At 42.9% G+C, this 144,179-nt stretch overlaps 3 protein-coding genes, 1 long non-coding RNA gene and 1 pseudogene across 4 annotated transcripts in view; 1 reads left to right on the top strand and 4 right to left on the bottom strand.

Moving 5' to 3' along the window:
* The window catches only part of lmnl3 (lamin L3), a 20,287-nt gene extending 14,483 nt beyond the window's left edge, over positions 1–5,804 (bottom strand). Inside the window, exons 1-5 of the mRNA XM_034104582.1 lie at positions 5,368–5,804; positions 4,204–4,360; positions 1,497–1,622; positions 1,207–1,377; positions 992–1,117 (exon numbers count right to left, since the gene is read on the bottom strand). Coding sequence (XP_033960473.1) covers positions 992–1,117; positions 1,207–1,377; positions 1,497–1,622; positions 4,204–4,360; positions 5,368–5,804 — 1,017 coding nt within the window. The remainder of the gene's footprint in view (positions 1–991; positions 1,118–1,206; positions 1,378–1,496; positions 1,623–4,203; positions 4,361–5,367) is intronic.
* A 20,157-nt stretch (positions 5,805–25,961) lies between these two features.
* On the bottom strand, positions 25,962–29,960 carry LOC117462364 (uncharacterized). Its single transcript, XM_034104571.2, has 10 exons — positions 29,952–29,960; positions 28,604–28,679; positions 28,324–28,464; positions 28,013–28,185; positions 27,739–27,875; positions 27,490–27,583; positions 27,034–27,355; positions 26,789–26,954; positions 26,524–26,651; positions 25,962–26,399 (listed from the first exon to the last, which is right to left on the bottom strand). Exons 1-8 carry the CDS (start codon positions 29,958–29,960, stop codon positions 26,950–26,952), a joined length of 957 nt encoding a protein of 318 aa, XP_033960462.1. The 3' UTR covers positions 25,962–26,399; positions 26,524–26,651; positions 26,789–26,949.
* Positions 29,961–39,154: 9,194 nt separating this feature from the next.
* On the bottom strand, positions 39,155–44,141 carry LOC117468369 (uncharacterized). Its single transcript, XR_004554476.2, has 5 exons — positions 43,825–44,141; positions 43,035–43,160; positions 41,932–42,084; positions 41,298–41,395; positions 39,155–40,243 (listed from the first exon to the last, which is right to left on the bottom strand). It is a non-coding gene; the product is annotated as an uncharacterized lncRNA (long non-coding RNA).
* A 23,199-nt stretch (positions 44,142–67,340) lies between these two features.
* On the top strand, positions 67,341–125,828 carry LOC117465879 (anoctamin-9-like). Its single transcript, XM_034108948.2, has 24 exons — positions 67,341–67,440; positions 68,785–68,850; positions 87,221–87,343; positions 87,538–87,677; positions 89,561–89,610; positions 89,760–89,818; positions 94,280–94,359; positions 98,923–99,057; positions 101,736–101,829; positions 103,592–103,652; positions 103,790–103,872; positions 105,140–105,244; positions 108,068–108,232; positions 109,496–109,532; positions 112,138–112,249; positions 120,010–120,064; positions 120,164–120,261; positions 120,372–120,568; positions 121,783–121,935; positions 122,407–122,551; positions 122,642–122,761; positions 122,845–122,938; positions 123,036–123,148; positions 123,624–125,828. Exons 1-24 carry the CDS (start codon positions 67,420–67,422, stop codon positions 123,655–123,657), a joined length of 2,340 nt encoding a protein of 779 aa, XP_033964839.1. The 5' UTR covers positions 67,341–67,419; the 3' UTR covers positions 123,658–125,828.
* LOC139435346 (uncharacterized) lies at positions 114,446–117,994 on the bottom strand (annotated as a pseudogene).
* Positions 125,829–144,179: the final 18,351 nt, after the last annotated feature.

Raw genomic sequence — 144,179 nt, 5'->3', positions numbered from 1 at the left:
GTGTGTGTGTGTGTGTGTGTGTGTGTGTGTGTGTGTGTGTGTGTGTGTGTGTGTGTGTGTGTGTGTGTGTGTGTGTGTGTGTGTTCTGTAAACAGATGTGTGTGTGTTCTGTAAACAGACCTGTGTTCTGTAAACAGATGTGTGTGTTCTGTAAACAGATGTGTGTGTTCTGTAAACAGATGTTTGTGTGTTCTGTAAACATATGTGTGTGTGTTCTGTAAACAGATGTGTGCGTGTTCTGTAAACAGATGTGTGTGTGTGTGTGTGTGTGTGTGTGTGTGTGTGTGTGTGTGTGTTCTGTAAACAGATGGGTGTGTTCTGTAAACAGATGTGTGTGTGTTCTGTAAACATATGTGTGTGTGTTCTGTAAACAGATGTGTGCGTGTTCTGTAAACAGATGTGTGTGTGTGTGTTCTGTAAACAGATATGTGTGTGTGTTCTGTAAACAGATGTGTGTGTGTGTGTGTGTTCTGTAAACAGATGTGTGTGTGTGTGTGTGTGTGTGTGTGTGTTCTGTAAACAGATGTGTGTGTTCTGTAAACAGATGTGTGCGTGTTCTGTAAACAGATGTGTGTGTGTGTTCTGTAAACAGATGTGTGTGTGTGTGTGTGTGTGTGTGTGTGTGTGTGTGTGTGTGTGTGTTCTGTAAACAGATGTGTGTGTGTGTTCTGTAAACAGATATGTGTGTGTGTTCTGTAAACAGATGTGTGTGTTCTGTAAACAGATGTGTGTGTGTTCTGTAAACAAATGTGTGTGTTCTGTAAACAGATGTGTGTGTGTGTGTGTGTGTGTGTGTGTTCTGTAAACAGATGTGTGTGTTCTGTAAACAGATGTGTGTGTGTTCTGTGTGTGTTCTGTAAACAGATGTGTGTGTGTGTTCTGTGTGTGTTCTGTAAACATATGTGTGTGTGTTCTGTAAACAGATGTGTGTGTGTTCTGTAAACATATGTGTGTGTGTTCTGTAAACAGATGTGTGTGTGTTCTGACCCACGTCTCTCTGGGCCTGCTGCAGCTGGGCACTGAGGCTCTCCACTCGGAGCCGGCTGCTTTCCAGCTCGTCTTTAGTGGCTGACGCGGTGTTGTTCTTCTCCAATGCAGCCTGCTGGGCATTCTGCAGCTGGAGCACAGGACGCAGTTCTATCAGAACATATGCTATGCAAGTCATGAAGGAGCTCTGGAACACATCAACCTAGCTTCTCTTTGAACCTTGGAAGTGAAGGTCCGGTGGAGCTCTTCTCTGTACTGCTGCAGCTGGGTCTCATGGTCCTGGCGGAGCTGCTGCATGGTGTCCGACAGCTTACCCTCAAACTCCCTCCGCCGGCCTGATTCCACCTCCACCAGACGACTCTCATGGCAGCTTCGGATCTCTAGGATCTCCTGCAAAAGATCCACTTAACAGCTGAGCTGATTCAACACATAAACATATGAAACCAGGAAGGACGTGACTTGGTGGAATGTAATATTGCTAGCCTGCTTAGCAGCAGGGTCTTACTTACCAGCTCGGTGATGTTCCTCTGGAGCTCCAGCTGTTCTTTGAGAGTCTGCACCTGGTTTTCTAGGTCCACTCTCCACAGGATCTCAGAGCTCAGCTGGTTCTTTGTCTCTGACAGAACCCCCTCTACCTGGTGAAAGCCCCCACCCCCAACAAACAGTTAGAACATTTGAAAATATTAGCCTGATCTCTGTTAAAGTTTTAAAAGGTGTGATGCACATCTGTGTCCCGCAGTACAGTGCTTGAATGCATACATGTCAGAAGCAGTGCTGCGGCCCGCCGGCCCCACCAGCACCCCAGCTTACTACTTATTATCATCACTTCATTTTCTGTGTCAATCTGTGGAGCGATGAGGCCCGAGCCGAGATGCCAAACTCAAACTATATGCTGCTTCTAATAAACATAAAGAAACACGGGAGTTGTCTGACTGAACTTACAAAACTGACAATGAGTCTGAAGCAACCAACAGTATCTCTATGGGAACAACCACCAGCTCCAATATTTATAATGGAGGGATCATAGTTTACTATGTTAAGCAAGTTAAGCATTTCTTTTGAAAATCCGATGAGATGTCAGTCTGTGCCACGATTCTCACCCAAGGTTACAAAGCGTATTAAGACAATTGTTCAATCATAATTGAGATGATTTTAGTCATAGGCGACGCGTGAGGCTCAGGTTTGGGAGGCTAAATAACTTTTTTTACCTGACGCTGCCCGCGTCCGGCGTCCATAGAAAAGAGATCAACTCAGTGAAAGCACCGCCTGCTGACCAATCAGAGCTCAGTGTGCGGAGTTTAAATCTATCAAGTCATATTACAGGAGAAAGGAAATACAGAACAACTGCCGTATGCAGGGGAGACGCCGACGTGTCGCACTTATCATTCATATCACATCATCGATCATATAATATCATAATATATCATATATTTCCTTATCTGAGTCAGCTTCTTGAGTCACATAGCCTACTGTATGCAGAAGTATTATTTTAAAGGTGGGGTAGGTAAGTTTGAGAAACCAGCTCGAGATACACTTGTTGTTGTATTCCATGGAATGTTCTTAACATCCCGATAGCAATGAATATCTGAAGTGCTTTGACAACAAATCCATTAAAAAATGTCACTGTGGAAGCCGTGGTGCTGTAAAAAGCATGACCAATCATCTGAGCCGGCCCGGCTAAAGTAACTGGATGGCCTACCTGCCTGTCAGCCTTCCATCTGTGCACAAACTGATCTCGTGCCCTCATTGGTCGTGTGTTGGGGGAGGGGCTCTGTGAGGAAGTGGCAGATTTGTTCCGGCTGATTCTAGCGCACTCGAGCTGGTTTCTCCAAAGTTACCTACCCCACCTTTAAGCAACACATTAAGTTTACGAAACACTCAACTCAAATGTAATTATGTTAATTATTAAGTCATCACTCGTGTCTTAGAGGAGGCAGTGATATCATAAACCTGTTAATGTAGCATTAAAACACTCTGTAGTTTATTTATAGTATATCTTTTAACCAGCTGTTCTGCATTGCAGCTATGTGACTTTTATCCTGGATAAAGTGTTTAAGGCATGGATGTTTAAAGTTTAACTTCTCATATTTGTCTATTATTATAGTTTCATTTTCATTCATGAAGTATGACGCTGCGCTGTCAGTACGCTTGTCCATGTTTGTGATTGGTCAAATGTTGCTAGCCCCGCCCCTTGAACGCGCTCTCAGCCGGAGAGAGAAACCCTGGGTTGATTTACTGAGAGTTGATAACCAGCGTCGTAGGACCGCTTAGCGAGATCTCGTGTGTTAGGGTTAGTTAAGATAACTCAAACATATCCAGGGTCTGTTGACCTGGCTTCGCAGTGCAGGGCACAGCAGGTGGCTGCACAGCAGCGCTAATGTCAAAGACACAAATATTATTCATTATATTTTACCAGGATGCAGTGACACAAATACTTGGGATGGCTTAGCCTTCCCAAGCCTACAGCACCCGCCGCCCCTGATTCTAGTGGGGGAATATATATCCAACAGATTCTGATAAATGGGTACCATTGTCCTTTAAGGCGCTGCGCCCCGCCAACGGAGCCCTGCATCCCCCCTGAAATTCAAGGTGTTTTCTTTGTTGTTTTTTATATATATATATATATATAGCACCAAATTGCAACTGAAGTAATCTATGTACGGTCACTTTTCACATTGAACATGTGCTCTTTTATTAAATAAAGTAAATGCTTATGTTATTTATCCAATTGATGTGCATGTTTCAGTGTCTGACTTGTTTATTTCCTGCAGATTTGACTCGGATAACGACTGACTTTCATTTGAAGTTGTGAGTTTAGTGTGTATGACCCGAAGAAACACCGATGCATCAATAATAACAATAATCCAGCTCCTCTCTGCTCCAGAGATATACCACTATTTGTTTGTTTCTTGTGCTGTTGTAGTCCAGATAGCTATTTATGTTCTGATTTCAATCATGATGGAACGCGAGGCTAAGCACACCCTGACTTATGCTCAGACATCTCGAATCATCCTTAGGGCATTTGATCATTTCGGATACCTTTTCTCCATTAGGGCAAATTAGCTGACCACATAATGCAACCTGGTCAGACAACAACATTTCCCAGAAAACAGACAAGCAGGTTATTTTGATTATACTATGAGGAGTGGCCAAGAGTAAAACCTTCATCATTACACCTGCTGTTAGCCCTGTACGGCAGTTAGCATCAGTTCCTACGTTTTCCAGCTGGCCCTGCAGGTCAGCAAAGTCGTCGTGGAGTCTCCTGTTCTCAGACAGCAGATTCTTGTACTCTGCATCCTTGCAGCTTAAAGTTGCTTCAACTTTCCTCCACTGGGCCAACGCATTCGCCAGATCACTCTCCTTCTTCTGGTTCCTGCAGGTGGAGAACATGAGAACAAAGAAGGTTGATTACATTAGTCAACAGCAACGACGACATGAAACCCCCTTTCATTTCTTGCCATGTCCAAGGCACTGCAATGCCATGGCTGGAATCCCCCATGCTAGTAGCGCGCTGTCAAAGCTTCATCATTTCAGCTCTGTAACTTCAGTTCCGTGTGTGTGTTGGACCACATAAACAAATGTGTTCAACAAAACGTACCTTACAAATGTGTATAGCGTTAAAAGTATTGTACATCTGCTCTAATAGCAAAGTATACATTTCAAACCATATTCAGATGAAGGATCAATGTTCAGCTTAGTAAAGTGTAACAACATGTTTGGCCCCCAGCGGAGCACATTATAAAAGAAGCATCAAAATATAGTGAAAGTAGCGACAGTGAAGGTAGTCGTTGTGCAGATTGGTCCATTTCAGAATAATATATATGATGTGTTTTATGATTGATCATGAAAGTGTTCTCAAAGCTGGTGAAGGTGCAGCTATAGTTTGAAGTACTTCGTAGACTGCAGGGTAGCTGGTGGAGGTGCAGCTAGTTTGAAGTACTTCGTAGACTGCAGGGTAGCTGGTGGAGGAGCAGCTAGTCTGAATGACTTTGTAGACTGCAGGGTAGCTGGTGGATTTACTCCAGGTGGAACTAAAGTCTGATTCAACACTTGGTTATATTTCACATCATTCATCCACATCTGAGAAGTAACTGAAGGGATTAAATACATGTAGTGGAGGAAAAGTACACCATTTACCTCTGGACTGTAGTGGGGTAGAAGTATTAAGTAGCAAATAATGAAATACTCAAGTAAAGTACCTTACACCACTGCTTCCGAATCTTATTCTACAGAGGGACAGTCATGTAGAAATATGTTCATTTGTTTTCTACAGCTGCTTGCTTCCAACTCCAATCAGGACTGCATTACATCACTTCTGAGTGGAATCCTGAGCGGATACAGCCTCCAACACCTGCGTGCACCTACATTCTCACGCTTTACCTGGCTTGGATCTTTCTGTAATCCTCGCAGAGATTTCCATAGTCGATCTGCAGACGGGCCCTCTCTCCGGCCAGGCCGTCCAGGGACTTCCGGACATCGGCCAGCTCCTCCTCGTACAGCCGCCGCACGTTGCCCATCTCTCGGCTTTTCGACTCATCCTTTTCCTCCAGCTGGAACAGTATTGAAGACCTCTCACTCTCCAGCTCTTGGACCCGGTGGATGTAGTTGGCGAGGCGGTCGTTGAGGTGTCGCAGCTCCTCCTTCTCCTGGCCGCGCATCAGACGGGTCGGGCTGAGGCTGGAGGCGGGCAGGCCGCGCTGCGTGCGCCCAGCACCGGCTGCGCAGTGGCGGCCGGCGGAGCGGCCGCTGGAGGCAGCTGCAGCGGGGGTGGCAGCAGCGGGGATAGCAGCAGCGGGGATGGAGATGGCAGAGGCCATGATGCTGGAGGCTGGACAGTTCTGCAGTCAAAGTCGGACAACCAGTCGGACAGTTCAGCCTTACTGACACTATGGGCGGCCGAAAGATAACGTGAACACTCAGGGATGCGATGATATTTAGAATGAATAAAAGTCACATTGAAACGCTGCTGTGTTTGTCCCCTTTTGTTAAATGAGCCTTCCCTGCGTTAACGTTGTTAAATTAATTATCATGACGAGTTAACACAGAACAAGTGAAGAGTGCCAAGTCATCCTAACCTTTTCCGGTTTGCATTCATTTTCAAAATAATACGGTATTGTATTTTCGAGGTACATTCTCATGAAGTATCCGTGCTGTCGAATTTAGTGGGTTTTTTGCACTTGTTTTATACGTGAAACATTAAATATTCTTCAATAAAATTACAGCAAACGAAATAAATTCCTTTCATAGGAAATGCGCTTTTCTCGAACGACTTTACTTGGAAGGCCAAACGGAACGGTTTCCGTAACTCAGTGTGTATCTTGATTTAAGTGAGAGTGCTGCAGGGCATCAGCTGATAGATGATTGGCCAGAAGCCGGAGCTTCACAAGACTGCCTGTGCTTCCCGAACTTTTTTAATACAATATTCTCTGGCTTTAACATTCATAGTGGATTAATCAAATAAACGTTTTTGAATTATTCTATAAAGTATTGACAACATTTCGCCCAAATTCAAAATGTAATACACAATGTGTTTTCAAAGAGCACAGCTGTAGGTCACTCTCTGAACCTCTGCATGAAAATAGAAACTGGTTTGATTAATATGTCAGCTTTAAAACTTTAGGGTTGCTCTGTATTTATAGTATTCTCAAACATCTTTAAAATATCTGTCTACCAATGCTTTTTGACTTCACAGCACATCGGTTCCTTCTGAAAATAAAAACCTTAAAGCAGGGCCGTATCCAGGATTTCCTAAATACTGAGGTCCAAACATGTTTGGGGGGTATACCCCCCCGAGATTTGGGGGATTTTCATGATCTAGTTAGGTGCTTTTTAAGTCCTGTGGGGGTCACACAATGGATAATATATTGATTTCAAACCATGTCAGTGTCAGCATACATTATTTTGAAAGTGTAATACATGAGAATCAGTTGATTGTTACTATTAATGATCTGGACATGCAGAAGAGGCTAACATGATCACAACACATTGTCAACATTCACTTTCCATGTCTCTCTCCTTTCCCTAACCTGCAGCCTCTCTTCCATCGTCTCTAGTCTCTCTGTCTTCTTCCTGTTCTCTCTCTGTGTCCTGTCTCTTCCTTACCAAAGCTGACGTAGTATTTTCATTATATCTGAGTCAGTGTAAAAAGAAAACAATACAATGTTATATCTTCAATGTTTTACTCAAATTGAAATGAAAGAAAAGCATTACAACGTTTGTTAAAAGGTAATCCTTCCGACATTGGATGAATGTAATTAACTTTAGCTCTCTAGCTAGTTTATTCACGCAATTTAAACCAAAGTATCCTATAGCTGCAATATAAGTTAGTGTGCATGTTGTCGGACGTCCACTGACTAACGTAGAGCGTTCACACAGGATCTGCTGGTCATATGATGTCCTGATGAACAGAAACACAAGCAGCTCGCTGGACTCAGATCTCTAGATACTTTATCACTCCTCCGATACAAGTCCGGGCTGCGGTGGTTTGTTGATATGTCTTCTTCTTCTGTTTGTTTTAATCGAGGCTACGTAGTTATGTAGCGCCCCCATCGTCATTAAATGGAAGTGCTACAAAGAACCCCGTTTAGTGCAATTATTTCACAAGTTTTGTTATATACACAGCTCGGAGAAAATTACCGAGGTCCGGACCTCGGTGACCTCAATGGTGGATACGGCCCTGCCTTAAAGGTCCCATGTCATGGCCTTTTCTACTGATCATAATTCCATTGTTGAGGTCTACTAAAATAGATTTATATTGTTCAATTTTCCAAACTCACATTGGTTTCTCATACAGCATCTCTGTATAGTACTGTATGTGTATTCACTCTGTCCTAAACGGCTTGTTGGAGCTCCTGCACCCCCCTCCCTGTGAGCCCAGTGGCCATCTGCGAGACACAGGAAAACCCAGCCCGAAACCAGCCCGAGCACACACACACCCGCAGCCTGGCTTGGAGTTTGTGTGTGTGCTCACACAGACTCACAGCCTCGCCGCGTCCCGCCGTCTCAGGCGGAATAATCGACGGAGCTGCAGCTGAGAAAAGATTGAGTGTGTGTGTGTGAAGAGCTGTTACGTTGCATAAAAAGCTACACAACACACAAGGGGACGGGTAATAACCAGAAAAGCATGACATGGGACCTTTAACATGCACTATTCAGTTCTCAGCTGCATTCGGTGTATTGGAAAAAAAAGGATCACGTCACTCACCGGTTGCAACAGTATGGCTTATTGGTGTGTCTTTAATACTCATCTCTTTGTACATCAAAGGAGCTCTATGGTACAGATGAATAACATGTCAAGCTTTGATACATACATACATATTTGTAAGATACTTTATTTTTATTTTTGTTGGAGCGGGAGGCTGTTAACGCTAGTTCAAATAAATTCTAAACGTATTCTTAAAAGAATGTGCGTGCATAGAAAATTGATAATGAGATCATGAGAATAATGTTTGTAGATATTTACAAACATTATTCACACAAACGGCAGGGAATGAGTTGGGAGCAGAATGAACCTCAGTTAGTTCATTATACAGTATGTGTTATGGCTATGGGCTTAAATTTGTCTCATAAATATTTGTGTGAACATAAAAATATTTTGTGTGTAAATATGTGATTTGTAAATGTAAAACACCATCCACAAATGCATTTAAAAGATTTGCAAACTCACAAATAAATTTGCAAATGTAAAACGGATCTGCAAATACGCAAAATATTTTCACAAATAAAACAATTATCTGTGAATACTATAATTAATTTACAAATACACAAAAGGAATTTGTGAATCCATTTTTAATTTTTCAACCAAAAATGCGCTTGTGGATCTGAAATCTCTGCTTGTGGATCGTCTTTTTACACACACAGAGTTTTGAGACAAACTTTCCGCCGGTCTCGACCGAAATCTGCTCGTGTCACTCGGTTATTTTCGGAAACCACGTGATGGCCTGGTAATGACGAAATGTCCTTATTTCAAGGTTTCAAAGTAAGAGCATGAAGGCTTCCCTCTGGAGTCCACGCTCGCAGCGTCATGTCGAAGTGTGCATATTCTACGTATTTAATCAGAACTTCGATTATAAGGAGGACAAATATCATGCATATAACCACCGAATCGCTGGAACTGTAGCGGTACCTATTGTGAGACTTTACCCGGCGACTGGGATTTGGGCCCAATCCCAAACCACTCCCTCGACCCTATGGCGGACCCTCCGCGTGAACGCGCAAACGGAGGGGTAGGGTGTAGGGGTAGGGTGTAGGGGGCGGTTTGGGAATGGGCCTTGGTCAGGGACGCGGGAAGGGGTGTGCTGAGGGGGATGCAGCACCCCCATCTGTTGGAGGAGAGTTGTAACTGCAACGACAAAAAGTTCACTAAACAAATCAATCCAAAAGTTTTATTTTGAGTTACTATTTTTGAGTTAGCATTTTAGTGTAAGCAGTCTATAAAAAGCTTCACTATATAAGAGAAAGTGATAATGCGGTGTGCTTCTTCTGTTGCTCTGCTATAGAAAAGAAGCTTGTCAGTGCAGACAAGATCAGGGATGGGAGTTTTGTGAAAGCAGGGTTTAACAACTGGCGAAAGGCAGGGGAAACATTTAGGGAGCATGAGAAGTCCCATCAACACACAGGCGGTCAACAAACTGGCAGCATTAAAACGAACACCGATGAATGCACTGCTCTCACAAGCTGTTGCTAAAGACCAAATGACTGCATTTAATATGACGTTATTATACAGGACCAAAGCCCCGAATGTTTTTTCTGTAGCCCCGGACAATTCTCCCTCAATAATATAATACATTAACCGTGCTTTACTTTAACCTCATCATGAGAGGACGGCAGAATTGTAATTTCCCGTGTTCAGTGAATGCAACAGAGGCAAGACACCAGACCAACCAGAGAGTTGAATGGAAATAAACATCTCTCTTATTGGCTGACAGGTACCTATCCTGTGAGCTGTGACAATGTTTAAAATAAACTGTCAGTCGGACTCAGAGTTTTTGAAGATGGACATAAGAAAACATTTTCTTATAAAAGACGACAATTCTCAAGTAGTGGCTCACACAACAACCCCAGAGCCACCACTTGAGCCAGGTAAACAAGGCATGTAAATGTCAGTAAACTTCCAAGTTATGCGAACATGTAAATTACAGCTACGTTGACGTTACTTTGAATCGCGGGGGTAAGCTAAGCCGTTAGCAAGTAGCTATAGCTAGCCAGAGATATTAAATAAACACTTTGTCATACAATCTAAATGTAATGTTTTTTAGCGTTAGTGATTTCAAAGAAAGCTCTCTGGGAAATGTTGACTTACTGTTCGACATGAAGCTAGAAGCTACCTTACAGTACACAGTTGATCCTGAGTCCTGTCAGATAAAGTGTTTCATAGTTAGCTTAGCTAAGCATCAACCTAGCATTGAAATATATGGATGTTATGTGACAGTATTTCTGAGAAAAAGTCAGCTGAATTGGTGGCATAGTTGCCACTGCTTTACGTCGACAGCATGTTTGAACGTATTTGCAGCAGTACATTGCCATTAACAACACCTGAATTTAAATGTGCAACCTCTTTTTGAGACAGATGTTTTGCATGAAATTATAATTCTTCTGAATGATATTCCTAATGACAGCTAGTTTCTATGTGAACATTATGAGATGGACAGCCAGAGAGAATAAATGAAAAACAGTTATGAAATACTATATGACAGTAAAACAAGAATACAGTTTAAAAGGGGAGTGATTTGTAAAAAATATAAGAAAAAGAAAATCTGCTTACAGTTCTGTTTCATGGCTGTTGAGAGATGTATCCATAGATCTCTTAATTTTGCTCTCAAAGTGCACCAGATTGATGCTTTTAACTTAAATATTAAAAAAAAAATCGTCTTCGTGTTTTATGTGTACAAGTTATTTTGATGTGTAAAAGTGAGGTTACATGTGTAGATGAAAAAATAATCGTTTATTCGTCCCACAACGTACACCACCCCAAATTGATCATGTTGCTCCTTTGAAAAAGAAAAAAAGAAAACAACATAGATTAGCTCCATGGCATAAGGCCGAAACCCGCAAAATAAAGCAAAAGTCGAGACAAGGATATGGCGTTCCACTAAACTTGAAGAATCTCGTTTAATTTGGCATATTACTCTCAATGAATATAAGAAAGTACTGCGTAAAGCGAGAGCAGCCTACTACTCTTCATTAATAGATGAGAATAAGAATAATGCAATATTTCTTTTCAGCACTGTAGCCAGGCTGACAGAGAGCCACAGCTCTATTGAGCCTTCTATTCCCATAGAGAGGGGAAGTCAGCTGTGCTATCAACAAATGTGACCCGCCATCGGAGGGCCTCCTCCCCGGGTCCACGTGCCGGTGCTTGGCGGTCGGAAGAATTATATTTTGCAGGACATGATGGAGCTCAGGAGTCTGCACTTTGAAGCTCCTGGAGTGGACAAAGATATGTGTATTTGCCTTAATGATGGAAATAAACAAAGAATTATATTTTACAAGACATGACGGAGATAGGTGTATTTTCATAGCTTTTTGGAAATACACCAAATGTGATAAACAGTTAAAGTGTGAACCTCCAGCACAGGGGGGGTGCCATGAAGAAGGCCGAATATGGATGCTGATGGGCGGACGGTAAAGCACCGCAAAATCCACCCCCTTTTAGGGTTTCCAGGGGCATGAGGTTCTGTAGGGTGTGAACATCTGGGTTTAGTCCGTGGGGGAGTCCATAAGTCCGGGGGCCCGGGGTCTCACGGTGTGCGAGGTTATGGAAGTATGCATGTTAGGGAGACATGCTGGAGCTGCTTAGTATGTCCTTTGGGGCTCTGTGAAGGGCCACAAAGAGGTGGTTATCGCGGTCTGTCTCCTAGAAGTGTGAAAAAACCTGTTTGCCTTTTGCCTTTGCCTGTGAGTGTGAGACCCTGCTAACAGCAGTGAACCTGCTGCCAGCATTACTAACATATTAATCAGGCGTTTTAACACTATAGCCCACAATTCCTGGAGGTTCCAGGCCGAATTTTGGAGCTCATAGGTGGCCTGCCATGCGCCCCCACCCGTGGAAAGCAGAAAAAAGTAAAGAAAACGGTCAATTATATCTTAAAATAATCAAAAATGAAGTTTAAAAAAATTAAACGGAGGAGGGGCTCCAAAAAGCTCAAGAAGCCCGGACACTTTTGCACTCCCCCGTTGCATTTTACAACGTCAAAAAAAAAATTAATTCATGTTTTTCAAGCTACCATCTGCACGAAATCGAAAACCCGGTTTTTGAGAGGACTCAGAAAAAAACCGGCTGTTTCACATCATGGAGGAATGTGTCTGCTACGTGAGTGCTTTGGCTCGGATACAATTGTTGCATGGAGACCCCCCAGTATGGTTCTTACCAAACTTTAAGTTTTTGAACTGGTCTCTGGAGGAATGCAAGGGGAGTTGTCAGGGAATTATGAGACACTATTTTCGGATACAATTTCTCCATTTTCACCCCTTTTCTCTGGTTCTCCCAAAAGTTAACTCAGACTTTTTCTGACTCTGGAGGAATGTAAGGAGAGTTGTCAGGGGACTCTACCCGGGTTATGAGGCACTATTTTCGGATACAATTTCTCCATTTTCAGCCCTTTTCCAAGGATGAATTGAAACTTATTTTGTTTACATTTTGGTCAATTTTACCCAGTTCTGGTACCGCATTGCCTGGGGGATAGTACCGAGAGATGACAGACTCTCTGGCCGCCTCACAAGTTACTATTGTCGGACACTTTCTTTGCTTTACCCCGGTTCTATCACTCTTTCCTCCTTTGACCATAAAACGTGTTTCCTGCTGGGGTACTGCCTAGTTCCGGGGCACCCCAAACCCTCTCATGGTCGGGGCACCATGAATTGATGCATCGGACCCAATGTTGCCATCACCAGTCCCGCGTTGGTGTGGAGGTGGGACCATTTAACCCGGTGGTAACCCAAGTCCTCCCTTGGTCCGTGTACCAGGCATTGAAGCATCGGACCCATTGTTGCAATCACCGGTTACGCTAACAATTAATGGTGAAACAGAAAATAATTTAAATACAATTCACTGTCTCTGCTTTAGTAAGGATGTCGTCTGAATGCCCGGTGTGCAGACTCTTCTATCTGGCTTTGAACAAGCACCTTAAGCACAAACATGCAGTGCGGAACTTGGAGGAAAGAGGCATCATTCTTAAAATGGCCAGTGGCAGAATAAATGTTCGGACCAAACCCTGTCCCATCACAGGGTGTTTGAATGCTGGGAAGAGACTGTCATGTAACTCATGACCACCCTGAGTTCTCCCGAGATGAGGCACATCAGGTCCTGGCAAGGCTGAAGCATCGTGTGGCCCTGCAGTTGCTCCATGACCTCCGAGAGACTAATCTCATCATTGGAATGGCTATATCATTGGATATAGACTACGAGGAGGAATACCCGGTGCACCCTCCACCCTTCTCCCCACGTAGTGTGCCGAAGAGGACTGCAGGCAGGTGATGCTGGAAAATGTGGCATTAAGGGCTCAGAAGGATGCCCTCATTGATGAGGTGAAGACCCTGCGCTCCAGGCTGAAAAAGGGGCTAAAACCCAGAAAGCACTGCAGTGCCACTGCTGCTGTGCTTGAGGAAGAGGAAGAATGTATACGATTTAAGGGCCTGGCAATCTCAAGTACCTCAGGCATAAACACAGTAGCCTCCGGCAGCAATACCCCTCTCAAGACCCTGGTCAAGACTGTCATGCATTCACCAGAAGCCTCCGGCAGCAATACCCCTCTCAAGACCCCGGCCAAGACTGTCATACGGTCCGCAGAAGCCTCCGGTAGTGAGACCCCTCTCAAGACCCCGGTCAAGACTGTCATGCGGTCCCCAGCAGCCTCCGGCAGCAATACCCCTCTCAAGACCCCGGCCAAGACTGTCATACGGTCCGCAGAAGCCTCCGGTAGTGAGACCCCTCTCAAGACCCCGGTCAAGACTGTCATGCGGTCCCCAGCAGCCTCCGGCAGCAATACCCCTCTCTAGACCCCGGCCAAGACTGTCATACGGTCCGCAGAAGCCTCCGGTAGTGAGACCCCTCTCAAGACCCCGGTCAAGACTGTCAGGCGGTCCCCAGCAGCCTCCGGCAGCAATACCCCTCTCAAGACCCCGGCCAAGACTGTCATGCAGAAGCCTCTGGTAGTGAGACCCCTCTCAAGACCCCGGTCAAGACTGTCAGGCGGTCCCCAGCAGCCTCCGGCAGCAATACCCCTCTCAAGACACCGGTCAAGACTGTCATGCGTTCCCCAGAAGCCTCCAGTAGTGAGACCCCTCTCAAGACCCCGGTCAAGACTGTCATGCAGAAGCCTCTGGTAGTGAGACCCCTCTCAAGACACTGGTCAAGACTGTCATGCGTTCCCTAGAAGCCTCCAGTAGTGAGACCCCTCTCAAGACACCGGTCAAGACTGTCATGCGTTCCCCAGAAGCCTCCAGTAGTGAGACCCCTCTCAAGACACCGGTCAAGACTGTCATGCGGTCCCCAGAAGCCTCCGGTAGTGAGACCCCTGTATGCCAAAAGACCTGTGCGTCTGTCTACAATAAGCTGAAAGCTAATCTGGCTAAGGACTGGCCCTCTCCCCCAAATCACTGGTCCATTGGGAAGGGACGGGGGAATACCATGCGTGAAATCACGTTGCCTCAAAGCATGGAGACGTACATTCAGACATACAGGGATCATTGTGAGGGTGTCGCACCGACATTAAAACGGAAAGAAAATTGTCTGTCCAAGGTCAGCCGGATAAAGAACTTCCTCATATTCATGGCCCATGGTGTTAACCGGCTGTCAGATTGGCTGTTCCTAAAAGACACGAAGAGGGTCCGTGGCTGGAGCGAGTATATTGCAAAGTCGGGCCGGGCAGTCACAACATCGCTGTTGTTCCTGAAGAATGTGAACCATTTCCTGAGGTACTTGTCTGAGTCAAAGCTCCGGGGGTGCAGGCTCACTGATATGACCCACATCATCAGAGATGTGACAGCCAACATGAACGACTTGAAAAAGTCTGTCACTGTCCACCAGTTTAAGGTGAAGAGGAACAAGCTGGATCGTCTGCCGAGCCAGGCGGAGCTTCTCGTCGCCATGGCGGCATCCCTGATTTCCTTGACCTGATGGCAAGCAATCCGACCTCAATCACCCAGTACCTGCTATATGGCTATCAAAACTTCCATTGGAGCCTCCTGTATGGCCACCGTCCGGTGTGTACGCAAACATGACCAACACTGAGGTCTTTGAGGCGGACAGAAGGGGCACTGCTGAGGGCTACATCATCCACGTGCAGGATCACAAGACTGCCAAGACATTTGGCGAAGCACAGCTGATGCTTACAGTAAGGCAAGGCAAGGCAAGTTTATTTATTTAGCACCTTTCAACACAAGGCAATTCAAAGTGCTTTACAAAAAACGAAAGACATTCAGAAAATGGCATTTAAAATCAGTCATTAAAAAGAAAAGATAATAAAATAAACATTAAAAGATAAAATACATGGATAAAAGTTACAGTGCAGTCTAAGATATGAATAGTTCAATTAAAAGCAGCGGCAAAAAGAAAAGTCTTCAGCCTGGATTTAAAAGTAGTAAGAGTTGCAGCGGACCAGCAGTTTTCAGGGAGTTTGTTCCAGATATTTGGAGCATAATAACTGAACGCTGCTTCTCCATGTTTAGTTCTGACTCTGGGGACAGAAAGCTGACCAGTCCCTGAAGACCTGAGAGATCTGGATGGTTAATAATTTAGCAGTAGGTCAGACATTTATTTTGGGCCTAAACCATTCAAAGCTTTATAAACCAGCAGCAGTATTTTGAAATCTATTCTTTGACACACAGGAAGCCAGAGTAAAGACTTCAGAACAGGAGTGATGTGATCCACTTTCTTAGTGTTAGTGAGGACTCGAGCAGCAGAGTTCTGAATTAGCTGCAGCTTTCTAATAGATTTTTTAGTGAGACCTGTGAAGACACCATTGCAGTAGTCCAGTCTACTGAAGATAAAAGCATGGACAAGTTTTTCCAAATCCTGCTGTGACATTAGTCTTTTAATCCTAGATATATTATTTAGGTGATAGTAGGCTGATTTAGTAACTGTTTTAATGTGACTGTTGAAACTCAGGTCAGAGTCCATGACTAGATTTCTGGCTTTATCTGTTGTTTTGAACATTGCAGACTGAAGCTCAGCGCTAACTTTTACACGTTCTGCCTTGGCTCCAAAAACCATTACCTCAGTTTTATCTTTGTTTAATTGGAGAAAGTTCTGACACATCCAGTCATTGATGTGTTCAATGCACTTACTCAGTGTTTGAATTTGAGCATAGTCTCCTGATGAAATTGTTACGTAAATTTGTGTGTCATCCGCATAGTAACTTATTTTGTTGTTTTTCATTATCTGAGCCAGTGGTAGCATGTAGATGTTAAAGAGAAGAGGCCCCAAGAAGGAGCCTTGAGGTACCCCACATGTCATATTTGTCAACTCAGATGTGTATTTACCTATAGAAACAAAGTTGTTTCTGTCCTTTCAGTAGGATTCAAACCAATTTAGAACTGTTTTCGAAAGTCCCACCCAGTTTTCTAGTCGGTTGAGTAATATGTTGTGGTCAACAGTGTCAAACGCAGCACTGAGATCTAATAATACTAACACTGAAGTTCTGCCACTGTCTGTGTTTAAGTGGATGTCATTGAAGACCTTTACAAGAGCAGTCTCAGTGCTGTGGTTTGGACAAAAGCCTGACTGGAACACATCGAAACAACTATTTAAATGCAAGAAATTACTCAACTGTTGAAAAACAACTTTTTCAATGATTTTACCTAGAAATGGGAGGTTTGATATGGGCCTGTAATTGTTCATTACTGAAGCATCTAGATTATTCTTTTTTAAGAGCGGTTTCATGACTGCAGTTTTCAGGGCCTGTGGAAAAATACCTGAGTGAAGAGATTTGTTTACTATATGAAGTAGATCTGAGGCCATTAGGGGTGTAACGGTACACGTACCCGTACCGAAATTATTCGGTACGGGCCCTTCGGTTCGGTACACGTGTGTACCGAAGTGTACCGAACAAATATAACTTTAAACGTAAAAAATTGAGAACGTGAACAACTTCTTGGAAGTAATCTCAGGTGCTGCGTCACAGCATTCAGAGTAATTTGCTCCCATTGTGTTCAAAGCGTCATAGAGCGAGCAAGTCATTTCATTGGACGAGCTGGTCAGAGGGATGCCTTCAAATATAGTCAGTAATTTAAGGAACTGTCGAAATGGCGAACGCAGATAAAGTTGAGCTCGAAAATCCTCCAGCATCATTGAAGTCTCCGGTTGGGGAACATTTTGGTTTCGCAGTTACGTACAAGGATGACGGACAAAGACAGGTGGACCGAACCAAAGCTGTTTGTCGGCATTGTTCAACTAACATTGGTTACGCGGCTGGCAATACATCAAACTTGCACACTCATTTGAAATGGCATCACCCGAACGTGAATATCACCGGTACCAAAAGACTGAAGTGCAAACCCAACTCCCACTAGCATGTAAGCCTCCACCACTCGCAAAAACCTCAGGCCGAGCCAAAGCTATTACAAACGGCAAATATCCTTATGTTGCCATGTTAGCAAAGCGCTACCTGGCTGTGTCTGCTACCTCTGTCCCTAGCGAGAGGGTGTTTTCTCCACAGCAGGAGACATTGTTAGTGCCAGCTGATCTGCCCTTTCGGCAAGCAATGTGGACAAGTTCATCTTTCTTTAAAAAAACATGAAATGACAAGCAAGTCCTAATGTCAAACTGGCTGCTTAGGTACTAGTACAGTACAGTACAAATACAGATTATTTCAGTTCATCGAAAAGCTGCACCTTAATGTTTATTTTATTATATTTTATATTTATTTGAGTGAATATTCATAGTTTAATAATAATTAAAAACCCAAAACTAATATTTTATGTTTTGTGAGTACTAGTACAGTAAAGTTCAAATACAGATTATTTCAGTTCATCGAAATGCTGCACCTTAATGTTTATTTTATTATATTTTGTATTTATTTAAGTGAATACATTATTCACAGTTTAATAATAATTTTTAAAAAATATGTTATGTTTTGTGATAATTTTTTCTGCTGTACCGAAAACGTACCGAACCGAACCGTGACCTAAAAACCGAGGTACGTACCGAACCGAAATGTTTGTGAACCGTTACACCCCTAGAGGCCATGCAACGAAAAACATATTTTTCCTGCCAGAGACCTGACATTTAATAAAGCTAGTTTAAGTTTGCTGGATACACTATCAGTAAGATGTTTTGTGACAAGCTGTGGCTGACATGGAATCACTGCTAAATTTGATAAACTCACACGAACGTTTGAGCACTTCCTGTTTCTAAGCTGATTCACCGCTCTTAATCTATTACCTATCAACACAGATATCGGCAAAGCTACTGGCAGGCAGGGCCCCGGCATGTCCTGGAAAGAGTGCCATACGCCCTTGAGTCTGGACCCAGCACATATCAGGCTTCGGAGACTGCAGATGCTTTCTTGAAGGGATGGGAGGTGGTTGACGTAGGCACGGTGATGAAGACGGGGGAGATGGTGCGCGTCTCTGCAGTGATTTTGGTGGGCGTCGTTGAGGAGCGGGGGTAAAGGACATGCTGCCAACCCTGCGTATCGCCTTAGTTTGGTCTTTGAACTGCAGGAAGGTGGTAGGGGGGGTGAAGGGCGGTGATAGCTTTTCAAGGTTTTCTAAGCGATGTGTTGTGTCTTTCTCTTGTTTTGATTCCTCTTGTTGCTTGTCCTTGGCAAAGGGAACAGATTGATGACGTAGGCAGTTGAATATGTTAGAGATAAACAATTTCACTCCTGATTTGTTCAGACAAACTCCATTTGCTTTAAAAAGATGTCTGCGGTCCCAGACAAAGTTCAAGTTGTCAATAAAATTGACAGAATGGTCAATACAGACAGTTGAAAGCCAGGTGTTCAGTGCAAACAATCTGCTGAATCTCTCCACTCCTCTTCTGACTGGCGGTAGAGGGCCACTGATGAACACCTCTGCATTTAGAGAGCTGACAGTTTCCAACAGACATTTAAAGTCTTTTTTCAGCACTTCTGACTGTTGTTTCACAACATCATTTGTTCCAATACCAATAGTACCACATTCTTCACAGTCGGATGTTCAGCCCCAATATGCAGGAACTTCTCAGCCAAGTCAGAGACCATATCCTTGGGAAAACAGAGTACTTTGGTGTTGTTCTTACTACACAGACTTTTTACATCTCTTACAGCAGAGTCACCCACAATCAGAGTTTCAGGCCCAGTCGTTAGCTTTCTCTCTAGCCTTTTACTTTTGGAGTAGCTATTGGTCCTTACCCTGCTATGTGAAGAGGACGGGTTATCCAGGTCATCAGAAAGAGATCTCCGGTTCTCGGTCAGCGGAGCGTATCTGTTCTGGATTGGCACACTCGGTGGTTTAGGAGGATATTTTGTAGTTCTCCCTTTAGTAGCTGTTCACAGCTGTTTCCTAGTATGAATAGGGGTTGAAGAGGCGCTCTTCCTGGGTGATAACAATGCAGGCCAGTCGGTCACATCACAGATTTCAGAGCACTGGGCTCTGCCTGTTGTTCGTCCTCCCAAATCCCATGGAAATGATTTACTCTTCGGCCTTGCACCCAGAGAGTTCGAGGGAGGACTATCACTTGTAGATGTATTACCCGGTACACAGCCCTCCTGTTCCTTGGAATCCTTGTAGCTGCTAACTAGCTTTGAGTTAGCATGCCTTTGTCCATTATTTTGCAACACAGGTAAAGTGGTGTCATTCCAACCCAGTCCATTCACTTCCACGTTAACTTCCAACCGTTGCATTTTCATTTCCAACACGGCCATCCTCTGTAGAAGTTTGTGGAAGTCATCTGTAGAGAACGGAGGCATTTTGCTACCAACTAGCTTAAGCTAAATAGCATGCAGTACCAGGCTTTAGCTGTTGCTAGGCCACGCTACTGTAAGACTGAGGTCGTCGTAAAAATATTAAAATATGGCTGAAACCCTCCGTCTATTTACGAAGAATAACTGTCCTAGTGATAGGTTAATGTCCAGGAGCCGCTGCTTGAAGTTTTCAGAAAATAAAAATAGAAAAAGAGCATAAAAAAGTAAGCAGAGGCAAGAGCAAGCAGAAAAGAGTCTGCACTGTAAGAAGGCAAGGACACATTAAAGTACAGTAAAGTAAAGGAGTTTAGCTGGGTCGTGCGGTGGATGGGGATAAAAGAGGGCTTGTCGGGTCCTCAGAATGAATTCTTCCTTTTCACAACGGGGAAGCATGCCTCCAAGAACCTGAACGCTCACTTGAAGAGGGCTTGGGCTGATGCTGGGCTAGAAACAGCCGTCATCTTCACAATCCTGCGCACTGCCCTGGCTGACAATATCAAGCATCACCAAGATCCAGAAAGCAGGTCGATTCTCGCCAGGATTATGTGTCACGACGTAATCACTGCAGCTGCAGCAGCATCATCGGAAGGAGGACTACCGCCGTCAGATACCTCCGAAGAGGGCTCAGGGGCGGAGAGCAGCGATACCTCTTCTTTAGGGCCGGTTGATACTCCTAATGAGGGGGTAGGGGCCGTGGACTCAACCTTTTTTCCCCGGTGCACCGTACAAGTTAGACGGCTAATATGGCCCCCGGGCCCCGGCTAATCATGTTTATTATGTATATTGTGTATACTGTTTTTGTAAAAATCGTGTGATAATTAAATAAATAAAAAAACATGTATATAACCTTGAAGATTCCCATGGGTAGATACAGTGCCAGGTATCAGACTATTTAAACAATGTTTACCCAGGATTCAGACACCTTCCCTGGCTTGTAAAATGCGGTGATGCGCCCTGGAGGTATCAGACTATTTTAAACAACTTTCCCCCGCCTTTCAAACACTTATTCCTGGGTTTTAGCCTGTCATTTTGCACGATATCATTTAACATTGAACCTCTGCAAAATGACAGGCTAAAACTCTCTTCCAGACGTTTAAAAACACTTTTCCCGACCATTTAAACATTATTTGTGGCTTGTAAAGTGCAGTGATGAGCCCTGGTAGTATCAGACTATTTAAAGGGTTACCAGGAGCATGAGAATATCCTCCACAGAAGGGGGGGTGGTAGTGCCGTGAAGAAGGCCGTATATAGATGCTGATGGGCTGACAGAAAAGCACCACAAAAGCCACCATCTTTAAGTGTTACCAGGGGCATGAGAACATCCTCCACAGGAGGGTGGGTGGTGTTGCCGTGAAGAAGGACGAATATGGATGCTGATGGGCGGACGCTAAAGCACCGCAAAATCCACCCCCCCTTTAAGATTACCAGGGGCATGAGGTTCTGGAGGGTGTGAACATCTGGGTTTAGTCCGTGGGGGAGTGCTTAAGTCCGTGGGCCCGGGGACTCACGGTGTGCAAGGTTATGGAAGTGTGCATGTGAGGGAGACATGCTGGAGATCATTCGTCCGTCCTTTGGGGCTCTGTGACGGGCCACATAGAGGTGCCATTACTGGTCTCTCTCCTGGAGGTGTGAAATAAGCAGAGTGCCCATGTGAGGGAGACATGCTGGAGGTCTGTAGTCCGTCCTTTGGGGGTCTTGGAGGGGCCACAGAAAGGTGATTTCCCCAGTCTCTGTCCTGGATGTGTGAAATAACCTGAGTCCCCATTTCAGGGACACATGCTGGAGGTCTCTCTCCAGAGAGTGGACGTCCATTGCCTCTAAATAGAGGTAAAATTAGGTCTGTCACTTTGGGTAACCGCACCACTGTCAGACGTCTCCCGAGAGTGCACGTCCATTGTCTCTAAATTAGGAAAGGGTTAGAGCAGGCATCCTCAAAGTACGGACTCCGGTCCGGATCCGGACCGAACCACAACTGTCTCTGGACTCTGAGCAAATTATACTTTTCATATGTATTATCTGTATTAAATGTGTTATCTGCGAGACATCGCCACAATGCAACGAGTCAAAAATGATCCGCTATGTCCATAGACTGCAAACAGCGCTCATCGGACATTTATGAGAGAAAGTCTCTAATGTCCGAGTGCAAGTGAATGCAGCACAAGATGCACGTCATGTAACCCCTCCCCCAGTCCTGGTGCGAGCCTGGACATATGATTGGCGGCGATTTCATTTGAACGGGACGGGGCAAAACGAGAAGCATTCAGACCCAAGCACTGAAGGAATGAGGTATTTGCGGTCAACACTGACAGAGAAGAGACTGTCAGTTTGGCTGTACTCAGCATTGAATCAAAACGCACTAAAGCTGTTGATCTTAATACATTTGTGAGGCGTTTTGCTGAACAAAATGGTAATCGCCGCATTCAGCTGTAATACACGTCAACTTGATGCTCTGCTGACGGATGAGATGATGACCTTACCCTTTCTTTGAGGGGGTCTGCCCCCAAAAAACTGTTTTAAGTCCTGAGGAAGTCAAATAAGACGGTGTGTAAAACTACACTGCCCAGCCAAAACAAAGTAACCTCTTTGATTTAACAAGGCCAGTTGGTAAGGACATTCCACTGGATAATAACTGAAGTAAAAAATAATGCATGACTTAAGTGATGGAGACCAGGTTGAAGGCAAACACAAAGAGGAAATAACAGGTCAAATCAAGCAAACCCCCTCTCAGATTCCACAGCAACCAGAAGAACATAAATACTGGCTGGTGATTTGATTAATCAGCTTTGTGATGGAATAAAACATGTGCATTTCCTTAGCTGTGGATGAGTCCACTGACACCACTGACAATGCTCAGTTGCTGGTGTTTGTGAGTTTTTATGATGAGGCAAAGGGGGGGTTTGTTGAAGATGTGTTGGGCCTGACGAACCTCAGTGGACACACAAGGGGGCAAGACATTTATAAAGCAATAATGGGAATGCTGAATGAAAAAGAGTGCAGCTGCCTTTATTCATAACTGTGCAGCTCTTACACTGCGACTCTGAGGGATCAAGCACAGACACAATAACAATGAAAACTGCTGCATACAGATTATTTTTGCAACCTCGTGTTAAGAATCGTGTTGCAATTGTTTAAAAGTTTGAATGACCGTAATAAATGGACCTTTGTCTTATTGAAACATTTATTTTGGACCTTTAAGATTTGTATTTGAGTACCCCTGCACAGCAAAATCAGCAGTGCTAATGTAACTCTTATAGAGTCAAATCCAACACTTTTAAAGTGTCTATATAGGTCCACACTGTTTTGAGTTAAAACTACACTTTTTAAAGTGTTAAAAGGTTTACACTAGGACAGAGTTCCAGCAACTCTCTCTATAGTTAAAATGTAACTCTGGTCAACACCGGTCAGTGTTAAATGTACGCAACACTAGCTTGCAGTGTCAAAAGTTAACACCACAAGTGTACATTTTTAACACTAAATAGAGTTAAAGTCATATTAACACTATTAAGGATATAAAATGTAACTCAATATTTAACTCTTTAGAGTTGATTCATAAGCACTGTAGGGTGTCAATTTATAATTTCAACTACACACAATGCAACATTATTAATAAAAACGATATAAAAGAAAGACACAAGCCAAGTTTCAAAGTTTGCAGTTAACATGTAACTGTATTTGTGTGAAAACACAGACAACATAGTCTTACATTAACATTCCACAGTACATCCATGCAGTCCTTAACAGCACAGGTTACACAATATGACAATGTGGCACTATGTATGTTTTTCCATCCATCTCATTAGAAAACTGTTTGTCATAGGGTCTATAATAACGTAAATCATCAATAGAAATAACAGAAAATGAATCAATCGTCTCCTCAATACAGTATGAACTATAGTGTTCATCAAAATACAGTGTGTCCACTTTGCAAATCAAAATGAAAGCTCGATCTTCATTTAGAATGATATTATTGATTTTTCCAAAAACAGGAGTTTCTTTATCAGTTCTTATGGAAACAAACATTCCAATTTGATAATCAGTTCCATAGTTCTTTACCCAGTTAGTAGTTGACACGTCGCAGTATGCATTCACCTTAAATGCAGCACTTAAAGCCTCACCATCCTTCAAACTGTCGATCATTTCCTTCCTGACTGGACCAAACTCGAACCTCTGAAAATTAAAATTCTCCCAGTGATAAGCCAAATGTCTTTGGTGTTGTTTTACTAAGCTTTTTGTAATGTTTTTGAAATTCTTCACTGATCTTTTAAAAAAAATTATGTTTGGCCTCAAATCTCATGCACCATACATGGAGGAGTGGACCTATTTTTCGAATACACCTTGGATAATGTATCATAAAATGATGCTTTGGAATAAGTCTTCTGTCAGGAAACAAAGATTTGAACAGCTTGTGGTGATCAATGATTAAATGCTTCAAATAATATGTCATACCATTTGTAATAATTGGTGAAAAAACAATATTCACAATCTGAATCAAGAGGAGGAGCAGATTCCAACAATTGTTGTTTCTTTCAACAACATCACCAAGAATAAGGGGAGCATTTCGCAAGAGACACCATGACTGAATTGCATTCAATCCAAGATTTTTGCTCTCATCCATTTTTAAACCACTTGGCCTGTTCCGTCTCTCAGTATATCGGTAGTTGAAACTTTGGATCCTCATTGACAGTGTTTCCAGAGATAGACACTTCTTATTGACAAGGTACTGAAATACAAGTTTCAGTTCGTACTGCACTACACCTTCAAGCAAATCGTGCATGATGTCCACCGCGTAGTTATCAGAGGTGTGGAAACATTTTAGTGTATTGAGCAAGCATGTCTTCTTGACACCAAATGTTGGCCCTAAAATAGGATTTTCCTGTAGAGCTGCACAATGTTCTGCATGGATTTCTTTAGTACGAAAAACCATACCAGGGTCATCTTCAGTGAAGACGGACTGTAAATCTCCTTTGGTAGTTAAACAAAATCTACAACAATATGTTGCGCTGAAACACTCAACAAAACCAAACAGCCCGTGTAAACCCAGATTATCACCTGTTACTTGAATAACAGATCCTAGCAATGGTGAGTCAGAGAAAGGCACCTCTATCCCTTGCATTTCGAGTATTTTAAGATCAGTGAGAGGCTTTAGTATTGCATCAAATCCATATTTTTTCAGGTCTTGTGCATGAAAAAGTGCCACGACATGAATATTCATCAGCACAGAATTACATTTTGGGGGTAGGTTCCTCAATATGAAGTAAATACAACCAAGTTTGTGTATACCCTTCTTTGAACCTAAGGGATTTGCTGTCTCAAAATCGTCATAATAGAGTTGAACCTGTAGAGCGTGTTTTTGCTTGGAAAACAAATCATTGCTTTTGAAATATGAACCATCACTTATGTCTTTATAAGTACCTTCTTCTTGTTGTTTTGCCTGCAGGAATAATTCACATAGTTCACTGTTCTTAAATATGGACTTAAGGGTTCCCAACAAGGGTACATACACAAATGTATCTGTTACAGGTATCTGATTGTAAACTCCTGTTGTTCGATCTCTGCGTAAATCAAATCTGACCCCAAGAACATACTCAACAGGTTCAACAATCTCCCACTTTTCTTCAAAGAACCTTTGTCGTTTGGATCCTGTATTAAAGGATGTGAAAGGATTCTCTAGCTGATCAAAACTATTTTCCAACTTTTTACCCAAATCAGTGCCTTGGACCTCTGAACTGCAGTTGAGAACTGCATCTCTTGCTTGTCTATGAATATCATTTACAAGCTCTTCCATGGACCCCACCATTGCTTGGACAGTGCTCTCAGCAACACCAGATGCTTGTAACTGGGCTACAACAGAACCACACATGTTTAACACGTGCTGTTTATCAAAAGTAACCTGGGAGGTTACGGAAGTGTCAGTACAAACTGCCTGAGAACTTGAAGATTCATCAGTTTCTCGTTGAGTGTCCACATTGTCCATAGTACTAGTTGAACCAATGTCCCTGTGCAGACTAAAAAAGTGCTTTTTGAACCCTGAATAAGTACAAAAGGATAAAGAACATCCCGGCTGGCCACATTTCAAACGTAATGACTTTCCAGGATATAAACCATGGTGAAATTTCAAATGCTGACAAAGCAATGCAGAACTTTTGTGGTGTCCCTTACAGATAAAACAAATCAGCATATTTGCATCCAGTGATGTAAATAACTTCAGATATCAGTGTGCAGAAGCCTTGCTCTGAGTTCTTTGACTCTGGGACTTTCCTTGGCACTTCCAATATCAATGTTAAATACCGTGGTTTGTATGAAAGTGTAGAAGCTGGTGAGGGATTCATGGTAGTTGACACTGAAGATGAATTGAGCTTTGAAGAGTTCATCGAAGGCTGCCATGGATGTCTGCCCCTTGCAAGGGATGGCCTTGTGGTCAACGATGACGTAGAACCGTTGAATGTTGTTCTTCTGTTCACCAACACACAGCAGGAAGGGCTGCCCTGGTTCCAAACTCGAAAGGAAGGTCTCAACACTGGCTCCAATCTACAAAAACGTAGAGAGACAGAGAAGTTTTAATGGCATACTAAGCTACTTAAAACAAAATTGTCCCAACTCAAGGAGTGCCAGTGATATAACAACTGCATACAAAAACTAAAATAATGCCTACCTTGAGATATCTCACAACATGGCTGACAGCTTGATACGAGCTACTTTTAGCACTCTTCTTATGGCCTTTTGAGGTTGGGGGGAGTAGATGAACCAAGAGTAGAATGCTTGACAGGTCACTGTCCCATCCTAGGGGCAAAAAATATGCAAATATAACAGTCAGTCGTTTAAAGCTGAAAATAGTCTTAAATCAAGGTTATGCAACCGATAACATTGAAAGGTCTCAAGATTTTCAGTAAACAAAATCTGCAAGAGAAAATACTTGCCTGACTCATTTGAGTTTTGTTGTGCAGACAAGAGGTCATCAACATGAACATTAGAGTGTAGGTTCTTGCAGTCTGCCAAGATCCTAGGTTTGAAGAAAGTGGGCCATCTCGCCAACATTTTTCCAGAAATCTCTTCTCCAAACATCATTGTGAAATCTTGGTCAACCTACAGGAGAAACACCATGAGTCATGGCAACCCCTCAGACCATCCAAATAATAAACAAAATATGACATGTTGTTCTTACCAAGCCAGGGATGTCGAGGAAACACATCCAGGACTGTTGAAGAGGCTTGCTGGTCCCGAGTCATCCGACACTGAAATGTTGCCTTCATCTTCTCTTTGACAACTGATTCGTCAGCTGAATGCTTTATGAAGGATATTGCCTCTCTGCATTCCTCGCCAGTCAGTTGCTCACAAGTCAAGAGAAAATCCCTCTTGCTCTTTGGACCATCTTGATAGGTAGTGCTGGGGTAGCACCTCCGGGACTGAACCGCAGTGTTGCGCTGAACCGTCTTTATCCTCCATGCCAAGTAGCCAGATCCACCATCTGCATCATAGTAGTGTTCCTGTAACATCCAAAAATAAATCAAAACTGAGAACACAGAAGTGATAGCATTACAGGAAGGTTGTTCAAAAAGTTAAGAATGAACACACTTCCTTTTCACAAATTCGAATACAGGTCATTCATTCATAGACTTACGTATCCATTCTTTGAGTATGGATCTCTTAGACATGGAAATAGAGTGATGATGTCGAGAGCACACTTTTCTCGCACATGTGTTGGCGGGATCCTCCTTTAAAAAAATATATATATATTTTATCTTAAAAGTATAAATGCCTTACAGCTTTAGATTGTTTTAACATGTGAGCAGCTGTTTCCAAAATGTACATTACTTAGCACTATCTGTGAAAACATGATTAACACCAAAAGGGAATATTCAGTCCTTACCCATGAACTTCGATCATGTCAGCCACCAGTAGGTTTACCATCTGTCGTCGTGTACCATCCATCAATGTTTTAGTTGTCGCATACTCTTGCAAGCTTTTTTCTCCCCCTAGCTTAGACTGGAGAACATCGCTGACCATCTAGAAGATAAAGAAGAATCATATGGGAAGTCATTATCTTGGGCATTCCATACAAATCATAGGTTATCTGCCCAATATATCCATGTTTAATGATTAATAAAGAACTGAGTAAATTGCAAAAGTGTAGTCCCCTGTACCTCTTTGGCTGATTCCCGATCAGCGTGGACTCTTTTCACTCCACTGTCTCTCTCAAGAACTATTCTTGCATCTGATGAATCAGACACCGCAGAGGATGAAGCATTGGTCACGGAGAATGAGGTGTCTGAAAGGTCCGACTCCAGCAAAGTGTGCGATACATTTTGAAGCACAACTGCAAGATAGATAAAAGAATGACATACTCAATGAAAGAAGAAAAAAAACATACTTTCAGCCCTCCAAACGATGTTACAGGGTAATCTCAGCAAAAACTCAGTAGGGATGGGTCCCTGATTTTCCATCTGAATCTTACCTGAAGACTGTCCTGTGGACACTTTGACTGTAAGGTTCCCTGCTTGTAAAAGCTCTTCAAAGACATCTGCATCCACCTCTGTCCCTGATTCATCAGTCAAGTGCAGCTCACTCTGTAGTGGTAAACCTAACTTTTCTATGACTGAGAGAGAATATTGAAATGTACCACCTGACAATATTGGTACGTTTAACTAAAACAAGATTCATTTGTTAGACTCAAACAATCAGTGATATGTATTCAAGTTATCCATACCTTTCTGAAGAAATGTACTGTAGCTTACAATAGCCTTCTTCAGTCTCAGCCACTTTCACATATTTCTGGCTTTCGCCATATCTTACTTTCACCAACACGGTGTCCTATAAGAATACAAATGTATTAGCAAACATATTACAGAAATATCTAACAGACCTGTTGCTACAAAAATATAATTATGCATTTAAGTGTCGTTGAAATAATTTAGCAACATGCTAACGGTGGAGCTCAACACCAGTGGCTAACGATAGCAGTATTACTGACATGTGGAGCTGAACATGCTAACATGTGGAGCTAAAAACCCGTGGCTAACGATAGCAGCTAATATGACTGACAAGTTGAGCTATTAGCTGCTATCGTTAGCCTTGGGTGTTTAGCTTCACATGTTAGTAATATATATTAAAGTAGCATATATTAGCCTCACATCTAATTCATATTGCAGGAGCTACTATTGTTGGTCACAGGTGTTTACCTCCACGTGTTAGTTAGTAATATTAGCTACTATGGCGTTTAGCTCCACCTGTTAATATGAGTTGCTATCGTTAGCCGCAGGTGTTTAGCTTTACTTATAGCAGCTAAACTTACTAACACTTTAAGCTTACAACCCGCGGCTAACAATAGCAGCTAATATACTAACACATGGAGCTAAACGCCCCAATAACAGACTTTGTAATGATATTAAAAAGATGTTAGGTTAAACACCCCTGGCTAATGATAGCAGCACATATTACTAGCATGTGGAGCGAAGACAGCAGTCAATGTAAAATAATTAGTATTTATGTAGCTGAAGGTAAGCGCTGTTCAATTAAATAAATAAATACCTGTACTAGGCTACTGGTTCGAAACATTTACTTACACTTTGGTCAGTTTATCCTCCAAATAGAATGTGGTGGTATGCTCCTCCGATTTGATCTCCCTCCTCGACTGCGCGCGCACACATTCACAGTCACGGCCACACCCAACAGAGCAACAGCCAGTGATCCACAGAAAGAGAGATTGTAACACTGGCTATGTAATTAAATCAACACTCTAGAGTTGTTTGGAGAATTCAACAATTGACTCCCTGTTTCAACACCAACTCGTTTTGAATAATAACTATCTTGGAGTTGAATGACACTTAAAATGAGTTGAAACAACTCTATATTTAAATTTCCAACTCCAACACTGAACATATAACACTTTTGATTTTACTGTGTGGGTTAGAGGCTTCGGACAAGTCCTCAGGACAACATCTGAAAAGTTGTAGCCACTCAGGCAACATGCTCCTGAGCCAGGGCTTGCGAGCAACCTCCTGACGTGCCTCCTTCAACACAGCCTCTCTACCCCGTCTAGATGAGGCGCCCTTCCAAGTATAACAAATGTACTCCAGAGAGTACCCAAGACATTCCGCCTGTAAAGCAAAATAATCTGAGTCTGCTGAGTCCATTCTTGGTTGGTTCGTACTGTTACGGTTGAGTGAAGGAAGCAGAACCCAAATGCAGATAACTCAGATTAACCTTTATTTCAAGGATATTGAAATATAACTTGGACAAAACAGAACACTCACCGGTGAACTCAGTCACAAACAAAAGACGAACCAACACTGAACACAGGAAGAGACAAGACTAAATACAGGGAGGGGTAATCACAGGACGAGAAACAGTCGGGCAGGGGAAGAGAAACACAAGGGCCACAGGTGAACACAATCAGACACACCAGGGAAACTAACGACAGGGAGGAAAAACACAGGGAGAGGGACCAGACAATACACAAGGAGGAAAACAAGACAGGGAGAACCGAACAGCAAAATAAACCCAAACATACAAAACTACAAACGTGACATAACATGAGAATCGTGACAAGACCGATTAGAAAACTGGGTGGGACTTTCGAAAACAGTTCTAAATTGGTTTGAATCCTACTTAAAGGACAGAAAAAACTTTGTTTCTATAGGTAAATACAAATCTGAGTTGACAAATATGACATGTGGGGTTCCTCAAGGCTCCATCTTGGGGCCTCTTCTCTTTAACATCTACATACTACCACTGGATCAGATAATGAAAAACAACAAAATAAGTTACCATAGCTATGCGGATGACACATACATTTACATAACCATTTCACCAGGAGACTATTCTCCAGTTAAAACACTGAGTAAGTGCATTGAATAAATCAATTACTGGATGTGTCAGAACTATCTCCAATTAAACAAAGACAAAACTGAGGTAATGGTCTTTGGAGCCAAGGCAGAACGTATAAAAATTAGCGCTGAGCTTCAGCCTGCAATGTTCAAAACAACAGATAAAGCCAGAAATCTAGGTGTAGTCATGGACTCTGACCTGCGTTTCAACAGTCACATTAAAACAGTTACTACATCAGCCTACTATCACCTAATGAACATATCTAGGATTAAAGGTGGGGTAGGTAATTTTGGAGAAACCAGCTCGAGTGCACTAGAATTTGAAAGTACACAACCGGAACAAATCTGCCACTTCCTTACAGAGCCCCTCCTCCAACACACACGAACGCGCACATGACCAATGAGGGCACGAGATAAGTTTGTGCACAGATGGAAGGCTGACAGGCAGGTAGGCCATTCAGTTATTTTAGCCGGGCCAGCTAAAATGATTGGTCGTGCTTTTTACAGCGCCACGGCTTCCACAGATGACGTTTTTTAATGGATTTTTTTGTCAAAGCACTTAAGATATTCATTGCTATCGGGATGTTAAGAGCATTCCATGGAATATAACAACAAGTGTATCTCGAGCCGGTTTCTCAAACTTACCTACCCCACCGTTAAAAGACTAATGTCACAGCAGGATTTGGAAAAACTTGTCCATGCTTTTATCTTCAGTAGACTGGACTACTGTAATGGTGTCTTTACAGGTCTCACTAAAAAATCTATTAGAAAACTGCAGCTGATTCAGAACGCCGCTGCTCGAGTCCTCACTAACACTAAGAAAGTGGATCACATCACTCCTGTTCTGAAGTCTTTACACTGGCTTCCTGTGTGTCAAAGAATAGATTTCAAAATACTGCTGCTGGTTTATAAAGCACTGAATGGTTTAGGCCCAAAATACATTTCTGATCTTCTGCTAAATTATGAACCATCCAGATCTCTCAGGTCTTCAGGGACTGGTCAGCTTTCTGTCCCCAGAGTCAGAACTAAACATGGAGAAGCAGCGTTCAGTTATTATGCTCCAAATATCTGGAACAAACTCCCAGAAACCTGCAGGTCCGCTGCAACTCTTACTACTTTTAAATCCAGGCTGAATACTTATCTTTTTGTTGCTGCTTTTAATTGAAACTGAGCCGTTGTGTTCATCAGTAAAGTGGAACTTCTGTGTGAACTATTCATATCTTAAACTGCACTATAACTTTTTATTCATGTACTTTTTCTTTTAATGTTTCTTTTATTATCTTTTACTGTTTTTAATTGCCTTTGTCTGAATGTCTTTCATTTTTGTAAAGTACCTTAAATTGCCTTGTGTTGAAAGGTGCTATATAAATAAACTTGCCTTGCCTTGCCTAGTTAATCCCTTTTTTGGCAAGACAGTAGTGACGGCCATCTTGGTGACGTGTGTTGTTGTGCGAGACTAGAGATTTAGTTAATTGAGAGTTTCACACAAACAAATGTGTTACTTCACAGTTTTACGACACATTTTTATTTTTTTGACTTGCAAAATTATCTTTTAAAATGATAAACATCATATGTGTAATTCGTGGCACAATTCAAACGGGATTGAAAGATAATCTTTCTCTTGCCATTGACATAAATCCATAACTTGTCCGAAATAAGGTCCCCTGGAGGTCCATCGGAAGGGGAGGGACTTCACCTCTCTATAGCACTCAGTAGTAATGATTTTATGTGCTTTTTTAATGATAAAATTGTTACTCTTAGAAACAAAATTAATGATCTCTTGCCTTTGACCAGTATATTGTTATCAACAGCTCCCGGAAACGTAAGTTCTAATACACTAGGTCAGGCCTATTCAAATGGCGGCCCGCGGCCCAGAACCAACTCTCGAGTGGCCCAGCCTCCCGTGGCCAAATACCTACACTAGTAAAGACCATGAACGCAACACTCCGCGTTGCCAAGAAACCACCAAACAACAACAACGCAGCGCATTTTTTGAAAGTACATCTACATGTAGTGGTCCTATGATAGCAACTCTAAAATATGTCTCTCTCAACTCTGAAGCGTAAACTTGACGATGAAAACTGTCAGTTTAACCCTACCTGGACCGACAAAATACTTGTTTATTCAGCCTTCAAATCCAAACGCCAAGCCGATGTGTTTAATTTGCAATCAGTGCTTTGCGGTACTTAAAGATTACAATGTCCGGAGGCACCACAATGAGAAACACCTGACTTTCCGAACAAACTTCCCCGAAGGATCTCAGGAGAGGGCGGTAAAAGTGCAGAGTTTGATTTCATGTTACAACCGGAGCTCTACCACGATGGTGCGAACATTCACAGCCCAAGAAAGAGCTACAGCTGCTTCTGTCACGATCTGTCTGTGTTGTGTTTTGTCTTGTCTAGATCTGTCTTTGGTTTTCTGTCTGCGTTGAGTTTTGTCTGGTTTAGATCTGTCTGTGGTTCCCTGTCGTTAGTTTCCCTGGTGTGTCTAATTTACCTGATTGTGTTCACCTGGTGTCCCTGTGTTTTCTCCTCCCTCCTCACCTGTGTCTTGTTTGTATGATTAGTCTTGTGTGTATTTAAGTTCTGGTTTTTCTGTCTGTCTTTGTCGGTTCGTCTTGTGTTTTGACTTGTTCCTTTAGATCTAGCGGCTGACGAGTGGTAGAGAACGGAGGAGTGGTGTACAGAGTACGATTTAAAGAGTTTGTGAGGGTTTTTTCACGGAGCCTACATATTCGTTGTTTTGGTGAACGGTTGTGTTTTGTTTTTTTGAACGCCCCCCCTGGGGGTTCTTCCCCTGAGCTGGGATTTTGTTTTGATGACAGATTCAATGGCAACTGAGCCAGGAATGGACAAGACCACGGCAACGCGGATCATGGACAACGAGAAAGAGGGGGGCAAAACGGGCGGAAAGGAGGATACCGACGAAGAACAAGGACAAAACAAGAAAACGGAAGAGGAGGAAACAAGAAAGGAGAAGGGGAGTGAGAGGTACAGTGGAGAACTAACTGTGGAGGTAACTGGGGATGGGGGAGCCGCAGTAACAATGATGGACTTACTAAAGGGAATACAAAAAAAGTGTGGGGTTGTGGACGGGTGCAGAGTGAGAGGGGAGCGGCTATATGAAGTCACCATGCGGACCTCTCTGGGGAAAATTAAAATAATGGAGGGGCTGAGGGTGAACGGGGTCATGGTGCACGCACAGGACCTCTTGAACAAAGATCTGACTGTCTCGTTCCTAAATCTGCCGGTATATGTACCCGATAGCATGATACTCAAGAGACTGGAAGAGTGGGGGGTCGAGCCCATCTCGGCAATCAAAAAAAGAGTGTGGCCGGGCACAGAGATCACAGACGGCACCAGATTCCTGAGAGTAAGGTTCAATGACAAGGTCAGCTCCCTCCCCTATTCCACAAAGTTAGACACAGTGAGGGGGGCGGAGTACTTCAGGGTATTGCACAATCACCAGGTTCCTGTCTGCCGGCTGTGCATCCAGCCCGGTCACTTCTTTATGGAGTGCACGGAGTTTAAGTGCCACAAGTGTGGCCAGACAGGACATTATGCCAGGGAGTGCAGGTTCAGGGCGGAGAGAGAGGAGAAAGAGGAGGAAGAGAAGGAGGACAAGGAGGAAGACGAGGAGCAAGATGAGGAGGAGGAAGACGAGGAGGAGGAGGACGACGAGGAAGAGGAAGGGGCGGAAGGAACGAAGAAAAGACCCTTTGAGGAGGTCAGCGATGAGGATAGAGACCTGAGTGGGGGGGGAGCGGCGGGAGGTGAGGATGGAGCTAAGAAAAGTGCAAGGCAGAGCGGCGGAGGCGCCGAAGGGAGCAGCGGCGGGGGAAAGAAGTGTCGGAGTCCTGGAGTGGTGGAGGATATCTCGGAGGCATCAGAGGTGGATGAGGGAGTGCTGGAGGAGGACCCTGTGGTCGCCATGGTCTTCGGGAACCCTAATGATGAGCAGAGGGGCCGCGGCACGGGGAGAAACGGGCGTGGGGATGAGAAGAGGACCTCAGCGGAGAACGCAGGGCGGAGTGCTAGACGCAATCAGTTTAAGGTAACGATGTTAAGGACGCTTATTATAACAACATCCCTTTTGATGGCAACCATCTCCTCCTTTAACGGCAATGGCCTCAAAAATAGGATTAGAAGAGAACGGGCGCTAAGTCTATGTGGGGCCAGTATAATATGTCTGCAGGAAACACATTGGGATGGGGAGTGTGTGGAGGAGGTAAAAAAGGAGTGGATGGGTGAAGTGTTTGCAAATAATGGGAGTGTACATGCTAGGGGGGTGGCGATACTTATCAACTCAGGGGAGGTAAGGAATGCAAGGAAGGTTGAGGATGATGGTGAAGGGAGAATGATTGGAGTACAGTATGAATACATGGGGGAAAAGTTCAAGTTGATACATGTGTATGCACCTAATAGGCAAAAGGAGAGAAGGATTTTCTTTGAGGGGTTGTGGGGCAAATGTGGGGGGAACTGCATGATTGTTGGGGACTTCAATGTATGGTGTGGGAGGTTGGATGCGACAGTGAGTGCTCGCTTTGGGTATGACTCCTCTAGAGGAGCGCTCCAAAGCATGATGGAAGCGAACGGGTTGATTGATGTGTGGAGAGAAAGGAATGTGGGTGCGAGGGAATTCTCTAGGAGACAAGTGGAGGAGGGCAAGCTCACACAGAGTAGGATTGACTTCGCTCTGTGCTCAGAAGCTGTGGCTGGAAAGATTGGGAGCATCGAATACAGGGCCACTGCGCTGAGCAATCATATGGTTCTTAGTCTCAGGATGGGGCTGAGAATGAATGGGAGGTGTGGAGGTGTGTGGTGCCTGAATGCCAAACTGCTGAATGATGAGGTGTACAAGGAGAGGGTGAGAGAGTGTATAAGGGAGGGAGGTGCAAGGAGCAGTAATATATTAACTGGGTGGGAGGAACTAAGGAATTAAACAAATAAGCATAAAACACAGTAAGGGAAAAAACATACTTGTCAGAAGAAGGGAGGAAAGGGTGAAGAGAGAGTTCGTTAAAGAGGCGGAGAAAATAGATGGAGAGACGGGGAGAAATTTAGGAGAATATAGGAGGATCAAAGAGCTGGAGGGTATAGAGAAGGACAAATGCAGGGGGGTGACGGTAAGGAGCAGGGCCAAATATGCACTGGAGGGGGAAAGGTGCACTAGCTTTTTTCTAGGGCTGGAAAAAAGTAAGCAGGAAAGGAATTATTTAAAACAGGTTGAGGGAAAGGATGGTAGGAAAATAAGAGATTTAGTAGGGATAGCAGAGAGAGTAGTTTTACGGGGAGTTGTTTAGGGCAGAAGAGACCGATAGAGAGAGTGTAGAGACGGCGATAGACACAATGGACAAGACTTTAAGTGAGAGTGAAAGAGAGATGTGTGAGGGAGAGATTGGCACAGGAGAAATAGATCTAGCAATAGTAGGGTTGGGTAGAAATAAGAGTCCGGGGTTAGAGGGGTTAACAGCAGCATTTTATATTACATTTAGGGAACTGCTAATACCGGTGCTGCACAGGGTGTTCAAACACATTGAGGAGGAGGATGACTTGCCGGCCAGCATGGCAACGGGGGTTATAAGCATGATCTTCAAAAAAGGGGATAGGGACAGATTAGAGAACTATAGGCCGTTGAGCATGCTTAACAATGACTACAAAATTCTGGCCAGGGTACTGGGGAATAGAATCAAGAGGGTTATCAAAACAGTGGTGGGTGGGACTCAGGCGTATAGTGTACCGGGGAGGGATATAAGTGATACGACAAGCAGTATCAGAGACGTCATAAAACACATGAAGGAGGGGAGGGGGGGCATAGTAATGAGCCTTGATTTGAACAAAGCGTTTGATCGTGTCAATCACGAGTATTTATATAGAGTGTTAGGGAAAGCGGGATTTGGAGTGAAGTTGGTGGGTTGGATCAAAAGATTATACAGTCGGGCGAGTTGTGTCAAGATAAATAGGATCATAACCAACGTGTTTAGGTTAGGGAGGTCGGTCAGGCAGGGATTTCCTCTCTCCTCCATGTTGTATGCCTTGTCAGCTGAACCATTAGCCACAATGCTAATTCAGAACCAAAACCTTAGGGGGGTGGGGATACCGGGGGGACAGGTCAGTCTCCTGTACCAGTATGCAGATGATACCACGGTTACGGTCAGAGATGGGGATAGTGTGAGGGAAGTGTTAGAAGTAGTAGGGCAGTATGGCAGGGCGTCAGGGGCGAAGATTAACACGGACAAATCAGAAGTAATGTATATAGGTGAGGATGGAGTGGATAGGACAGGAATAGAGCTCAGGGAAAGGAAAGATTATTTTAAGGTGCTGGGTGTCAATTTGGGTATAAAGGAAATGGAGGGGAGGGATATGCAATATGAGGGAATCATTAACAGCATAAAGAGGACGCTCAGGTTTTGGAAGTTAAGAGGGAAGGTAGTTGTTATAAATGGGCTCATAGGGAGCAAATTAGTCTATATCATGACTGTCATGGAAATGCCGGAGAGGGTTCGTAAGGAAGTCGACACGGCAATAAATGAGTTTTTGTGCGGTGGGAGGGGCGTTAGAATTGCGAGAGAGGTAATGGAGAATGAGCATAAGGATGGAGGGATGAAGCTGATCAACTTGGAAAGGAAAAAGAAGGCATTAAGGGTCAAAATGATACTTAAATATATCAACGACAAAGAAGATAAAAAAGATCATGCTTGGAAAGTATTTTTAAAAGAGGCAATCAATAAGTGTGGAGGCTGTGGTGACAGCCCTTTATTCATGTCTTTAAAAAAAGAAATGCTTAGCAGTGTTTCGGAGTACCACAGAGAGGCTCTATTGGCATGGGGGGAGTTCTTAAAAGGGGTGAAGCATGAGTGTGTGAATGTTGAACAAGTGTGGAATCAGCCTGTATTCCTGAACCATATGATCGCTGTGGAGAAGTTCCCTGTATTCGATCTCCAAATGTGGGGGGCGGGTTTCAGACACATCAGGGATTTGGTTTATGAGTATGTACCGGGGTTTATGGGGGCACAGGTAATAGTGGATGAGGTGAGGGGTAGAGGGGGGAGAATGCCTTTGAAAACAGCAGAAGGGATCATGAACAGGGTGAAAAAGGGAATGCCTGGTGGGTGGAAGGAAATGATTGAGAGCGAAGCTGTAAGAGGTGGAGAGTGTGCGGCAGGAATGTACTTGGGGGAGGGAGATGTGTGTGTGAAAATAGAAAAGGTAAAGACTAAGACGATTTACAAAATACTGAGGGGAAATAAAATAAGAAGACCAGCTTCTGAGCGTGTGTGGGAAAAGGTTCTTGAGAAGTTTGATGTGCGAAAGATATGGGGAAATTTAAGGGTGAAGTGGAATAGCATTGAGTGTGAACATTTCGATTTTTTTCCCCCTCACAATAGGGTGTACAACAACTTGATCATAAGCCAGTTTGATGTCACAGTGAAGAGGGAATGTGATGTGTGTAAGACAAAGGTTGAAACGTGTATGCATGCATCTTTTGAATGTAGCAAACTGGGAGTGTACTTTGAAAGACTGAAGGAGCTAATTGATAAATGTTGGGGCGGGAGGATAATAAAAGCGATGGTATGGAAGGAGTTGTGGCTATTTGGGGTGCATGAGAGAATGAAAGGGCTCAATGTGAATCTCTGCAATTATGTGCTGAGCCATGTGCTGTGAAGATCAGGAGGAGACCAGACCAGAATGAGAGCAGAACAGTAGATGTATGGGATGTTTTCAAACGGATATTAAGCAAAAACATTCACATGGCACACGCATACCTGGAGAAAGACATTTTTCTGGAGAGCTTTGTGGAAGGGTGCGCTCTAGTGGGTGTTATGGACGATGACAGCCTGATGTTTGAGCATGATGGGGTTGGCTAGCATGTGCGGTGGGAGTATGGTGTGGAGTGGCTGCACTGTAAGCCCCGATAAGTTGAATCTACTTAAAAAAATAGAGGAAAGTGGTTGCCTTTAAAAATGTAAGTAAAGCATTATGAAAACTTGAGTAAACTTAAATTAATCAAGGACTTTAATTGTTATTTGAAGTACAATGCACTTCATGTCAAGTTGATTTCACTTACATTTTTAAGTCAACCACTTTCTATTTTTTTAAGTAACGCATTAGGAAAACTTGAGTGAATTTAACTTAAGTTATTCAAGGACTGGAATTGTTATTTGAAGTACAATGCACTTCATGTGAAGTTGATTTTACTTAAAATATTGTGTAATATCAATTGCTTTGCCCAATTATATAACTTAGAATTTTTAGTTGAAAGTGGTTACATTACGTATTTATATTTTTTATTCCGTCAACTACAAAAAAGAAAAAGACACAAAAATAAAGTTTTACCTTTTATTAAAACTTGGATACAATGAAATTGAGCATCTTATAAAAACTGTAGCAAAAATATTGTACCATACATTTTCACATTAAACCATAGCAATCTCTCTATATATATATATAAACAGATATATATCGCTCTGAAGAAATTAAGAGACCTCTTTAAAATGATAACTTTCTCTCGTTTTACTGTTTGTAAAAACTGGATTAACATTTGTGTTTTATTCTATAAATTAATGACTGACAACATTTATCCCAAACTCCAAATATTCTTATTTAGAGCATTTATTTACAAAAAATACCAAATGTTCAAAGAAACCAAAAAAGATGGAGTGTTTTCAGACCTCGAATAGTGCAAAGAAAACTATTTAAAATTCATTTTTCAACAACACAATACTACTGTTTTAACATTCGGAAGAGATCAGGAATTGAGCTTCCATGCGCCTTGGCTGCTCTGCAACACCTTTCACATTGCTGTTGGGTCACTTATTAAGCCACTCCTGGCACAAACAAATCAAGCAGCTTGGCTTTGTGTGCCAGGAGAGACAAAGTCTTTCAGCAACAATGTGACAGACTGATGGCGAGCAACCAAGACTCATTGAAAGCGGTTATTGAAACATCTGGGTTATTCCATCAAATATTGATTCCTGAGCTCTTCCTAAGTTAAAACATTAGTATTGTGTCGTTTAATAATGAAGAACTTGTTTTCTTTGTATTATTTGAGGTTTGAAAACACAGAATTTTCTCTGTTATTCTGACCAGAAAAGTATTTTCTGCAAATAAATGCTCTAAATGACTTCTTTGTTTGGAGTTTGGGAGAGATGTTGTCAGTAGTTTATAGAATAAAACACAAATGGAAATGCCAACAAGAGGTCAAACAGTGCAAACATGCAACAACAAAATGCAATATTGAAGTAGCCAACTTTTCAGAACCCCGTAAGCTGATTTTTGGGTGCCAGCTCAACCTTACCAAGCTTCAACATCACCTGTTGAACAAAGTGGAAAGTGTTTTTCATGCACTTTGGGTACTCCAATTGCAGGGCATAAATGAGTCCGAACAGGACACAGAAGGCCTGAGGCAGGTTAGCCGGTCCATCCATCACCACATTCCCCTCCAAGACGATTGCCACACTGGATGGGTTGAGCTGCGGATTTTCTCCGACACAGAGGATTCCCAGTGGAGTTTCACCGTACACCTCCTTATCAGCCGCATCGGCGCATCCTAACAGAGAAATAAAGAGATTGACATATAATTCTACATCGTCCACCAAAAAGTAGCTTCCACTGTTTATAATGAAAAGCATCATACAACATAAAAACCAAAAGTAATAAATAAAAGGACAATCTGGGCCTCAAATTGGCCTTACGTGGATCTGTACATTTCAAGTACTAGTTGCAAATTGTGCATCAAATATGGTTTTGTATGTAGCTTGGCTGCCATGAATTTGTGAACATTTGATGCAGACAATCTTCATTATTCACCTACAACACATTAGGTGTTAGGCTTATTTATTATGAAGGACACACACAGACACTCCCTTGATCTTTACCCTTTGTAGTGTGTGCACAAAACTATTCCAGAACATTATAAACATTTTCTCTAACTGTCCCCCTCGTACCTGCAGGCCGGAGGAAGGACTAAACAGACACATAACCTCAGAATTACAGTGTATAGAGCAGAACTAAAATTATCTACCAGCAAAATGGCCAAAATATATGTATTTTTTGGATTTACTGTATTTTATGAACAGTGACTGTTAATTGTTTGGATTTGCTTTGTGTTTATATCTGTTCCGTCATTTATATGGATGTTTCATCATCTATATATATTTCGAAGCCAAATCCATTTGGATGTGTGATTCTTGTGTTTCAATTGCTATATTTCCTCGAAGGCTTTGATTATCATAAGACAAAGATTACAAAAAATAACATTAATGAAAAAATGTTTCATTTGCATTTTTCCTAGAAAAGCATGCACATGTAAACCTAGTTTTTCTTAGAGTGTATTTTTTCTTACATAAATTACATTTGTATGGACACTTACATTGTTAAATGTTATATAGCAAAGAGTATTTAAAAAACCGAATCATATTTCATTTATATTGTTGGTGAATTAGTTAGACAATATATATATATATATATATATAAGGAATTGTGTAAATTACATTTAGTTCCGTATTTTATTTAAACCCTGAATAATGTCCCGGGTCAGTTTGACCCGAACATTACCAAAGGGTTCAAAATGTGAACATAACACAAGGGTTAAAGTTACTTACGGTGCAGGTCTTGAAGAAGGCAGAAGGCTCATCTCATCCCCCAAGATGATTGGCAGTCCCCGAACACAAAGGCATCTGATGTCTGTTGGCTCAGTGGTCTGGAATATAGTGGAGATAACAAAGAATGGTCATACATTCATCAAATACATTCTACAAACTCTACACAATGACTTTATTTCAAATATAGTTGAAAGTAAAGGAGAGGACAAAAGGAGATGACATATAATAAATATAATATATAAATATAATGTATAATGTCCTTTATTGTTTTATGTTTCATGTGGAACCTATATGCTGCAGGTCTCCCTTGAAAAAGAGATCTATGATCTCAATGGGACCAATCTGGTTAAATAAAGGTTTGAAATGAAATGAAATGACATGATGGGAGAGAATAGAAAAGGGAGAGAACATAACTTCTTCTTGACCAAAGAATAGAATAGGAAACAAAACAAGAGAGCAAAGCAAAATGAACAAGGGAAAAGAGGAAACAATGACACATGAAGAGATGCAATTAAATTGACAGGACAAGAGCAGCAAATGAGAGAAAAGAAGAGATGAGAAGGAAGTCAAAGGGACAGAAGAGGAACAAGGAGAGAGGAAAGAGATTGGGTAGACAGATGTTAAGTAAACCCACCTTTGTCTGACTTAAAAGCTCAGACAGAAATTGGCCAGTGACACCCTTCTTCTTCCTAAAGAGGTCCATCAGGCTTGGAGAGAAACGGTCAAGTGTATCGAAGAAGTTGTCCTTGAGATTTTTCCCCACCACTCTGTTGAACTCGCAATAAACCTGAAACACAAAAGAGAACAAACCATGTAAAACTGTCAAATAAAATCATCCTTGGTGAAACAAATAAGTGCATTTTTTATTTAGACAGCTTTTGCGTGCTTCACCATCTGATTTTTCAAGATGCCTCTGTGCACTTCTCACAGTAATATCTTAATAAAATCAGATATGTAAGTAGGTATGAGGATATAACTACATTTTATGAACATTACATTTAGAATACAAAAGGACAAACAAACCTGGGGAGGTTTCAGCCTGGAACCGAGAGGACAAAAATGAAACAAGAATTGTCAAAATCGGTTAATATATGGATGAGTGGGGGAGGGGGGGAACGGCTGGACACAGGCCGTGGGGGGACACCCGAGACCGGGCTATGTCCCCGTTAGAAGGAACCGGGTGAAATAGCCAAAAAAAGAAAAATTAATAAAACCGGGGAAAATAGGGGGAAAAGTGACAAAAAGTGTCCGAAAATAGGCACTCGTGAGGCGGGCAGAGTCCCCGTTACATTCCTCCATGGTTTGAGCGAAAAATGGCTACGTCAACTATTATGAGAACCAGGATGGGGGGTTCAAAAGGCCTGCCCAAGGCCGACCCAAAGTGCATGGTGAGCGGACTCATCACCTCCGTGAGAGTGGAGGTGTCCTGAGAGTGGAGCCTGCAGGCAGACCCCTCTCAGGCTGACAGGCAGGTAGGCCATACAGCTATTTTAGCCGGCCGGCTAAAATGATTGGTCGTGCTTTTTACAGCGCTACGGCTTCCACAGATTTACATTTTGTATGTATTTATTGTCAAAGCATTTCATATATGCATTGCTATCGGGATGTTAAGAGCATTCCATGGAATATAACAATAAGTGTTTCTGAAATAAATTACATACCCCACCTTTAAGGGATGTTAATCAACAACATCTGATAACGTAATGTGGTGCTAATGTTAGCTAAATGGAGTCTCACCTGATGTAGTAGCACAAAGCAGCCGTCCAAGCGCCACCCTCCTCTCCCTATGATGGAAGCCTGAGACAGCCTGTGGTGGCAGGGTTCTAGCGGCGTTCAATGTGGGGTGGTGTCCGATTCACACAACTAAAAGAAAGGTGACAAAAACAGCAACTGGGTGAAAAATAAATCTACGTCTTTCAGTGAACACGAACAAGTGAAAAAAGTACAGCACTGTCTGTTTAAAACTATCTGCACCTCGTAGCCTACTATCGCTCAGTAAAAGTTAACAAAAGCGAGGGAAACACACATTGCCTGACTGCAGTAGCGTAGAAGTGCGGCAGTTAAGTGATGTAAATCAAATGAAAACTTAATGTGGTCGCTATTAAGATCTAGATCCCTCCGCGGGCTACATGATCACACTGCGGGGATTCTCCCCCCCCTAATGACCACCTAGCAGCACATTATACCGATTATTACACGGCTACATACTAAAAAACAAACAAATGATTCATAATATATATTTTAAAATGATTTAATTGACTTAAAAATTATCGTAATAATTCCGCCAAAATAAAAAGTCCGTTCCACGGCGCACCAACGAATGGAACTTTAATTCAGAAAATAAACGGCAGCATTATTCGAATTTACCTGTAACTGTCAAAGTCTGTTAACATTTTATTTTCCTCTAACAAGTACTTAAACAATGCGAGAGAAGCCCACACCATGTTCCCGCTAGTTGATATTTCCTGTGGCTGTGTTACACCCAAAAGTACAAGAATTCAACCAAGCCGTTAGCTAAATCACTCACCAGATTTAGTAGATAAGGCAGCCGTGCAGCGTCCTTCCTTTGGAAGCGTAGACAGCGCGGTGAAAGGGTGCAAGTCCGGCGTTCAAAGTGGGGTTGCGTCCGACTGAGAAATTGCGAGCTGGAAACGTGGCTGCGGCACATCCAGATCCTTCTCTTTCCCATAATGCATTGCGAACATGACTAAAACTTCATAATGTGAAGTTACTTAACTTAAAATTATTGACACATTGCTTAACTAACACATGTAAGTATTATATGCTTACATTTGGTAGTCAGCAAGTAGAATAAGCTTACATTTGATAGTAATGCAATGAAACTTAAATAATGTCAGTAATTTGTAATTCATTATTTAATTAGGATATGAACTCCGGGCTAACAGTGTGGATAAACATAAAGTGTGGCTTATGCAAAAATTATTACCTTTTTATTATTAATTAATTGTGTTTGTTTTTTGTTTTTTTTGGCTTTTGTTGTTTTTTATTTAAAAAAAAAAAATGGTTTCTCATATTGTGATTTTTTATCATTATGTACTCTGATTGGACTATCAAAATGAAGTCAAATGGGGTTTTTTGGTAGTCTATCCCGGGCAAGTGCATTTTGCTTGTTTCTCTTATCTGTCATGTGTTGCATGATTATTGTTTAAAGTGTATGGCCACAGTTACGGTATGTAAAGACAAGGTATCGCAATAAAATGATGATTTTTCTAATAAAAATCCAACGGCTGACGAGTGGTAGAGAACGGAGAAGTGGTGTACAGAGTACGATTTAAAGCGTTTGTGAGTTGTTTTTTTTCACGGAGCCTACATATTCGTTGCTTTGGCGAACAGGTGTGGGGTTTATTTAAACGCCCCCCCTGGGGGTTCTTCCCCTGAGCTGGGGTTTTTTTGATGACAGATTCAATGGCAACTGAGCCAGGAATGGACAAGACCAAAGCAATGCGGATCATGGACAACGAGAAAGAGGGGGGCAAAACGGACGGAAAGGAGGATACCGACGAAGGACAAAACAAGAAAACGGGAGAGGAGGAAACAAGAAAGGAGAAGGGGAGTGAGAGGTACAGTGGAGAACTAACTGGGGATGGAGGAGCCGCAGTAACAATGATGGACTTACTAAAAGGGAATACAAAAAAAGTGTGGGGTTGTGGACGGGTGCAGAGTGAGAGGGGAGCGGCTATATGAAGTCACCATGCGGACCTCTCTGGGGAAAATTAAAATAATGGAGGGGCTGAGGGTGAACGGGGTCATGGTGCACGCACAGGACCTTTTGAACAAAGATCTGACTGTCTCGTTCCTAAATCTGCCGGTATATGTACCCGATAGCATGATACTCAAGAGACTGGAAGAGTGGGGGGTCGAGCCCATCTCGGCAATCAAAAAAAGAGAGATCACAGACGGCACCAGATTCCTGAGAGTAAGGTTCAATGACAAGGTCAGCTCCCTCCCCTATTCCACAAAGTTAGACACAGTGAGGGGGGCGGAGTACTTCAGGGTATTGCACAATCACCAGGTTCCTGTCTGCCGGCTGTGCATCCAGCCCGGTCACTTCTTTAGGGAGTGCCCGGAGTTTAAGTGCCACAAGTGTGGCCAGACAGGACATTATGCCAGGGAGTGCAGGTTCAGGGCGGAGAGAGAGGAGAAAGAGGAGGAAGAGAAGGAGGACAAGGAGGAAGACGAGGAGGAGGACGAGGAAGGGGCAGAAGGAGCGAAGAAAAGAGCCTTTGAGGAGGTCAGCGATGAGGATAGAGACCTGAGTGGGGGGGGAGCGGCGGGAGGTGAGGATGGAGCTAAGAAAAGTGCAAGGCAGAGCGGCGGAGGCGCCGAAGGGAGCAGCGGCGGGGGAAAGAAGTGTCGGAGTCCTGGAGTGGTGGAGGACATCTCGGAGGCATCAGAGGTGGATGAGGGAGTGCTGGAGGAGGACCCTGTGGTCGCCATGGTCTTCGGAAACCCTAATGATGAACAGAGGGGCTGCGGCATGAAGAGAAACAGGCGTGAGGATGAGAAGAAGACCTCAGCGGAGAACGCCGGACGGAGTGCTAGACGCAAAGAGGACAAAGAGAGGGAGATGGAGAAAAGGAGAGCGAGCTCAACAGAGGGGGAGCTCGGGAAAGGAATCAGTTTAAGGTAACGATGTTAAGGATGCTTATTATAATAACATCCCTTTTGATGGCAACCATCTCCTCCTTTAACGGCAATGGCCTCAAAAATAGGATTAGAAGAGAACGGGCGCTAAGTCTATGTGGGGCCAGTATAATATGTCTGCAGGAAACACATTGGGATGGGGAGTGTGTGGAGGAGGTAAAAAAGGAGTGGATGGGTGAAGTGTTTGCAAATAATGGGAGTGTACATGCTAGGGGGGTGGCGATACTTATCAACTCAGGGGAGGTAAGGAATGCAAGGAAGGTTGAGGATGATGGTGAAGGGAGAATGATTGGAGTACAGTATGAATACATGGGGGAAAGTTCAAGTTGATAAAAGATGATGAGGATGTGATGTCAAATGAAGGAAACGAGGGTGCGGCCAATGCGGGGGGGGGGAAGGAGTGGGGAGTGTGAAGTATGCTGTTGAGAGGGAGGATAAAAAGAGGATGAAGGGGAGTGAGAAAAAGCTGAAGATATGGGAACTGGGGGGGGAAATGATGTAGAGGTTGAGATGGAGGAGACTGAGGGGGGGGAGCACGTGGTGAAGTAAGGGAGGAAGGGAGAGCGGAAGACAAGAGGGGGGAAGGGGGAAAGGATGAGTCAGAGGGGGGGGGGGGGGATAGGATGGACGAAGATGAGGAAGAGGAGGAGCAGGGACAGAGAGAGGAGGAGCTTATGAAAATGAAGATTTTGAGGCATAAAAAGGACGAAGTTGAGTTAGCGGGAGTAAGAGGAATGATGACGTGGTGGTGAGGGAGGTGGAAGAGGAGGAAGAGGAGGTGGAAGATAGTGAAGGACCTTCGAGCGATGAGGGGAATATGAGTGATGTTTGGGATAGTGAGAGGGAGGAGAGTGGGAATGAGGAACAGGAGGTGTGGAGACGGAAGGAAAAGGACCTTCTATTTGAGAGGGAGATTAGGGGGGAAATAGAAAGCAGCCACAAGAGCGAGGAGGGAGGAGCTCAAGGGTTGGAAGCGCATCTCAGTTAGGGAAAGTAAATGATAAAGGTGTCTGGGTGGAGTGCAAGGAGAACGTGCATCACCTCAGGGTTAGGCAAAGGGCGTTTGGGGGGAGGGAGGGGGAAACAGTGGCGATATGGAGGGACATGTGGGAAAAGAGAAAAGTAAAGGCGATAGCTGTCACTCGGGTAGACGTGGATGAAGGGAATTGAAAACAATATGATGTGTTAAAGTGTTAAAATGTTGGGAATGATGTTGAGATTAATGATGTGGGAAAAGAGAAAGGAATGGGCGATTACTGCGACTGTGGAAAATAGGAGATGGGATATAGAGTAATTGATGGTTGTGATGTGGGACAAAAGTGTGTGATGGTTTGAAAATGTTTCTGCTATATTTGAGAATGCTTCATGAAAGCTGAGATTTTGTTGAAATTGATTTGTTTGAAAGCCTTGGGGTCCTTTCTTTTTGGGGATCAGTGAGGTGGACTATTATGTTTTTAAAATGTAACTTTGTTTATATTTTTCTATTAAAAAAAAAAATTGAAGTAATGACTTGGTCTGCGGTGAGTGTTCTGTTCAGTCTTTGTTAAATCGTTTAGCCTTGAAATAAAGGAGTTATTTTTGTCACTTGAATCTGTATTTGGGTCCTGCTTCCTACACACATCGTAACAGAACGAACCGACCAAAGATATGGGCCCAGCAGATACTTTTGAGCAGGAACTATTGGATTATACCTTCTCTTTGACTAACTGCGCTCATCGATGGATAGGAGCGGTCAGGGTTCAGCAGCGAGATGCTGCTCTGGCAGATGCATTCCACCTTACGATGAAGAGTCAAGATTTGATTAAATTCTTACCTGCCTGGCTTTTGGATTACCTCACGATTTGTTTTCCCGATCCTGACAGACCCAGGTCTCCAGATTCCCTTTTTGATACCACATGCGTGTGGTCCGTTTGGCGTCAGCCCCTACTTCTCACCCAGTGTTTGCTACAGTCCAGGAGCCATTAGCTGGTACTCGTCTGGCTTTTGGAGTTCCACGGAGCCTGCAAAAGGCTCCTAAAAGAAGGAGTCGCAAGGCCAGGTTAGCACCACGAGCCCAAAGGGTCATGGTTACAGACCCAGTTCTGGCCCCAGCAGCCATGGTTCTTGCTCCAGAACCGGTCCCGGCAGCCATGGATTCGGCTCCAGAGCTGGCCCATTCAGCCATGTTTCCGGCTCCAGAACCGGACCTTACAGCCATGTTTCCGGCTCCAGAACCGGACCTTACAGCCATGTTTCCGGCTCCAGAACCGGACCTTACAGCCATGTTTCCGGCTTCAGAACCGGACCTTACAGCCATGATTCTGGCTTCAATTCCGGCTCCAGTTCCGACTCCAGTACTGGCTTCAGCAGCCATGGTTCCAGAACCAGTTCCGGCCCCAGCAGCCATGGTCCCAGACCCATTTCTGGCCCCAGCAGCCATGTTTCCAGTCCTGGTTCCGGCCCCAGCAGCCATGGTTATGGCCCCAGCAGCCATGGTTCCAGACCCAGTTCTGGCCCCAGTAGCCATGGTTCCGGCCCCAGTTCTGGCCCCAGCAGCCATGGTTCCGGACCCAGTTCTGGTTCTGGCCCCAGCAGCCATGGTTCCAGACCTAGTTCTGGCCCCAGCAGCCATGGTCCAGGCCCCAGTTCCGGCCCCAGCGGCCATGGTTCCAGACCCAGCTCTGGCCCCAGCTGCCATAGTCCCATCTCTTGTCCCTTCTCTGGTCCCCTTTCTAGTCTCTTCTCGAGTTCCCCCTCTAGTCCCTTCCCAAGTCCCTTCTCTAGTCCCTTCCCTAGTCCCTCCTCAGGTCACTTCTCTAGTCCCTTCTCCAATCCCACCTCTAGTCACTTCTCAGGTACCAACTCTAGTCCTATCTCTAGTCCCTTCTCTAGTCCCTACTCAAGTCCCTTCTCAAGTCCCTTCTCTAGTCCCTTCTCTAGTCCCATCTCCCTCCTTTAGTCACTTCTCTAGTCCCTTCTCAAATCCCAACTCTAGTCCCATCTCAAGTTCCCTCTCGAGTCCCCTCTTCAGTTTCCTCTCAAGTCCCCTCTGAAGTCATCTATCGAGTTCCCTCTCAAGTCCCCTCTCGAGTCTCCTCTCGAGTTCCTTCTCGAAATTCCTCTCGAGTTCCCTCTCAAGTCTCCTCTCGAGTCTCCGTTCTAGTTCCCTCTCGAGATCCCTTTCAAGTCAACTCTCAAGTTTCCTCTCGAGTTCCCTCTCAAGCCCTCTCTCTCGAGTTCCCACTCAAGTCCCTACTCATGTGCCGTTGGAGATCCCGCAGACTACTCTTCTGCTGGGGGTCCTGCCAACCCTATGTCCTGTACCATTGGAGGTTCCGCTGGGGGTCCTGCCAACCCTATGTCCTGTGCCGTTGGAGGCCCCGCCGACTACTCTTTTGTCGGGGGTCCTGCCAACCCTGTGTCCTGTCCCGTTGGAGGCCCGCCGACTACTCTCCTGCTGGGGGTCCTGCCAACCCTGTGTCCTGTCCCGCTGGAGGCCCCGCCGACTACTCTCCTGCTGGGGGTCCTGCCAACCCTATGTCCTGTCCTGTTGGGGGTCCCGCCGACTACTCTTCTATCGGGGGTCCTGCCAACTCTATGTCCCGTGCCTTTGGAGGTTCCGCTGGGGATCCTGACAGCTCTATGCCCAGTCCAGTTGGAGGCCCTGCCATCACCTTTCCTGCCGGGGGTACTGCCAACACCTTGTCCAGTTCCGTTGGAGGCCCCGCCATCCTGTGTCTCGCCTGTGTCATTCCTGGTCCTCTGCTGTGCCCCTGGGCGGTCAGCTCAGTCCCGTCTTCCTGGCCCCCTCCACCCACCCTGGTGGCTTAGTGATGCGTAAACATCCGTAGGGTTGAAACTCTTGCTACAGATGTGTTTGAAACACTGTTGGAAGAACTGAAGAAAGCCGATGTCAGCACTCGCTGCTCGCTGCTCCCTGACTGACAGCACTCTTCACCAATGTCTTAGCACTTTTTGTTTTGTATGCACTTTGAGAATCCTCAGATTCTGTTAAATTAATGCTAATTTGTTGTGTTTTCATGCACTTTTTGAAGTGCCTTTGTTAGATGAAGGATGAATAAAAATGTTTTTTATCGCAGTAATATGTGTTGGTTTACCCGCTTTTTACAGGCCACTGAATGTCTGGCCCAGCTGAATTTAGTAGTTATAAAATCTGGCCCAACTAAATTTGTAATTGAATAGCCCTGCACTAGATACTGTAGTAAATTAGAATGCTTCTCAACCATAAACCTTGAACAACTGAATTCAATGATTCATTCTTCTAAACCATCAACGTGTATCTTAGACCCGATTCCAACTAAGCTGTTAAAGGAAGTTTTTCCATTGATTAACACTTCTTTATTAAATATTATGAATATGTCTTTATTATCAGGCTATGTTCCACAATCATTTAAAGTAGCAGTTATAAATCCTCTTCTTAAAAAGCACAACCTCGATCGAGAGGTTTTAGCCAAGAAACCTATTTCTAATCTTCCGTTCCTCTCAAAAACTCTTGAGAAAACAGTCGCAAAACAGCTGTGGGATTACTTAAAAAACAATGATTTATTTGAAGATTTTCAGTCTGGCTTTAGAACACATCATAGCACAGAGACAGCTCTGGTTAAAGTCACAAATGACATTCGGACAGGGGACTTGTCTCTATTCTTGTTTTGCTCGATCTCAGTGCTGCATTTGATATATAGCGGCCAAAATCATAAAAATATAAGAAAGAAATATACGCAAAGTAAGGTGCCGCTGAGGCACCCGTCAGCTAATCTTACACATGGGAAAGGATCAAGATCCGAGCAAAAGTCGTTTCAGTGCGATTTATTATACACACATCAAGCATTTCTCTTCCTTCTTACCCGATGCTAAAAAACCATAAGCCTACAGGGTGCCCCGCTCACTACCACCTGTTTCCCATATTTATAATGAGCAGGTCTCCCCTCCCCCGGTGCCCAAAGGCTACCTTTACAAAAACAGAGGCATAGTACAACTTATTTGATCAACTTAAATAATAATTAAAAGGAAGATTGACTATAAACAAAAAAGAACAATAAAATAAATGGATAACTATTAAATAATATAAGCTCCTAGATATGGCTTCATCATACCGGCCCCTAATTGTGATGCAATAGAAAATCAATTACAACAAAACATCCTGTGGAGCCAGGTAACACCTTTAAATATTTTAAACTACGCAAAATATCTAATTACATTTCTGTTTATCATACAAAATCTACTAATATGCATATATACATTTAACAAGTCATTTCAATTAGCCCCCACTTAGATCCCCCCCAAAGTTCATGCTGCATCAGTGTCTTTTGTGGTTTCACCACTCACTGTCCCTGAGGCAGGAGACAATAGTCAAAAGGGTATCAGTGTAGTTTGAAATAGAGAGGTTTGTGTATGGAAAGATGTAAGAAAGACAGTATGTGTGTGTGTGCAGGGGATAAGGGGTAGGGCATTGGCTAGCTCTTGGCTCAGTTGGCTTCCAGGAGTAGACAGAGCTTACTAATGGGCCTTTGCAGGATGTTAGTCTTGGTCTGAACTAACACACTTCTGACCAGACCTTTGGGTCTGGGCAGGGTTTTAACCACACGGCCGAGGGGCCATGAGTTCCTTGGTGCTGTTTCATCGACGATGACCACAATATCGTTGGGTTGAAGATTCCTTCTAGTGTTGACCCACTTTTGCCTTTGCTGCATGAGTGGCAGATATTCTTTAGCCCACCTCTGCCAGAAGAGGTCTGCAATGTATTGAACTTGTCTCCATCTCTTTCTGGTGTAGAGGTCATCTTTGCAGAAGAGTCCAGGTGGTAAGAGTGGTTTGGTTTTCAGCTGCAGCAGGTGGTTTGGCAACGGCATGGCAACGGCATTTGAAGAAATCTCAAAACTGTCCCGTTGATGTCTTCACGGCTGGACTGTTAGCACACATGTGAAGTTTTAGCACTTTTTGACAATTTTCATAGGAGTTATAGCAATATCGTGTTTTATTGCAAGGGATGTGTTGCCATGGCAACAGCTTTTGAGGAAAACTCACTAATGGCACGTAGACATGTTGAGGGCTAGAGCATTAAATGTCATCTGCAGTCTGGTGGTGTTTTGACCATTTTCACATCAGTTACGACAACATCGTGTTTTTTGGCAAAGGATGCGGTTCCATGGAAACAGCCTATGATGAGTGTGACGGGGTTCTATTTCTCCGTTCAAAACATGGCTTAGTCGGTTGTTTAAGCTCCAAAAACACTTTATTTCTATCAGCAACAAAACAAAAAAAACGGAACCAGCACAATTTAAACAGAATAAATAAATCCAAAACAGGCCGTCCATCACTCATCAGAGTAAACATGCTCCGGTGTTGCCTTCTCTGCAACCATCTCCTGAACATGTCCCAGCTGTTGCCTTCATTGCAACATTCTTCTGAGTTCCCCCTCCAGGGCCAAAACCGTCCATTTTGAGCTCATAGCTCCTCCCACAGGCTTACCGTCAACAGGTGACGCAATTACCTCAAACCACATTGTCAACATAAAAGAATCCGACCCAAACATAAACAGGTTAACCACCTCTTAACATAATCATTTATCCAATTAACAAATACACAATAAATAATACATTGCATGGTTTATTTTTATATAGAGCAGGAAATGTTTGGTGTGTGACTGTGTGTGCGTGTGTGTGTCGGCTGTCCGTGGCGGAGTCAGTCACTCATGTGATCCGCTCCGTCACAGTGAGATTTCAGATTTCGTGTAGAGCTGTTGAGGCATGGACCGGTGATATACAAGCGAGGTTTGGGGACGATCGGACTGTCCATTGGAGTTACAGCGACATCGTGTTTCATGGCGAGGGATGCGTTTAAATGGAAACGGCATATGATTACACCCCATAATTGACATAGAGCTGTTGAGAGCTTGACCATTAACCATTATCTGAAGTCTGGTGCTGTTTTAGGCCATTTGCATAGGTATCACGACAACATCGTGTTTTATGGTGAGGGATGCGTTTCCATGGCAACAGCCTATGGTGAGGAATTATGTCTCAGGAATGTAGGGTTTTGGAGTTATGGCAGGTTTAAAAGAAAATATGAAGGCAGAATTAAATCTGTCCTGCACTCTAGCTGTGACATCACACACTCTAACATCTGAAGAAGGCCTCTTTAACAAGGTCTGAACAATGTTTAATATCTCTAAAAGTATGAATCAGATTTAAAAGTTGTGTTACACGAATAATGTCAGAAAGATGTGTAACATTTTAAAGTTGGAATGAGGTTTCTGAGTTGCAGTTGAAGTTCTGCAGTTGAAGTTGCATGAAGATTGTTGAAGTCTGAAGAGTTTCTCCATTGACTTCCATGTTAAAAATGTGATGAATTATGGGATGTATCTCTGGAATTATGAAAGTTATGAATAAGAAAAGTAATAGCCATTGATTCCCGACCGAGCTGAACGTTTTGATTTTCGAATGGAGTTTCTGCGATGTGGAATGTGGGAGAAGAAGAGGTGCAAAATAACCCGACGGAATGATAAAGAATTTTGTGGGTAGCATTACAGATAGTTGGAATGCTGTATCAGCATTCCCACTAAATCACTCTATACATTTGCATTGCTATGCGGATGATACTGTTGAGAGCTTCATAGTATGTTGAATACTTAAAACGAAAGTTCGTTATAATCAAATATAATCAATTATATTCTTGTATAACCCACAATGAAAATGATTCATATTTTAGGTTTTTCTATATTTACAGCATAAACAAAACAAAGTGGTTTGTTAAGTTGAGTGTAAGACCTATAATGATTTATGGCTTACTCTCTGTCCAAAGAGAGTAGGCAGGTTCTTCCCTCTCCTCTCACAGCAGAACACAGGGAGGGGGGCTCCTGACTTAAGGAGAAACACATTGAGGCCTCAAAAAGGTGGTTATGTCATAGCCATAGAATATGTCTAGTCCAGGGTTTCCGTTAGCCGGTAATTACCGGTTTTTAGCTGGTAAAATGTATAAAAAACCGGTAAATTCAAAACCTGACGGTCAAAATGTCTGGTAATAATTAGGGAGGCTCCGATCGATCGGCCGCCGGTCATTATCGTCGATATTCACTCTTAATAGTTTGATCGGTGCTCTCTATAAAGGCTGATCAGGAGAGCTGGATCTGATCGATATGGACATAAACACGAGTGAAGTGTAACCGGACGCGAGAGAGAGATCAGATCAGCTGCTGAGTCTGACCGAGACACGCAGCTCTGCATAATCACCTGAAGCCCTGCCCTCTATTTAGCGGGCTGCAGGAGCTGCATGAGAAACTGACGTGCTGTCAGGAGAGAGAGGGAGGGAGAGGGGAAAAGAGAGGCTCCGTTTCTCCCGTGTTATTATTCAAAGTTGATGTAAACTTCTGAATAATGTACGTTATCTACTACAAGTAGTTTGTTTGAATGTAATAATTATGTTGTTTGTTGTTTGTGGAATAATTTATTGAAAAATTAATCTGAATTGTTTCGATCTGTTACGATTATAAACTGAAGCAATATAAAAATGAGCCCCGTGAACTGAGTTTTAAACTGAAGCATATCTGCTCATAGTCCGGTAAATTACCTGCTTACGGAAACTCTGCTACACAACTCTTATTGTTATTATTGAAATATGACCCGTAAGTTTCAAATTTGTCCAGTAAAATAAATTCTGCCCGGACATTTGACCAGCGAGAAAAAATCCTAGCGGAAACCCTGGTCATGTTTTGTTTTTTTCACAAGCATGGGAAGGTGTGTCTTATGCCAGAGCCAATATAATATGTTGGTTGGGTATAGAGGAGGTGTTTGTGGGGTTTCTATCCGGTTTTTTGAGCATAAAAAGACTGGCTTTTTTGGATTTCGGAGGGGAGAGAGGGGGAAACCCCTGGTATACTCTCTCCCGGTAAACTCTGGCCCTCAGAGCTGGGTTAGATGGCTCACACACTCACACACAAACATATTTTTAACATTTTTTTAAGAAATACTTTTTTTATTTTTTTTGGGTGGAATGAATACCTATAGTGATGATTCAATATAATACAATACTTTGTATAGTCTGGTACCTGAAAAAGGTCAAATGGCACTAATGGAACCAAATGTGCCCAAAGCTTATTCCGCCTGGACTTTATTTACATAAACCTCTCTAAAAAGGTCAAATGTCACTTGTTTTGCCTCAATCTTGATACAGGGTACTTATTATATGTTATACTTTGGATTCCTAAAGCTTTGAGGCTACTAACCCATCATTCAAGGTTGGTCTTCACTATAAGTAATGGGTTTTCTTTAGGCGGAGACAGGAATTTACATTTTTTTGCTATGTTCCATCTAAATTTACTCTGACACAGAAAAATCTATATTGATTCTGACACTTCTACATCCAACTCACAGATGTAACCTTGCTTTGACAATAAAAATTATTCATATAAACCTTTTAGAAGTGAAGCTATAGTCATTTGTTCTGGGAATGTCATTTTCGAGCCTGAAACCTGAAAAACAGGCTCGGGGTTTAACAGGTTAACTGAGGTGTCCGCATGTACTAGCTGAATCCAGAAGAGTAACCTAGAACCAGGTGACGGTATAGTCGGACTGATTCATCCGGTGTGAGTAATAGCCTAGGAACTTGCATGTGTATAAAAGAATGAACGTAAACCCTTAAATAAAAAAAAAAATTAAATAAAAAGAATGGCGGATGAGGTTAGAACACAATTTAATGACTCAGAGCCAACTTCAGATGGGGAGGGATACACAGAAGCAAAATCCGGAGCTTCTGCTCGCCCTGGTCAGCTTAGCCCAGACCCACGGGCGTACCGCAACCTAAATACTTTCCTGTCAGACTACCGTTTGGACAGAGAGCAACAAGCAGGTTAATGTCTGAGACCCTACCTCCACCCTACAGGGATAAAAGCTCACAAATGCCAATCATGAGTATTCCATCTACTACTAAAGGAAAGTTGGAAATAATAATGGAGAATATTGAATATCTTAAACTGGATCAACAAACCATGATAGTGAACCCTGCTAATAGGGAGCTAAAGAATGCAGGAGGAATAGCAGTAGCTCTGGCAAAGAGAATAGGTCCTAGCATGAAAGCACAGTGATAATATGATAAGGACTATTAAACTGTCAGAAGGCAAGGTGGTGATCAGATGACCCACAAATACCGGTTGTTTTGCATGTACTTTTAAGAAAAAACCTATGTGGGAACTATCAGCAGATATCAAACCCCAACAATATCTTCAAAACTAATATGAGGAGTTTTTTGCGAAGCTAAAGCTCAAATACTTTACCAAAATCAACTAAACTATTTCGCTCATGAAGGAGCTTACACTTTTGGAAAAGAATCTCCTCCTTTCTCTGCTCCTGAGGTGCTGCAGAAAAACGTAGCACATGGGGTCAGAGACAGGTGTGACCTCTGGAGGGGAAGAAAATCTGAACAGACCACAGAGCGATCCATTAAAAGTGTTATGGCCTCAGCACAGAGAGGAAGATGGAGATTGTAAGAAACTCTCCCAAAGCAGGCTATCCACCCCCACCCCCACCCAGCACAAGGGGAATAGTGTTCCTCTCACCAAAGAACAAATCAACTCTTAACCAAGTCAGATCTAAAATAGATATAGCTCCAGTTGTTAAGAAAAGAGGGAGATTAACAATTTTTTTTTTATCTTAACACCAGAACAAAAATATCAATATAAAAAAACTGAGAGAATAAGAATGGAAAATGGCAGAGCATGATGTCTGATCCAGATGTGGAGTTTAGGACCACAGGAAGTAAGCCACAAAGGGAAACAATGACACCTTTACAGAAAACCGCTGCTCCAAAGGTAACACTGTTTACAGAGGGGAGTTTGCGAAAAGGTGACCAAGCAGCCACTTGGGCCTTTATAATGAAAACTAATTCAGGTGAAGTACTTTGCAAGCAAAAGGGTGCAATACCAGGTACAGCACGAACTGCTGAGGAGAAGGCCATTTGTTGAGGGACTTCTTTTTGCTAAACAACGTAAAATAACACACATCCGTATTGTTACTGATAGTGATTATTGTTACAAAGCGGGTAAAGATTAGCTTAATAACTGGGAACAAAGGCAGTTTACCAATGTGAAAGGTGAATAACTTACACATGCCCTTCAAGTGAGGGTCTTATTGCAGAGTTAAGGGCAGGCATGCACCTAGAATGGAATCATGTCTGTAGCCATACAGATAAAATCAAATTAGACTATCAGGGTAATAGAGAAGTTTTACCTTGTTTAAAGCCAGGGAAGAGTTAACCACCTGACTGCCATATTCCCTAGAATATGGAAAAAGGGTGGAAGCATTCACGTACCCCCTGAAGAAGCTCCTCAGGTTGTGCGTGAATTACACAGCAGTTTAGGCCATGTGGGCCTATTTCGGATGAGAAAATATTGTCTCCACAATAAAATCCTCATACCGAAATTGCGATTGCACCTACAACACACATGGTCAACATGTCTTCAATGTGTAGAGGTGGATGGGTTCAAGAAAGTTCATCCTGAGCATCTTAAAATAATAGAGGAAGAACCACTAATCAGTTTTAGGGCTGACATAGCAGGTCCTTTTCTGACCCGCACTCCCAGTGGGAACAAGTATTTCCTTGTGACCTTTGATAATGGAGGGAGTCATAAACATGTCTATCCTCTGACCAGAGCAACTGGAACACAGTGTCTGCTGAAATGGCGGAACATATAAGTATGTTTTTCCTAAAACTGAGAGAATAAGAATGGATAATGCAACTCACTTTAAAAATGAGAAAGTGTTGTCACCCTTGCAGGATAAAGGGAATCACACCTATATGGTCGTTACCATATAAGTATCAGGCGTTAGAGCAGCCAAAGAGTGGAGTATAAAAACTGTAAAACAAATTGGGACATTCCAATCAATTTGACGAGGCTGAATATATTCCTATATGTATGGAAAAGCTACCTAGGGCAAAAGTCAGGTAATATCTAACTATCACACCTTTTCCGTTTAAGTTCAGAAATCGTGTATGGGTGACCAGAAAGGGGCGAAGTCCAGAGAAGGGTTAGCTTAAAACTAAATCAGAAGGTTTGGATACAGTGAAGTCAATCTCTGGGAACATAGTTTCACTCCAGAAGAGAGGACCGGTTCACCCGAGCCAACTGAGTTTAGAATCCAGATAGGAATATGACTGCGGCCTACCCAATCCACTGTTGAAGCTATCAGTCTCACATCACATGACATGTTTTGCACACACACGTGGCAGTTAATGTGCTTTCTTCCACAGGAGAGGATGGCTTTTTGTGGGATCTTCCCGCAAGAATTTAGAATTTGTCTTGGTAAATTCGGTACCAAGGGATATTCGAGAGAGCAAAAGAGGTAATAGCTCAAATGCAAAGGATTTAACAGAAGAACTGTTAGAATCGTTAGTGAATTATGCAAAGAAAGATGGCAAGACGAAACTCTGTCTATTAGCATATGGATCATTGGAGCTTGAATGGAGAATACCTCAGTATCAAAGAGGAAATGGGAAATAACCTTTGTATTATTTTTCTCATTGTTTTTTAATTTTACACTATTAGTTTTCTTTTCAGTTATTTTAATTGTTATATGCCTACACCCTACAACAGTATTAATTTAAATTAGATTTTTTTTGAGCATATCTTCCTCCTTCTTTTTTGCTGGTTTTCACACAGCATGGAGGTGTAGGGCTGGCAGGTCGTTAAACTGATAAGAGTAAATTATGGCCCAGTGCTTGAGAAAACCCTTGGGGAAGTTTTTAAACTGAAAACAAATTTTTATGAATCAGAGAAATGATTTATACTTGAACTTAGCTATATTGTTGAGATTAATACCTCAGCAATCTACCAAGAGGATTTGAACCTGCCTAGCGGGACAACTTCAGTCACAGTGCCTCAAGTGAAGCCAAGTCCTGGACCCAGGAAACCTGTGCAGCATGGATCAGCGGCTGAGTCACCTGTACCCCTGCCAGTGGAGGATGATGTTTCTTCCAGCTTTGTGGGACAGGCTGCATCTCTACCCGCTGAGCCACTCAGATCGCAGTGGATTTCCCAAAAAGGGACGACTACCTGATAACTGCATGGTCAGATATCAGACGCCAGGTAGCAGCAGCCCTACCTACCCCTGACACTGGTCCACTTCACCATCTCCGACCCGGCGACTTCGTGCTGGTCAAGGACTTCCGGAGAAAGAGCTGGAAATCCAACCGTTGGCAAGGTCCCTACCAGGTGCTTCTCGTCACCCAGACAGCGGTCAAGGTCACCGAGAGAGCCACGTGGGTCCACGCCAGCCACTGCAAGGTCGTAGTCACAGGCCAGGAGAGACGGTAGAAACAGACGACAACAAGTGACGTGCCAAGTCACCACCAGCACCACACTCGCACCACATACATCTAATCTCACACTGCACACACAGGATGTCATGAGCGAGTGCCAGCTAAGCTGTTTCATATGCTTCTGGTTCCTCGTTTGTGCTATCATTGTGTGGGGCCTCATTGACCTTGTCACAAAGTCATGAGCGATTATTGACGAGGTCTAAAAAATCCATAACAACTGTCGACCGAGTTATCTGGCTTTCGTTTGGAGGTGTCATCCAGGGAGGAACCTCAACCCCTCCATGCAAGTGTCAGGCCGAGTGGGGGTGCGCACACATCTATGATCATCATGACTCTTTTTACTCGGGTGCCAGACCTGTGATAACAAGAACATTCCAGTGAGGTACTAGGTTTTCGGTGTTTTTCACACCAGGTTCATCAAAAGGTCGTCCTGATTACACATACTGAAGAACTTTTCATGATATTGATGCTTGAAGTTTTACGGATGTAATATCTATGTGTTTTTACGATTTTATCTGTTGCTGTTTGATAACTTTGCGTTTTAAAAAGAGGGTGTTGAGATCTTCATAGTATGAAGTGAATACTTAAAACGAAAGTTAATTATAAATCATATATGATCAATCATATTCTTGTATGAACCCATAATGAGAATGCTTCTTGATGGTTTTTGAATATGTATGTATGCTTACAATTTTAGTTGTTGCTGTTTGATAACTTTGCGTTTTAAAAAGAGGGTGTTGAGAGCTTCATAGTATGTTGAATACTTAAAACGAAAGTTAGTTATAATCAAATATAACCAATTATATTCTTGTATAACCCACAATGAAAATGCTTCATATTTTAGGTTTTTCTGTTTTTACAGCATAAACAAAACAAAGTGGTTTGTTAAGTTGAGTGTAAGACCTATAATGATTTATGCCTTACTCTCTGTCCAAAGAGAGTAGGCAGGTTCTTCCCTCTCCTCTCACAGCAGAACACAGGGAGGGGGGCTCCTGACTTAAGGAGAAACACATTGAGGCCTCAAAAAGGTGGTTATGTCATAGCCATAGAATATGTCTAGTCATGTTTTGTTTTTTTCACAAACATGGGAAGGTGTGTCTTATGCCAGAGCCAATAGAATATGTTGGTTGGGTATAGAGGAGGTGTTTGTGGGGTTTCTATCCGGTTTTTTGAGCATAAAAATACTGTCTTTTTTGGAATTCGGAGGGGAGAGAGGGGGAAACCCCTGGTATACTCTCTCCCGGTAAGCTCTGGCCGTCAGAGCTGGGTTAGATGGCTCTCGGTAAGATATACCTGGAAGGCGTTATTAGAAACGTACAGGAATCTTATGACTATTTAGATCGACCTGGAAGGCGTTATTAGAAACGTACAGGAATCTTATGAATAACACTATTTAGATCTACCTGGAAGACGTTATTCGGACGTACGGGACGCTTAGACCTAATAGTACTATTTAGATCGACCTGGAAGGCGTTATTAAGAACGTACTGGAATCAAATGAATAACACTATTTAGATCTACTTGGAAGAAGTTATTTGGACGTATGGGAAGCTTAGACCTAATAGTATTATTTAGAAGAACCCGGAAGGCGTTAGCACGGGAATCAAATTAATAACACTATTTAGGTATACCCGGAAGGCGTACGCACGGGAATCAAATGAATATGAATTAAGGTTTTAGATAAAAAATATAACCCCAGCATGATATGTTTTGTATGATTATAATGTGTTAAAAGGTAAAGACTCTGTATTAGTTTGGACCTATTTTTCTTCAAATAAACTGATCTCACCTTTTGGATTGGGACAACTAAAAATAAAATCTGTGCTCTCCTCTCCTGCTTCAAAGGTAAGACTGCACCCTGCCACACTCATGTTTAGGTAGGAACACACCTCATTTACTGATATCAAAATCCTTCGGGATCGCTTAAACAGATTAAAAAGAGTTGTCTGAATTGAAACAGCAGTTAATTGAACCTGGTTCTTCGGGGAGTTAATAGAGGTGAGATCTTGCTGACGTTGGTGGATCTGAGCCAAGCAGTAAACTTACATAGACTCAATCACTTCGGTCAGGTCAATTAGTAGGTCAGAGTAATTTACCGGAATAAATTATCAGGACCTCACCTACTCTAAACAATACTTAACTATATTTATCAATCAAGCCTGATAAAACCAATCATCTAAATAAAATTCAAGACTGCCTCAAGGACTGAAAAACGTGGATGACCTTACATTTTTTTTACGTTATTGTACTCGGCCCAAATAATCTACGAAACAAATTATCTAAAGATATACTAACTATGGATGGCATTCATTTGGCCTCCAGTGAGACCGTATGGAATCTTGGTGTTATATTTGACCAGGATTTATCCTTTAACACCCTCATAAAATCAATCTCTAGGACCGCCTTCTTTCATCTACGTAACATTGCAAAAATCAGGCATATCTTGCCTCAAAACGATGCAGAGAAACTAGTCCATGCATTTGTTATTTCATGGCTGGATTATTGTAACTCTTTATTATCAGGGTGTACCAAGAAGTCAGTTAAGTCGCTTCAGCTGATTCAAAATGCTGCAGCACGTGTACTAACCAGAGTTAGGAAAAGGGACCACATTACTCTTGTTTTGGCTGCCTTACACTGGCTCCCTATAGAACATAGGATATAATTTGAAATTCTTCTTCTCGCCAACTTGTTTGTTAGCAGCGAGCTTTAGAATAGATAGGGACACAACGCTTTCAAGCAAATAACAGAGCGTTAGCAAAGACTTACCATGCAGGGTCTCCAGTAACGCGGTTGCAGAGTCCAGGCCTCCCTCCCTCCCAACGTTGGCCGGTCTATGGCCATTAATAGCGTCCAACAGGTCGAACCACTTCCAGCTCTGAAAAGGGCGCCTGCCCCTTAATGGGCAGGCACCATCTTACCTTAAATAACTCATTATACCCTACTGTCCTACTAGGGCATTACGTTCCAAGAATGCAGGGTTGTTGGTTGTTCCTAGAGTCTCTAAAAGTACAATGGGAGCCAGAGACTTTTCTTATCAAACTCCACTTTTGTGGAATCAGCTTCCAGTTTGTGTTCGGGCGGCAGACACCCTATCCGTTTTTAAGAGTGCGCTTAAGACCTTCCTTTTTGATCAATCTTATAGTTAGGGGGGCTGATTAGATTCAGCCCCTAGTTTTGCTGCTATAGGCTTGGACTCTGTCTGTACCTGTGTACATAGCTGATCTCATGTTCCGAATAACCCAGCTTCCCCAAATGTCTTTTTGGTCCTGAGTCGTGGCTGATCCTGTTGCTGTGGTCCTGAGTCCTAGATCATGAACCCTGGAGCCTGAGTCGTGGCTTAATTTTCTTTCATGCTGTGCAAAGAAAAAGTAATCCCTTAATCCAGATATCTTACCATGGCACGCGTATGCATTCACGTGCACGGTTGTGGCAGGACCACCAAAACAGAAAGATATGGACACAAGATGTGTGCAAATGTATTTAGTTTCTTATCCATGTGAACATGATTTAAGTGGGGGGGGGGGACCTAACCTCCTCTAGGGGGATTTGGGGTCCTGAGATTTTTTTTTAAATGTTGAAGTTAAAAGCATCAATCTGGTGCACTTTGAAAGCAACATTAGGAGATCAATGGATACATCTCTCAACACCCATATGAAACAGAACTGTAATCAGATTTCTTTTTTCTTTATGGATATTTTACAAATCACTCCCCTTTCAAACTGTATTCTTGTTTTTCATGCATTGCATAACTACACCGTAGTTGTGTATATGATGTCAATAAACCTTTGAAAATCTTGAAATCTTGAAAGGGATGTGCAAAATATAAATTATATACAGTTTTTAATTAACTAGTAGTAGAGAATAACAAGTAATGATCCCTTTCATGCATAGGTCACTACAGTGGACAGCTTTTCAAAATGTGTTTTCTTGTATATGCATTATTTTTTTGCATAGTTGCACAATCAGCCACTATATAGGACCCTATTGCATCATCCCATACACTGCTTCTCAGTGCCAAGTCAGTGTAAGTGCATGATACATGTCTCTAAACCAAGATGGACGACAGAAAGCCACATGGACCAAGTCACCCATCTATATCTTGCCAATCCTTTTATGGAAAGCGACCCCTGCAGGTGTATTCAAATTGCATTCGGAGGCATTTTGATCTGACCGCGGCCGCGCTGATTTCCACACCTTTAGTGTATAAAACTCTCCCACTATTTAGACTATTCCTTGCACCCCTCTAGCATAAGCCCGAATGGTCTCAACCATATTGCGTCAGTAACTTGCACTCGTTGTTACAGCAGGATCAGTTTGTGTGTTATGGACACGACCGGTAGATTTTCGACATCCGTGTTCTCAACATGCTTACTTTAACATCATTTTTCATGGTCGGGCTAAGGTAGGGCTAAGCCATTTCTTGGTATGGCTGTAGCCTACCCCAGCCATACCCTGGCGCCGCTCCACTGATTGGACGTGATACGAGGAGTGAAGCAGGTAGGACCCAAACGCAGAAAAGACTGATAATACCTTTATTTCAAGGGCTAATATCTAACATGGACAAACAAAACACTCCACGGTGAACTCAGTCACAAACAAAAGACGAACCAACACTGAACACAGGAAGAGACAAGACTAAATACAGGGAGGGGTAATCACAAGACGAGAAACAGCCGGGCAGGGGAGGAGAAACACAAGGGCAACAGGTGAACACAATCAGACAACTAGACACACCAGGGAAACTAACGACAGGAGGAAAAACACAGGGAAAAGGACCAGACAATAAACCAGGATGAAAACATGACAGGGAGAACAGCAAAACACCCAAACCAAGACATAGAAAACGTGACATAACATGAATATCGTGACAGGACGTCATGCATCACTGGCTATATTTCTACAATTCGTACTGGTACTGCTGCTGTTGTTCCCACGGCCGTCCCTACAGGCAGGTCATGCAGACTGTGTGGGTCCTCACCTTGTGGAGGGGGCCACACCTTGCGGAGGAGGGCCTCATCTGAGGCTTAAGTGGCGCAATTAGGGTTGCGCGGCATGGTTTTGCCGCTGCGAGGCTCTACTAGCACTCAAATTGGCCCCTGGCCCTGGTTATTCTTGAAAATGCTTCATCTGCAATATCTTTTTGGCCCGTAAATCAACATACTTATGTTATTATAATGTATTTTAAGTTTGCACATCTTTATTTATCATTTTTTCAAAATATACATCTCTTCAGTTCAAAACCTGAACGCATACTGTCCACCTGAGTGGACATATAAAATCTATTTGAAAAAACTAGATTAAAAAAAACTAAAGTTCAAATCTTGTTTTTCATGCCCCAAGAGCAATAAAAACATTTGGTAAAAAAATCCTGACTGAGGTTTTCATAATTCATGCATGAAAGGGATGAATTTATAGAGATCTGCAGATAAATGTTTAGTCTTCTCGACCACCAACAATCAAATATCTCTCCTGATTGTTGGCACTTGACAATCACTTTTCCCTGAATTGTACTCAGGTGTAACTAAAGTCTGCTTTAAGGGTTGTTTATATTTCACATCATTAATCAGAATCTGCAAAGTAACTAAAATAAATGTAGTGGAGTACAAATACCAGGTTAACCTCTGAATTGTAGTGGAGTAGAATTCAAAGTAACAATGAGCTGTCATGTGGGTATATATTAATGCTGCCCATTATGGATACAAGCGATTTTCACCCATTTAGTAATTACATGTTTTAAATTTGTACACACCAATTTGTTTCCTATGGCCTAAACCTCCAGGGCTGTACACAGTTTAATATTGTCAACTTCTAATTTTTGGGAAAAACGAAAACGTCTTTTAAAACTACAATTCCCAGTAGAGACGTGCCATAGAGAACATGTTGCGAAACACACTAGAGTGGCAAAGTCACGCCCATCTACTTCCGGTCCAGGGGACCTTATTTCGGAAAAATAATGTATTGAAGTCAATGGAGAGAAAACGTATCTTTCGATCCCGTTTGAATTGTGCCATGAATTACATATGATGTTTGTCAATCTTAACAAATTATTTCCATGTCAAAAAAATCACAGTTTGTCGTAAAACTGTTGAAATATAAGACTATGAAAAATACGCAACTAGAAAGACTACAAATCACAGAGTCGCGTAAGTGATGTCACAATTGTTTTCCTCCACTAAGAGATAGCTAAGATCAGCGCCATCTATATGGTGCTGGCTAAGATAAGATAACTTTAACAAGATGCCTGTGTGCTTAGTACCAGGTTGTTATCATACCAGCAATGGGTCTTGCTCGTTCTTTCGCTTCCCGTCGGATGAAAGGACCAGGAGTGGCTGGATCAAGTTAGCTACCTAGCTAGTAGCTAGCACGTTAGTTAGCATTACAGCCGTGTAATTTGTATTACATTATTGAGTCATGGATGATCCTGCGGTCCTGTGTCCTGCATCGCGAGCCCTGGATCTTGAGTCGTGGCTGTGGTCCTGGATGGATATCCTCGTGGATTCATCTTCCTATTATACACACATGCATTTCCAAACAGTTGGACTACCTATGTTGCAAATGTATTATCTTTTCAATTTCCACACGGCATCTATTGCATGTCTGTCCGTCCTGGGAGAGGGATCCCTCCTCTGTTGCTCTCCCTGAGGTTTCTCCCATGTTCCTTTTATACTGTGACCGGAGTTACGCTGTGTGTGTCCGTCAGGAAACACGCTGTTTACAAGTAGTTCCAGCAAACATCCACTGATAAACTGCGATGTTAACAACCTCATAATAACCTCATATGTTTTTAACTTAGGATCATACCTGTGTTTAGTCTAGAAAAAGGTAAATGTGTGCATTTTATTATAAAGTTGTGTATATTTACAGACCGTTGCAAAAACTATAAGAAGCTTATAAACATCAGGTTTAAAACTAAAAGAGCTTTGAAACACAATGAAAGATGTTTGGAGTTTTATTTGAGTTATTAATTTAAACTTTTTGTCTAAGAGCTGATTTGAAACCGTTGTTAAATACAGTTACGGCATTTCCTGTTTCTGCCGGAGAGAGGGGAGGCCGTCCCAAAGCTTGCTGCTGTATTTACTCCCTCCATCTGACAGGAGGGAGCCTCGTTGAGCTGCGAGTGTGGCTACAGACGGAGTACACGCAGGGAGGGGTAGGGTCGAGGGAGTGGTTTGGGATTGGGCCGAAATGCGCTGCCACACACACACACACACACACACACACACACACACACACACACACACACACACACACACACACACACACACACACACACACACACACACACACACACACACACACACACACACACACACACACACACACACACACACACACACACACACACACACACACACACACACACACACACACACACACACACACACACACACACACACACACACACACACACACACACACACACACACACACAGAGAGCCGAGTTTGAATGACACAATCACACGTTTATTTCTCTCTGATTGGTCTGGTGTCATGCCTCCGTTGCATTCACTGAACACGGGAAATTCCATCCTACCGTCCTCTCTTGTGTCATGATGAAGTTCACGTAAAGCACGGTCAATGTAGCCTCGGCCTATTATATTATATTATATTATTGTCCGGGGCTAGGCCAGGCGCCGCCACTGGCCGCCACACTGCCTGCTATTAAAACGCTTCTTAAAACCCACCACTTCTCCTTAGCATATTAACATATTTTAGAGTGTTGCTTTTATTGCTTTTAAATTGTCTATTGTTTTTACTTCTACTTGTTTTATGGTGTATGAGCTGTGCTGTGTTGTTTTTTGTATGTTTTTGTTTTGTTTATTTGCCTGTACAGCACTTTGGTCTGGAGGTGTAAAGTGCTTTATAAATAAAGCTGTATTGTATTGTATCTCACCTGCAGCACAGCGCAAGTAGGCCTAATATAAGAAGTAATGTTTCCTATCTTTCCCGGGGAACATTGAATGCAGCATTAAATGGGTCCGTTGATGACAAATGTGACGTCAGCGGCTCGGCTCACCTTTACCTGTGTGCACGCGCTCACGAACAGCAGTTACGCGTGGACATGCGGAAGTGAACGCCAGCAGCCAGAGTTCCTGTTGGGATGGTGAACATGTGAGGGGGAATACTGCCTTTCAACCCGGGACACAACATGTTCTTCAGGACCGCCGAGGTAGGCCCTGGCCCGGGAAACGGCTGCTTACACTTGTATTGAAACGTTACAGTTACACTGCTGACCATTGCGTGTCCCTGTCCGAGATCACGGACTTCAGTAGTTCTGATTTAAAGGACGTGTATTCCTCTGTCTAACCGAGAAGCACTGACCAGTCATTCCGGTTTAAGAATTAAAAAGAGGAACACTGTAGAATATTTGAATCACTCAGAGGAACTTCTCTTTATTTTCAACAATAAATCTCCTTATAATACCAAGAAAACCTATTTTATTTACTGTCCACAGTAGCCTACAGAATGTATGTAAAGCGACTAACAAATGAATGACATGACATGACATGACATGTAATAATGAGAGAGAGAGAGAGAGAGAGAGAGAGAGAGAGAGAGAGAGAGAGAGAGAGAGAGAGAGAGAGAGAGAGAGAGAGAGAGAGAGAGAGAGAGAGAGAGAGAGAGAGAGAGAGAGAGAGAGAGAGAGAGAGACGAGAGAGAGAGAGAGAGAGAGAGAGAGAGAGAGAGAGAGAGAGAGAGAGAGAGAGAGAGAGAGATTTTTTTTTTCCACCGTTACCAGGCTTAGAGTATTCCTTCACTCTGGTACTTTTACTTTTATATTAGCACTAGATATGAGTACTTGACTTCTCCCACCACTGCACAACTGACGTGATTACGTTACTCACATTTGTGGCACAGAGCTACAAATGATGGAAGTGGAAAACTGCATTTCTCCAAATGAATGTGTCAATGTGATGCCTCTTGGCCAGATGTTTGTCCAATTGTTCGGACAGATTGTTCGGATAATTGCGTGTGTTTCCGCGCTAACGCAGAAAAACAAATGGCAGACGAGCATTGTCAAGTTAGAAACAGAGTTGGTTCGATTAAATGTAGGTAACTTTTATGTAGCAATAATAAATATGAAAGCTGTTTTATATATATTTTACATTTCTCCAGTACCAATAACAAAACCGATAACGTCGGAGCTGTATGGGGAAAAAAAACCATATATTATATAGCAGGCTCATAATTACTTTCTACAGATCTTTGTAGAGATTTGTAAATTTAAAAGGTTTCTTGAAAAGTCCAGCTCACTAGTTTTACTTCTGAAAGATGATTGTGACCCGTCATATATCAAATATTCTTAATTGTGAGATCCAGGGCTTACCTAATTGAACAACAGCATAAGGGGAGAAGAGTCATGAAGTTAGAAAAGATAGTCGGTAAGGTGTGTTATGGAGCAATACCATTAGCCATCATAAGCTCACTTGTCACACCAGAGCAGTGTGCTTCAACTATAATGAATTTCACTTGAGGATGATTGTGTTATTTCTTTTCTGTGTGTGTGTTACAGGAAAGCTTGGAGCTGTCGGACAGACAAAAGGAGGGTTCCAACACTGAGCCTTTACTTCCTTCATTGGTAAGTATAAGCATCATCAGTAATATGCAAACAGAGAATATATCTGCTCATATGAAAGGATTCTTTGACCCTACATGGACAGCGAAACCTGCGTGTGGTGCTGTTAGACAAACGGAGAGTGTCATCCTAAAGGCCCTTCCGTCATCATACATTAGACCGGGCTCTGTCTTTGCATCTTATTGATTGTGCTCTCTGTTCTATCATGGTGTAACTTTGAGCTGAGTCAGACAGACCCCAAATCTGAAACATGGACCTGCACACAACTAAACATGTGTAAACATCCAAACCTGCTTCCTGGGACAGAGCCCAGCTTTGATGAGTGGGTATGCTCGCTAGCACCACGCTATGACACATACATCAGACAGGATATACTTAAGATGAGGCCCCCTCCGCAAGATGAGGCCCAACACAGCCTGCGTGTAGGGAGGGGCGGCCCTGGTTAGTTTAACTAGCAAACCAACTAAACGGTTTGCTTTTTGAAAGTATTACAGTCTGACTGTCCCACTAGTAACATATGCACATTTCTCCATACATATATATTTTTTTACATTTGATATTTTTCAGTAATTGATCTGGCAACATAGTACCGTAGATAAAGGCTTATAACATGTTACGTTTCTCTCATGTTACAGCGAGTATATCTAATGAATAACAGTCCTGAAATAATACTTTTTATCACACGTTATATTACATATTATGTATTCACTGTGGCAGCTAAATTCCCATTAAATTGAGTCACCAAGAGTCTAAACTTGGCTTTATGCTTTGACGTGTTTTCAAGAAGTTGAAATGTTGATGGCGTTTAATTAAGAAAATTAAATCCACAATAACTTAGGTAGGACCAAACCAACCTGGTATCACGGCTAGACGTGAACATGTCCCGTTGGTCCACTGGGAGACGTTAGGGATTAATTTTGTCTTTACTCCTAGACATTTAACCTTATTTTGTGTGTTGACATGTACGACCATCCCTGCTTCTAATCTCCCGTAAGGAATGTGTTAATGCAGTCGTATGTTGATACTAGGGTTTATGGCCTGACACCAGTGGGCACAAGGGGGGTTTTCTAAGCTCCAGAGACGTGAGAGACATCTCCTGTGTCTGCAGATGTGTTTACACCCATCTCCAATATGTGGATTTGACTCTCTGTAAACTAGTTAAAAGGTCTACCAAGATGCGAGGCCCATGCAGTCAGAACCTTGGACTGTGTGACTTGTGATGTGAATTTCTCCGGCCGATGCTTGTATTCAGAGGTGTGGACTCGAGTCACATGACTTGGACTCGAATCAGACTCGAGTCACCAATTTGATGACTTGAGACTCGACTTGACAAAATCACAAAACACTTGCGACTCGACTTGGACTTGAACACCAATGACTCGGGACTTGACTTGGACTTGAGCCTTCTGACTTGAGGTGACTTGATCATTTAATTCAGAGGTCTCCAACACGCCGATCGCGAACTGCCGCTAGAAGAGCAGACTCCCGTTGGGGAGAGCAGAATCTCCAGCCACTCCTACTCTTGCTGAGAATACTTGCAGGCAGGGGCGGGACTTTATTTAGCTGGGCCACCATGCGGCCAATCATATGCGAGGACACACTAGGATCATACCATTATGTGAAAGAAGGGTGGGGGGCACAGCAGGTGTAGTGGTACAGGCCAGCTGCACAGAGCGACGGGGAGACGGATTTAAATGCAAGTGCATCGGAAAAAGTCAAGAAATGAGCAAAAACCGAAAAAAGAAGCAGCATCTGGCTGCTTTTCAATGATATTGGAGAAAGCAAAGCTGAGTGCAGGATTTGTAAAATGAAAATAACCTTTTTTGGTTACCTTTATTTTGGTAACCACTCAGGATTTACTGTCAGAGGTGGGAGAATTTCAGATCTTGTACTTGAGTACAAAAGTACCAGAGTGTAGGAATACCCGGTTACAATAAAAAGTCCTGCATTCAAAATGTTACAAGTAAAAGTACAAAAGTATTAGCATCAAAATATAGTTAAAGTACCACCTGCAGAGGGATCTAGATCCAGGTGTTCTCTTCCCCATAGAGACCGTCTCGCTGCACATTATCCCTTGCATAGAGATAGATTGTGGGTCCCTTCTAACATGTTGTACACAGTGGAAATAAACATTCTGGTCACCTCAACATCAGGGATCTTATACATTAAACTCCTTCTGAATCAAACCGCCACGGTAGCCTTACCTTATTGTTCCCTCTTAAAATAGAACAAAACATGTTACTTTACCAGCAGAGAGAAAATTGATTATTAAATTATTAATGTGACTAATAAAGAGCAATTTGATTATTAAGTATTATTCTGTTGATCAATGTCATTACTTTTGGTGAAAAACACATAATGACTTGTTTATGACTCGTTTTGTCAAAGTTTAGGACTTGGACTTGACTTGAACTTGCCCAACCTGACTTGAGACTTGACTCGGACTTGCAAAACAATGACTTGAGACTTGACTTGGACTTGCAAAACAATGACTTGGTCCCACCTCTGCTTGTATTAAATATCAGTGTTTGGCATCAGAACTCCTGCTCGTCCCGTGTCTCCTTCATGAGTCGGTGACTCCCACTGCATTGCTACACAGAGGTTTCCTCCACAGTCAGGATGACATGATTTCACCCCCTCAAAACGTCAGTTACACAGGATTGTTAACCATTGGAGAAATACCCGGGTGTTGACAAGCAAGCCTCTATCACAACTTTTGGTTCACTATAACACAACAGTTTGTGGAGAATACGAAGATTTGTTCAGGTCTCACCAGGGAAATGTTTATATACTACGTATGTTACTAAAGAAGTTTTAGATTGGCCAGTGTCCATGTAAAGTATCGTCATCTCTCGGAGTGAAAACAGTATTTCCGGTGTTGGCGTTTTCATAGTAACGTCGTTGCTAGGGACGTAGCTCACGCTTCATACACCCGGAGATGAGTAATCTCATCACTGTCGGTTGATTTTACAGTGATATCTGCAGTACTCATCAAATTAAAAAAAAGTTTTGGATAGAACGAAGACATTACACTACCCATGATCCTCTGGAATCGTTGAAGCTCTGTGATTGGATGTGTTACTCGCAATGCATTTCGGGAGACGTAGTTGAAACGATAAATACAACAAAAAAATGTGTTGAAAAGAAAATCATACTTTAATGTGCTTGCTTTTCTCTTTGAAAGTCATCACATAAATGCATTGTAATAAACGGTTCGGCTGCATTAAATATTACACATCTGACGTGGTTCTTTATTTATAGGGCCTTGGGGCCTCATTTATAAAGCAATCTTTGCGATTTATAAAAATCAAACTTGACGGGAAAATGTGCGTTCCTCCACGCAAACTCTTGACCCATGCGTACGCACAAAAGAGAGATGAGACGTTGGCAGAAGGAAGAATGGAGAGAAATATGTGAAAAATAATAACATAAATAAAAAGTTAAAAGCAAAAATTGATTAAAGCCAATCTTAATATGATTAACCCTTGTGTGGTGTTCATATTTTTGTTATTCAGCCAGTGTTCGTGGGTCTGGTGGACCCGCTGCCTTTTTGGGTTTCAATTCAACACAATCAAACAATTTTATGTTAAAATACTCAACATATGTTTACTTCATCCCAATTAAAAGCAATATAAACAGCATATATGGTTAATATTTGCCCTTTTACATTTGTTAGATCACATTAATTAATTAACTACCTGATGCTCAATCTCATCCTCTTCTTCAAAGTCACTGTCAGATCCTAACATTCTGAAACCTCTTCCTCTACATCACGGGTATTCAACTCAAATTCAGCGAGGTCCAGTTAGAGAAAATGTCCCCATGCAAAGGTGCGGAACATCAAAATGTCTAACTTGCTTTATGAATTAGTGTGATATATATTGAAGTGACCTGTAGCTTTATCAACGTCTGCATGTAATCAACAACTGACTGCCAATCAAATAAAGAAAGTACAATTCAAAAACAACAATATTTATTGTCAATGAACATTGAACTATACAGATATACAGTAAATACTGGGGCTATGTGTAATGTTCCTCTCGGGCTGCATTTACAAATAAAATAGAGAAAATAAATAAAATAGCTTTTGAAAATGTGTGCATCTTAAAAGTGCTTAATTTTAGATAAATAAAATAAAGTGTAGCAGCAGCTTGAGTTTCCCTTTTTCTTTGTTAACCGTTTCACATCATGACTTAACAGTTTCAGACGAATATAGAACAATATCAGTCTTTACACATCATAACAATTGAACAGTTTTAAAGTTTCTCTTTCTTTCCCTCTTATATTGCAGTCCCTCACTCACTTGTTTTTGTTCAGTGCGAGAATTGAGCTGGAGCTTGTCCTGCCAGGAGTTTAGATCTGGGCTGAAATGGTGTCAGGGCCATTCTCATACACACATGCAGGTGCTCATTGGTTAGCCTCGGTTAGCTCATTGGTTAGCCTCGGTTAGCCTGCCCTGGAACGATATTTAGTTTTTAATTTTGATCCTGGTGGACTGATCATATTGGGCTCTGAGACTGATTATTTGTTGTGACCTCAGTTCTGACTTTGGTCAAACACTTTATGTTTTGTCTCATCGTGGCGATTTGGCACTTTTAATGAGTGCCACGGTCTCTGAACAAATGAGACGCACTGGCTCTGTGCTCCCTGTGGGCAGGATGAACATGAATGAGTCCACTCAGGGTTAAAAGCTCTGTTCTCACTGTCCACTTTCCTCTTCTTGGAGAGCGCCATGTCTAATTATTTGTCTCTCCCTGTCTGCCGCTAACACGCCTGTTCCCTCTCCTCTCTGCTTCTCTCCCTGTATCGCTAATTATTCTCTTCACTCACTTTCCTCTCCGCTTCTCTCTGCCACGCTCTCATCTCTTCTTCTGTGTTTCTCTCCCTGTATCGCTCTCTCGTCTCTTTCAATCAATAGGATATGGCTGTAATAGGCCTAAGGCCTTTTAGTCGCTCATAAATAAATAAGTAGATCACTGATTCTTTATTTACTATGGATGCTGGCAACAGTCACAAAGTGAAGGTGATGTTTGACCAGTAATGGTCGAGGCGGGATTTGAGACAGTTAACCGTCTTGGATGTGACAACGCTTTCTGGCAGATCATTCCACAAGTCAACCACACGCAGGCTGAAAAAGTTGCGGCGGATAGCCAGTCTTGAGTACTGTTTCTTCAACTTGAGGCAGTGTCCACGAGTCCTGGTGTTATAATCCTGTTGTAGTGGGCATGATGTTGTGTAGATGTTGTGGAGATATTTGAAAACGTCGATCATATCTCCCCTCGCCCTTCTATAATACATATCGTACTTTTCGGACTATAAAGCGCACCTGCATATAAGCCGCAGCAGCTAAATTGTCCGTCTGTCTTGCTCTCGTTCTGTCTCTCGGTTCCACTTTTACTTTGGTGCGCTACCTGTCTCACTCTTTTCCGGCCTCCAGCTTTTCCTGCTGGAGCCCGCCGCTTAAAGGTGGCGGGTGCGGACCGGTCATAGAGCCCATAGTGTTAAAGGTGGTTAATTTTACCTGTACAATCCATAGATTTAGGAGGTTCCCTAGTGGCCGTTAGCTGTACAAAAAAAATGGGGAAAAAAGTCGCGGCTTATAGTCCGAAAAGTACGGTACTTGGGATTTTAAGAATTTGCAGTCGTTCTTGATATGGTAGGTCCTTTAGTTCTGGAACCAGCTTCGTTGCCTTTCTCTGTATTTTCTCGATGAGCTCAGCATCCTTTTTGTACATGGGGGACCAAGCGACATTCCCATACTCGAGGAGTGGCCGTACAAGAGAGATGTATAAACTACGTACTACGTCAGAGTCCAAATAAGTGTATGATCTGCGGATCATTGCTAGGATACCATTCGCTTTGTTACTTGCCCGAAGGATATGGTCACTAAATGTCAGGGTATTATCAACATTCACACCAAGGTCCTTTTCATTCTGCATCTCGGATAGGTTTATAGTGTTTGAATTATCACTCATATTTTGGATTCAGAAAACCTAAGTGCATTACTTTGCACTTTGCTGCATTGAATTTGAGCTGCCAACACTCGGACGATCTTTGCATTTCTCTGAGATCTGACTGGGGTTTTTCTGCATCCTCTTTACACTTAATTTCCTTGAAGACTTTAGTATCATCTGCAAACATCTGGACCATGGAGCTCACATTATCGGGTAGGTCGTTGATATAGAGGACAAACAGTGCACGACCCAGGACACTACCTTGTGGAGTTCCACTGAGAACTGGGCACCACCCAGATGGTTTCCCATTAACAAAGACTCTCTGTCGCCTGTTTTTGAGAAAGTCTGAGATCCAGGTGAGTATGTCTCCATGGATACCATACCCATAGAGCTTCTTCAGTAATCTTTTGTGAGGTACAATATCAAATGCTTTCTGGAAATCCAAATAAATGGCAACGAGACTTCCTCTCTCGTCCAGGGTACGAGACCATATGTCAAGGCAGGCCAGGAGCTGGGTTGAACAGGATCTGCCCTGAACGAAGCCGTGTTTGCGGTCTGATAATAGGTTGTTTGAGTCAAGATGTTCTATGACAGCATCACGCATCAAGGATTCAAGGAGTTTGCATACTACTGCTGTAAGGCTGACGGGCCTATAGTTTCCAGGATTGTTTTGGTCACATTTTTTGAATATAGGAGTTACATGACCATCCTTCCAAGGCTGTGGTACCACACCTTCATCAAGCAATTTTTTTAAATATAGTAAGTAAGGGTTTATCTAGTTCGTCACACAGTTCTTTGAGAATCCTGGGATAGATGCCACCCGGTCCTGATGCTTTTGAGGCATCTTAGTTCGATAGTTTTTTATGGATGTCCTTTGATGTGAAGTCCAATTTATTGAGTGTAGTGTTAAATAGCTTGTCCTGGAAGTCTGGTATTGATGAGGTATCCTCCTTTGTGAACACACTAGGAAAGAAGAAATGTAGTGTATTGGCTTTGTCCTTGTCATTTTGAGCCAGGCTGCCATTAGCCTTTTTCAGATCTCCGACTGTGGCATTGACTTTTAGCTTGCTTCTGGCATATTTATAAAAAGCTTTCGGATTCTCTTTGGCTTCCTTTGCAATTTTTCTTTCATGCTCTCTTTTAGCTTTCCGACACTCCCATTTAACTTGGTTGCACAATTTTGCATAGGAACAACGGTCACTCTCTGTACCAGATAACCTTTGTAAGGTGTAAGCTGCACTTTTTGATTTGATTTGATGTTTGATTCTATCATTTATCTATTCTGGAGTAGAGCAATTTTTCTTACTTTTTCCCGATGACATAGGGATGTGCCTCTTGCAACTTGTTAGGATTTTTTCTTCCATGGCCTTGTTTTCAAAGGTCTGTGCCCAGTCTGTCCAATCATTTCCTGTTTCAGGTCTTCATAATTTCCTTTATCAAGGATGAACTTGCGGTTTGGATTATCCCATATCTCATGGTAGCATAGACATTTGAAAGACAGGCAGTCATGGTGACTTTTTCCTAGTGGTGCTTCATGGCTTAGATCCTCAACCATTCCCTCCTCATTTGTGATAATTAGATCAAGCACGTGTGGGGTTTGGTTTCCTCTTGCATGAGTTGGTTTTGTTACATGTTGAAATACGTAGCGGTCTCTCAAGCATTCAAGGAACATGGATGCAGGGTGGTTTTCACTCTCTGGTGCCCGTATGTGTTGCCAACCAATTTCAGGATAGTTAAAGTCTCCCATAATTAAAACGTGGCTGCGTTTTAGTGAGGAAGATTCTTCAACTAAACTTCTAGTTTCAGAGTTGCCGATATTTTGACAGTTTAGTGACCGGTAGACACATCCAACCAGAAGACGGTCCGTATTGCAGAGTTGTATTTCACACCACACAGATTCTGTAGATGTACAGCCCTTCAAGTTCTTAGGTACTGCTCTGAGGTAGGATTTAGTGTAGATACAGACACCTCTTCTACCCTCATCTAGATTGCTGAAAATGTCATATCCACTGATGTTCAATTCACATAACTGGATTGGTACTTGTGGGTTTTTTGGAAGTGCTTCACTAATAGCTATAATATCTGGGTCATTTTTATCAATGTTTGCTACCAGTTCATTTCTCTTATTCATAACAGAATCTGCGTTAGTCTAAAGACATTGAATGCCCTTAGAAAGTCCTCTACTACTCTCTGAGTTGTTATTATTTATGTATGTGTGGGTTCTGTCTTGTTTTAATTTGGTTTGACAATAACTTTCATCCCACACTGGTCCTTGTATTTTGAACCGCCACATGTTCGTTCCGTCCTCTTCCATTTTGATTTTTGCTTTCCTGACAAGGTCGTTCCTCTGTTCCCGTTCTTCTTTGGAGAGGTCGTTTGCCACACTTAGTAACTTAAACTTTGCATTCTGATGCATTCTTCAATTTGTGGAGACTTGACATTATTTTTCCTTTCTCGAAAGTGGAATTTGTGGTAATCAGCATTGGTCTGTTTTTTTCCGGTTCTCGAGTCCCGAGGCGTATCACCTTTGATGCCAAAACCCCTTCGATTTCCAACTCGTTTTTTATCAGATCGTTTATCGTATCTTCATCATGCCGTTTCCTGGCATCTATATTTTCGTCCTCACTTTCTTGTAATCTGTGTATAATAGGGGTGTAACGGTACACGTACCCGTACCGAAATTATTCGGTACGGGCCCTTCGGTTCGGTACACGTGTGTACCGAACGCATATAACTTTAAACGTAAACAATTGAGAACGTGAACAACTTTTTGGAAGTAATCTCAGGTGCTGCGTCGCAGCATTCAGAGTAATTTGCACCCATTGTGATCAACGCGTCATAGAGCGAGCAAGTCATTTCATTGGACGAGCTGGTCAGAGGGATGCGTTCAAATGTAATCAGTAATTTGAGGAACTGTCGAAATGGCGAACGCAGATAAAGTTGAGCTCGAAAATCCTCCAGCATCATTGAAGTCTCCGGTTTGGGAACATTTTGGTTTCGCAGTTACGTACAAGGATGACGGACAAAGACAGGTGGACCGAACCAAAGCTGTTTGTCGGCATTGTTCAACTAACATTGGTTACGCGGCTGGCAATACATCAAACTTGCACACTCATTCGAAAAGGCATCACCCGAACGTGAATATCACCGGTACCAAAAGACTGAAGTGCAAACCCAACTCCCACTAGCATTTAAGCCTCCACCACTCGCAAAAACTTCAGACCGAGCCAAAGCTATTACAAACGGCAAATATCCGTATGTTGCCATGTTAGCAAAGCGCTACCTGGCTGTATCTGCTACCTCTGTCCCGAGCGAGAGGCTGTTCTCCACGGCAGGAGACATTGCTAGTGCCAGCAGATCTGCCCTTTCGGCAAGCAATGTGGACAAGTACATTTTTCTTTAAAAAAACATGAAAATACAATGACCAGCAAGTCATAATGTCAAACTGGCTGCTTAGGTGCTAGTACAGTACAGTTCAAATACAGATAATTTCAGTTCATCGAAAAGCTGCACCTTAATGTTCATTTGATTATATTTTATATTTATTTGAGTGAATATTCATAGTTTAATAATAATTAAAAACCCTAAACTAATAGTTTATGTTTTGTGAGTACTAGTACAGTAAAGTTCAAATACAGATTATTTCAGTTTATCGAAATGCTGCACCTTAATGTTTATTTTATTATATTTTGTATTTATTTGAGTGAATACATTATTCACAGTTTAATAATAATTAAAAAAATATATATTATGTTTTGTGATAATTTTTTCTGCTGTACCGAAAACGTACCGAACCGAACCGTGACCTAAAAACCGAGGTACGTACCGAACCGAAATGTTTGTGAACCGTTACACCCCTAGTGTATAACAATGTTTTTTTCTCTGCTCTCTGACTGTTGTTCTCTCGTAAACTCCCTGATTGCTGACAACATTTGACTACGTAGGTGAAGTATCATCCTCAGTTACAGAGTCACTGTCTCCCTCCTTAGGTGGGCTCCAGTTACAGAGTAACTGTCTCCCTCCTTAGGTGGGCTCACCGGTATGTCTTGGGAGATGAGCTGTGCGATAAGCTCTCTGGTGTAGATTTGTTGTTTCTCTGCTTGCTTAATTATCATCTCCTCTAGTGCGTCCAATCTTTTTACTAATTCAGGTGATGAAATTGTTTCTTGTTGTTTATTGTTTTCCAACAGTTCCTCTGATTTTGAATCCTTCAGGGCCTTGCAGGTTTTATCCTGGCATTGCTTACTACACAGCCACATCAAGTCGTCACGCTGTGTGCATACTGTGCATTTGGTAGTTTCAGACATTTTGCACATGTGTGTTTATTGCAATTTTCACATTCTAGTATCTTTGTGCTAACCTCACTGAATATGACTTGGCAGATATTACATACCCAGGAGTCTTTATCTGCTGTTTTATTGACATTTGTTACATCGTTACGTCCCTCTTTTTTATTGTCAGGTGGCTCATTTCCGGCAAGCTGTTTGACTTACGAGCCTCATCTTCCCTTTATCTTCTTCATTCTCTTGCTCGTCTTTCTTCTGTTTTGGATTATTTCCCGGCATGTTTTGTTGTTGTTGTCACTAGAGATTTGTCTGATTGTTGGCTTTTCCCGGAGTTGACAATCGGACAGCTGTTAGCTCCGTTAGCAGCTAGCTCTCCTCAACCCACTCACCGGGAAACTGATGCAAATGTCTCTCATCTGTCTTCTGTCTGTGGCAGTATCTTTTAGTGGCTGCAGGGACAGCAATGTAATGCCTGTCTCTTTCTCCGGTAAACTCTGTGTCTTTTCTCCGTAACACCGGTAACTCCCTAGCAGGGTAGCAGGCTATGCAGAGCCTGAATACATATTATCATGCCCCACTGGATGTACCCATTGGGTCGACACCAGAGAAGCGTTGATCCCACTTGTTCTGGTTCACCAAGGCCTGGAATTCCCTGTTCGGATCAACAGGAAAAAATATCCTTTCTGTCCTGCGAGACAGCTAAAAGCCTGTCAGGTTTAAAGAGGGGCGCCCCCTGTCGGCAGCGGTTAAAATAGAATCGCCCTGTCAAAATTGAAATCCCCTATTAATGTATTGATTATGGGTTCGTATAGGTCGGCGTCTGGGTCCGGACCGCGGTCCTCCTGTTACTGACCTATGCTCTACACCAGGGGTGCCCAACCTTTTTTGAACCGAGAGCTACTTTTAAAGTTGCCAGTCTGCCGAGATCTACCAGTCCAAATAGAGGCGTAGCTATTACTGACAGCCTACTACCAGGTAAATACACACTTCTACTTGTATAAAACTGACCTTTGTACGATTAATACTTCATAAAATACTGCAGATCCTTTATCTTACCTCTTTCTAATCTACACGCATACAAGTATTTAACTGAAGTTACACAACAGTGTTGTTGATACAGAGTTGGAGTTTATTCACACGTCACATACTACAGTGGGTAATTGTTTGTTTGTTTGTTTGTAGCCTTTATTTAACCAGGTGAAGCCCCTTGAGATCAAAATATCTCTTTTTCAAGGGTGACCTGCAGGACATTAGTTACACATGTAACATAAAAACAACAGAACAACAATAAGGATGACATACAACATAATGTACAGGGTACAGTTTACAAAACTCTATTTACAGTGACAGGTACCATGAGTATCAAACGGCATGTCACCCAGCCGAGTTTTAAAATGATGCAGGGGAACCAAAGTGCTCAGTTTTAAACAGGTTTGCAGACTGTTCCAATTTAGTGGAGCTGCACAACTAAAAGCTTTCTTCCCTAAGACAGTCCTAGCACATTTAATAAAACAACATCATGAGATCTCAGGCAATGCGTACTTTCAATTCGTCGAGAGGTCAGAGAGCAGATATAAAAAGGTAGTTTACCCAACATGGCTTTATAAATGAACATGTACCAATGACTGAGCCTCCGTACAGTTAGTGAAGGCAGACCTGCCTTGGCATACAGGGTACAGTGATGAGTAAGTGCTTTACAGTTAGTAACAAATCTCAGAGCACTGTGATACGGTAATGTTGTCAAGAAACATTGAACAGTGCTGCCACATATGACACAGGAAAAAAAGAAAAGACTCTGAACCCTTTCTTTGCCATTATATAAAAATAGTGTTGCTCCAAAAGTATAAATGAGGCTTACTAATAAGACAACTCAGATCTGAAGCTACACAGGAATCTGCTGCCAAAGTGCAATAAAAAAGACAAAATTAATAGAATCAAACCCTTTTTTTGTTGCATTTTAGTAGATTATAAAAATAAATGCCTTTTTTAAAATAGGATGCAAGCAACACTAGTTTCTTAACCTGAATTGATAATAGACTATAATCAATTTAAACAGAACAGATCTTAATGTTTGCATTCTTATACCATTTTGTGCAATAATTATAATGAATAAGTTCAAACTAAAACTTACAGCTGATTAATACCGGTATCTAACTTGAGTTTTTATTATATCAAAAACCTGTTGAAATGCTACTGTTATTTTTACTGTCCCCCAAAAGCGCGTCGGCAGCCTCCAGGAATGCTTCTTTCACAACGTCGCCGTCTTTGAAAGACTTCATGTGTTTCGCAAGAACGTGACTGACACGATAAGATGCTCTGGTAGCAGCCTTGCTCTTGTTGTTGGGCCTGGTGAAGATGGACTGCTGTGCATTTAGCTGTCCTTTCAGGCCCCTCCCCTTTTGGGAGCGTAGGGCAGAATTAGGAGGGAATTCCGTCTTGTAGCATTTGTGCACTGTTTTGAAATGCCGCTCCTAAATTACCCTTCTTCGATAAAGCCACGCTCGCATTGCAGAGGAGACAGGTGGACTTTGAATTGGAATAGATACAAAAATAATCGAGCGTCTGGTGGCCGGGCTTGCCACGGAGCCCGGCCGGGCCCAGCCCGAAAAGGCAACGTGGGCAACACCTCCGCTTCTCTGTCCCGCGGGCCCACCACCTACGGGAAACATCGATGGGGTCGGGTGCGCTGCCAGACGGGTGGCAGTGAAAGCGGAGGGTCTCGACGGACCAGACCCGGGCGGGAGAAGCTGGCTTTGGGGACGTGGAACGTCACCTCTCTGGGGGGGAAGGAGCCGGAGCTTGTGCGGGAGGTGGAGCGGTACCAGTTGGATCTGGTTGGGCTCACCTCTACGCACAGCGTCGGCTCTGGAACCTTACTTCTGGATAGGGGTTGGACTCTATTCTTCTCCGGAGTTGCTCAAGGTGTGAGGCGCCGGGCGGGTGTGGGGATACTCACAAGTCCCCGGTTAGGTGCTTCGTTGTTGGAGTTTACCCCAGTGGACGAGAGGGTCGCCTCCCTACGCCTGCGGGTTATGGGGGGGAAAACTCTGACTGTTGTGTGTGCTTATGCACCCAACAGCAGTTCAGAGTATTCGGCCTTCTTGGAGACCCTGGAAAGAGTCCTGTATGGGGCTCCTGAAGGGGACTCCTTAGTCTTGCTGGGAGACTTCAACGCACATGTGGGCAATGATGGAGACACTTGGAGGGGCGTGATTGGGAGGAACGGCCCCCCTGATCTGAACCGGAGTGGTGGTTTGTTACTGGACTTCTGTGCTAGTCATGGATTGGCCATAACAAACACCATGTTCGAACATAAGGATGCTCATAAGTGTACGTGGTACCAGAGCACCCTAGGCAGAAGGTCCATGATCGATTTCGTTATCGTATCATCGGACCTGAGGCCGTATGTTTTGGACACTCGGGTAAAGAGAGGGGCGGAGTTGTCAACTGATCACCATCTGGTGGTGAGTTGGGTCGAGTGGCGGGGGAAGCCTCTGGATAGACCTGGTAAGCCCAAACGTGTAGTTCGGGTGAACTGGGAACGTCTGGAGGAGGCCCAAGTTCAGGAGGCCTTCAACTCACACCTCCGGCGGAGCTTTTCGGGCATTCCTGTGGAGGTTGGGGACATTGAACCAGAGTGGTCGGTGTTCAAAGCCTCTATTGCCGAAGCCGCGGTGGGGAGCTGTGGTCTCAAGGTCTTAGGTGCCTCAAGGGGCGGTAACCCTCGAACCTCCTGGTGGACACCGGTGGTCAGGGAAGCCGTCCGACTGAAGAAGGAGGCCTTCAGGGATTTGTTATCCCGGGGGACTCCCGAAGCAGTTGCAAGGTACCGACAGGCCCGAAGGGCAGCAGCCTCATCCGTGGCCGAGGCAAAGCAGCGGGTGTGGGAGAAGTTCGGAGAAGACATGGAGAAGGACTTTCGGGCGGCACCAAAGTTGTTCTGGAAAACTGTCCGACACCTCAGGAGGGGGAAGCAGGGAACCATCCAAGCTGTGTACAGTAAGGATGGGACGTTGTTGACCTCAACTGATGGAGTGTTGGGACGTTGGAAGGAACACTTTGAGGAACTCCTGAACCCGACAACTCCGCCCTCTATGTTAGAGGCAGAGCTGGAGTATGACGGGGGATCAACGCCAATCTCCCGGGGGGAGGTCACTGAGGTCGTCAAACAACTCCACAGTGGCAAAGCCCCGGGGGTGGATGAGATCCGCCCGGAAATGCTGAAGGCTCTGGGTGTTGAGGGACTGTCATGGTTGACACGTCTCATCAACGTTGCGTGGAAGTCGGAAACGGTACCGAAGGAGTGGCAGACCGGGGTGGTGGTCCCCCTTTTCAAAAAGGGGGATCAGAGGGTGTGTGCCAATTACAGAGGCATCACACTACTCAGCCTCCCCGGGAAAGTTTACTCCAAGGTACTCGAAAGGAGGGTCAGGCCGATTGTCGAACCTCAGATTGAGGAGGAACAATGCGGATTCCGTCCTGGTCGTGGAACGACGGATCAGCTTTTTACTCTCGCAAGGATCCTGGAGGGGGCCTGGGAGTACGCTTATCCGGTCTACATGTGTTTTGTAGACTTGGAGAAGGCGTATGACCGGGTTCCCAGGGAGTTACTGTGGGAGGTGCTGCGGGAGTATGGGGTGAGGGGGTCTCTACTCAGGGCCATCCAATCTCTGTACTCCCAAAGCGAGAGCTGTGTCCGGGTCCTCGGCAGTAAGTCGGACCCATTTCCGGTGAGGGTTGGCCTCCGCCGGGGCTGCGCTTTGTCACCAATCCTGTTTGTAATATACATGGATCGGATTTCGAGGCGTAGTCGTGGGGGGGGGGGTCTGCAGTTCGGTGGACTAAGGATTGCACCACTGCTTTTTGCAGATGATGTGGTTCTGATGGCTTCATCGGTCTGCGACCTTCAGCACTCACTGGATCGGTTCGCAACCGAGTGTGAAGCGGCTGGGATGAGGATCAGCACCTCCAAATCTGAGGCCATGGTTCTCAGCAGGAAACCGATGGACTGTCCACTCCAAGTAGGGAATGAGTCCTTACCCCAAGTGAAGGAGTTCAAGTATCTCGGGGTCTTGTTCTCGAGTGAGGGATCAATGGAGCGTGAGATGGGCCGGAGAATCGGAGCAGCGGGAGCGGTATTGCAGTCGCTTTACCGCACCGTTGTGACGAAAAGGGAGCTGAGCCGGAAGGCAAAGCTCTCTGTCTACCGGGCCATTTTCGTTCCTACCCTCACCTATGGTCATGAAGGATGGGTCATGACCGAAAGAACGAGATCGCGGATACAAGCGGCCGAGATGGGTTTCCTCCGCCGGGTGGCTGGTGTCTCCCTTAGAGATAAGGTGAGAAGTTCGGTCATCAGGGAGGGACTCGGAGTTGAGCCGCTCCTCCTTCGCGTCGAAAGAAGCCAGTTGAGGTGGTTCGGGCACCTAGTTAGGATGCCACCTGGGCGCCTCCCTAGGGAGGTGTTCCAGGCACGTCCAGCTGGGAAGAGACCAAGGGGTAGACCTAGGACCAGGTGGAGGGATTATATCTCTTCGCTGGCCTGGGAGCGCCTTGGGATCCCCCAGTCAGAGCTGGTTGATGTCGCCAGGGAAAAGAAAGTTTGGGGCTCTCTGCTGGAACTGCTGCCCCCGCGACCCGACCACGGATAAGCGGGAGAAGATGGATGGATGGACAAAAATAATCATCCTCCCACTCGGAGTGAAAATTATATATTTTGGGCTTTTTTGCTTCTGCCATAATTGCGGTCTTGTGTGTGTGCGGACTGTCACTCCTGTTGACACGGACAACGTCAGTGAAATAGTGCCCACTGCCCACCGGCCACGCCCCGACACCTGGGGTCACGTCAATCACAAAGCTTTGATGCGTTCACATGCATTATTCTGGCACAGGAAGATTATGTTATAGACAGGGGTGCACATAACTGGTACGCATGCACGGCAAAAATCTGAAATGAGTACCGTCACTTGTGTCACAATGCGCATTTGCGTACCGACGTACTTGTGAAGCTTTTCCAGAAGGCGGTTAGATCACCGGACGACAAAGTCGGTCTCCGTGTGCACAGACAGGGCTGCTGTTAACGTCGGTCTGTATAACGGAATTGTGCCACAACTACGCCAACCGGCTGCGGAGGGAGACTCTCCCCCCCCCCTTCTGAGAACTGCGCTAAAACAGTTGATCACAACGTTCAAGCTCTGTGGTCATGAAGTACTCCACTAGCCCCCCCCTCCCCCCCGGTTGACGTTCGCGATACAGAGGGCTTCATCAAATAACTTTGAGTGGAGCCAGAAGTTGGAGTACCAAACACTGACTCCAGGTACTCATCTGAGCACCTCACTGAGAAAGTTATGTGCACCCCTGGTTATAGAACATTAACGATAAAACAGAATATTGTTGTTCTATTTTTAGACAAATCTCGCGATCGACTCGGAATCTCCGATCGCAATCGACTTGTTGGGCACCCCTGCTCTACATCATCATCAAATGGTTCTCTCTTCCTAAATCATTTGCAAGGCCCTCTGAGCAGAGAATTGTTTGGCCATCTTGATCAGTTGTGATAAGGACCCAAACTGGCGAAGCTTTATTTATTTCCTTAAAATAGGTTGAACAATGAATTTCAGTCATTTAACGGTTAGATGTTGTAATTCTGATTCCATAGATGTGTCTCCCATCACCTAACACCACTGACTATTCTCTCAACTCAGTGTTTACATTCTAAAGAAAATCAATAATATCCTTAAAAACTACAAGTTCCATTATATCAGCTTTGTACCGTGATGCAAAACGACAACATATTTTAAGTTTATTTTTGGTATACAAAGAGCTGTTGTGATAAGGGTTTTAGAAAAGCCTATCTATCGATTTAATCAATATGAAAATAAGCCAAATTACTATTGATACTGCAAAGAGACGTATTGTGTGAAGAGAAATGAAAGATGTTGCGTGCGTTATATTTATGATCCACTGCATGCATTCAGTTTTGTTGTCAGAGGTCTTCCAGTTTGTCCAAATGTCTTCTCATCAGGGCTCTATAAATAAAGAACTACGGCAGATATGTAATATTTAATGCAGCCGAACCGTGTATTACAATGCCGTTATGTGATGACTTCCAAAGAGAAAAGCAATCACACACGGAATAACCATGGGCGTCGCCTGGGGTAGGCATCCGGGGCTAAAGTCATGGGTAGTGTAATGTCTTTGTTCTATCCAAAACTCAGAGGGACATTTTTGTCTCGTCGAAAGGGAAAAACACAAAAGCATTGAACACAATTAAAACCAATGAATGTTGTGTAATTACAGTAAGGACACACTGGTGTTTTTTTATTTGATGAGTACTGCAGATATCACTGTAAAATCAACCGACAGTGATGAGATTACTAATTTCCGTGCTTTGCAGCGAGAGCTACATCCCTAGCAACCACGTTACTATGAAAACGGCAACACCGGAAATACTGTTTTCACTCCGAGAGATGACGATAACTTTACATGGACACTGGCCAATCCAAAACCTCTTTAGTAACATACGTAGTATATAAACATTTCCCTGGTGAGACCTGAACAAATCTTCGTATTCTCCACAAAATGTTGTGTTATAGTGAACCAAAAGTCGTGATGGAGGCTTGCTTGTCAACATCCGGGTATTTCTCCAATGGTTAACAATCCTGTGACGTTTTGAGGGGGTGAAATCGTGTCATCCTGACATTTCCCAGTGGACCAACGGGACATGTTCACGTCTAGCCATGATACCAGGTTGGACCAAATGGTCGTCAGAAAGAATATCAGCGCAAGCTCACCCTGGTCAAATGTTAACATTAGTTTATTTTATTAAACGTTACATTTTCCAAATCTCTCTCAGCTGACTGTATATGGTCCTACAGTGTCTCTAGTAACAGTCTGCTGCACCATAGAATGTCCAAATGGACCAGTCAGACGTGAGTATTCCATTAAGCAATGCAGAGATGTTTGACCAAAACCTGTTTTGCAAAGATCTGTAGTGCATTTGACTGTTTACAGTTGAGGTTTAACATCTTTCATTTGTTTTATTTTTCTCTTTCCTTTATCTGGACCAAACTAAGTATAATACTTATTTTGAGCTGCTTAACAATGTTGAACAATATGTTGTTTTTTGAACAGCCCACCCAGAAGACATATGACTATGTACTGGTGGCCCATCAGGTGGATGATGAAAGGGACCAGAAGGCTCAGAGACAGAGAGCCTTCATCCAGAAGCTAGAAGAGAAAAACATCACAGTTAAAGTGAGTCTGCCTCCGTTACGCATTACATATCATTATCTGAGGCTTTTACCCAAAGTGACTTACATACACTCAACACCGTAGACAATTCTTTAAAAACACTGTGATCTGACACCTGACTCGATGTACTGATAAGGATTGTATGAATCAAAGAAGACAAAGTGTCCTTTATTGTGTGTGCTGTTTTTGTGTGTTAGAGGATTGAACATGAAGACAAAATATTTTTTGGCATCCGTGCTCCCAATGAGATGTTCAAAGACTACCAGTACCTGCTCAAAGTCTCTGACTCCTGCAACTGGTGTGGAGATGTAAAGGGCTCTGTCACCCAGGCTACCAGGTAATATACACATATACATATAGATTTGATTGTATCACTGCTCTGACCGAAGTCCTTGTTTAAGAAGAAACAGCATATTTGTTCCTGTATGCACACTGATCAGAGGGCATCAGATGAATGCTGCTTCATAAAATTCTTCCACATGAAAGTCTGCAGCAACTTTGAGCAACAACACTGCTTTAACTTCCTTGCTTTTTTTCTTAAACAGATAGTACTGCTCTGCAGAGGTGTGGAGTCAGACTCGAGTCACCAATTTGATGACTTTGGACTCGACTTGACAAAATCACAAAACACTTGCGACTCGACTTGGAATTGAACACCAATGACTCGGGACTTGACTTGGACTTGAGCCTTCTGACTTGAGGTGACTTGATAATTTAATTCAGAGGTCTCCAACACGCAGATCGCGAGATGCCGCTAGAAGAGCAGACTCCCGTCGGGGAGAACAGAATCTTCAGCCGCTCCTACTCTTGCTGAGAATCCTTGCAGGCAGGGGCGGGACTTTATTTTGCTCAGCCAACATGCGGCCAATCATATGCGAAGACACACTAGGATCATACCATTATGTGAAAGAAGGGTGGGGGGGCAGATGCTCCAAAGACAGCAGGTGTAGTGGTACAGGCCAGCTACAGGGAGACGGGGAGCCGGATTTAAATGCAAGCGCGTGGGTCAATTCATTTGCGAAAACCGAAAAAAGAAGCAGCATCTGGCTGCATTTCAATGATATTGGAGAAAGCAAAGCTGAGTGCAGGATTTGTAAAATGAAAATAACCTTCAGAGCAGGTTTTTTTTTTTGGTAACCACTCAGGATTTATTGTCAGAGGTGGGAGAAGTTCAGATCTTGTACTTGAGTAAAAGTACCAGAGTGTAGGAATACTCGGTTACAATAAAAAGTCCTGCATTCAAAATGTTACAAGTAAAAGTAGAAAAGTATTGGCATCAAAATATAGTTAAAGTACCACCTGCAGAGGGATCTAGATCCAGGTGTTCTCTTCCCCATAGAGACCGCTGGCTGAACATTATCCCTTGCATAGAGATAGATTGTGGGTCCCTTCTAACATGTTGTACACAGTGGAAATAAACATTCTGGTCACCTCAATATCAGGGATCTTATACATTAAACTCTTTCTGAATCAAACCATCACGGTAGCATTACCTACCTTAAAATAGAAGAAAACACGTTACTTTACCAGCAGAGAGAAAATGGATTATTAAATTATTAATGTGACTAATAAAGAGCAGTTTGATTATCTATTTTTATTTTATGTACAGCACTTTGGCTCAACCAAAAATCGTTTATAAATGTGCTATATAAATAAAACTTGAAGTATTATTCTGTTGATCGATGTCATTACATTTGGGGAAAAGCACATAATGACTTGTTAAAGACTCGTTTTGTCAAAGTTTAGGACTTGGACTTGACTTGAACTTGCCCATCCTGACTTGAGACTTGACTCGGACTTGCAAACCAATGACTTGGTCCCACCTCTGCTGCTCTGTGTACCCTACCATGCAATAATGCAACAAGCCAAATACAACTTGATTTAAAAATAAGGCTGAACACACTTTCTGGAGCTGATGCAGATTCATCCCCAGTCACCTCACTGTCTACGCGAATGAAAGTGTTCATTCAAGCCCTGGTGACTTATGTCCTGCCCTCAACACAATATATGGAGTATATTATAGTATGTTGGAGCTGGGAAATGTGGATTCAACCAAACTGTTTTATGTAAAAAGGTTGTGTTCTGTGTGGGAGCCAGGTGGGTCTGTGGGTGGTGCATACTAACACCTGTGCAGTCGGCATTATTCATGCTGTTTAAAACTTCTCATTCGGATCCTGCCCGGGGTTTTTTCTCTTACTGCAACATTTATTATTCCTCCAGGATCCGAATTGTCCATTTCATCCTTCATCAGACCTTCATCAACACAGGAGGTGAGTGTGATTTATTTCAAAGAACTCTATATTATCACCTCTATTTTGACTATTCACAGGCAGCCATGTAAATTGATAATTAACCATGTTTTGATATTTTGAGTTCCCTGATGCTGATTTTTCCTGCTTTTGGTATGGCTATTGATCAGAAAACCTGGAGGAACTGATAAAGAAGGGTGTGTTTGAAACCATGTTCTGCCTCCATGAAGTAAGTCCTCCTTCAATCTTATTATTTTTGCTGGGACAATTGCAAAATCAGGTTTTTAGTCCTTCAGGATTGATCACCTGCTGGTACCATCTGATGGTTATATTGACCGGAATGACACATCTGCACACTTAACTATCACCTGACAATGTGCCAAACTATATTATAAAATATATAACTATATATATATTATATATATATATATATTAGGGCTGTCAAACGATTACAATTTTTAATCAGATGAATCACAGCTTAAAAATTAATTAATCATGATTAATCACCATTCGAACTATGTCCAAAATATGCCATGTATTTATGTATATTGTTGGGAATGGAAAGATAAATGAAAGAAGGCGGATATATCCATTTAACATACACTATCTATGTTTATTATAACATTTTTCTGCATGTCAAAATGAAAGACAACCCACACACCTATCAATCATCAAACCGTGGGGTCTTAATTCATTACGTGTTGATTTCTATCAACGGGGGAGTACTTCAGGAAAGTCGACAAGAGGGGGGAGTACTTCGTGACCACAGTGTGAACGTTGTGATCAGCTGTTTTAGCGCAGTTCTCCAGTGAAGGGGTGAGTCTCCCTCCGCAGCCGGTTGGCGTAGTTTTGGCACAAGTCCGTTGTACAGACCGACGTTAACAGCAGCCCTGTCTGTGCACACGGAGACCGACTCTGTCGTCCGGTGATCTAACCGCCTTCTGGAAAAGCTTCACAAGTATGTCGGTACCCAAATGCGCTTTGTGACACAAGTGACGGTACGCATTTCAGATTACGCACATACCCTGCGTACCAGTTATGTGCACCCCTGTACCAGAGCCATATTATTACTATTATATGGCTCTGCCCTGTACTACAGCAAAAGTATATTTCAAAACCGTGGCTACTGAAATCAATCTTACTAACTGCTGTCTGTGCAATTTACTCCGCGAGTTGGCAGACTTTATTTTGCTTACTTTAACATCATTTTTCATGGTGGGGCTAAGCCATTTCTTGGTATGGGTGTAGCCTACCCCAGCGTTGCCACTGGTGGCACGTATGGGGCGGGACATTCTGCACATGCGTTAAATGCGTTAAATATTTTAACGCAATTAATTCAAAAAATTAATTACCGCCGTTAACGCGATCATTTTGACAGCACTAATATATATATATAAAAACACGTATTTCCCCATCTTAATCCAGATATTGAAGGCGCTGATTGAAAACTAAGGTTAATACATATTTGATCTTATAAGAAAAGGTTTTACTGGTAGAATGTGTTTCCTGAGAGGAAGTGAGGAGATGTTTCCCTCTGTCAAAGTGTATGAACTAAAGAAACAATCACTGAAGTGGCAGTCAGCTGAAAATGCAAAGCTCCTACCTAAAAGTGTTTTGTATTATAAGGAAGACGGAAGAGAAAGAAAGATTTGTCAGCAAACTGAAATGTATTGGACATCATCATGTGATACACTTGCACACATAACTGCTGGTGTATTATGTTTGAGCCTGGTATAAACTGCTGAAAAACCGGATAACTTAACTAACGGATATTAGAAGCTGTTTTTACAACAATGTGGAGGGAAAGTCCTCTCCTGTCAGACTGAGAGACTCAGGTGAGCTAAAGGACTCTGAGTGTTTAGATTGTTCACTTTAGTCTAAGTTATCTCAGTGGGATTCAAATTGTTTGGTCACCATTTATGTAAACCAGTATGTCCAAGGCACACCTTTTTATATGATCATTATAGGTATAAAAAAACAAGAGAATAAATGAAAAACTGGTATGAAATACTATATGACAGTAAAACAAGAATACAGTTTAAAAGGGGAGTGATTAATAAAATATCCATAAAGAAAAAGTAAATCTGTGTACAGTTTTGTTTCATATGGGTGCTGAGAGATGTATCAATAGATATCCTAATGTTGCTCTCAAAAAGTGCACCAGATTGATGCTTTTAACTTCAATATAAAAAAATCTTCCCGTGGGAGCATGCCCCCGGACCCCCCTAGAGGATGTTAGGTCCACCACCCACTTATAAAATAGCACTTTGTCCCTGCTTACACCTAGCCTACATGCCGTGAGCTAATCATCGAGCCTTCATTGTAAGAGTCGCGGGTACACTGTGTATGTGCGTGTGGGGAGTTGCAGTAGAAAATTCAACTGTAGCGCCCGGTACATTAATGGGAAACCCTCAGAGATGGGGTCGTTACTAAAAAAAAGTAATATATTACATATTACATATTACTTTAAAAAAAAGTAATATATTACACTACTTCGTTACTATCTACATAAAGTAATTCGTTACTTTACTCGTTACTTTACTCGTTACTTTACTCGCAGGGCCGGCCCGCCCCTCCCTACAGGCAGATCACGCAGACTGCTAAAGTTTCAAATGTTCTCTTTAGTTCAGTTTCCATTGTCGCATAAGACTGATCCAGATAGCTCCTGAATGTTTTCCTATCTGACCATGGCTGTCCTCTGTCTCCTGCTATCTGACCGTGGCTATCCTCTGTCTCCTGCTATCTGTATATTTTGCGCAGTCTATCTCTGCTCACGCTGTTGCGTCAGCGTGTTCTCCTGCGTGTTGGCCATGTGTTGCACTGGAGTCAGACTTCAGCCGAGCACGTACGAACTGCGCATGCGTGAGTGGCAATAACTCTCCTTACCAGCAGGCAGCGGTAGTGTGTATTCGACATTCAAAACAAGCAACAACCGGAAAACAGAGAAGAAGAACTACGTGTGTGTGTGTGTGTGTGTGTGTGTGTGTGTGTGTGTGTGTGTGTGTGTGTGTGTGTGTGTGTGTGTGTGTGTGTGTGTGTGTGTGTGTGTGTGTGTGTGTGTGTGTGTGTGTGTGTGTGTGTGTGTGTGTGTGTGTGTGTGTGAGTGTGTGTGTGTGTGTGTGTGTGTGTGTGTGTGTGTGTGTGTGTGTGTGTGTGTGTGTGTGTGTGTGTGTGTGTGTGTGTGTGTGTGATATAAAATAAATAAACAACAGCTATGTGCGTTAGCTTCACCTAGCATGTGTTCTTTGCAGGTGTTTGTTGAGGTTTGATTATGACTGATTTTAGAAAGTAACGCGTGTCGGGGCAATGTTAGTAACTGTAGTGTGATTACTGGATTATAAAAGTAGAGCGTTACACTACTCCGTTACCGACAAAGTAATATTATTACAGTAACGCGTTACAAAGTAACGCGTTACACCCAACTCTGGAAACCCTACATCAGGGGTCGGCAACAGGCGGACCGCGGTCCGGATCCGGACCCAGACGCCGACCTATACGGACCCGGAGCTATAATCAATACATTAATAGGGGATTTTTCGGCACTTTTTTAACGCTGATTTGGGTGACTTGTGTAATTCGTGGAGAACCGAAGAGTTTTAGTTTTGGGGGTGGGGGGGGAGGGAGTCAGTCCGACAGACGGACAACTTCTCACTTCAAAAAAGAAGAAGAAATCTAGACCGCAAAAATAATTAAACAAGGGAATACCTGTTTTTCCTGGCCAAGGACAGGTTCATGACCACAACACGAGCGTAACGTGTCTTCACGTGGTATATGTCTCGTCTGAAAGGAGTGCTGAGCACCGGAACGCCGCTCCAGCCCTTAAAATATTGCAATACCCATAAGGAGCCGTACACATGCCGCAGTGTTTGCGTGGCTGTGTCTTTAGTTGTAAGCACAGTGGCGATCTGTTGTTATTAGCATCTGGTTAGCTAGCTATGCTAACGAAAGAGCTTTTCTACAACCAGGTGGAAGAGAGCTCTCTCCTGAGAGGCTCAAATAACATCAGCTCAGTGAGGTTAAGGCACACCTTGATATGATCATTATAGTTATTAATGAGACTAAATGAAAAACAGGTATAAAATACTATATGACAGCAACAAAAAAAGTTGTTAAAAATAACAAGAATAGAGTTGAAAAGGGGAGTGATTTGTAAAATATCCAAAAAGGAAAATAGGCTACAGTTCTGTTTCATATGGGTGTTGAGAGATGTATCCATAGATCTCTTAATGTTGCTCTCAAAGTGCACCACATTGATGCATTTAACTTCAATATTTAAACATTACACATATCCACAGTATTTAAGTAATGTTAATTGACAATAAATATTGTTGTTTTTGAATTGTACTTTCTTTATTTGATTGGCAGTCAGTTGTTGATTACATGCAGACGTTGATAAAGCTACAGGTTACTTCAATATATATCACACTAATTCATGAAGCAACTTAGACATTTTGATGTTCCGGACCTTTGCATGGGGACATTTTCTCTAACTGGACCTCGTTGAATTTTAGTTGAAGACCCCTGCCCTACATGTTTGTGCACCCTCTATGAAACGTCAAGCTACCCCACAGCACCCCCAAAATAAATCTCGGGCGCCACCCATTTGTAATATTAATGTTACAAAGTGTAAATGCATATTGAGTAGGACAAACACCCGATGTATGTGCTGATATTTGACCATGGTTCACAGAGAAAGAAGCAGAAGCAGCTGAAGAAGAAGTGGGCTCGATGGTCGGGTCTGTTTACAGGACAACCAGTCAACGATGTCAAGTTAGTGTCTGTCTGTCTGTCTGTCTGTCTGTGTGTCTGTGTGACACTAATTGTTGGAGCTTTGTAGGTGGAATTCTTTCCCATTCTTGCTTGATGTACACCTTCAGTTGCTCAATAGTCCAGGGTCTCCTTTGTTGTATTTTGTGCTTCATAATGCACCCCACATGTTCAATGGAGAACGGTCTAGTACCCCCACTCTTTTCACTACGGAGTCAAGCTGTTGCGTGTGAATGTGGCTTGGCATTTTCCTGCTGAAATAAGCAGGGACGTTCCTGAAAAAGATGTCGCTTGGAGGGCAGCATACGTTGCTCCAAAACCTGTCTGTACCTTTCAGCATTAATGGGCACGAACACCCCCCCACACTATCACAGATGCTGGCTTTGAACTTTGCACTGATAACAATCTGGATGGTCCTGTTCCTCTTTAGCCGACACGACGTCCATGATTTCTAAAAACTATTAGGAATGTGGACTCATCAGACCACAGAACACTTTTCCACTCTGCAACAGTCCATCTCAGATGAGCTCAGCCCAGAGGAGCCGGCGGAGTTTCTGGGTAGAGATGGCAGTCCTTTGAGTCGTGAGTCAGCATCACCAAGAGCGTAGAAGTCCTACCGGTGAAATAGGAGCCCATAGTCTCCAACTTCAAATACATTTTAGAGCTACTAGTGAGGGCGGCAGTCCACTGTTTGTGTATTTGTAATTTTTAATTTGCCACTTGAGATTTGCATTTCACGAGCATATTAAACTAACGTTACATTAACCTCCGCTACACATGATCGAACAACGTTTGTGTCTTAATGCTTGTTTATTGCAGTATTTGGTCGTCAAATGATCTGTGCACAGTATGCATCTACGTTATCACAAACAGACAGGGTCAGCGTCATGGGGGGTCATTCGCGGGCCATGCCCCCCCAAATGAGTCACTGTGCCCCCCCCAACGCAGGGTGGGCAAGCCTTGCCACTTTGCCGTTTTTTTTTTTTTTTTTAATCATATAGGCTTAAGTGAAAACGTTTCCACTAAAGGTTTTTTGTGTGAAATACATCAGAAATAAAGAATACAAATATAAAACACAGCCTGAGGTGTGCTCACTGCTGCTCTCTGATTGGTGTGTTGCTTGACCAATGACCCCCGACCTTTGTTTTGTTATCATTACGTGGCTGTGTGTTTAGATGAAAGCCAGTGGCGATCTGTTCATCTGTTAAACTGCTTATACAGTAAAGCCATAGAAAATAATATGATATACAGTACAGTACAAGTAGCCTACTTCTGGGTCTCTGTGTTTCATTCAAGCTCGGCTCTGTCTGTGTGTGTGTGTGTGTGTGTGTGTGTGTGTGTGTGTGTGTGTGTGTGTGTGTGTGTGTGTGTGTGTGTGTGTGTGTGTGTGTGTGTGTGTGTGTGTGTGTGTGTGTGTGTGTGTGTGTGTGTGTGTGTGTGTGTGTGTGTGTGTGTGTGTGTGTGTGTGTGTGTGTGTGTGTGTGTGTGTGTGTGTGTGTGTGTGTGTGTGTGTGTGTGTGTGTGTGTGTGTGTGTGTGTGTGTGTGTGTGTGTGTGTGTGTGTGTGTGTGTGTGTGTGTGTGTGTGTGTGTGTGTGTGTGTGTGTGGCACGAGTGCATTTTGTGAGTGCGTGAGCGGTAACGTGGAATGTTGTTGTTAACATCTGGTTAGCTAGCTATGCTAACGGATATAAAGAGCTGTTTCTACACCAAGGTGGAGGACAGTCCTCTCCTGTCAGACTGAGAGGATCGTATAACCTCAGCTCAGTGAGGTAAGGACTCTCAGTGTTTAGAATCTAAACACTGAGAGTCCTTACCTCACTGAGCTATCTAAACTTTAGATAGTTAACTTTAGTGTAGGTTATCTCAGTGTGTCTCAAACGGTTTGGTCGCCATTTATGTAAACAAGTATTTGCGAGGAACACCTTTATATGATCATTATAGTTATTAAAAAATAAGAGAATAAATGAAAAACGGGTATGAAATACTATAGGACAGTAACACAAGAATACAGTTTAAAGGGGGAGTGATTAGTAAAATATCCATAAAGAAAAAGTAAATCTGTTTACAGTTCTGTTTTCATATGGATCCTGAGAGATGTAGCTGGAGCTTTTCCTGCCAGGAGTTTAAATCTGGGCTGAAATGGATCAGGGCCATTCTCATACACACATGCAGTATAGCCTGGACCGATATTTAGTTTTAATTTTGATCCTGGTGGACTGATCATATTGGGCTCTGAGACTGATTATTTGTTGTGACCTCAGTTCTGACTTTGGTCAAACACTTTGTGTTTTGTCTCATAGTGGCGTTTTGTCTCTTTTAATGAGTGCCACGGTCTCTGAACAAATGAGACGCACTGGCTCTGTGCTCCCTGTGGGCAGGATGAACATGAATGAGTCCACTCAGGGTTAAAAGCTCTGTTCTCACTGTCCACTTTCCTCTTCTTGGAGAGCGCCATGTCTAATTATTTGTCTCTCCCTGTCTGCCGCTAACACGCCTGTTCACTCTCCTCTCTGCTTCTCTCCCTGTATCGCTAATTATTCTCTTCACTCACTTTCCTCTCCGCTTCTCTCTGCCGCGCTCTCATCTCTTCTTCTGTGTTTCTCTCCCTGTATCGCACTCTCGTCTCTTCTTCTGTGTTTCTCTCCCTGTATCGCTCTCATCTCTTTCGCCCCCTGTCGGCGGCGGTTCAAATAGAATCGCCCCGTCAAATTGAAATCCCCTATTAATGTATTGATTATAGGTCCGGGTCCGTATACTGTAGGTCTGGGTCCGGATCCGGACCGCGGTCCGCCTGTTGCCGACCCCTGCTTTACAGGATGAGGTCGGTTTAAAATGCAGTGCTGGCTGAGGGGTCGAAGGTCACGGACATACAATGTTGGTTTTCAACCCCCCCTTACGTGCAGAGATTTCTCCGGATTCTCTGAATCTTTTGATGACGTTATGGACTGTAGATGATTAAATCCCTAAATTCCTTGCAATTGTACGTTGAGAAATATTGTTCTTAAACTGTTGGACCTTTTGCTCACGCAGTTTTTCACAAAGTGGTCAACCTCGCCCTACCTTGCTTGTGAACGACTGATTTCAGGGATGATCCTTTTATACCCGATCATGACACTCACCTGTTCACCTGCAGAGGTGGCAAAAGTACACACTCTCTTTACTCAAGTAGAAGTATAGATACTTGTGTAAAAAAAGACTTTGGTAGAAGTACTGATTCAACTTTTTACTTAAGTAAAAGAACAAAAGTACACACTCTATACTTAAGTAGAAGTACAGATACTTGTGTAAAAAAGTACTTTGCTAAAAGTAGAAGTACTGATTCAACATTTTATTTAGGTAAAAGTACAGTCTCTGAAATGTACTCACAGTAAAAAGTAACTTTTAAACTGGCTGTTTTTGTGCAAAACTAACTGAATCTTACATCATATTAATATAATTGAAAAGAAGCTTAATTTCAACTTGTATTACTGCCATTCTGAATGTATTCAGTGTGAACAACAAAGTACCTGTATTTGCTGTCGCCAACATTGTAGATGGGTTCCTTTGCCTTAATATAGGCCTAAACAAATCCAACTAAAATGATTATCGTGCATTTTCTGCACCCACAACTTCAAACCTCTCCCTTAAGTAAGGCCATGGATGCGGGATGTCTTGCTGGTGGTCTGATGAATCGCCTCTTTCGATGTTATCTTCATTCGTCCTGTGGCTGACTGTACCTGCGTTACTCTTGGATACTATGCCGTTAGACCTTTCTCCCGTCTCTGCCAAGCTGCTTCGTCATACGTCTTTTACGTTGTTTTCGTCTGTCGGGCATGATCTGCACACCATGGCTCGTCTTCTCTACTTGTCACATCCATTTAGTTTTAAATCAGTCTTGATGTCGGGGAAGGCCCGCAATGATGCTAAAATAATTGGTAATTCACCTCACATGCATTAAAACGAAAGTAACGAGCCTGTTTTGTAAATGTAAGAAGTAGAAAGTACAGATATTTGTGTTTTTAAAATGTAGGAAGTCAAAAGTCTTCAGAAAAATAAATACTTAAATAAAGTACAGATACCTGAAAAATCGACTTAATTACAGTAACAAAGTATTTCTACTTCGTTACTTCCTACCTCTGTTCACCTGTGGAAGGTTCCAAACAGGATTTTTTTTCAGCATTCCTCAACCTTCCCAGTCTTTTGTTGCCCCTGTCCCAGCTTTTTTGTACGTGTTGCAGGCATCACAGTTTGTGGTGTTTTATGTAGATAATGTTATTGATTCGTAAAATGTGTGAAAATCGAGAAAGGGCACTTCTCTAAAAGCGTCATTGAAAATTATTGAGATTTGAATTTGATAACCTTGGAGATATGGGGACTCGATCAGATATTCCCAGTATACCCTCACTACTTGTTAAACCTTACAAGAGACCTGTTAACAAACATTAATCAAAATGGATTTTGTTTATGAAAATATCTGATTAAACACTAAACCAATAAAACATGAGAAAGTCCCAGGTGACCAAACCATTTTTATAGTCGCCAATGTTTTTTTACTTCATGTCTGCCGTTGTGTTTCCTCCCTGCAGGAATTACTTCGGAGAGAAAGTGGCTTTGTACTACCTGTGGCTGGGCTGGTATACCAAACTGCTGGTCCCGGCTGCTGCTCTGGGCGTGGTCGTTTTCCTTTATGGACTTGCATTTTTCAACTCCAACCCTCTAATGTGAGTCAGAAGCTGAGAAGGTAATATTATATGGTAAATGAACTTAAACGTGGGAAACACTGGTCTTTTTTGGTCATACACTTTAAGGATTTTTTTGATTTGGAATATTCTGGACATCTGTAGTTGTTGTAAATCACTCCATGTAATTATTTCTGATCTGTGTGTGGGAAAGTTTAGACCAATCAATCTATCAATAAACAACCAATCAAATTACATTTTTATACTACTTAAAGGTGGGGTAGGTAAGTTTCAGAAACCGGCTCGAGATACACTTTTTGTTATATTCCATGGAATGCTCTTAACATCCCGATAGCAATGAATATCTTAAGTGCTTTGACAAAAAATCCATTAAAAAATGTCATCTGTAGAAGCCGTAATACTGTAAAAAGGTACAACCAATCGATTGGATGGCCTACCTGCCTGTCAGCCTTCCATCGGGGCACAAACTTATCTCGTGCCCTCATTGGTCATGTGCGCGTTCGTGTGTGTTGGAGGAGGGGCTCTATAAGGAAGTGGCAGATTTTCTACGGTTGTGTATTTTCAAATTCTAGCGATCTCGAGCCGGTTTCTCAAACTTACCTACCCCACCTTTAACTATTGGCAGAGACACAAACACTCTGGGAATCATGCCCCAGATGTTGAGTTATAGTCTAGCAGGAAGGGCCCTCAGATTTTGAGATACCCCTACCCGAGGTAGAACAAAACACAACAATGATTTTTCTTATCTTTAGGGTCTCCCCTTAATGAAATTGATTGTTGTTAAATCAAAAAGGAAATTGGACTGAGCTGAGGTTCATAATTGCATCAACAACAGATGCAGCCTCGGAAAATCTGCCGCCAACAGAGGATGCATTTCAAAAAATGTTGAAATGCGTGTTTCAAGACAATGTTTCAGACAGCGATATGGAGTCACAGCCCGAACCCAATCCCTTGTTATGGAGTCCTGTTGGCAGGCGGTGGATTGTCAGAGATGGGGCCATTCAACCAGTGCTATTTACAAAACCCCCAGCACCTACAGAAGTGAGAGACATTACTCACTTGTATTGCAAAGATGCAAAGTGTGGAGAGAGTGGAAAGTGCCAGTGCCTCTCTGTTGGCCTTCCCTGTACGGAGCTCTGCACCTGCTGTACAGATGTCAAAATGTGTCTCCTAACGTTTCTGAGGAACCTGACATTTAACATTATATTCTAGTATCTCTATACTTGACCTCTCACCGAATTATTTGATGATTTATATACTGTACTTTGAATTAAGGTTCCAGTTTCAATAAAACCTGTACTATTTACACCTATGTTTTAGAGGCTTGCAATTTAGAACTAATACACTTTATTTTTATTGGGTTACTCTTATTCTGACTAGTTGGTGATGTAGGTCAGCCAACTGGTATTTCCCTCTCCAAATATGATGACCATCAGAGTGAGCATTCTTAACTTATAGGCTATTATGCCATCATGTTTTGGGACATGAATGTATAGAGAGAACGTGAGTGCATTCAAAAGAGGAAGAGAAAGGGATGAAAAGTGAACGTCGAATGTCCCCCGACAGTGGAAGTCTTTAGCAGCATAACTAGGGTCTGGTTCAAGGCAAGCCTGAGCCGGCCCTAACTATAAGCTTTATCAAAAAGGAAAGTCTTTAGGCTACTCCTAAATGTGGAGAGGGTGTCGGCCGCCCGAACACAAACTGGAATAACCATTCCTAGAATGCAGGGATATAATGGGTATAATGATGAGGACAAATTCTGATCCAAGATAAAGCCGAGACTCCTTACGGTGGTGCTGGAGGCCAAGTTAACGCCATCCAGAGTGAGTGTAGTGACTTTTTAACCTAATCTATACTTAAGCCACTGAGGGATTGGAGCGGAGAACTTTGTGAATACCAAGTGAATACTCCATCTTGTGTTCAATGGCAGAACTGCATGTTGCATTAAACTTGTGCAGTTAAAATAAAAACAAAGACACATATATTGTGGCTACAACAGTGAGTATATCTTTAGATAGTTTGTTTCAGAGTTCACTATAACTTCAGTTGTCTGTTTTTAACATCAAATAAATGCAGGTTATCTAAGTCCTTGAGTTAGTCTTGAATTGTATTTAGTTGATTAGTTTCATCAGGCTTGATTGATAAATATAATTGAGTATTATCCGCATACAAACTACTAAATGTAACAGAGTGATTCCTTATAATATTGCCTAACAGAAAAATATACAAGTTGAAAAGAATAGTACAGAGCCCTGTGGCACTCCATGACCAACTTTAGTTTGCATGGAAGATTCATCGTTGACACGTAAAAACTGAGATAGTACAGATAAAAAGGACTTAAAGCAGCTTAGTGTGGTAACAAAATGTATGTGGTCAGACTATCAATGTCAATGCCCTACCCCAGTTCAAGTTGTATTGTGTTCACTTTAGGTTGGTTTGGGTAGGTCTCTTGAATTTCATCACCCATTTCAAATACAAATGTTGATGAACGCCACAGGTTCTCCTAAATTACCTTTATTGGCCACTTTGGAACTAATATGATTTTGAGACTGGTTGTTGCATGAGGTCGAAATGTCTCTCAGTCTCTGTGATGAGTGACAATAACACTTTGTTACCTAAGTTTGTTCTGAAAAAAGAATCTTCTGAATGACATTTTATTCTGAAAAGCCTTTAGACTTTGACTCTCTGTGTGTCCTTAGTATGGAAGTGTGCCAGTCCAGCATCATTATGTGTCCTCGCTGTGATAAGAGGTGTGTCGTGTGGCAGCTGTCAGACACCTGCGCCTACGCCAAGGTAAGCTCTTCTTATGTCATGTCATTCTGTTGATTTGATCACTCGCATTGAAAAGAGCAATGGTAACACAACTTGATCCGTTGTTTACATTGCAAGTTGTGCTCCTTTTATGCTACACAATACAAATCTTAAATTATTTTATGGTGGGGTGTGGAGGATGACAGTGGAGGAGCTGTGTTTTATGCCAGATGGTATTATGCTGAACAGTAGGCGGGCGTTTGGTGTCTTCTTAGTTGGCTCTGTGCAGACACTTCTCCACACTAATCTAATCTTGTAAACAGAATAATCATGGGAGATATTAACCCATGCTGGATTTGCATGAACAAAATATGTATTTTTTTCTACTGAAATGTGTATGTGTGAAGAGGACATTGGATGTATCCAAAAACATCATTAAAAGTCAGGTGGAAAGTATTTCATGTGACGTGAGGCACATTCTACAGGAAGACTGGCAGATAAGTTGCACTCTGCCTTAGGTTTTTGCAAATGGATCTTACATGTGCTGAAAGTGTGTCCTGCGTCTTGTCTTCAGTGTGTGTACTGTATGGCATATGTGTGTAACCTGCTCCCTCTTCTGTCCTTGTGATTACTTGTGAGATTGGGTCAGATCTTATCAAGCCGGCCGGCCGTCACCAGTCAGTCTTGTGTAATGAGTGTTGAGCTATTGCTTTGTGAAGAAGAGGTGTGTCAGGACTTCACTTACTCCTGCTTTTGGGAAAAGCCTTATGTGATTTTTTTGTGTGTACCATATTTATGCTCTTCCTGCTTTATGAGAGATATCATGATTAGGCCTGCCCTCGACTGAAGGCTTTTTCTAGTCGACCAATAGTCGTCAATTCAGGCGATAAGTTGACTGATCGTCGCATGTATATTCTCAAATGGCAAAAAGTTAACCTCTATTCTCCCCAAGATTTGTACTGTTCAAGGGACTGACATTGAAAGGGTCACTACATATGAATATCTACATATCATATATTTACTATTGATCAGAACTTATCTTTCAGGTCACACACTGAAAATGTTGTTTCAAAGCTAAAACAAAAAGTAGGTTTCTTTTTCAGAAACAAATCCTGTTTCTCCTTTCAGACAAGGAAACATTTGATCTCTACAACGTTTTTACCTGTACTGGATTATGGTGATCTGCTTTACATGAATGCCTCTGAACAGTGCCTAAAGAGTTTGGATACAGTGTACCATTGTGCATTACGTGTTACTTTGTATGCTGCTGCTAATTGGCCATCTTTGTCTGCACGCAGACTCTCCTATTGGTAGGGTTTTATATATAAATCTCTGCTATGGCTGGTTCCCTCTTATATTTGTGTGTGTGTGTGTGTGTGTGTGTGTGTGAGAACAAGTAGCGAGGACACACTGAGATGTATGTCTAGTTTCTATCAGTCATATCTGAATATAAGAACCCAATAAATACTACACAGGAAATGGAACAATATGGGGATAATTACGATTATTATTAAGATGTTATGAAATGGATGTGGAGGAGATTTTTTTCCTGTGGAGTTTGCATGTCACCTTGAGGGGCTCGTCCTTTACTGACTCAGAAAGATCCACACTTTTGATTTCCTGTCTGACAAAATGAACTTAAAGACCAGGCAAACCTTTGAATGAAGTCTGAGAGGACTGCATTTCTTTTTTCTCCGACAAATAGACTAATGAAAAATGTGTCGACTAAGACTTTTTTTGTCCACTAACGTTTAGTCGACTAATTGGAGGCAGCCCTTATCATGGAGTGTTTATATCCACACAGATCAGCCACCTGTTTGACAATGAAGGAACTGTGGCTTTTGCTATGTGCATGGCAATCTGGGGTGAGTTTCTAATTAGATTTCATTCAATGTATTATGATATCCAACCCAATGTTCTTTACTATTAAGTCTTATCTAACATGTTCTACTCTTATATATAATCTAACGTGTTCCCTCTTTAACTGGTTGACTCTTTTCAGCCACTCTGTTCCTAGAGCTGTGGAAGAGACATCGAGCCAGACATGTTTCTCAGTGGAAGGTCTACGACTGGTGTGAGGAGGAGGTACACAAGTCACATTTAAATCTAGATCCTGTGTGTGGTTGTCTGTCGTGTTCTGTTTCATTTAATAATACATTTTAGATGGGTTGTTTTAACGATAGTTTATTAAATCTAAACCAATTGGCATAGGCAATTGTTTTAGACTAAATGAGCACCCATAATTAGTGAATCAGTTTAACGAGAAGAGAACTAGGGTTGTGTCATCTGCAGACATTATTGGAGAAAGAATGTTTGAGACATTTGACAAATCATAAACGTAGAAAAGGAATAATAATGGTCCCTAAAAGGACCCCTGTGGGACCCCTAGAGTAGTCTGGCTTTGCTGGAATTAAAACCCTTACCACAAACAAATTGTCTTCTGTGGGAAACACAATATTTCAACCATTTGTACGTAGTATATGGAAACCATATTCATGCAACTCTTCGGTGTGTGTACATTGAATTGGAATCTACATGGAAAACAATCCTATGTAAATGTTTATATTGTTGAAAAACATGGCCAACTACATATGGGTCTAAAGTTATTAAAGCAACATGGATCATCACTTTTAAACAATGGAACGCCTGTTTACAAAGACCAGATGTGAGCAAGTGGCTGCATAACTGAATGCTTCACCTGTGCAGAAATATTGTCATGACCAGCTGAAGATCATTTTAGTTAATCTATTATGTCACTTATTTCGAGGGGGTTTAAGAGAATAAATGGTCGGAACATTTATTGGAATAAACTAGTGGATTGCATTGACAAGCTGCTATTTTGGGAGATAACTCTTGACCAATATTTACAAAGAAGTCATAAACAGAAACCCAAAAACTTTAAGTAGAAAGAATAGCTATTAAGTCTACACAGTATTCTGCTAATTTGCAGTAAAGAGTATAGACAATATTAGATTAGATAAGATTAGATTAAATGTATCCCGAATAAAATGTCAAAAAGAAGCACATTCGATGCACACACGGAGAGTGGCTGCAACAGGCTTTGTAGAGTAAAGTGTATCCAAAATATGAAGTATAATATGCAGTCAAAAAGTAAAAACAGTACCTTTACCCTCATCCAAGTAATATATTTAACATACAAGGACAGACAACCGACTCCAAATATTTAGTGTGGGAAAGAAACGGCAGAGCCAATTGTTCACTTATCAAAGTATTATTGTATATTTAATTACTGTTGTCTGGAACAAATCGGATTATTGTTATTTTAGATACGTTTCAGTTGACTCCATTTTGTGTAAATTATTATTTGTGGGTTTTGTGTGTGTTTTGACAGGAAGAACTCATTCTTGAAATAGTCAATGACCCAAACTGTAAACCCAAACAGTTCAGGCACTCCTACCTGCGCAGCACCTTGGTCCTCTTCTTGGTTACTGTCATGGTGAGAGAAACACATACACACACAAAAAAACACTTTCTATGTTTCAACAGTGAAATACTGGCGGAACACTGCATCAACAAATTGACAAATTAAGACTGTGTATAAGACATGATTTTACCATCTTTATGAACTCTCCTGCTATCTACAAATCATGTGTATGTATGATATGTACCCTAAAAGTCTAGAGTAGGACTCAATAGTGTCTATTAAGTTTGGTACAGACGTCACAGGAGTCACCACATCTTAAATGTCATCTGCCTGATCCTAACAGCTAATGTTTCTGAAAGAAAATGATGAACATTAAGGGGTTCAAAGGACACCCGTGACAAGTCCAACTAGACAAGCTGAAAAAGTGAGAGCTAACCCTGTTGGTTATCACTATAGACTTTGTTTCTTTATATATTATATTAAATGATATGGGTCTGCTTTGTCTATCTCTGTGAGAAGTTAGAGATATTAAAGCATCACTAAATGTTGCTGGCATGTGGCCTTTTTTCAAAAGCCTCTTGATAAACCTGCAAAATCAGAGCCAAGATTTCCACATATTCCTCATAATATTCCACTGGAAACCCATCTTACCCTAGTGATTTACCAGTTTTCGTTTTTAAATTTGCTCTTCTTATTTCACCCTCAATTATTGGTGACTCCAACTCTGCCTGCGGAATGTAGCTTTGGCAAATGATATTAGAAGAGTAGCTGTTGTTCCTCATCATTATCACTGTCGGGTACTGTCGCTGTATATACCGTATCGTAATATTGATGAAGTACCTTGTTTATGAAAAATCATCACCTATCCCCCAAACTATTAACCCCCACCAGCCTGAACCGTTGATACAAGGCAGGATGGATCCATGCTCTCGTGTTTTTTACGCCAAATTCTGACCCCACCGTCCGAATGTTGCAGCAGAAATGGAGACTCCTCAGACCAGGCAACATTTTTCTAACCTTCTTTTGTTCAGTTTTGGTGAGCTCGTGAGAATTGTAGCCTCAGTTTCCTGTTCTTATCTGACAGGAGGGGCACCCGGTGGGGTCTCTGCTGCTGTGGCCCGTCTGCACAAGGTTCAACGTGTTGTGGTTCAGAGGTGGTCTTCTGCATACCTTGGCTGTAACCAATGGTTATTTGAGTAACTGTTGCCTCTTATCACCTTGAACCAGTCAGCCTTCTCCCAGAGAACTGCCGCTCACAGACCATTCTCTGGAAACCCTAAAGATGGTTGTGTGTGAAAATCCCAGTAGATCAGCAGTTTCTGAAATACTCAGACCAGCCGCCTTTGCCACGTTCAAAGTCACTTAAATCCCATTTCTTCCCAATCTGATGCTCTGCCCAAACTCCAGAGCACCAGAGGGGTCTCTTTTGATTTGCTTCTTAAACTAATCCCTTCGTTGTAAGTACCTGTAGAAGTCATGTTTGTCTAGATCATATTTATCTTTCAAATGCTGGAAACTCTCAGGCTCCCCATCCTTCTAGGTGCACCATGCTGTAATAGCCATTGTTTGAATCCCTTATCATTCCCAGCTGGTTTTAAATTACTATTGAATGCTACCCATTTTAGTAAACCTGCACTTTTCTCTAACTTGTTCTTGTTAATTATTTCGAACCATACTTTTTAGAGTGAACAGTGTAATTGTATATAGTTGGTTTAGAATTTTCTTGCATGTTTCTTTATCGCCAATGATGTTCTGGATTGGTTTATCTACAAACTCTTTTTCAATTTCATTCCACTTTGCTGTGTAATCTGGTTTGCACAACACACAACATATCTTAACTGGGCAGCAATGAAGTATTCCTTTAGTTTTGGAAGGCCCATGCCTCCTTTATTTTCCGGTAGCTGGAGAGTTTCGTATCTGACTCAAGGTTTTTTGCCCTCCCAGATAATCCTTGATTTGAACCTATCCCAGGTCACACATTTAGTTTGGGGAACCTCTACTGGCAGGGACCGGAAAAGATAAAGACATCTAGGCAGAAGATTCATTTTGTCTCAATACTTGAGGTAAAATCTAGTGGTAGATTAGAACACCTTTTTGTATTTCTTGATTTATCTTGTTATAGTTTGCTCTATATATTTTAGATGTTCTCTTAGTGATGATAACCCCAAGATATTTGTATTTGCTTTAAATTCCAATTAAGATTAAATGATTCCCTAATCGTTGTTGATGGTGTGTAATTTAGAGCTAGTATCTGTGTTTTGGAAATATTCATTTTGTATCCCGAAAGGTGCCCATACAATAAAGTGGGTGATCTCTGAAAGCTACTTTTATCAGTCAGGTTACCATTGATTTTATTCTAGCATTTGGCTATTGATATAATCTTCTTATACATTGTTGATTTGGTATACTTCCAAATCGTTCCAAAATGTGAAATTCCTAATTTAGCCGATCAAATGCTTTTCTGCATCAATGCTTACTAATAAAGTATGTACTATGTTTAGTCTTATGTGTTTGGTCCACTATGTGTAGAGTTATTTTTGATATTATCCTGTGTTTGACGTTGGTTTAAGAATCCTGTATAATCTTCTTCGATTAATTCTGTCAGTGTTTTTTTGGTGTATATTTTATAGTCCACATTCAATATAGAGATGGGTCTATAGTTCCCACAGTGTTCTTTATGCCTTCGTGGTTTTGGTGTGACAGAAATAACTGCTTCGGGAATAGAGAGAGCCCCTTACCGCCATTTTTTTTTTTTGTCGCAACCACGTGACTCCAAGAAAAAACAAATGTAAAGGCAGATTGCAAAATCACATTGACAGAACAGAAAATAAAGCAAGATGAGCACTATAGAGACTGTGATAAACAGTGTGTGTGTGTGTGTGTGTTGTGCTCTAGCTCATGCTGATCATCGGCCTGGCTCATGCCCTGGTGGTGTTTCGAGTGGTGGCTGCACCCTTAATGTCTGAGGGCAGCTGGGAGTTCATCAGGGATCATGCCAACACTGTGGCTGTGATGCTGGGAGCAGTGCTGCACTACCTCACCATTCAGATAATGACCCGGGTACGTATACATCCCCGCTCTTCATCGTGCATTCACACGCTGAAGAACAGGAAGAATTGCTAGCGCTAAGATATACCACATCATTCAACAGATCATTGCTTATTCTGTAAGAAAATGTAAACTACATAATGACACTGTAGCTCCTGTGCATTTTGATGTGCTATGTGCATATTTATCTAAATAGAATAAAACCTTTTCTGACATATTTGTTGAAACATTGAAGCTTCAGGTTATTGAAGTCCTACAAAGTTGCTTGAATTTGGATAATGGTTACTGTCCCTCAGTCGTCAATAAAGAACATATATTTAAGCAGCATTACGAGAGGTGAAATGTCACTTAAGTAAGTACTGTACTCACCATAACAGAGATTTAGCTTATTACAATTTGTACTCTAAGATGGCATGAAATTGTTTGTATTCTAAAACTTTTCAACCAAAATACTTCAGACCTATTTCAAACTGATTACCAGAACAAATACACAATGTAATACCACTTCTAAGCAGAGATTCATTTCTAATAACATTTCATTTGGGCTCAACATCATTTTTTATTTGAAAGTTATGTATCCGTCCAAGCTTTTAATGAATAACAGTAGCAAGAGTGACAATAAATTCAGACATTTAAAACGAAAAGGAATGCACGTGTTAGGGTAAAGCACTTATTTCTTGCAAACTATTTCTTCGACCCCCGCCAGAGAGTACTGTGGATAGTTAATATCTTCATATTTTTTATAATGATTTAGGCCTTGGATATTATTTGAAATTGTGCCACCCAAATGTATAAAGCATCAATAAAATGAGCTTCACCTTTACCTCTACCGATGCAACATTAAAATTATGACAACTTGATTCATTAATCAATAATTATACCTTTAAACACTTACAGCCATGAAATAAAATAACAGTGATCACTGCAAAATGGAGTTTCTGTAGTTTTACTACTTACTACTACTTAGTCTTTTTTTGTAGTCTTTTGAAACAAAATGATTTTATTTTCTAACCTTCTGAAAATGATTGACGATGCACCGTGTCATTGTCCTGCTGGAGAAATCAAACCTCAGAATTACAGATTTAATATGGTATATTTATATTTCATGTGCTTATGAGCTTAGTGCGTGGTGATTTCACGATGTTTCTGTCACTTCAGAGGAAACAGCTGGAAGCTTCTGAGAAACAGCTGAGATAAAGGAACACATTCAGCTGTTGTTGGTCTGCCTGCCAGCAACGGAACCATCACATATTTCTGTTTCTCTTTCCCCTGTAGGTAAACAGATGGGTGTCCCTTAAGCTCTGTGACATAGGTAAGACCAAATCATAATACTGTATTCGATATGAATCAGAATCGGTTTATTACCTGTAGGTTTACACATACCAGGTATTTGCTTTAGTACATGTGGTGCATACAAAGACACAGAAAGAAGAATACGTTAAAGATACAATACAAAAGGTACTGTTATGACAACTATTTAAAAAAAAATATATATTTTATGACAATTGTAACAAACTAGAACATTCTGAGAAATGTTGACGATGTGACTGAAACTTGGGTGCACATCCCGATGCTAACATTACCCCCGCTGAGTAAGTATTCATAGCATTAGTTGTATTGTTAAGGTACAACAAAGAATAACCAATAATTTTAGCTGACTATTTGAACTGTGTATCTATTACATTTTTGGATTTTGTAGCACATTCCTGCATCGTTTCTGAACATCTTTAGATTACCAGTGGATTTAGTTAACGACCGACAGGTGTGTTCAAAGACCAAAGCGTTTCCACGGCAACGCCCTGCCAGTGAACGAGAGACAGCCTGTCAGAGAATGTATTGACAATATTGTGCTGCATTATTGCTTCTAAGTAAAAAAACTGTAACTCCAATCAGCTAAGTATCCAGATGAACACCTGATGACTCTCGTGTTTGTTATATGTGTAAGTCCATTTGATGAAATGAGCATATCGGTGCGGCCGTGACAAATTTCCCTACATTACGATCACCAAATGATGTATGAAGAGTGAACATTGTGGCCAGCCAAGCAATAGTTGGAAAAAAACCTCTTCAGATTTTACAGCTCCACTCCCCTCTAGCCGTGATTTCACCCACTCTAAGTCTTAAAGGTCCCATGTCATGGCCATTTCTACTGATCATAACTCCATTGTTGAGGTCTACTAGAATAGATTTATATTGCTCAATGTTCCAAACTCACATTGGTTTCTCACACAGCATCTCTGTATAGTATGTGTATTCACTCTCTGTCCTAAACGGCTTGTTGGAGATCCTGCCCCCCCTCCCTGTGAGCCCACTGTGCTCTGATTAGTCAACTCGCCCACTCTGTTCTGACGAGTCCACCGTTACAGCTGAACATCAGTGATTATGTGTTACAATGGCGTTTGTTAGCAACCAGGAAATGACACCAGTAATGACAAACGGATGTGAATGCTGCGTGGGGTCTGGGTGCCGTGTTGGCGGGACGTTGTGAGGCTTGCTGCTGCGAGGAGCGGACAGTGTGAGCTGGCTTGCTGCGTGGTTTCCTGGTTGCTGCGTGGAGACGGCGAAACCCAGCCCGAGCACACACCCGCAGCCTCGCCGTGTGTGTGTGTGTGTGTGTGTGTGTGTGTGTGTGTGTGTGTGTGTGTGTGTGTGTGTGTGTGTGTGTGTGTGTGTGTGTGTGTGTGTGTGTGTGTGTGTGTGTGTGTGTGTGTGTGTGTGTGTGTGTGTGTGTGTGTGTGTGTGTGTGTGTGTGTGTGTGTGTGTGGTGTGTGTGTGTGTGTGTGTGTGTGTGTGTGTGTGTGTGTGTGTGTGTGTGTGTGGTGTGTGTGTGTGTGTGTGTGTGTGTGTGTGTGTGTGTGTGTGTGTGTGTGTGTGTGGTGTGTGTGTGTGTGTGTGTGTGTGTGTGTGTGTGTGTGTGTGTGTGTGTGTGTGTGTGTGTCTGATTGGACAACTTGGTTCCCTGAAGAAACAAATGGAAAAAGAGAAATGTCCAACGAGGCGTTCTGGGGCAGCATCGACAGGTCTTTTCTTTGTTGGAGTTTTACTTCAGGGACTGGTCAGCTTTCTGTCCCCAGAGTCAGAACTAAACATGGAGAAGCAGCGTTCAATTATTATGCTCCAAATATCTGGAACAAACTCCCAGAAACCTGCAGGTCCGCTGCAACTCTGACTACTTTTAAATCCAGGCTGAAGACTTTTCATTTTGTCGCTGCTTTTAATTGAACTATTCATATCTTAGACTGCACTGTAACTTTTATCCATGTATTTTTTCTTTTAATGCTTATTGTATTAGCTTTTATTTTTAATGACTGATTTTAAATGCCATTTTCTTAATGTCTTTAATTTTTTGTAAAGCACTTTGAATTACCCTGTGTTGAAAAGTGCTAACTTGCCTTGCCTTACTCCCTACAGGGTGTACTTTGAGGGTTTGTGACTCTGCAGACCGTTTACATGCAGAAAAACCTTCATAACAAACAAGGGGACGGGTAATAACCAGAAAAGTATGACATGGGCCCTTTAATGACCAGGCTCCGCTCTGAATGAAGTCTGAGGGGGTTTCCGGCTGACGCATTACATGTAGCGCACGGATGGAGCTTTGTTTTCAACTAAAGCGACTAATGAAAAATTGCTCGATTAAGACTTTATAAATCGACTAGGGATTAATCGACTATTAGTAGGCAGCCCTAGTTTTCTGCGATTTGAAAAACGGCTAGGCACATCCCTTTTTTAAAAGACATAGCAACCCGATCTCGGTCATTCCGCACCTTTTTGATGTGTTTTTTGTGTGTTTCTGAAGAAGAATAAGATGAGATAAGATTGTTGAATACTAGACTGTGTGTGGCTTCGCCAGTCACACAGAATTAACAATATTTACATATTGTTTGTGTGTGTGTGTGTGTGTGTGTGTGTGTGTGTAGAGAAGACCAACTCGTTTGCTGCCACAGAGAGGAACTTCACAGTGAAGATGTTCACCTTCCAGTTCTTCACTCTCTTCTCATCGCTCTTCTACGTGGCCTTCTTCCTGGGCAGGTACTCTGTAACTGACTGTGTGTTCTTTTGTTGTTTGTATGTTTTTCAAGCTCATGTTGTACTTCCTGCATCCTTCTGTTGGACACGGTCCCCTTGGGTGTTCATGTACATTTCATCAGCAGAAGGTGTACCTGTCCCTATGTTTTCATATCTTACTACTGCTAATTTGTTCGCATGTTTGCACCACTAACCTACCTAGCTTAGCTATTTGCTGCGCATATTGGGCGTCCTTACAGCGGACAGAATAAACAGAACTAACACATCCAAGACAGACTTGGCTACAGTCAGTTATATGTAGCATCCAAGTGCTGCATGGCCACTTTCAATGAATTGATACTGTATTTAGCCACTAGAGGCTGATTGTATTCCTTTGGAGCTGGTGGCTTAGAAATACACATTGCATCTTACAGCCTGTTCACAGCAGAGAAAATAAGTATTTGATCCCTTGCAGATTTTGTAGGTTTGCCCACTTAAAAATAGATAAACAGTCTATCATTTGAATAGTAGGTGAGAAAAAAAGAATCTAGAAATGGACATTATATAAGGCTGCGGCCACACGAGGACGAAAACGGCTAAACACATAGGATTAACGCAAACGCAATCGCAAACAAGCTTCCGTCCACACGCAATAGTTATCCGGATAGTGTCTGCGCACACTAGACCGCTCCGTTTAGCTCCAACCGCTGGAGAAGCTGCAGTACATATGCAGGAGCCTATACGTGGCGCTGTAACTTCCTCCACAAAAGCAGCGAAGAAGCATGGTTGTCATGGTTGCCCTTCTGTTTATTCTCCGCGGTGGGGGCCGAGGGAACCGGGCAGAGTTTTTCGCCAGTCAACGTGCATTAAAGTTTAAATCTTGCGGACAAAATTATAAAAGTGCCGGTCAAAGGTCTTTTTTGTTATTTATTGAGCTTTAAAACAAATGAATAACGACTCTATATATTATAATAATAAAATACACGGATACTCTCTTTTTCCTCCCTCTCTTCGGACAGCGTCAGTGTCTGTCTCATGCAGCAGCTCATCCAGTAATGAGTGACCCGGCCGACAGTAAAAATAAACATATTTATAACTAGTTTAGGTAGTCTGAGAGTTAATTAAAATAGCTAAGGGTGATGATCTGACTTGAAGTGTGTGTTTTGCTGCAGCAGGAGGAGCTGCGGGTGAGCAGAGCTGCGTGTCTCCGTCCTATCAGATTAGACTTCACTCGCGTTTAGGTCCATATCGAGAGAAAGATAAATAATCTGAATTCAGGGTGCAGTTTACTTTGACGCGGGGGTGAGTAGAAGAGGTGGGGAGAGGCGGGGCTATTGCCTCATCATTATTGCTGTAGATGTTGCACAAACAACTGTAGCATGGTCAATAGCGTCCGGAGCACGATAGCAACTCTGCGATCCGCCATTGTTGTTGTTGTTGATGGTGGCGAAACACTTCAGCAATAGCGCGGGGTAAGCGGAGGTGAGCAGAAGAGGTGGGGAGAGGCGGGGCTATTGCGCAATCACTATCAGTGATCTGAAAATGTTCGGCTAGGGCGCACACACGGAGCCGTTTGACCCCCCAGAGAGTGGCGTATGCCTTTCTATCCACCTTGGGACCCGTTATCGTTTCCTCAGTCGTTTAGTGCCGTATTCGGTCGTCCTTGTGTGGCCGAACGGTCTATATGACACTAAACAGTAACGCAAACGACCGTTTTCGTCCTCGTGTGGCCTAAAAGATAAATGTTGATTTGCATTTAACTGTGGGAAATAAGTATGTGATCCCCTTGCAGAACATGTGTTAGTACTTGGTGGAGAAACCCTTGTTGGACACACAGAGGTCAGACGCTTCTTGTAGTTGGTCTCCAGGTCTGTGCACATCTCAGGAAGGATGTTGGTCCACTCCTCTCTGAAGTTCCTCTCCAAATCCTTAAGATGTTGAGGCTGATGCTTGGCCTCTGGAAGCTTCAGCTGCCTCCACAGATTTTTTATGGGATTAAGTTCCGTTGACTGGCTAGGCCCCTCCCTCACCTCAATGTGCATCTTCTTTAGCAGCCCCGGTGTTGCCTTGGCCGTATGTTCAGGTGTATTTTCCTGCTCGAATACCCCTCCATGACCCATTTTCAGTGTCCTGGCTGAGGGAAGGAGGCAATCGGCCAAGATCTTACGCTACATGGCCCCGTACATCCTCTCCTTGATGCAGGGAAGTGCTCCTGTCCCCTTAGCAGAGAAACACCCCCGAAGCATAATGTTCCACCTCCATGCTTGACCGGGGGGGGGGGGGGGGTGTTCTGGGGTTATAGTCAGCATCTCTCTTCCTCCAAACACGGCGTGTCCAGTTGATGCCAAAGATCAACATTTTTGTCTCATCTGACCTCATCATATTCCCAAGCCTTCTCTGAATCATTCAGAGCTTCATTGTCAAACTTCCGACGGGCTTCTCATGTTCTTCTTGAGCGGGGGGCCTGCAGGCGCTGCAGGATTGTATCCTTATGGTGTAGTGTGTTACCAATAGTTTTCTTGGTGACTGTGCTCCCAGCTGCCTTGAGATCATTAACCTGTTAAGCCCGAGAGACCCCGGTACCGGGGCCCTCCTGCAACATCTTGCAGGAAACAGTGTCTGAGGGCATGTTCATTTAATAAACTATGAATGTTTTATATTCATGTAACGGGAAGAAACTCATCTAACTGATCATTTTAATTTTTTTCAAAAAAAACCTCACAATGCTAACGCTGTGCCTCTGAACTAGCAACGAGCGGAAAATGCTAACAGATTACTGCACCGAAATTCACTTACAAAACCTTATTATTTATCTTTGCTGCACATCCAACCCATCGTTTCACATCGTGAGGTGACACAGAATCGAGGGGTACCCTGCATCATCACTCAATTATACGAACTCGCGGGATAATAACAAGAACAGACATCAGAACATGTGGCGCTAGGTAGCTAAAAACGCTAACATGGCTCACCTGTGTGGTAGTCTGGTCAAAAGTGGTCTTCAATGGCATTACAACGATAAAACGCTGCTGAAGTTAATCCATAAATTAATCCAATATGTCTGTGTTCCCTTGAAATTATTTCTGATAATCCATGAGCAATAAACCTGCTTTTCGGTTTTCAGATGTCAGAGCGAGAGATAGGTTCACTCTGGTGCAAAACTGTGTGTGCGAAGCCCCCACCTTTTTGTTTTACCGTGTGAGTGGGGAGATTCCCCTTCGATTCTATTGGCTCTAACGGTCAGAAAGAGATGTCAATCACCAACATCGACCAATGGGTTCCAGAGAAACGGTAAAACCCTCATTTCCACCCAAATCACCTCAGAGGTGGAGTTTTTTTAGCTATGTTTTGTTTTGCATCAATCTTGATACAGGGTACTTATTATATGTTGTACTTTGTATTCCTAAAGCTTTTAGTCTACCTTACCATCATCCAAGGGTAGTTTTCACTACAAGTAAAAAAGAATATTTGGACGGACACTATAATTTACAGTTTTTTACTATGTTCAATCTGAATTTTCTTTAAAATAAAAAACATCGATATTGATTCTGACTCTTCTACATCCAACTCACAGGTTTATCATTACTTTGAGAAAAAAGATTATTAATTTAACCCTTTTTAGAAGGGAAGATATGGTCATTTGTTCTGGGAATGTCATTTTCGAGACTGAGACCTGAAAAACAGGCTCAGGCCTAAACTGGTTAACAAGTTCCTCCCGTGTAGTTCTTTGCTGATCCCTCACCTTTCTCATGATCATCAATACGCCACGGGGCGAGATCTTGTGTTGGGCCCCAGACAGAGGGCGATTGATGCTCATTTTGTCTTTCTTCTATTTCTGAATAATCACACCAACAGTTGTCTCCTTCTCACCAAGCTGCTTTCTGATGGTGTTGTAGCCAATCCCAGCCTTGTGCAGGTCTACAATCTGGTCCCTGAGGTCTTTACCCCTAGATTCCACCGGGTCCGTCTGCGTCGCGTTACCGCGGCGTCCGCAAGGATCGCGGCCACTCTAGTCAATGAGTGCTATTCCACCAGACGCGCTGCGTTATGGCTCAGAAGTGTCCCAGAAGCGTCTCGGCGCTGGGCTCCGCTCAAAATAGGATTGAAGTCTATTTTTCGACGCGAGGCGTTGCAGAGGCGCCGGGCAGGAAGTGGACCGGTAACAGCATCCGGCCCATCCCCAAAATAAACTAATTTTGCAGACCCTATCCCTCCGCAGTCTTTCAAGTAGGAGAAATGCCAGCGTTCTCCTCCGGTTTACAGGCACTGTGTAAATTATATATATAGAATAATTATGATGATGAATTAATTTTTTTACCACTAAAATACAGCAACACATCTTTGATTCATGTCGTTTATAACTGGAATATTACAATTATTATTAACTTTGTCTGTACAAAGTAGCCTGTCCAGGAAATATGCCCAAATAAATAAAAACTGTGAGTCGGCAGGCAAGACGCTCCACTTCTGAAATGCTTCTGAAACGCGCCCGGTAGGGTATGACGCCGGAGGACGCCGGACCAAAACCGTGGCGCAGCCGTAACGCGACGCAGATGGACCCGGTGGAATCGAGGGGTTAGACAGCTCTTTATTCTTGGTGGAGAGGTTGGAAATGGAATCTGATTGATTGATTCTGTGGACAGGTGTCTTTTATACAGGTAACAAGTTGAGATTAGGAGCACTTTTTTAAAGGAAGAGGACTTATGTACCCGTCTGTGGAAGCCAGAATTATTTTTGTTGCAAGGGGATCAAATACTTATTTCACACAATTAAATGCAAATCAATTGATGTCTCTTTCTACATTTCTGGATATTCTTTTTGATATGTCTCTCATTAGTCAAATAAACCAACCATTAAAATTATAAACGGTTCATTTCTTTGTAAATTGGTAAACTTGCTAAATTGGAAAGTGATCAAATAATTATTACTTCATTGTATAACATGAAGGTGAGAACTACAAACCCAAATTCCAATGAAGTTGGGACTTTGTGTAAAACGTAAATAAAAACAGAATACAATGATTTGCGAATCCCTTTTTACCTATATTCAATTGAATACCCTACAAAGACAAGATATATATAATGGTCAAACTGATAAACCCTAACCCTTTTTGCAAATATTCACTCGTTTTTAATCTGATGCCTTCAACACGTTCCAATAAAGCTGGGGCATGTTTACCACTGTTACATCACCTTCCTTCTAACAACACTCAATAACTGTTTGGGAATCGATGACGCTAATTGTTCATTCTTGCTTGCTGTACGACTTCAGTTGCTCAACAGTCCAGGGTCTCCGTTGTTGTATTTTGTGCTTCATAATGCACCCCACATGTTCAATGGAGACAGGTCTGGACTGCAGGCAGGCCGGTCTAGTACCCCCACTCTTTCACTACGGAGCCACGCTGTTGTAACGTGTGCAGAATGTGGCTTGGCATTGTCCAGGCTATACTAACGAGCAGCTAAGTTAGACCACTCAGTAATGTGGCAAGTTAGAAGATGGGCCGACCATAGCTACTGTGTTTTATAGCAGTACATGCTACCTCTGTTTAGCGGCAAGATACTTCTTAGCTTCCTCGACGGATGACATTCGAACTTTGTCTCCATTCTCCGCCGTAATCATCAGCTTGGAGTACTGGAGAGCAGGCCTGAGTCCGAGTTTATACAGCTGCGCCATCACCTCGCGGTACAGAGCTCGCTGCATCACAACCTCGGGAATATAATCTTCGTAGAAGGCAATCGATTTCCCCTCGTACCGTAGATCCGCTCTCATTTTCCGGGCTTCACGGATGACTCTTTCTTTGGTCTGGAAGTTGTGGAATCGGATGATGACAGGCCTCGGTCTTTCCCCAGGCTTTGGCTTCGCGGCTAACGACCTGTGAGCCCGGACCAGTTCAGGAGAAGTAGGCAGGATTTGGTCCCCCAGAAGCTGGGGTAGTAGGTCGGAGAAGAAGGTCGCAGGCCCTCAATCGACTCCGGGAGACCAATAATAATAATAATAATAATAATTCCTTACATTTATTATAGCGCTTTTCCAGATGCTCAAAGCGCTTCACAAATACACATTACACATATCATACATGCAATGGTCATGTACTGTGGACAATACCCACAGGAGCAAGTTCAGGTGAAGTGTCTTGCCCAAGGACACACCGGCTTTACAGACGCAGCAGTGGCGGGTTTCACCCCTTGATCTGATGATCATTGCACAGCGCACTGCGCCACACCATCCATCTTCACGCCTCAAAGTCATCGAGGCGCTTTTACAAGTACACATTAGTATCATACATGTACTGTGGACAATACCCACAGGAGCAAATCCGGGTGAAGTGTCTTGCCCAAGGACACAACGGCCTGACGCAGTGGCGGCAGGAGCGGGTTTCGAACTGGAGTTCCCCAACACCCCCCTTGATCTGATGATCAGATGCACAGACCACTGCGCCACCCTTCCCAATAATGCGGATATTCTTGCGGCGGCTGCGGGCCTCGAGGTCTGCAGTTTTCGCTGGCAGCTTAGCATTGCTAGCGGCTAGCTCCGCGCATGTAGCTTCCAAAGTCGACAGGCGCCCGTCGACCAAATCCGCATTCGACTCCAAAGAGGTAATACGCTGCCCATGATCAGAGATAGTCGCTTTGCGGGCTTTGGTGGCATGTCTCCTTAAGGTATAAAGTTGCTCAGTTGTTATGTATCGACTAGTGTAAGTATGAAGTGAGTAACAAGGTTTCTACATAATAAATAGTTGGAAGCAAGGGAGCGGAGGAAAACACGTCTACTCCTCACTCTTCATACCGGAAGTCTCTCTGAATCTTTTGATGACGTTATGGACTGTAGATGATGAAATCCCTAAATTCCTTGCAATTTTATGTTGAGAAACATTGTTCTTAAACTGTTGGATTTTTTGCTCAAGCAGTTGTTCACAAAGTGGTGAACTCTGCCCACCCTTGCTTGTGAACGACTGAGCCCCACCGGGTTTCTCCTTTTCTACCCAATCATGACACTCACCTGTTTCCAATCAACCCGTTCACCTGTGGAATGCTCCAAACAGGAGTTTTTTCAGCATTCCTCAACTTTCCCATCTTTTCTTGCCCCTGTCCCAGCTTTTTTGTACGTGTTGCAGGAATCAAATAAAAAATGACTGAATATTTGCATAAACATATAAAGTAGATATATATCTGGTCTTTGTGGTCTATTTAATTCAATATAGGTCGAAAAGGATTTGCAAATCATATATTCTGTTTTTATTTATGTTTTACACAACATCCCAACTTCATTGGAAATGTGAACTTAGTCCACTTCTCCTCCATGTTGCTCCCGCTTTTTATAAATAACTCATAGCTGAGTAGCTAAAACATTATATATATCTCCGTCTGAAATAATAGATTAAAACTATTGGTGTCAATTGGGCAAACAAATGTGTTAATCCAAATAATACTGTTATTAACCATGATCAACCACAAGTTTAAAATACCTATATTTACTTGTATTTTGGGGGAGATAAAACAAACATGTGTGGTGTTGTAATGAAGAAATGCCAATAACAGACTGGTTAGATATTATATCAGATCAGCTTAGATTTGACTATTTCTAAATGATCTCATGAAGTCCAGCACATATCCGACACTTAGATAAAGCATTGACAAAGCCGCTGCTAACATTTCAAAATCAAACCTCTTATTGTCCCTTTTTCCTCAGCATGTACTGCTGTCTCATGTACTGTAGTACAGGAGGACTGTAGCCAGTTTCAAAATGCTCTTTGTTGATGTGAAGCTAAAGTTTTGTTGTCACAGGATTAACGGCCATCCAGGGAACTATGTCCGTATCGCTGGATGGAGACTGGAGGAGGTGAGGAGACTTTAGTTTAGGATTTTAGTTATTTTTTGCCTTTCATAAAGCATGTTTGTCCCATATTTCTTATTCTACGATATATGTTGTGTGTTGTAGTGCCATCCTAGCGGTTGTTTGACAGACCTCTTCATCCAGATGGCTGTTATCATGCTGCTCAAACAGACTCTCAACAACATTTTTGAGTTCATTGTGCCGTGAGTGTGCTGTATTTTCATTTAGGATCTACTATTAGGCAACAATGGTTATAGTGTCCATTGAAAATCACAGTTACTTTGCATTCATGTCAAAATGTTGTGTTTTCCAGTTGGTTAAAGAGCTGTCTGAGAAGAAAAACAGCAAAGAAGCTGCAGAGGAAGTGCGGTCACTGTTACAGGAAGGCCTGCCGTGACGAACAGGGACGCATTGAACCATGTGACGTCTGCAAACTTCGCCACTGGCTGTCTAATTATCACCTGGCCCACACGGATGCCTTCAGTCTGTTCAATGAGTTCCTGGAGATGGGTATGTCCACAGTCTGTGCTGACACTCACAACCAAAAACCCAACTCTCTAGCTCCACGAGGGATTGTATCCTTGTGCAACATCCTTGTGAAGTACTGACACATCTGCAAGTCTGCACTAGGTTAAGTTATCTTGATTTGAAGAGTTTGTTTGTGCATGGGCATAATACGAGAGCAAACTCAAGGGCAGAACTATACAAAAACGTTTCCACTTACGAGATGAGATTTGTTGTTAAGAAGACTCTTTAGCAAAAGTCATCCACTTTTTCACAAATAAATAATACTTTCAAAATTAAGGAATTAAAACCCATTATCAAATAAAGGCTATTTGGATTTGCTCTCCCTATACTACAGGCCTATAGAAGAACTCCCGGCACTTCTACTGTTTTTATGACAACAATATCTGTACAATGAACCATCACTGTGAAAAACTAGCATCGCTCCTTTGGATTGTTTGTTTATGCTGCTATATATTAGCTTGACATTGCTGCATGAACATCCACTGGAGGATTGTTAGTCTCACACTAAGTTTGAATGAGGTTATCACCGCTCCGTCTGACAGCCTTACAGCGAGGAGGAAGATCTGCATACGGAGATAAAAGTAAAACACTCACTCACGTCGTACATATTGCATGAAAATAAAGATTGTAAATATTAAACTAAATGTTGTACATATTGAAGTAAATGTCATGCATATTAAAGTGCAACACATCAGATCATTTTTCGTTTCGATTTCCCTCCAATTTCTACAGTGACGTTGTTGATGTTTTTTGAAAAGTAGAAATAATTCGATCTTAAAGTGCTTAGAACGTCCACACTAATAGTTTTTTTCAGGCGGCCGCATACTTCTGCATACGCTCACTGTAATGAAAGGCTTGAAATGACTTGCAAAAGTAGCATGACAGCAGGTAATAATACACAATAAGCCAACATATTAATATGGAAGAAAAGCACACATTAGTTGTACTAGAATACAATATAGACAAATAAGTAGGTAAGTACAACCACTTCAGAACTTACATATGTGAACATAATTCAATATGTGTTGCCTGCTGTATATAGAAAATCCTCAAGTGGTAAATCCTATTATTCATTCTTATGCAACAGTATTTAAACAACACCCATTTCTCAGAACTTGTTTCACTTATTCATAATGCACTTTCCACATTCCTTGAATAATTACCTTTCTATCTTACTTATTGTCCCTCCCCTCCAGTGGTCCAGTTCAGTTTCACCACCATATTCGTGGCAGCGTTCCCCCTGGCCCCCCTGCTTGCTCTCATCAATAACATTTTCGAGATCCGTCTTGACGCCATCAAAATGGTCCGCCTGGAGCGCCGGCTGGTCCCGAGAAAGACCAACGACATTGGTGAGCTGTGTGTCTGTTACTGTAATAATACATGAGAGCAGTAGCCCATAAAAGAACCTTAAATAAAGGATCACTCCACAGGAAACGTTTCACATCCTGTTGCAATCTAATGTATTTATTAAACGACAAACTGTATGTGAAAGTGTGTCCTGTTTGTGTGTCAGTTAGAAAAACATCTCACAGATTGAAATGACTAAGAATAATTGTTAATAATAATTGAAAATGTGCCACCATGTGATCTGAAGACTCCTGAATGCTGTTCATGTAAAGATCCTCTTTTTACCACGCTTCCTAACGTAATGCATGAGTCATATTTGGATGAGTCCGTTTTTTCGATGATGATACAAAGTTACTTGTTTTTCTTTTCTATAACCTGTGACAATACCTCTCTCTGGTAGTTCCTTCAGTCTGCCGTTGGTTATGCTGTGTGCAGGTGTGTGTGAGTGTAACAGCACTGTCCTCTGTCTGCAGGTGTGTGGACAAAGGTGTTGGAGGTCATTGGTGTGTTAGCAGTGATTGCTAATGGTTTGGTTATTGGAGTCTCCTCAGACTTCATTCCACGCCTTGTTTACCGTTATCGTTATGGACCCTGTGCTAATGGAAACACTTCCACACAGTGAGTTTTGTATCGGCTGGGACAAATGTATGTTTACACGTCGGCCAACTGTATAGTGTGTCACCACGATGGTTTGTGATCTCTTTGCAGCTGCATGCAGGGCTACATAAATGACACTCTCTCCACGGCTTTTGTAAGACACCAGGCAGTCAGAACTGACTTTATTCCAGATCAGATGATCACAGGCGGCTTTAATGTCACACAGTGCAGGTGAGGAGATTTAATCCAACTATTAAAGACTAACCTGTCACAGATGTGATAAACAGGACTCTCTGTGTGGTGTGTGCCTGCAGCTACAGAGACTACAGGAGTGATGAAGACTACAATCTGACTTCTCAGTTCTGGTTGGTTTTGGCTGTGCGCTTTGCCTTCGTCATCCTGTTTGAGGTGTGTACTCCATCCTTTCTTCGTCAGTGCTGTCCATATGAACTGAAGAACGCAGTGAAATAGTTTCTGTGTATGTTCTCTTTTGTTTTTCCTGTAGCATGTCGTGGTGGTGTGTAAGTTCATTGCTGCCTGGTTCGTTCCCAACAACCCCATTCGGGTGAAGAATGATCGGCTGCACGACAAACTGGGCCGTCTGAAAGAGGAGCTACGGTAGGCAGCGTGCCCGAGAGAAACACATGAACCAATCTGATTATAGATACTTTCGTAAACCTGAAGTGAATACATTTTGGAGAGAGAGAGAGATTGATTAAAACAAGAGCATTGGGACTCAAACCAAATTGAAAAAGTGTATCTTGAGTTCTGTAAAAACATACTGAGTCCATAGAGTCTGTCCAAACCATGGCTGCAGAGCAGAACTGGGACAATTTCCCCTCTTAATTTTTGGAAGCATTTGATAGATTCAGATTCACACCGACACAAAGCATACTTAGAACAGCGAAGCTATCTGAACCCAGATAAATATACCTTGAATGGAACATTATATCAAAGTGATGCTTTGAAAATAATTCCCAACCCACAAGTAAAACAAATAAACAGGCACTAATTACATTTAAAAGTAACCCTCCCAACCCTGGACACAATAGTGTCCTTTCCCTAACTGAGTGTGTTTTTGTTGTTATTTCAGTGAAAGGAAGCGCAGCAAAACGACAGATGTCTGACCTGCCGCAGCTGAGTCCGCACTGCTTCCAGGATCATAGGAAACGTGATACTCGTGCTAAGATTTCACTACACAACCATCACACTACACACAACTGTCATGTGATGTTTTTTATGTGTGTAAGAAAGTAAATGTATTGTCATTTTATTTTGTTCATTAATTGTTGTTGTTTCAAGAAGAATGTCTTCCGTAGGGAAAACCTACACTTGATACATGGACTGCCGGACAGAACACAGGTTTCATGAAAAATGCACTAAATAAACAGTCATTCTAAAGCATTTATTATACTAACAAATAACGTATTGTTTTATCATGAGAAAAAACTTGAAATCTTTATCAGACAGAAACCGTTGAAAAAATGAAATGCAATGTGTTTTGTACTGTAAACCTAGTGTACATGCTCCCGTGTGATGGCGAAGCCACACAGTATAGTATTCGACATACTTATCTCGTCTTATTCTCCTTCTTTCGCCACAAATGTTGTCATGCTACTCGTCCGGCAGCGTTGACATGAAACACACAAAAAAACCATCAAACCGTGCGGAATGACCGGGATCAGGTTGCTATGTCTTTTTTTGTGACCAACTTTTTATTGTTTTTTTTTTGTTTGCCCTCACAAAAGGGACTTATACAGATACAAATGATATTGACAATACAAAAACAAAAAGGTTGCTATGTCTTTTATAAGAGATTTGCCAAGCCGTTTTCACGCAAATCGCATACAACTGTGATCATTTGCCCCATAGGAATGACTGGGAAATCCATTTGAACAGAGCTCAAAAACACCCCACTTTGACCCCATACATATTCCGCATACTTTTACGTAGAATGAAAATCACAAGTTTAAACGGTTCTCGAGACTATGGACTTTATTAGACTACTTGGAAATGGTTTTGGAAATGAAATGCCTCTACTGTGTTGCTGCGCCGTCAGACCATACATGCCTGGAATCACGTGATGGACAGGACATGCCTATTTCTATCAAGTGCAGACCCAGTTATTTCTATGTGATGTTGAATATGCTGACTTTGTTCTGTGGGTGAATGGAAAGATTCACCTTGAACGCATAACCCCAGATATTGACTTTTGGGAGAAGGTATACCCCAAAGCGCATGAATTATTTCAGAAGGTCATTCTCCTCGAGTTGAGTGGGCAATTCTTCACCAGAATTCCCAGTGCAACTACACCAGTCTCCATTACTGCACCAAAAAGGCCTCTCTGCCTGATACCAGACCCTGCTGTATGTGCCACTCTGACTCAGCCAACCACTGATACCCAAGTGGTGCCTTTGTCGTGGAGAGGAAAAGCTTCTCATGATAGGATGTGATAACACACATTGTGAAACTACCTGGTTTCATTTTGAATGTGTTGGTATAACAGTTGCCCCCAAAGGAAGCTGGTATTGTGACAAATGCCATTAGCATGTCCCCTCTCAAAAGAAACAGAAGTATTAATCAATCTGAATGACAGTGTATATATGTATTTGATTGAACATGTTTCTTTTACATCAAATATATATAAAGAACATGTAAGTGTAACAATCAAAAAAGGTTGTGCACTAAAATGACACAAAAAGCATCATTATTTAAACTGACACTGAAAGAGCAAAACCTCAGCTCAAATATCCACAACTCTAAACACATGTTCAGCTCTGCACCCAATTTGCAATTCAACTTTCCACTTTTTGAAAAGTAAAAGTATAACAACAGTATATTTGTGTTTCTGCACATATTTTGGAGACTTGAACAATCTTTATTTGCAGAATTCTCTCTATCAAACGCCATAAAACAGTGTGCTTGAGCACGATGGTGTGTAGTTGGTTTTACAAAATGTCTTGTGCTATAAATGAAGTGTGCCATTTGGTGCAAAAGCTTGGTTTTGGTAAGTGTTTATGGTGCAGTGCTTCATTCTGCAGTATATACTGTATGAGGTGTTTTGTACTTTGTGTGTATGGTTTTGTGAATTGTGTTTAGTGTTTTGAGAAAATAAGCCCTGCTTTAAAAAAATGTGTTTTAGCATTGAAAATAACTGTAATATGGACACAATGTTAATCTATCTCTGTTATGTGAGGTGATCTCTGCAGCTTACAGTTAAAGGAGCATACTTGTTTTTCACCCTTTTCCAATGGGTAAATTGGAAACCTGTAATAAATATAATACTTTGCCCTTTCAATTGTTTTTTTCAAAATTAATTTACCCAAGCATAAATATTCTACCAGTACTATTCCAGTGTGCAGTGCAGGTCTGAAACCACATTCAAGCAATTTGGGATCAATCTGACAATAGAAAACCTGAGAGAAAAACATTAATCTTCCATGCTTGAAAACAGCTTAAATAATGTTTCAAACATTCCCCTACGCAACCAACCCCCAAATCACTGCTCTGATTATCAAGAAATATAATCTACCAAGTACAACATTGACAATAATGCAATAATAATTATAATACAAACATGTAATATTTTTAAATCTGATATGGGTTGATTGGGATATAACCGAATGTAAAGGCTCAATCAACGGGTATTAGTGTCACACAAATGATTCAGGTCGCAGCACACTTCAGCTATTTTATCCATCAATGTAATCCCATCTACATCTTTAGAAAGTAAAAAATCTATAGGAATTGGTCCTCCCAAAACGGTATATCGCTGCCTTACGGCCCCTACACACGGCGGCGTGCGTTGCCGCTTCAACGCTTCTGCCCATTCACTTTGAATGGGGTGACGTCACGATTCGCCGAACTGCATTGTGGGAGCAAAGCGTAGCTTCTCTCGAGGTGCTCGCTGCAAAAGTAGAGCAATGTTCTACTTTTGCCGCCTCGAAGGAGGTGTCAGCCAATCAAATCCCTCGTATGTAAATCTGACAGGACAAGCACTAGCCAATCAAACCGGGTGTATGTTGGGAGAGCCAGACCGCAGTTATTTCCCATATGTCAACAAAAGGAGGAGAAAATGATCGTGGCGGAAGGGAATCACCCGGTACTCTATGACCAGTCCCTCTTTACATACAGGGATACAAACCGGAGGAGCCAGGCATGGGGGGAGGTGGCAAAGACAGTGGGGGAAACTGGTAGGTTTTCGCTTGTTTGGGGAGTTTATATCCAGTGTACTTCGTTTGAATGGACAGCTAGCAAGCATAGACAGTATATGTAGCCAGCATGGATGTAGCATGAATGCTTTGCTTTGTATGTCCGGGGCGGGACATTCATGTGGTTGGTTGTTGGTCGGGCTGCTCGCGTTGACTCCCCAAGCTCAAGACACGCCCACTGCCAAGCGGCAACGCACGCCGCCGTGTGTAGGGGCCGTAACACATCCTATGACACGCTCAACATGAATTCGCACGATAGCAATTTTCCTTGGGTCGATAACATCTTTAATTGATAATTGTTTCTGGCCTTTAATGAATGCAGGCACCTTAACCTCAGCACACATGAAACCCACTGAGTCACTTATATTGAAACCTCGGTCTGCCAAAATCAAATCACCAGGCAAAATGTTATCTAAGAAGCCACCATTTTCTGTAATATGCTTATCACTGGACCTGCCACCCCATGCCCTTGAAATGAATGATATAACACCCTGCGGACAGATTCCTATCAGAAATGTTATGGTGTTGTGATGTTTGTAGTTTGACCAAGTCTGAGCCTGTGCCATTACATTTGATGGCCTGTCAATGAAAACTTCGAAGCAGTCTATAACAGCCACTTTAGTACCAAAAATGAGTGCGGAAATCCATAGGCATTGTCAGTTGGAGTTCCTCCTGAGATGGCCACTTCAAAAGGAAACTCATACGTTTGAACATGACGTCGATAATCAAGGTAAACACACGGGATACTGTAGATGTGGATGTGTTGAATTTATAAGCCAACTCTTGCAGGGGTTGGTTTAATCTTAATTTCATTAGTGTCAGGATAAATTGTTGAAATGTAGACAGTGAACTCTTAGCGTTCACACTGATGTGCAGTTCCACAAGATTGTATACCATCATTAGAATGGCAAAAGTAGGAAGTCCCGTGTAGAACCGCACACGGTCATCATCACCCTTAAATGTACTCTCTGAAATTGTGGACAAGCTTTTCTTTTAAGTTAACATTTTCTGTTGTTACATTATTAATTTCAAATGACATTTTGTCAATCATTTCACCAGTCAAATCAGTCTGAGTTGCAGTGCCAGTCTCTGGTTCAATCAGTCCTTCTTCTTCTCCAGTGGCTCCCAGGACTGGTGCGGGCTCTTCTGGAGATGGTATATCAGATACCATGCTGTAGAGATCAAGTAGTGCGATGGATGACCTTTTTCTGGCACGTTTATACCTGGCATGTGTAGCAGGGGAAGGTGCTGTAATTTTCTCGTGGCCCAATTTGACAGACGGTGCCCAGTCAGGATGATTTTTGTCACAAAGTGCCACTGGTTTACCTGCAAATAAATCAGATTGTAGGTCAGTTATATCCTGGGCGAACTGTTAATTAATACAAATTTGACCTCTTTTTACAGGACAAGTCAGACTTTAGATATATTTAAATTATATACAGTCTTTAATGAACTATTAGTAGAGAATAACGAGTAATGAATATACTTTATAGAGATCTGCAGATAAATGTTTAGTCTTCTCAAGCACCCACTGTCAAATATCTCTCCTGATTGTTGGCACTTGACAATCACCTTCCCTGAATTTGACTTAGGTGTAACTAAAGTCTGATTTAAGGGTTGTTTATATTTCACATCATTAATCAGAATCTGCAAAGTAACTAAAATAAATGTAGTGGAGTAAAAATACCAGGTTAATCTCTGAATTGTAGTGGAGTAGAATTACAAAGTAACAATTTTCTGTCATGTGGGTATTAATGCTGCCCATTATGGACACAAGCGATTTTCACCCATTTATTAATCTATCCATCCATCCATCTTCTCCCGCTTATCCGTGGTTGGGTCGCGGGGGTAGCAGTTCCAGCAGAGAGCCCCAAACTTTCTTTTCCCTGGCGACATCAACCAGCTCTGACTGGGGGATCCCAAGGCGCCCCCAGGCCAGGGAAGAGATATAATCCCTCCACCTGGTCCTAGGTCTACCCCTTGGTCTCTTCCCAGCTGGACGTGCCTGGAACACCTCCCTAGGGAGGCGCCCAGGTGACATCCTAACTAGGTGCCCGAACCACCTCAACTGGCTCCTTTCGACGCGAAGGAGGAGCGGCTCAACTCCGAGTCCCTCCCTGATGACCGAACTTCTCACCTTATCCCTAAGGGAGACACCAGCCACCCTGCGGAGAAAACCCATCTCGGCCGCTTGTATCCGCGATCTCGTTCTTTCGGTCATGACCCTTCCTTCATGACCATAGGTGAGGGTAGGAACGAAAATGGCCCGGTAGACAGAGAGCTTTGCCTTCTGGCTCAGCTCCCTTTTCGTCACAACGGTGCGGTAAAGCGACTGCAGTACCGCTCCCGCTGCTCCGATTCTCCGGCCCATCTCACGCTCCATTGTTCCCTCACTCGAGAACAAGACCCCGAGATACTTGAACTCCTTCACTTGGGGTAAGGACTCATTCCCTACTTGGAGTGGACAGTCCATCGGTTTCCTGCTGAGAACCATGGTCTCAGATTTGGAGGTGCTGATCCTCATCCCAGCCGATTCACACTCGGTTGCGAACCGATCCAGTGAGTGCTGAAGGTCGCAGACCGATGAAGCCATTAGAACCACATCATCTGCAAAAAGCAGTTGTGCAATCCTTAGTCCACCGAACTGCAGACCCCCTCCCCCATGACTACGCCTCGAAATCCGATCCATGTATATTACAAACAGGATTGGTGACAAAGCGCAGCCCTGGCGGAGGCCAACCCTCACCGGAAATGGGTCCGACTTACTGCCGAGGACCCGGGCACAGCTCTCGCTTTGGGAGGACAGAGATTGGATGTCCCTGAGTAGAGACCCCCTCACCCCATACTCCCGCAGCACCTCCCACAGTAACTCCCTGGGAACTCGGTCATACGCCTTCTCCAAGTCTACAAAACACATGTAGACCGGATAAGCGTACTCCCAGGCCCCCTCCAGGACCATTTATTAATTATATGTTTTTTAAATTTTATTTCCTAACAATGAACACACACCTGCAGTCAGCCAATCAGCCACACAAATGTATCTCACAGAGTTAAAGGAGATCACGAAACTAAGTGGCAAAGACTTTGTGGATTTGCTGAGAGGAGAGCTCTCCTCTATCAGTGACTCTGTTGAAGACACTTTTGACCAAAGAGAAGACACAGGAACAGAACATGCCTTGGAGGCCTTAGCACAGGCGAGTCCTCGCCCCAGTTCTCTTCCCCCACAACATGTTCCTGTGCCTTTATCTGTTCCAGCACCACCTGAACGACCTTCCTAAGAGAACATGCAGGCCCCTCTAGGCCTCACCGATCTCTATCCGCCTGAACTGAAGAAAGTTGTTGTCGAACATATAGTCAAGCATGAAGACTCTGCAGCACAAGCTCCGTTGAGACTTCGACCCTTCTCTGGACGCAGTCCCCGTCCAAACAATGAAGTGGATTATGAGACATGGCGATCTAATGCAGATTTCATAATGAGAGACGCACAACAATCAGATCTACACAAATCACGGAAAATTCTTTAAAGTCTTTCGTTACCTGCTGTCGACATAGTAAAACACTTGACACCTCACTCATCCCCATCAATATATCTGGACATTCTAAACCTCCAGGGTTAGGGGATACAGTTAGGGACACAGTTTAATACTGGCAACTTCTTAATTGTGGGAAAAACGAAAACGTCTTTTAAGAACTAATGGTACAATTATATTTGTATCATTCATCAAAGATAGCAGAAAAACATGTATTATGCTGGGAACTTTGACAGAGGATTACTCACAAAGCACACGGTAAAAGTACATCATTTTATTTCTTGTAGAGAAGTCAAACTAGTACCGAGTCCAACAGTGTCGGTTTTCTTAAGAACTTGAGGTAAAAAAAATATTTGTAATGAGGTTAAAATGTTAACATAGGTTCAGGAGCATGGCCACGCCTAAAACTCCACCTCGAACCACGGCCAATAAATATTAAGATGCCTTGTGGCACAGGGTTGTGAAAAAAAAACACAGGGTCCCCGTCGGCGGGGACCTTCGGTTCCACACACACACCTTAACAGGTTAAACAACGAAGCTCAACAGAACACGCCAGATGTTAGCCAAGCGGCCGCTGCTAACAATCAGAGCAATACATTTACCGTGAGCAAGAGCACTGCCTTCACCAGCTGAGTTTAAATAAAGAAGCTTTAACAAAACATGCAATAGCAGCCAAACGGCTGATATCAGTGAGAGAAACTTCTGATCAGCAATGTGATGAAAGAAATGGAAGCTGGAATCCGCTTTATCAAACACCGGAGTTTATTGAGAGTCACGGCCGGAGCGTTTACAAGATATCCCCACAACTTGCATCATACAGATACCTAGTCAACACTGAGCATTACACAGCAGCACAGCGCAATTCTACACAGAGAATATAGGAGTGGCCTATAGTCACGCGCTTTCCATCTTAATCAATATCACACATGTTAAACACAAAGGACTGGTCTGTTAAAACCATCTGCGCATTAGCCACACTCCCCCACAGGAAGGCAGGGCCTTTTGCCCTGTGTAAATTACAAACAGGACACATAGGGAAAACACTCAAATTCTCCCCTGCACAGACCTCATTAAAATATTTCGTTCACAGATCCTCCCTTTTATCAATTTATTGATAACCAATTAACATTAGTCTAAGAATATTTCAGTCACTACTTAAATCAAATAAAACGTCCTCAGAGTTGTGTGGATTCCCATTACATTAATTACATCAAAAGCAGAATAAGATTGAAACAGTCAATCACAATGGTTGATACAGACAACCATAATAGAAAAATCATCACTCTTCAGTGTTTGATTTCTTTTGTCAAAATCACAATAATAACACATATGCAATACAAAAATATAATAGTAAAATATAAGATAAGATCTTTTATCATTTATCACTCAGTTAATCTCATTCATCAAATACAAATTCAAAATCAGCTTACATCTTAAAGATTTACTTCAAGGCAATTATTTACTAAAACACAATTAGAATGTAGGATTATAAGAAATCTAATTGAGGTATAAAATCAGAATCATAAGGAATCCAGTTAAGATTCACAGTTAAGGTATATATTCACAGTGATGAATCGATCAATCTGTAATCTGTAAAGGTACAGTGTCCTCAATCTTTAACATTACTTTACGTTTACTTCAATACACTTATTCAAGAGTAAGGCACTTTACTACATACATTTTATTCAAATACATTCGTTCAAAATCTGAAAAGGAAAAGTCAGACATTTTATTGTAACAACCTGAGGAAGGAAAAATCAATCGCTGAAAGGAGGTACCCATAGTACAGGAACTGCGATGGAGACCCATGAATGGAGGTCGGCGTCGTACATCAACATTGTGTCATTTACAGTAGAATACCCCACCAGCCTCTGTGGGGCCTGGAGGGCAGTCTTGGCAACCCTGCGTATGGCTAATTTAACTATAGTGATCAAACAAATCACTAGGATTAGCACAACCAAGATAAACACTGCAACAGTAACAACAAATGTAACCAACCCCACTCCCCAGGATCCAAGGATTCCACTTAAATCCCCAAATGTAAACCCATGAGTTTCATGCAATTCTTTTATCCCGTTAGCCGTATCATGAATCATATCCATAACTTCCGGTGTGGCATCAGAGACAAAGGAACAACACTCCACACCAATTACTTTACATGTGCCCCCCTGGGCAGCTAAGAGGAGGTCCAGCGCCATGCGATTCTGTAGTGCTACTGTCCTAACTTCTTGCAATTCTTTATGTTCAGCTAATATTGCTGTGTTAGATACATTTAGATGATTTTCCACTACTTTGGATAATGCCATGATTTCCTGCTGACTAACATAAATGCCGTACCAAGGCAAAAATAGGCTCGCTATCTGTTGTCCTTTGGTAATGGACCTGCTGTTCCTGTGTAGAGAGGGAAGTATCGCTGCAATGTCATTTGCCTCTACTTTACGGATTAAAGGAATTAGGTAGGCTAGATAGCAGGTGCCATAAAAAACGTCATACGGCACGCTGCCATAAGCTCGGTCGCCACAAACTAAGTAAACTCTCTGTGGGAGGGGAATTCTGGCTAATTTTACCCTCACTATGGTATTACAGTCGCTGTGTCCCACATCTGGAGAGGTGTGAGATCCTGCTTCATTCTGGAAACAGATGGACACATTCTTCCATTCATGTACTACAATTGGGGGAACATATATTGAACAGTCACGTGTAGGGGGATTGCCTAGGGGTATTGGTTGCGTACAATCATGTATTTTAACCTCAACGGAGGCCACTATTCTGGAGCCAAACCAGGGTACAACTGTCACTAAAGCTTCAGCTAACAAAGATGCCATGTGTGGTTGTTTTGTGCATGTTGGACTTGTGGAATTAACCGAACAATTTGTTTGTACCAGAGCTAACTGGAATCTGTATTCAAAAGCTAAGTTAATGTATTTCTTCACATATATTAGTTTTAAAAACATCAATCGTTTGAAACCGTCAGGCAGGTAATTTGTATTTACTGTCTCAACAATGAGAGAGACCAGACCCTCGTACTGTAACTGTTTATCAGAGTCTGTTGGGTATGACGGAGTGTAGCAGTCCTCAGCCTCATCGCTAATCCTGGAGTCAATGTCGTTCCAGCTGACTAATTTATAGTCCGCTTTTGTGAAAGGAATTGGGCTAAACATGGGAGAATGCATGGATTCTGGCATATTTTGGCACAGCCAACAGTTGCTAATATTACGTTCATGTGTGTAGTCTAACATTAACTTACTGCAGAATTAGTTTTAGTTCGTTTAAAAGGAGTGATTAAGGCCTTTTTTGAAAAATCTACATCACCTCCTGAGTGTATAAGTGGAGTGGATAGAACATTTGTTTTTCTATCTGGTCCAGACAGTTTGCATGCAGTAGCACCTGGATTGGGAACCTGGTAATCTGGTTTCCTCACTCTACATGTTGCTTTATCCTTTATCAGTGTCTTAACCTGTTCTCTAGTGCAACACCACAGTTCTGGGGGCATGTCTTCAATGGTGTCAAGTGCTATTCTCACCCCGTCCGATGCCACCCCGTCTGCACGGTACTGGTCCATTGGATATATCTCCCACGTTGAGCGAACTAAAACTAAGGACACATCAAATATAATAATACAGTTAGATGGATCACATATTAAAGCTGGACAGTTAAAAGAAATAGTCTCTGATTTATGATCTGGGAGGGAGACAATCCTCCTGATTCTTCCTCCTTTTCTTTCTCGTTGTGTCTCTTGCACCATACTGAATGTCTGTGTTGTGATTGGATACAACCTGTCCTTGTCGCTAGGCACTGTTTTGCCCGTTGGTGTCGTTTTGCCCTCAGATTCTGGGCCCTGAGTGGTCAAGTCGTCTGCGCTCGTAGATAAGAGCACCTTATTTTCTTCCTCAGACGGGCGAGATCCCTCGCCACCTGTCGTTGGGATTTCCACAGCTCCATCTAGCAGGGCGTCCTTGGCCAGGTACAGAAGACCCAGCATGACGATGATGAGGACTGCCTTCACACGCCAGCATCCGGTAGAGGGGAGAGACGACATCTTGTAGCGTGAATCCACTCCGGTCTCCCTTGTACTCTTAGGGCTGTTCTGGTCACTATTAACACCTGGAAAGGACCTTTCCACCTGGGAGACAGAGCATCTTTTTCAAGAGATTTGATTCGTACATTATCACCAATCTGAAAGGGGTGGGTGGGCTCCTCTCCCGGCTGGGGGAGCCTGTAAGCCTCCTGCCTGTGAAACTTTCTCAACATGTCAGTTAGATATTTGACATAGTTAGTCATGTAATCATCTGTCCACAAAAGAGTGAGTTTGTGGGGTGTTATGGGGGGCTAGATCCTGCGAACATTACCCTTCCCATCAATACCTCGTGTGGGCTAAGCCCTGTCGTTGCATTTGGTGAACTTCTGATGGAGCACAGAACTAGCGGCAGCGCGTCTACCCATTTTAGTCCTGTGGTCAACATTGTTTTAGTGAGTTTCTCCTTTATAGTCAAGTTCATTCTCTCAACCTGGCCTGAGCTCTGTGGGTGATAGGGAACATGCAATTGCCATTTGAACCCTAACACTGTAGCTAGACTCTGGGTTATCTTAAAAACGAATGCTGGACCTCTGTCACTGTTAATTCCTGTGGGCACACCAAATCTAGGAATAACATCTTTGAGAAGACACTTTACAATTGTTCTAGCGTCTTCTTTTCTGGTAGGGTAGGCCTCTATCCATTTGGAGAACTGGCACACTATTACCAAAATATATTTGAATCCTTGGCATGGTGGCATATGTGAAAAGTCAATTTGCATATTTACAAAGGGCCCCGAGGGGGGCGGTAAGTGTTCATGCTGAATTTGACCACTTCGTCGTCTTTTCTGCTGGCATATCATACATCTGTCTACCAGGGTCTGTGTAGCTAGTGTAATGCCTGGAGCAAACCATTGGGACTTTATAATCCCATTCATCCCTCCTTTTCCTACATGTGATTTGCCATGTGCAACATGTGCCAAAACATGGAGGAACGAACGTGGACAGACCATCCGTCCGTCTGGGTGGAGCCACAAGCTGGACTCAGCATCAAGTGTACAACCTCGTCTTAGCCATAAATCTTTCTCCCTAACATCAGCGCGGGCTTGCATGTCCGCGACATCATTAAAGGAAGGCAAACAAATGGGCTCTGCGGATTGTGTCAAGGGGCATTGGAGCACCATAGAAGAGCAGGAAACTGCTGCTTGTTTAGCCGCGGTGTCGGCTAACGCATTTCCACGCGAAATAGGATCATCAGAATTTGTGTGAGCAGCACACTTAACTACTGCTAGCTGTGTAGGGAGCATGATAGCGTCTAATAGCTGAGCTACTAACGCATGATGTTGAATAGGCTTACCGGCTGATGTTAAGAAACTGTTATAAAAACTGTTATAAAAACTGTATACGGCCCGGGGGCCGGAGGTTCCCCACCCCTGACCTAACCCCACTGTACAGGCGGGTACTTGTTTAGATCTACCTGGGCAGGCTCTGTTTTGCCGTGGTATCCTGGCTGGCACCTGCGGGCCGCAGAGGGGCGGCGTAGTTTCGGGCAACGAAGAGTGCTGCTCCGGGGTTGAGGGCGGCGAGTCAGGCGGGAGTAAGCTAGTGTCCACAGCGGAGGGTAACGTGATGTTCCCATCTGACCCGTTGCTACGGTCTGCAGTAGATGCAGTGTTGCTGGCGTTTAGTGATGGTTGCTTTAACCATTTTCGTATGATTATCCACAGATGTGTGTCACTGCTGTGGAAGCACTTTGGAAATGATGCACGCGCAGCGGAACAGGTCACGCGCACCTGACACAATTTGTCTGGTGTCGGAATGTCTCGCTATGTTAGTACATTGTTAAAAAACAAAACACCATTTAATTTCGGGTTAAAATGTGCTGTAACTGCGTTACTGAGCATTGTAACGGGTAATATATTACCCACATTTCATTAGTAATGCGTTACATTACTTCGTTACAGCAAAAAGTAATATATTACTGTAACTACGTTACTTTTGTAACGCGTTACACCCAACACTGATGATTCTTGTGTTTAGCCCATAATGTGGCCGGAACCTCAGTTGCTCAGAGAGATACAGCATGTAATGCTCTTCTCCGAGGTTAATTAGATTGTGTGTGTGTGTGTGTGTGTGTGTGTGTGTGTGTGTGTGTGTGTGTGTGTGTGTGTGTGTGTGTGTGTGTGTGTGTGTGTGTGTGTGTGTGTGTGTGTGTGTGTGTGTGTGTGTGTGTGTGTGTGTGTGTGTGTGTGTGTGTGTGTGTGTGTGTGTGTGTGTGTGTGTGTGTGTGTGTGTGTGTGTGTGTGTGTGTGTGTGTGTGTGTGTGTGTGTGTGTGTGTGTGTGTGAAGCTTTTGCAGCCCTCAGCAGAGCATGGAAGTGGGCTGCCATGGCCCCCACTTCCTCAGGTTCACTTCCTGAAATGACCGCTATTGTGAGGTGAGGGATCGTGTCTGCAGCATAAAAAGCCTGCTGTGAGGGTGTGAGCCTAACAGGCAATGTGCACCCCTGGGGTCCTCAAAATAGAAACTGCTCACATTCCAACTGATCTGAGCTGTTGCAAAAACCTCTTACTGATAGCGCATAGTTATCTGATGGGTTAAAAGCAGCTGTGCAGTGACAATTCAATACAGGCCGCATAAGGTACATTAAAGAAGCACACACAGGGGAAATGCTAGCAATTTTCTGAATTCCTGTTGTTGAGAAAACAGAAATCATGTTGAAATCTGTAAATGACAAACAATAAAGGTTGTCTTGAGATGATTGAATGAATTGGACAGCTTGATAGACTTTGCTGTCAGGAATAGTCAAAAACAATCCGTCTGGAGTGCAATGTATTGTTGCTTGTAATTTACAAAGCAAATCTCTGCCCATTAGATTAATAGGACTTCCATCTGAAATAATGAAAGAGTGTTGGACATGTGATCCTTCAATTGAAATATTAGTTTTCTCTGAAACGGGCTCGGACATAGGAATGCCAGAAACTCCCATTGTTGTAACAAAATTATTGGTTGCTTCACACACTTTTTCCCTCGTGCGCACTGCTGATAATGTTGCTCCGCTGTCAATCAAAATGTCTACCGCCTTACCACTGAAATCAACGGGCATAATCGGATCTTCACGCGGGTTATTGGAAAGGCGAATTGTTGCTGCTTGAATGGGGAAATGCTGTGAATCTGACCCTATTTCTTCATGGCCCCTCTATCTTCTTTGCTGACCGTTTTGCCCCTGTTGGGCCTGCCTGTCGTATTGACTGTTAAGGGGAGGGGGAGGCAGTAATGCATGCCGGGTGTTGGGGGGGCCGGGGAAGAGCAGGCAATGCATCCTGATGTGCTTGCCAGCGCCGCTCGCACTGCCCCGCCCAGTGATCTGTTCCACCACAGACGTGACACGGCATCAACTTTTTGGAATTTCTATTCTGCTGCTGTCTGCCCTTGTCTCGATAACCCTGTGATCTTCCCTGATTTTGATACTGCTGTGTGCGGTTTTGTCCCTGAAACTGCTGGGAGTTATCCGCACTCTGATAAGCCTGTGTATTTTGAGGCAACTTTTGCATCAGCTGGGCAATTCTGGGGGTCAGAAATATCTGATTTCTGTGCAGCGCGCGCATTGTGGCTAATGTTATTTTCCATGTTTTAATTTGCCAATCTGGAGTGGTCATCATATACACCTGAGCTGTTTCAGGGATTAAATTATGTAACAAACTCTGTATGGCGAACAAATCATTGCCCTCTCTTTTAATGCCCGCATCATTATCCCACACTGTCATGAAACGCTGGAGAAATTCTGGGACAGTTTCTGTTGGGTTCTGTACGCAAGCTGTCACCAGCGAAAAATCTGTGTGAGTTTTGGCGCATGCTCGGATTGCAATAGCAGCTACAGTCTGGATCCATATATCACGCGTCTGTGTCGCAGGCCAATCACCCAACCCAGTCTCACGGCATTTCATGTTCACCAACACGATTTTTAATCTATTGATTCGTGTTCACCAACACGATTTGCCCCTTTTTTTCGTGTTGCACAGCACGATTTTAAAAGCAATGTATTTCTACTGCCTGCAGCACGTCTTTTTCTCCGGTCGGGTCGAGGAAGACCGGAAGCTCTGTGGTTCATAAAAACATGTTCTTACTCAATATCAAGCCACAGTTATTGCTTTTATTTGAAATCGTATAATTTCGGACTTTTGTTGCCGTCTGTGAGGAAAATAAATGGGGCTCAGAGCCTCAGGATACTGAAATCTGTATTTTTTAAATCTTTTAATCCTTCTAATTTGTTATTCTTTTCAAAAATAACACACTGTTATTTACTCACCAATAACACTCAATTATCCTTGCTTTTATTTATTGGTTTAATTCCATAATCTCGGGCTTTTTTGGCGTCCATCAGGAACTGAATTTCAAAATAAAAATAACCGGAAACAGACGTAGGCATTTGGAGCGATTACCCAAGATCCTCAGTTATGGTTTTAAGCTCGCTTATTGGATGTTTTAGCCGCATTGCATGCTGGGATTTGGGGTTTATATGATATGAAATCCGGAAAATATTGACGTGGATCATAAATATATTCAACAATTAAACAACATCTTCAATTTCTCTTCACACAATACGTCTCCTTGCAGTATCAACACTAATTCGGCTGACTTTTACATTTGATCTAATTCACAGATAGGTTATATTTACACCATAACGGTGCATAGCTGATATAAAAGGACTGTAGTTTTTAAAGATATTACTGATTTTCATTGAATGTAAGAATGTAAATACTGAGTCTGAAATAGTATAGCAATATGCTGTAAAATTATGTGAAAGCATGAATAAAACGTGTCCTACACTAATAATACAAAGTTATTATGGCTGTGTGTACCTTGTTTGCACCGCCTAGTGGTTAAAGCACGTTATTGAATTATTGTTTTTATGTGTTATAATATAACACATAAAAACAATAATGTACTCTTAATATTTTTTTCATCAAATATTATTTGAATATTTGAATACAAATATGAAGAGTACATACTGTGGTGTCTCGTCAATTGTGTTAGTCGTGTTTGTTTTATGTCTGTCACTTCATGTTTAGTCAGGTATGTAATTCCCAGTCTAGTCAGGTTTCTATGTAGAGTCACGTTTTCTTGTTATTTCATGTCATGTCTCGTTTTCCCATTTCCCGTTTTATTTTGTATTTACCTCTTGTCTTTCCTTTCAGGTCCTGTTAATTCCTCACTTTGGGTGATTTTCCGTCATCGTCAGCGTCTGCCCCGCCCCTGATTGTTTCCACCTGGTCCCTATTCCCTCATGTATAAATAGTCCTTGTCTCCCTTTGTCTTGTGCCAGTTCGTCTTGTTTCAGTGTGCTTCCATGTCCAGAGACCCAGCGTTAAAACCAGAGAGAAGAGTTTTGTTTGTTTGAAATCGAGAAGTTTTGTTTTGTCCTCGCTTGAGTGATTTTTTTGTTAAAACTTTGTTTTATTTTTTCATTAAAATCTGAGCTGTCGCATTTGAGTCCAGTATTTTTGTACCCCGTTCTAACAGAACGAACTGGCCAACATGGACTCAGCCGACTCAGAAAAAATTAAAGTGGATGTCGAAGAACAGAGAGCAGAGCTTGCTCACCATGCTGCACAGCTGGTCTCCATTAACAGAGGAGTTGGTAACCTCACTGATCGCCAAGCAGAATTCCAGGAGGCTGTAACGAATCAAGTTAATCACCTGGCGGTTCAAGTGCACAGAGCTCTTGCCCAGCTCGAGGCTGGATCATCTACACGGTCTCCTACTATGCCAAGCCCATCCGTTGCATCCGCTGGTGCTGCTGCAGACCACATTCCCTCTTCTGGAACGTCGCTTCGCCTTGCATCTCCAGAAAAGTTTTCCGGGGACTCTGGGGACTGTCGCCCCTTTCTGGTACAGTGTGAACTGCATTTCACCCATAACCCCTCAGCCTTTATCTCAGACCAAGCTAGAGTAGCCTTTATGCTGTCCCATTTAACCGGGCGAGCTGCTGCCTGGGCTACGGCCGAATGGTCCTCTAATTCTCCAGTGAGCCAGTCAGTGAACATGTTCTCAGAGACTCTAAGGCATGTTTTTGATCACTCTTCACCAGCCAGAGAGGCCAGCCGAGTGTTAATGCAGATTAAACAGGGACCCAGAAGAGTGGCAGATTATGCGATACAATTTCGCACTTTAGCAGCAGATAGCGGGTGGAACACCCCAGCCCTTATTGATGCCTTTATGAGTGGATTAAAGGATTCTATTAAGGATCAATTAGCACCCCTGGAGCTACCAACAGATCTTAACTCTATCATTGCAATGTCTACCCGCATTGATATTAGACTTAATGAAAGGAACAGTGAAAGGTTAAGGACCAGCGTGCGCCCATCTGCCCCACAACGCCCATGGATAAACAATACACCTCTGACAACATAATCCGAGGAACCAATGCAGCTGGGCGGAGCCAGGATCACGGCAGAGGAGCGACAGCGCCGTTTCCGTGAAGGATGCTGCTTCTACTGTGGACAACATGGCCATGCTGCATCTTCCTGCCCGTTAAAAGGACAGGCTCATCGGCGCGACGGAGGGCGCTGGTGAGCCGATTTTCTGCAGCTGACTTTCCTCCACGTTCATTGACCAAGGTAAAATTACAGTTACGTGACCACACCATGACTCAGGGGGTACTAGTGGATTCAGGGGCGGACGAAAGTCTGATGGACTGGGGTCTTGTTAAAAGACTGGGTATTACTACTGTTCCTTTGACTTCTCCTGTAGATGCCAGTGCCTTAGATGGCAAGCTGTTATTCAGAGTAACCCATATAACTGAACCCGTTCAAGTAACCATAGATGACATTCACACAGAAACATTAAGATTCCACTTATTTGACTCTGCACTTCACCCTATAGTTTTGGGACTTCCATGGCTCCTCAGGCACAATCCGAATATTGACTGGCGGTCGGGAAACATTATGAACTGGGGCTCTGATTGTAAAGTAACCTGCTTAGCCTCCCCTGGGAACTCCAGACAGTCTGTTAATCAGACAGACATCCCCAATAGAGTTACCACTGACATCAAGTCAGAGTATGCTGACCTGTCCAGAGTGCCTGCATGTTATCTGGACTTAAAAGAGGTTTTTGACAAGACTAAGGCTACTTCGCTACCACCTCATCGACCTTATGACTGCCCTATTGACCTTTTGCCTGGAGCTCCGATCCCTAGAGGTCGGCTTTACTCCATCTCTGCACCAGAAAGAGGGGCCATGAAGACGTATATTGACTCTTCCCTTAAGTCTGGACTCATTAGACCGTCGTCATCACCTGCGGCTGCAGGCTTTTTCTTTGTGGGCAAGAAAGATGGTTCCCTCCGTCCATGCATAGACTATAGTCCACTCAATGGAATAACTGTCAAGAATAAATACCCCCTTCCACTAATGTCTACAGCGTTTGAACTGTTGCAGGATGCCCAAGTATTCACCAAACTGGACCTCAGAAACGCCTATCATCTCGTCAGAATTCGGGAGGGGGATGAGTGGAAAACAGGGTTCAACACTCCGAGTGGCCACTACGAATATCTTGTTATGCCTTTTGGTTTATGCAATGCTCCAGGTGTTTTTCAGGGTATGATCAATGATGTGTTGAGGAACTTTCTCAACAAGTTTGTCTTCGTCTACCTTGACGACATCTTAATTGTCTCACCGGATGAGGAAACTCACATTCAACATGTCCGCCAAGTACTCCAGAAACTGTTGGAGAATCAACTGTACTGCAAAGCTGAGAAATGTGAGTTTCATGTCAAGACGGTCTCCTTCCTGGGTTATATCGTCACCGCTAACCATGTTCAGATGGATCCAGTAAAGGTTAGTGCTGTGGAAGATTGGCCAACTCCCACAAACAGGAAACGGATCCAACAATTCTTAGGCTTTGCCAATTTCTACAGAAGGTTCATAAGAAACTTTAGCACCATTGCGGCGCCATTACATGCACTAACCTCTTCTCATGTTGTTTTTAAGTGGAACACTGAGGCGGAGAAAGCCTTTCAAAGACTTAAGACGTTGTTCACAACCGCTCCAATCCTCACAGTGCCTGACCCGCAGAGACAATTCATTGTGGAGGTGGATGCCTCGAACGAAGGCGTCGGAGCGGTGCTCTCCCAAAGGTCTGCTCAGGACAACAAGCTCCATCCTTGTGCTTTCTTGTCACGGAAGTTGACAGACGCAGAGAGGAATTACGATGTGGGGAACAAGGAACTTTTGGCAGTAAAGATAGCCTTAGAAGACTGGCGTCATTGGTTAGAGGGGGCGGAACAACCATTTATAGTATGGACTGATCACAAGAACCTCGAATTCATTAGAAAATCCAAAAGACTAAACCCACACCAGGCTAGATGGTCATTGTTTTTTAGTCGCTTTAACTTCACCTTGTCATACAGACCAGGCTCTCAAAATGTGAAACCAGATGCTTTGTCACGCATGTACGAGCCTGAACCTGCTGCCAAAAAACCTGAAAGCATCCTTCCACTTCATTGTGTGGTTGGGGCAGTTTCATGGCAAATAGAATCTGTGGTGAAGCAAGCACATGGTGAGAGCCCGGCTCCTAGTGGTTGCCCGCAAAATAGGTTGTTTGTACCTGTTTCTGTTCGCTCACAGGTAATTCACTGGGCTCACACGTCTTTGCTCACCTGTCATCCGGGGGTTAAACGCACAATCTTTATGATAAAGCAACGTTTCTGGTGGCCGGCTATGGAGAAACAGGTGGCAGAGTATGTGGCAGCCTGCACCGTTTGTGCCAGAAACAAGACCTCCAAACAAGCTCAGATGGGTCTGCTGCAGCCTCTTCCTGTTCCACATCGTCCATGGTCACACCTCTCCATGGACTTCGTCACTGGATTACCCGTTTCCGAGGGAAACACCACCGTCCTGACGGTGGTGGACAGATTCAGTAAGATGGCACATTTCATTGCATTACCCAAGCTCCCCCCTGCCAAAGAAATGGCAGAGGTCATGTTACGTGAAGTTTTCCGCATTCATGGTTTTCCCAGGGATATCGTATCGGACCGAGGCCCCCAGATCATCTCAGGTTTTTGGAAGGAGTTCTGCCATCTCCTGGGTGCCACCATCAGCTTGTCTTCGGGTTACCACCCGCAGTCCAATGGCCAATCAGAGCGGATCAACCAGGAGCTGGAGACCTGTTTGCAGTGTCTCGTTTCCCAGAACCAGGCATCGTGGAGCAAGCACCTGGTGTGGGTCGAGTATGCTCACAACACACTGCCCACCGCAGCTACTAGACTTACTCCTTTCCAGTGTGTTTATGGTTATCAGCCACCCTTGTTCCCTGCCAATGAAGGTGAGGTCACGGTCCCGTCGGCACACGCCATGGTCCGTCGGTGCCGCCGGATCTGGGCAGGTGCTCGTCGTGCTCTCCTGCGCAGTGCCAGCCAGATGAAGAAGGTGGTGGATCGGCATCGCAGACCTGCTCCATCCTATAGGCCTGGACAAAGCGTTTGGCTGGCTACCAAAGACTTACCCCTTCATGTCATGTCCAGAAAGCTAGCCCCAAGGTTCGTGGGTCCTTTCCAGGTGTCTAAGCTGATTAACCCAGTGTCTGTGCGCTTACGTCTACCCAGGTCGCTCAAAGTCCATCCGACGTTTCACGTGGGGAAGGTCAAGCCTGTAAGAGAGAGTCCTCTGGTGCCCGCCTCTAAGCCCCCACCGCCTCCCCGGATGGTTGATGGTGGTCCTGTCTACACTGTTAAGAAACTGCTTGGAGTCCGTAACCGTGGTCGAGGGAAACAATTCCTCGTGGACTGGTTTGGTTACGGTCCCGAAGAAAGACAATGGGTCCCTGCAAGCTTCATTGTAGATCGGAGTTTGATCACTGACTTTTATCAGGATCATCCAGGAGGGTCTGGGACTTCCG

Source organism: Pseudochaenichthys georgianus, chromosome 3 (assembly GCF_902827115.2).
Source record: "Pseudochaenichthys georgianus chromosome 3, fPseGeo1.2, whole genome shotgun sequence".
Lineage (NCBI taxonomy): Eukaryota > Metazoa > Chordata > Actinopteri > Perciformes > Channichthyidae > Pseudochaenichthys > Pseudochaenichthys georgianus.
Note: the sequence above shows the minus strand (reverse complement) of the source record. Positions and strands in the feature narration are given on the sequence as shown.

What these genes read in the sequence shown, in the direction of transcription:
- LOC117462364 (XM_034104571.2), bottom strand. An exon ending in GTCCACAGGACAGTCTTCAG is followed by an intron (nt 28,186 to 28,323) that starts GTAAGATTCAGA and finishes TCTATCTTGCAG; the next exon opens with TTGTGCTTCAAAATGTATCG. An exon ending in ATCGGGAATCAGCCAAAGAG is followed by an intron (nt 27,876 to 28,012) that starts GTACAGGGGACT and finishes TTTATCTTCTAG; the next exon opens with ATGGTCAGCGATGTTCTCCA.
- LOC117465879 (XM_034108948.2), top strand. Translation starts at nt 67,420, where the DNA reads ATGTTCTTCAGGACCGCCGAG. An exon ending in GACCTTCATCAACACAGGAG is followed by an intron (nt 89,611 to 89,759) that starts GTGAGTGTGATT and finishes GCTATTGATCAG; the next exon opens with AAAACCTGGAGGAACTGATA. An exon ending in CCATGTTCTGCCTCCATGAA is followed by an intron (nt 89,819 to 94,279) that starts GTAAGTCCTCCT and finishes CATGGTTCACAG; the next exon opens with AGAAAGAAGCAGAAGCAGCT.